This window comes from Thalassophryne amazonica, chromosome 11, assembly GCF_902500255.1.
Source record: "Thalassophryne amazonica chromosome 11, fThaAma1.1, whole genome shotgun sequence".
NCBI lineage: Eukaryota > Metazoa > Chordata > Actinopteri > Batrachoidiformes > Batrachoididae > Thalassophryne > Thalassophryne amazonica.
Genome location: NC_047113.1, coordinates 78,378,264 through 78,508,845, shown reverse-complemented (window position 1 = coordinate 78,508,845; position 130,582 = coordinate 78,378,264). Strand labels below are relative to the sequence as shown.

Genomic DNA, 130,582 nt, shown 5'->3' with positions numbered 1-130,582 from the left:
CAGTATTGGGTCCGAAACTCTTTTTACTTTATATAAATGATATTTTTAATGTGTCCAAGATATTAAAATTAGTATTATTTGCAGATGACACAAGTATTTTTTGTTCTGGGGGGGGGGAACAGATTGAGGGTGGCGCTCAAGCAATATCCAAGCATGAATCAGTTTAAGCAGCGGTATAGGTACATGGTTTTTTCTAGGTATAAGGAGGAGGAAGGGTGTTGAGGGTTAGGGTGTTTTGTTGATCATTGTTTAGTTGTGTGCACTTTGTTTTTCTATCTTGTAAATATGTAGTATAAAATCACATGCATTGCATATGTATGTGTATGTATATATGTATGTATCTACACTAGAGATGTTTATGATGACGGGACTTGAGTTTGTGTTGTGTTAAATGTGTTTGTAGTATGGCCCAAGCAGAGGGTCAACCATTAGAGTCTGGTCTGCTTGAGGTTTCTTCCTCAATACATCGGAAGGAGTTTTTCCTTACCACTGTCGCCTGTGTGCTTGCTCTGGGGGTTGGTAATGAGTATATATGTATGTTTGTATGTATATAAGGGGTGGGCGTTTATAAGCTTTGCTTCTGCTCACCCCCTTTTGGTCACACATGTCACTGTGAAATTGTCTTGTGTATTAGTTTTTTGTTACTGTTGAGTTTGTGTGCCAAATTCATTCATTCATGAAAGTCCCTGACAATCAGGATCCTGTCAGCATTTGACACGATATCCGAAAGTAAAACACTTAATTCCTCTAAAAACCTTCAATCACAATTCCACCTAGAAAAAGCAAAGACAACAATTACAGTGCACCCAGAAAGGATTCACAGCACTTCACTTTTTCCACTTTTTGTTATGTTGCAACCTCATTCACAAATGAAGTAAATTCATTCTTTTCCCCTCAAAATTCCCCACACAATACCCCATAACAACAATGTAGTTTTTTTTGTTTTGGAAATGTATTAAAAATTAAAAACTAGGAAATCACATGTACATAGTAAGTATTCACATGCTTTGCCATTCGTCCTATTGAGGTTTCAAATCTTGCAAAATCTCATAAAATTTCAGAGTTCGTCGCTCTGCGAGATGTCATTAACATTGGGAACTGCATTGAGACACTCTGATCAGGCTGCACTTAAACCGCTGCTCACGGACAACAGCATGAACATCACAACATAAAACTCTTTGTATATTGTGCCTAAAACTCTGGTGAATATAGTCTCTAGGTTTTTAGACGTTGTTATTGCATTTGTTTTATGTAAATGTGCCAGAAGACAGAGGTTATGTTGTTTGGAAGTACCCTCGTTGACTTGGGACCTCTTAAGGATTTTGTACGTCCCAAGGTCACCAGCCTTGGCGTCGCGATAGACAGCGATTTTAAATTTGATAAACAAATCAATGGTGTTTTGAAATCGTGCTTTTATCATCTTCGTCTTTTATCAAAGGTAAAACCGTTTTTATCTTTCAACCTTTTTGAACAAGTTGTGCACTCTTTTATTTCAAGTCGTCTGGACTACTGTAACGCACTTTATTTCGGCATTAGCCAACGTGCTGTTTCTCATTTGCAGTTAGTCCAGAACGCTGCAGCGTGACTTTTAACAGGAGCCTGGAAGCGTGATCACATAACCCCAATTCTTGCATCTTTGCACTGGCTTCCTATTAATTTTAGAATTGATTTTAAGATTTTATTGTTTGTTTTTAAAGCTTTGAATGGAATGGCCCCTCAATACATCACTGACCTCCTACAGATTTACTCTCCGGCGCGTGCTCTGAGGTCTGAGGGCCATTTCCAGCTCGTGGTACCCAAGACGAGACTTAAAACCAGTGGGGACAGGGCTTTCTCTGTGGCTGGCCCTAGAGTTTGCAACGCTCTGCCCCTCCATATACGAACAGCCCCTACAGTGGAGTGTTTTAAGTCTCATCTGAAGACCCACTTTTATTCTCTGGTTTTTAACACTGAGTGAGTTGTGTGGTCCTCTGTTTTATTGGTTTTGTTTTTATTTTGGTAGATTTTATTGGTTTTATCTTTTGTATGCTGTATGTATTTATTTATTTATCTTGCACATTTTAGTTAATTTTATTGTTAATTTTCTTATTTTTAATTTTTGACTACTGGGGTTTTATCTGTCGTGATTCTATTGTATGTGCAGCACTTTGGAATGTGCTATATACGAGGCCTATTAGAAAAGTATCCGACCTTATTTAAAATAAAAAAAAAAACATGGATTTGAATCACGTGTGCTTGCGTGAGCCAACCTTGAACCTTCATGCGCATGCATGATGTTTTTCACGCCTGTCGGTTGTGTCATTCGCCTGTGAGCAGGCTTTGAGTGAGCAGTGGTCCACCCCCCTCGGCGGATTTTCATTGTCAGGGAAATGGCTGAGAGACTGCTGCTTTGCTTGATCAATTTTTTTTTAGAAACTGTGAGGCACATCCATGTGGACACCATTTGAGAAATTCAGGTGGTTTTTGGTGAAAATTTTATGGGCTTCAAAGACATTAAGGGATGTTCCTGTCGCTTTAAGGACGCCCTCAGCAGCTGTGGGGCGCGCCGCGCTCCAGCTGCCATCGACAGGCTGAACGACCATTTCATTTCTAAACGGATCACTCTGTGGATCCGTGACCATCGTGTGCACTTTCTCTGGTTATCACAAGAGCTGGACATCACCCATTTTCCTGCAGATTTCACTTTTAACAAGAGATTTTGTCGTGGAAAGCCGAGCGGACGCTTCGCGCGTCATGATGGATTCGCTGCTGGACCGACACAAAACCACCTCCGTTTTGGTCTCACAGGACGGCTTTGAGATGGCGTTCAGACAGCTGTCGGTGGTTTTTCAGTTGAGTGATTATCCAAGAAATTGTGGACGAGCCTGGACATGCCAGAACATGTTCTGTGACGCTTCATCACAGCGTTGCTTTGCGCGTCGCGGCACCGCGTCCAGTTTGGAAATGAACGGCACATTCCACTGTTACGAGGAGTTTTTGTCATGGAAAGGAGCGGACGCTTCGCGCGTCACGACGACAAGAGAGACAAAGAGCACCTCCTTTTCAGAGTGCCAGAAGGACAAGCTGGGACATGCCTTTCAGTGCTTACCAGTCGAGTGAGTATCAGAGAAGACAGACATGCGGAGGAATTCCGCGCATCACGGCGGATGGTTTTGTGGTGGTTTTGTGTCGGTCCAGCAGCGAATCCATCATGACGCGCGAAGCGTCCACTCGGCTTTCCACGACAAAATCTCTTGTTAAAAGTGAAATCTGCAGGAAAATGGGTGATGTCCAGCTCTTGTGATAACCAGAGAAAGTGCACACGATGGTCACGGATCCACAGAGCGATCCGTTTAGAAATGAAATGGTCGTTCAGCCTGTCGATGGCAGCTGGAGCGCGGCGCGCCCCACAGCTGCTGTGGGCTGTCCTTAAAGCGACAGTAACATCCCTTAATGTCTTTGAAGCCCATAAAATTTTCACCAAAAACCACCTGAATTTCTCAAATGGTGTCCACATGGATGTGCCTCACAGTTTCTAAAAAAAATTTGATCAAGCAAAGCAGCAGTCTCTCAGCCATTTCCCTGACAATGAAAATCCGCCGAGGGGGTGGACCACTCCTCACTCAAAGCCTGCTCACAGGCGAATGACGCAACCGAGGTTCAAGCTTGGCTCACGCAAGCACACGTGATTCAAATCCATATGGTTTTTTTTTTAAAATAAGGTCGGATACTTTTCTAATAGACCTCGTACATAAAGTGGATTGGATTGGATTGGATTGGAAGCTCAGGTTGTTTCTCCGTTTTTTTCAATGGGAGTTGCTGTGAGCTACGATCTCTTCCTGTTGATGTCGTTCTGGGGGAAGCGAAGTTTGCTCTTTAACATCCTGCTTATTGTCCTTTACAACACTATTTGTTCCAGAGTAATATATATAAGATGTCTGAAATTTGGTCTGCGTTTATTAAATTCCACGCAGGTTAAACGTAGCAGACATGCAATATTTGGAATATTTGTATTAGCAAGTTTCCAGGGTCTCATGCAGCAGTCTCTTACAACCCCAATTCCAATGAAGTTGGGACATTATGTGAAATGTAAATAAAAACAGAATACAGTGATTTGCAAATCCTCTTCAACCTATATTCAGTTGAATACACCACAAAGACAAGATATTTCATGATAAAACTGATAGACTTTATTGTTTTTGTGCAGATATTTGCTTATTTTAAAATGCATGCCTGCAACACATTTCAAAAAGCTGGGACAGGGGCAACAAAAGACTGGGAAAATTGATGAATGCTCAAAGAACACGTGTTTGGAACATTCCACAGGTGAACAGGTTAATTGAAAATAGTGAGTGTCTTGACTGGGTACAAAAGGAGCATCTCCAAAAGACTCAGCCGTTCACAAGCAAAGATGGGGTGAGGATCACCACTTTGAACAGCAAATCCCATTTTCTTGTTCGGCTTTATATTTGGGGGACATATCAGAAGTAGTAACAGGAAATGATAGATTCTTAAAATACTGACTGTTGTTGGGAAAGTGTAGTGACACAGACCCACAACAGGGGGCGTAAATGAACGGACAATGGATAAGCCAAAATATAACAATTTAATGTTGCAAACTGTGCACAACGGAATACAGACAAATGCAGTTTGAGAATGATAGTCAATTATACGAAAAGTGACGTGTGGGCAGGCTCAAGGATAGAAGACGTCCGTCCAGAGAAGAGCCGGGTCCCACACGGCTTCCACCGCCAACAGATCTGAAGAACACCGGAGCCGACAAGTCCTGAATCTCCAGGTGGCCACCGTCTCCAGCTGTCAGACCTGGTACTGCTGGCAGGAAGCAGAGACAGTTAATGGTGGGTGTGTGGATACACACCCAGTAAATCCTCACACACAGAAACAGTTCCTCCGGGAGGGAGCACCTCCACCTCCGAAATAGGAACACGATAGCAGCTCCTGTTAACCACTTATCTGGTTGGAGTGAGAGGCGAGGACGTCGATTCTCTCACTGATCACCAACCCAGCTGAAAGTGCACCACAGGAAAACGGCTGCAAACAGATCACACGTAAGTCACAGTTCAGACACAGCAGAGAATATTACCTAGTTAGTGGATGATATCTCGGCAGCGAGGTGGAGTTGCTGCCTGGCTTTTATGGTGCTGGTGATGATGAGTGACAGCTGGTGCTGTTGATGAGTGACAGCTGTCACTCCCGGTTGCTCCGGTGCCCTCTGTGCCTGAAGCCTGCACTTCAGGCAGGGCGCCCTCTGGTGGTGGGCCAGCAGTACCCCATCTTCAGCGGCCCACACAACAACTGTAGCAATAAAAAGCAATCACTTGCAAGTGGTTACAAATCGACCCACCTACAGTAAATAATTGGCTAAAAATCGTCAAAGAGATTCATGAGTTAGAGAGACTGACTTTCCTTCTGAGACTGAGAAAAGATGTTTCACCAAATGGGTAAAATGGACTTCATTCTGGAAGTAATACGGAATGTGGCTGATGGTTTCACCTCCTCATTCTACCTTTTCTCTGGGATTGTATAAAAAAGCAACTCTATTCCAAATTCGTCAGCTAATATATTTTGTATTCTGACTTGAGATGTTAAGCGGCTTTGCTATAATCAAACTTCAGATCAGGTGCCTCCTGTTTCCACTGATCATCCTTGAGATTTTTCTACAGCTCCTTAATTTGAGTCCACCTGGGTTAAATTCAGTTGATTGGACATGACTTGGAAAGACACACACCTGTTTACATAATATGTATATGTCACAGACATGAACAAGTGAAGCTCATCAGCATCTCACCATGTCATTTAGGTTCTTCAGACTTCTTTTTTTTTTTTTTTTTTTTTTTTTTTTTTTTTTTTTTTGAGTAAATGCTTCAGGGAACATGAGCATGGCTAAAACCTTTCAGCTTCTGGGGGAGTGTTGTGGAACCTCCCCAGACTCCCCGCCTTTTTAAGCATTTTTCTTTTTTTGCCTTTCAGCTTCTGGGGGCTCCAACTACAGCCCTCCCTGCCACTTGAAGCATTTTTTTTTAATGTAGATGTAAATTAATATTCAAAGTTTTCAGCTAGTTGACAGTGGGGCTGTGCAATATGGCCAAATTATCGTGTCTCAATATTGTCATATCAATATGATATACGATATGACTATGATTTGACACAAAGTGCAGGAAGTGAAAATGAAACATTCTTAAACAAAACAGTAATAATACCACACTCATTTTGCACTCATCATAAGGTTAGGATACTGTGCCCCCCAAAAGTATTGGAACACTTGGAATTTCACACATTATATGTTTGATATTGCTGACATTAATGAGCGAAGCTCGTGATTATCTGTGTATATATATCATCAAACAATAATTTAAAATTGAATAATTGTTGCAGAACCTACAATTGGTTTGTGGCTTTTTACGACAATGTTCTCTGGTTTGGCTTTTTCCCGTATGGGCAGATTTTTTTTAATGCCATTTCTAGTTTGTGGCTTTGTCTACCGTTGAGCGAGCTTCACGCCGCTTCGCTCATATAAGGTCCCACAGTTACAGTGCATATCAGAGCACAAACCAAGCATGAAGTCAAAGGAATTGACTGTAGACCTCTGAGTCAGGATTGTATCAAGGCACAAATCTGGGGAAGGGTACAGAAACATTTCTGCTGCTGTGAAGGTCCCAGTGAGCACAGTGGCCTCCATCATCTGTAAATGGAAGAAGTTCAGATCCACCAGGACTCTTCATAGAGCTGGCCGCCCGTCTAAACTGAGCGATTGGAGGAGAAGGGCCTTAGTCAGGGAGGTGACCAAGAACCCGATGGTCACTCTGTCAGAGCTCCAGCGTTCCTCTGTGGAGAGAGGAGAACCTTCCAGAAGGACAACCATTTCTGCAGCAATCCACCAATAAGGCCTGTATGGTAGAGTGACCAGATGAAAGCCACTCCTTAGTAAAAGGCACATGGCAGAGCGCCTGGAGTTTGACAAAAGGCACCTGAAGGACTCTCTGACCAGAAGAAACAAAATTATCTGGTCTGATGAGACAAATATTGAACTCTTTGGCATCATGTTTGGAGGAAACCAGGAACCATCCCTACAGTGAAGCATGATCAAATCAAATCAAATCAATTTTATTTATATAGTACCAAATCACAACAACAGTTGCCCCAAGGCCCTTTATGTTGTAAGGCAAAAGCCATACAGTAATTACAGAAAAACCCCAACAGTCAAAATGACCCCCTGTGAGCAAGTACTTGGCGACAGTGGGAAGGAAAAACTCCCTTTTAACAGGAAGAAACCTCCAGCAGAACCAGGCTCAGGGAGGGGCAGTCTTCTGCTGGGACTGGTTGGGGCTGAGGGGAGAGAATCAGGAAAAAGACATGCTGTGGAAGACAGCAGAGATCAATCACTAATGATTAAATGCAGAGTGGTGCATATAGAGCAAAAAGAGAAAGAAACACTCAGTGCATCATGGGAACCCCCCAGCAGTCTAAGTCTATAGCAGCATAACTAAGGGATGGTTCAGGGTGACCTGATCCAGCCCTAACTATAAGCTTTAGCAAAAAGGAAAGTTTTAAGCCTAATCTTAAAAGTAGAGCGGGTGTCTGTCTCCCTGATCCGAATTGGGAGCTGGTTCCACAGGAGAGGAGCCTGAAAGCTGAAGGCTCTGCCTCCCATTCTACTCTTAAAAACCCTAGGAACTACAAGTAAGCCTGCAGTCTGAGAGCGAAGCGCTCTATTGGGGTGATATGGTACTATGAGGTCCCTAAGATAAGATGGGACCTGGTTATTCAAAACCTTATAAGTAAGAAGAAGAATTTTAAATTCTATTCTAGAATTAACAGGAAGCCAATGAAGAGAGGCCAATATGGGTGAAATATGCTCTCTCCTTCTAGTCCCCGTCAGTACTCTAGCTGCAGCATTTTGAATTAACTGAAGGCTTTTCAGGGAACTTTTAGGACAACCTGATAATAATGAATTACAATAGTCCAGCCTAGAGGAAATAAATGCATGAATTAGTTTTTCAGCATCACTCTGAGACAAGACCTTTCTAATTTTAGAGATATTGTGCAAATGTAAAAAAGCAGTCCTACATATCTGCTTAATATGCGCATTGAAGGACATATCCTGATCAAAAATGACTCCAAGATTTCTGACAGTATTACTAGAGGTCAGGGTAATTCCATCCAGAGTAAGGATCTGGTTAGACACCATGTTTCTAAGATTTGTGGGGCCAAGTACAATAACTTCAGTTTTATCTGAATTTAAAAGCAGGAAATTAGAGGTCATCCATGTCTTTATGTCTGTAAGACATTCCTGGAGTTTAACTAATTGGTGTGTGTCCTCTGGCTTCATGGATAGATAAAGCTGGGTATCATCTGCGTAACAATGAAAATTTAAGCAATGCTTTCTAATAATACTGCCTAAGGGAAGCATGTATAAAGTGAATAAAACTGGTCCTAGCACAGAACCTTGTGGAACTCCATAATTAACCTTAGTCTGTGAAGAAGACTCCCCATTTACATGAACAAATTGTAATCTATTAGATAAATATGATTCAAACCACCGCAGCGCAGTGCCTTTAATACCTATGGCGTGCTCTAATCTCTGTAATAAAATTTTATGGTCAACAGTATCAAAAGCAGCACTGAGGTCTAACAGGACAAGCACAGAGATGAGTCCACTGTCTGAGGCCATAAGAAGATCATTTGTAACCTTCACTAATGCTGTTTCTGTACTATGATGAATTCTGAAACCTGACTGAAACTCTTCAAATAGACCATTCCTCTGCAGATGATCAGTTAGCTGTTTTACAACTGATGATGGTGGCGGCATCATGCTGTGGGGATGTTTTTCAGCAACAGGAACTGGGAGACTAGCCAGGATTGAGGGAAAGATGAATGCACCAATGTACAGAGACACCCTGGATGAAAACCTGCTCCAGAGCACTCTTGACCTCAGACTGGGGCGACGGTTCATCTTTCAGCAGGACAATGACCCTAAGCACACAGCCAAGATATCAAAGGAGTGGCTTCAGGACAACTCTGTGAATGTCCTTGAGTGGCACAACCAGAGCCCAGACCTGAATCCGATTGAACATCTCTGGAGAGATCTGAAAATGGCTGTGCACCGACGCTCCCCATCCAACCTGATGGAGCTTGAGAGTTGTTACAAAGAGGAATGGACCAAACTGCCCAAAGATAGGTGCACCAAGCTTGTGGCATCATAATCAAGAAGACTTGAGGCTGGAATTGCTGCCAAAGGTGCATCAACAAAGTACTGAACAAAGGCTGTGAATACTTATGGACATGTGATTTCTTAGTTTTTCGTTTTTAATAAATTTGCAAAAAATGTAAAAAAAGAAAAACTTTTTTCATGTTGTCATTATGGGGTGTTGTGAGTAGAATTTTGAGGGGAAACAATGAATTTACTCCAATTTGGAATAAGGCTATAACATAACAAAATGTGTAAAGTGATTATTTTCTGGATGCACTGAATATGTTTGAGAGCTGGTTGGATGGAAGAAGAGGAACAAATTCTTCTTTGTTTGCCTGGAAAAACAAATGTTAAAAAGAACAAAACAAAATTAGGCAAATGAGGAAATAAGAGCGTAAACAGCAACATGTTGTTGTGTGGGCCGCTGAAGAGGAGGTACTGCTGGCCCACCACCACCAGAGGGCGCCCTGTCAGGAGCAGCCAGGGTGACAGCTGTCACCCATCACCTGAGACGAGACAGCTGATATCAATCAACAGGGAGGTATATCAGCAGGACGGCATCTCCACCTCATTGCCGAGATATCGCTCTACCAAGGAGGTAACGTATCCAGCCTAACGGATTATCTTTTGACCATTAAATACATTTTGCCTCTACACAGAAAGAGAAAAGACAGCAGGAGACTGTATTTTGGATAAGTACTCACATTCCTGCACTCACCTGTATTTTCCTGACAAGAGGTGGAGGTGGTGTTTCCACCCTGTGTGTTGCTGGGTGCAGCCGCACCCACACCTGACTGTTTCTGTTCCTTGCCAGCAGTGCCGGATCCAACGAGCGGAGGCAGTGGCCACCTGGGGTTCGGGACTTGGCGGCTCCAGTATCCCCGGGGTTCGGTGGCAGAGGAAATCGGGTGGTTCCGGTTCGACTTGGACAGACGTCTCCTATCGTCGAGCCTGCCCACACGACACCTTTGGAATTCGGTTACTGCTGTATTTGTAACCTGTTGTGTTTGTTGTGTGAATTCACAACAGTAAAACTTTGTGATTTGACTTTCTCCATTGTCCGTTCATTTGCGCCCCCTGTTGTGGGTCCGTGTTCCTACACTTTCCCAACAGGATATCTCGGCCAACGTCATGGATCCCGAGGGGCGTCAACCGGCTGTTGAACGGCCAATGGAAGAACAGGACGTGCAGGCGTCCGCAGGAGGGGTAATCGGTGAGTTGCAGCGGATCCTCACCGCTTTCACGACTCGGTTAGATTTAATGACCGAGCAGAATGTCCTCCTGAACCGCAGGGTGGAGGCTCTCGCCGCGCAGGTGGAAGCGCGCCCTCCGGGCGCCGCTGCGGCTCTCCCTCCCGTAGACCCTGTGCGTAACATTGATGTTCCACTGGTCGTTCAACGACCCCTCCCACCTTCCCCGGAAGCATACATAAGCCCCCCAGAGCCGTACGGAGGCTGTGTGGAGACGTGCGCGGATTTCCTTATGCAGTGTTCGCTCGTCTTCGCACAGCGTCCAGTTATGTACGCGACTGATGCTAGCAAGGTAGCTTATGTGATAAACCTGCTTCGCGGCGAGGCACGCGCTTGGGCTACAGCGCTCTGGGAGCAAAATTCACGGCTCCTTCAGACATATGATGGGTTTGTGAGGGAGTTCAGAACCGTGTTCGATCACCCCAATAGAGGAGAAACCGCTTCAACTGTGCTACTGTCGATGAGACAGGGGCGTCGGAGCGCAGCTGCCTATGCAGTCGACTTCCGCATCGCGGCTGCGAGGTCCGGCTGGAATACCGCTGCCCTCCGCGCCGCCTTTGTAAACGGACTGTCATTGGTTCTTAAGGAGCACCTGGTGGCTAAGGACGAACCGCGGGATTTAGATGGGCTCATCGATCTTGTCATACGGTTAGACAACCGGTTAGAAGAACGTCGGCGGGAACGAGACGAAGGGCGTGGCCGGGCACGCGCCGTCCCTCTCCCTTCCGGTTCCGACCGCGCTCCGCCTTCCCCACGCTCCACGGCCCCTGCGCTCCGTGGGGCCACAGCTCCCCCTGCTGACGAAGCTATGGACACGAGTAGGGCAACATTTAGGGCACCAGACGCACAGAGGAGACAGGCCCACGGAGCTTGTTTTGTTTGTGGTGCGATAGAGCACCATATGAGAGACTGCCCCGAGCGGTTAAACTCCAACGCCCGCCCCTAGAGACTGGGCTAGGGGTGGGCCGAGACATTCACGTGGGACACACCCACATTGCCACACAACTCCCAGTCACGATCCTTTATGAGGACTCAACCCTGAAGGCCCCAGCACTGGTGGACACGGGCTCTGAGGGGAATCTGTTGGACAGCAGATGGGCCAGGGAGATAGGGCTCCCTCTGGTGGCGCTTACCTCGCCTGTACAGGTTCGGGCACTAGATGGCTCCCTACTCCCTCCGATCACGCATAAGACACCACCTGTAACTCTGGTGGTGTCAGGAAATCACCAGGAGGTGATCGAGTTTTTTGTGACTCAGGCCACCTCCCGTGTGGTTTTAGTATTTCCCTGGATGTTGAAGCACAATCCCCGGATTGATTGGCCGTCCGGGGTAGTGGTTCAGTGGAGCGAGACCTGCCATCGGGTGTGTCTAGGTTCCTCGGTTCCTCCCGGCTCCCGAGCTAAGGAGGAGGTCAGAGTCCCGCCCAATCTGGGGACGGTGCCGGTGGAGTACCACGACCTTGTTGACGTGTTCAGCAAGGATCTGGCTCTCACTCTTCCCCCCCACCGTCCTTATGATTGTGCCATTGATTTGGTTCCGGGCAGTGAGTTCCCGTCCAGTAGGCTGTACAACCTCTCACGGCCTGAGCGCGAATCAATGGAGACCTACATCCGGGACTCGTTAGCTGCCGGGTTGATCCGGAATTCCACCTCCCCGATGGGCGCAGGTTTCTTTTTTGTGGGCAAAAAAGATGGCGGACTTCGTCCATGCATTGATTATAGGGGGTTGAACGAGATCACGGTTCGCAACCGATACCCGTTGCCCCTGTTGGATTCAGTGTTCACACCCCTGCATGGAGCCCAGATTTTCACCAAGCTCGATCTTAGAAATGCGTACCACCTGATTCGGATCCGGAAGGGAGACGAATGGAAGACGGCATTCAACACCCCTTAGGTCACTTTGAGTACCTGGTCATGCCGTTCGGTCTCACAAACGCTCCCGCAACTTTCCAAGCGTTGGTTAACGATGTCTTGCGGGATTTCCTGCACCGGTTCATCTTCGTATATCTAGACGATATACTCATCTTTTCTCCGGACCCTGAGACCCATGTCCAGCATGTACGTCAGGTCCTGCAGCGGTTGTTGGAGAACCGGCTGTTTGTGAAGGGCGAGAAGTGTGAGTTCCACCGTACGTCTTTGTCCTTCTTGGGGTTCATTATCTCCTCCAACTCCGTCGCTCCTGATCCGGCCAAGGGTGCGGCGGTGAGAGACTGGCCCCAACCCACAAGCCGTAGGAAGTTGCAACAGTTCCTAGGCTTTGCTAATTTCTACAGGAGGTTCATTAAGGGCTACAGTCAGGTAGTTAGCCCCCTGACAGCCCTGACCTCACCAAAAGTCCCCTTCACCTGGTCGGATCGTTGCGATGCCGCGTTCAAGGAGTTGAAATGGCGCTTCTCGTCTGCACCTGTTCTGGTGCAGCCCGATCCTAGTCGCCAGTTAGTGGTTGAAGTGGACGCCTCGGACTCAGGGATAGGAGCCGTGCTGTCCCAGAGCGGGAAGACCGATAAGGTCCTTCACCCGTGTGCCTATTTTTCCCGCAGGTTGACCCCAGCCGAACGGAACTATGACGTCGGCAATCGAGAGCTCCTTGCGGTGAAAGAGGCTCTTGAGGAGTGGAGACATCTGTTGGAGGGAACGTCCGTGCCATTCACGGTTTTCACTGACCACCGGAACCTGGAGTATATCAGGACCGCCAAGCGGCTGAATCCCAGGCAAGCCCGCTGGTCACTGTTCTTCGGGGCCGTTTTGACTTCCGGATCACCTACCGTCCCGGGACCAAAAATCAAAGATCGGATGCCTTGTCCCGGGTACATGAAGATGAGGTCAAAACGGAGTCGTCGGATCCCCCGGATCCCATCATCCCGGAGTCCGCTACCGTGGCCGCCCTCACCTGGGACGTGGAGAAGACCGTCCGGGAGGCCCTGACACGAGACCCGGACCCCGGAACCGGACCGAAGAACAAACTCTACGTCCCACCAGAAGCCAGGGCTGCAGTTCTGGACTTCTGTCACGGTTCTAAGCTCTCCTGTCATCCTGGGGTGCGAAGAACCGTGGCAGTTGTCCGGCAGCGCTTCTGGTGGGCGTCCCTGGAGGCCAACGTCCGGGGTTACATCCAGGCCTGTACCACCTGCGCCAGGGGCAAGGCCGACCACCGCAAGACATCGGGATTGCTACAGCCGCTGCCCGTGCCTCATCGCCCCTGGTCTCACATCGGCCTGGATTTTGTCACGGGCCTCCCGCCGTCCCAGGGAAACACCGTCATCCTCACGATAGTGGACCGATTCTCCAAGGCGGCCCACTTCGTGGCCCTCCCGAAGCTACCAACGGCCCAGGAGACAGCGGACCTCCTGGTCCACCACGTCGTCCGTCTGCATGGGATACCATCAGACATCGTCTCCGATCGCGGTCCCCAGTTCTCCTCGCACATCTGGAGGAGCTTCTGCCGGGAACTGGGGGCCACGGTCAGTCTCTCGTCCGGGTATCACCCCCAGACCAACGGGCAAGCAGAACGGGCCAACCAAGAGATGGAGCAGACCCTACGTTGTGTGACAGCCGCGCACCCGACGGCCTGGAGTACCCACCTGGCCTGGATTGAGTACGCCCACAACAGTCAAGTATCATCAGCCACCGGCCTCTCCCCTTTTGAGGTGTGTTTGGGGTATCAGCCCCAGTTGTTTCCGGTGGTCGAGGGAGAGGTCGGTGTGCCCTCAGTCCAGGCCCACCTACGGAAGTGCCGTCGGGTGTGGCGTGCCGCCCGTTCTGCTTTGTTGAAGGCCCGAACGAGGGCGAAGAACCATGCAGACCGGCGGCGGACCCCGGCTCCTACGTATCGTCCTGGGCAGGAAGTGTGGTTGTCCACCAAGGACATTCCCCTACAAGTGGACTCCCCAAAACTACAGGAACGATACATTGGTCCGTTTAAAATTCTCAACGTCATCAATCCCGCCGCAGTGAGGCTTCAGCTTCCGGCCTCACTGCGGATTCATCCAGTGTTCCATGTTTCCAGAATCAAAGCTCATCACACCTCACCCCTCTGCACTCCGGGTCCGGCACCACCTCCTGCCCGGATCATCGACGGCGAGCCGGCTTGGACTGTACGCCGGCTCCTGGACGTCCGACGGATGGGCCGGGGTTTGCAGTATCTGGTGGACTGGGAAGGGTACGGCCCCGAAGAGCGCTCCTGGGTGAAGAGGAGCTTCATCCTGGACCCGGCCCTCCTGGCCGACTTCTACCGTCGCCACCCGGACAAGCCTGGTCGTGCGCCAGGAGGCGCCCGTTGAGGGGGGGGTCCTGTTGTGTGGGCCGCTGAAGAGGAGGTACTGCTGGCCCACCACCACCAGAGGGCGCCCTGTCTGGAGTGCGGGCTCCAGGCACCAGAGGGCGCTGCCGCCTCACAGGAGCAGCCAGGGTGACAGCTGTCACCCATCACCTGAGACGAGACAGCTGATATCAATCAACAGGGAGGTATATCAGCAGGACGGCATCTCCACCTCATTGCCGAGATATCGCTCTACCAAGGAGGTAACGTATCCAGCCTAACGGATTATCTTTTGACCATTAAATACATTTTGTCTTTACACAGAAAGAGAAAAGACAGCAGGAGACTGTATTTTGGATAAGTACTCACATTCCTGCACTCACCTGTATTTTCCTGACAAGAGGTGGAGGTGGTGTTTCCACCCTGTGTGTTGCTGGGTGCAGCCGCACCCACACCTGACTGTTTCTGTTCCTTGCCAGCAGTACCGGATCCGACGAGCGGAGGCAGTGGCCACCTGGGGTTCGGGACTTGGCGGCTCCAGTATCCCCGGGGTTCGGTGGCAGAGGAAATCGGGTGGTTCCGGTTCGACTCAGACAGACGTCTCCTATCGTCGAGCCTGCCCACACGACACCTTTGGAATTCGGTTACTGCTGTATTTGTAATCTGTTGTGTTTGTTGTGTGAATTCACAACAGTAAAACTTTGTGATTTGACTTTCTCCATTGTCCGTTCATTTGCGCCCCCTGTTGTGGGTCCGTGTTCCTACACTTTCCCAACACATGTATAATATCAACTTTTTAAAAGGTTAACTAACTTTTGGGGTGAAAATGCTGTAATTTAATAAGATATTGATTGATTTTATTTCTTATGCCATTGTATAAAATAAATACAATAGCATCACAATAAAAGAATAACACAATAAAGCAACTAGCACCTATTTCCACTGGGGTCTTTGAAAATTATGATTTAATAAGATGGCTTAATAGGATGATGATTTAATAAAATGATGATTAAATAAGATAACTAATAGAATGATGATTTAATAAGATGGTTTAATTGTTGGGGAAAGTGTAATGCACGGACCCACAACAGGGGGCGTAAATGAACGGTCAATAGATAAACCAATAAATACAATTTATTGCGGTAAATGTGCACAACAGGTCGAATACTGCTTTTAGACAGTCAATCACAAAATACAACTGGTGACGTGTGGGCAGGCCCGAGGGTAGGAGACGCCTATCCAGAGAAGAGCCGGGGCCCACAAGGTTCCACCGCCAACGGAGACCTGCAGTATGCCAAAGCCGCCAAGTCCTGAGTCCCCAGGTGGCCTCTGCTTCCAGCTGTCAGATCCGGTACTGCTGGCAGGAACAAAAACAGGTTAATGGTGGGTGTGTGGACACCCAGTAAGCAGTCAGCAAAAAGTCACAATTCCTTCCTGAGGGAATAATCCACCACTCCCAGAAACAGGAACCCTGAGAACGTGCAGTACCAATAGTACACTTAAGATTCAGGAAAGTGAGGAGCAGGAAACGCCAACTCCCTCCAACCTCCACAAAACCCAGCTCCAAGCTGCGAGCATACAAAGGTTACGACTGCAAACTCAGTAGCAAATAATGTGCGAACGGCACAGAAACGGCTGAGAGGTTACCTGTGAGGTAAGCTGATATCTCGGCAGAGATGTGGTGTCTCCTCCAGGCTCTTATGGTGAGGCTGATGATAATTGCTGACAGCTGTCAGTCCTGGCTCCTGGGTGGCAACTGCGCCCTCTAGTGCTTGAAACCCGACAACAGGCAGGGCGCCCTCTGGCGTTGGCCAGCATTACCTCCTCTTCGGGTGGCCCACACAACAGGACCCCCCCTCAACGGGCGCCAGGATGCGCCTGACCAGGCTTGTTGGGGTGTCGCTGGTAGAAATCGGCCAGGAGGGCCGGATCTAGGATGAGGAGCGTTCTTCAGGTCCGTAACCCTCCCAGTCCACCAGATACTGGAGACCCCGACCCCTCCGGCGAACATCCAAAAGCCTGCGGACTGTCCACGCAGGCTCGCCGTCGATGATGCGGGCAGGAGGCGGCGCTGGTCCGGGGGTGCAAAGGTTTAAGTTTGGAGACATGAAAAACTGGATGGATCCGCAGTGAAGCTGGGAGTTTCAGCTTCACAGCGGCTGGACTGATGATTTTGACGATCTTGAAAAGTCCGACATACCTGTCCATCAGTTTTGGTGACTCCGTGTTGAGCGGGATGTTCCTGGTTGACAGCCAGACCTCCTGCCTGGGCTGGTATTCTGGGGCCGGGGCGCGTCGGCGGTCTGCATGCTTCTTTGCCCTCGTCCAGGCTTTCAGCAGGGCAGAGCAGGCTGTTTGCCACACCCAACGGCACCTCCTGAGGTGGGCCTGGACCGAGGGAATCCCGACCTCTCCCTCCACAGCTGGAAACAATGGGGGCTGGTACCCCAAACACGCTTCGAACGGGGAGAGGCCGGTTGCAGACGAGACTTCGCTGTTGTGAGCATACTCGATCCAGGCCAGATGTTGACTCCAAGCCATCGGGTGCGCGGATGTCACACATCGTAAGGCCTGTTCCAGCTCCTGGTTGGCCCGCTCTGCCTGTCCATTGGTCTGAGGGTGGTACCCGGACGAAAGGCTCACGGTGGCCCCCAGTTCCCTACAGAAACTCCTCCAGACTTGCGAGGAGAACTGGGGACCACGATCCGAGACGATGTTTGTTGGGATACCATGCAGACGTACGACGTGGTGGACCAGGAGCTCTGCAGTCTCCTGGGCTGTCGGGAGCTTCGGGAGGGCCACGAAGTGGGCCGCCTTGGAGAACCGGTCCACTATCGTCAGGATGGTTGTCATTCCCTGGGACGCAGGGAGACCCATGATGAAGTCCAGGCCGATGTGGGACCAGGGGCAACGAGGCACTGGCAGCGGCTGGAGGAGTCCCTTCTCTGGTTGGTGGACAGCCTTGCCCCTGGCACAGGTGGTACAGGCCCGGACATACTCCCGGACATCGGCCTCCATTGACGCCCACCAGAACCACTGCCGGACCACTGCCACGGTCCTTCGCACCCCTGGATGGCAGGTGAGCTTAGAACCGTGACAGAAGTCCAAAACTGCAGTCCTAGCGTCTGGTGGGACGTACATACGGTTTGATGGTCCACCGCCGGGCTCCGGGCCTCTCTGACGATGTTCTCCACGTCTCACGTCAATGTGGCGACGATAGTGGACTCCGGGATGATGTTTTCAGATGGATCCGACAGCTCCGTTTTGACTTCTTCTTCGTGCACCCGGGACAATGCATCTGACCACTGGTTCTTGGTCCCGGGGTGATAGGTGATCCTGAAGTCAAAACGTCCAAAAAATAGAGACCAATGGGCTTGCCTGGGGTTCAGACGCTTAGCGGTCCGAATATACTCCAGGTTCCGATGGTCAGTGAAAACCGTAAATGGAACCACAGCTCCCTCCAACAAGTGTCTCCACTCCTCCAGGGCCTCTTTCACTGCCAGGAGCTCCCGATTGCCGACGTCATAATTCCGCTCTGCCGGGGTCAACCTGCGGGAGAAATAGGCACAGGGGTGGAGAACCTTATCGGACTCCCCGCTCTGGGACAGCACGGCTCCTATCCCTGAGTCAGAGGCATCTACTTCCACAACAAACTGGTGACTGGGATCGGGCTGCACCAGAACTGGTGCAGTAGAGAACCGGCGTTTCAACTCCCTAAATGCGGCTTTGCACTGATCCGACCAGGTGAAGGGAACTTTTGGAGAGGTCAGGGCAGTAAGGGGACCAACAACCTGACTGTAGCCCTTGATAAACCTCCAATAGAAATTAGCGAAGCCGAGGAACTGTTGCAGCTTCCTGCGGCTTGCCGGTTGGGTCCAATCTCTCACCGCCGCTACCTTGGCCTGTTCGGGTGCAACGGAGTTGGAGGAGATGATGAACCCCAGGAAAGACAAAGAAGTACGGTGGAACTTGCACTTCTCGCCCTTCACAAACAACCAGTTCTCCAACAATCGCTGCAGGACCTGACGTACATGCTTCACATGAGTCTCAGGATCCGGGGAGAAGATGAGGATATCGTCTAGGTATACGAAGACGAACCGGTGCAGGAAGTCCCGAAAGACATCGTTTACCAATGCTTGGAACGTCGCGGGGGCATTAGTGAGGCCGAATGGTATGACCAGGTACTCAAAGTGACCTAACGGGGTGTTAAATTCCGTCTTCCATTCATCTCCCTTCCGGATCCAAACCAGGTGATACGCATTCCTAAGATCCAACTTTGTAAAGATTTTGGCTCCATGCAGGGGCGTGAACACAGAATCCAACAGAGGTAACCGGTATCTGTTGCGAACCGTAATCTCGTTCAGCCCTCTGTAATCAATGCATGTACGGAGTCCGGCGTCCTTCTTGCCCACGAAAAAGAAACCCGCACCTAACGGGGAGGAAGAATTCCGGATCAACCCGGCAGCTAAAGAGTCCCGGATGTAGGTCTCCATTGACGCCCACCAGAACCACTGCCGGACCACTGCCACGGTCCTTCGCACCCCTGGATGGCAGGTGAGCTTAGAACCGTGACAGAAGTCCAAAACTGCAGTCCTAGCGTCTGGTGGGACGTACATACGGTTTGATGGTCCACCGCCGGGCTCCGGGCCTCTCTGACGATGTTCTCCACGTCTCACGTCAATGTGGCGATGATAGTGGACTCCGGGATGATGTTTTCAGATGGATCCGACAGCTCCGTTTTGACTTCTTCTTCGTGCACCCGGGACAATGCATCTGACCACTGGTTCTTGGTCCCGGGGCGATAGGTGATCCTGAAGTCAAAACGTCCAAAAAATAGAGACAAACGGGCTTGCCTGGGGTTCAGACGCTTAGCGGTCCGAATATACTCCAGGTTCCGATGGTCAGTGAAAAACGTAAATGGAACCACAGCTCCCTCCAACAAGTGTCTCCACTCCTCCAGGGCCTCTTTCACTGCCAGGAGCTCCCGATTGCCGACGTCATAATTCCGCTCTGCCGGGGTCAACCTGCGGGAGAAATAGGCACGGGGTGGAGAACCTTATCGGACTCCCCGCTCTGGGACAGCATGGCTCCTATCCCTGAGTCAGAGGCATCTACTTCCACAACAAACTGGTGACTGGGATCGGGCTGCACCAGAACTGGCGCAGTAGAGAACCGGCGTTTCAACTCCCTAAACGCGGCTTTGCACTGATCCGACCAGGTGAAGGGAACTTTTGGAGAGGTCAGGGCAGTAAGGGGACCAACAACCTGACTGTAGCCCTTGATAAACCTCCAATAGAAATTAGCGAAGCCGAGGAACTGTTGCAGCTTCCTGCGGCTTGCCGGTTGGGTCCAATCTCTCACCCCCGCTACCTTGGCCTGTTCGGGTGCAACGGAGTTGGAGGAGATGATGAACCCCAGGAAAGACAAAGAAGTACGGTGGAACTTGCACTTCTCGCCCTTCACAAACAACCAGTTCTCCAACAACCGCTGCAGGACCTGACGTACATGCTTCACATGAGTCTCAGGATCCGGGGAGAAGATGAGGATATTGTCTAGGTATACGAAGACGAACCGGTGCAGGAAGTCCCGAAAGACATCGTTTACCAATGCTTGGAACGTCGCTGGGGCATTAGTGAGGCCGAATGGTATGACCAGGTACTCAAAGTGACCTAACGGGGTGTTAAATTCCGTCTTCCATTCATCTCCCTTCCGGATCCAAACCAGGTGATACGCATTCCTAAGATCCAACTTTGTAAAGATTTTGGCTCCATGCAGGGGCGTGAACACAGAATCCAACAGAGGTAACCGGTATCTGTTGCGAACCGTAATCTCGTTCAGCCCTCTGTAATCAATGCATGTACGGAGTCCGGCGTCCTTCTTGCCCACGAAAAAGAAACCCGCACCTAACGGGGAGGAAGAATTCCGGATCAACCCGGCAGCTAAAGAGTCCCGGATGTAGGTCTCCACTGATTCGCACTCGGGGCATGAGAGGTTGTACAGCTTGCTGGATGGATACTCAGCGATGGCACAATCATACGGTCGATGCGGAGGAAGCGTGAGCGCCAGATCTTTGCTGAAAATGTCAGCAAGATTGTGGTACTCAGCCGGCACCGCCGTGAGATTGGGTGGAACTTGAACCTCCTCTTTAGCAGTCACACCGGGTGGAACCGAGGATCTTAAACACTCCCGGTGGCAGGTTTCGCTCCATTGAGCCACAACCCCAGACGGCCAATCGATCCGGGGATTGTGCTTACTAATCCATGGATAGCCCAAAATCACTCTGGAGGTAGAAGGTGTTACAAAGAACACGATCTCCTCCTGTGGTTTCCAGACACAACCAGTGTTAAGGGCTGTGTCTGGTGTGTTATTAGTGGAAGAAGGGTGCCATCTAGTGCCCGTACCTTCACTGGAGAAGGTAGGGCCACTAGAGGGAGCCCCACTTCCTTAGTCCATCTGCTATCTAGCAGATTCCCTTCTGACCCTGTGTCGATCAGTGCTGGGGCTTGAAGGGTTAAATCCCCACAGAGGATCACAACTGGGATTCGTGTGGATTTTTGTGCATTACCCGCGTGTGTGTTATGGCCCACCCTTAGCCCAGTCTCTAAGGGCGAGTGTTGTTGTTTTGACCGTTTGGGGCATTGTTTCTGCAAATGCTCGTTAGAGCCGCAGAAAAAGCACTCTCCGCAGGCCAGCCTCCTCTGTCTGTTTTCTAATTTCATTTTGGCCCTGCTCGTGTCCATAGCTTCGTCAGCAGGGGGAGCTGTCGTCACACGGAGCACTCTGGCTCTGGAGCGTGGGGAAGGCGGGGCTGCTTCAGACCGGGAAGGGAGAGGGGCTGTGCGTGCCCGGCCACGTCCTTCGTCTCGCTCCCATCGACGTTCTTCTAACCGGTTGTCTAAACGTATAACCAAGTCAATAAGCCCGTCTAAATCCCGCGGCTCGTCCCTACCCACCAGGTGCTCCTTCAGGACCAGAGACAGTCCGTTTAAGAAGGTGGCACGGAGCGCTACCGCATTCCAGCCGGCCCTCGCGGCCGCGACGCGGAAGTCGACTGCATACTCCGCAGCACTCCGACGCCCCTGTCGAATGGACAGCAGCATAGTGGAAGCAGATTTGCCTCGATTTGGGTGATCAAACACCTGTCTGAACTCCCTTACGAACCCAGTATATGTTGTTAGGAGCCGTGAATTCTGCTCCCAAAGCACCGTAGCCCAGGCGCGTGCCTCACCTCGAAGCAAATTGACGACATAAGCCACCTTGCTGGAGTCTGATGCGTACATTACTGGGCGCTGTGCGAAGACGAGCGAGCACTGCATTAGGAAGTCCGTGCACGTCTCCGCACAGCTTCCGTACGGCTCCAGGGGACTTATGTATGCTTCAGGGGATGGGGGGGGGGTCCATTGAACGACCACTGGAGGGTCCCTGTTCAGCAACAGGTCGGCAGGAGGAGGAGCAGCAGCCGCGCCCTGTGCACGCGCTTCCACCTGTGCGATGAGAGCCTCCATCCTACGATTGAGTAGTACATTCTGCTCCGTTACCAAATCCAACCGAGCAGTGAAGGCGGCCAAGATTTGCTGCAACTCACCCATTATTCCTCCTGCAGAAGCCTGTGCACCTTGCGTCTCCATTGACTGTTCAACGGGTGGGTTGTGCCCCTCGGGATCCATGACGTTGGCCGAGATATCCTGTTGGGGAAAGTGTAATGCACGGACCCACAACAGGGGGCTTAAATGAACGGTCAATAGATAAACCAATAAATACAATTTATTGCTGCAAATGTGCACAACAGGTCGAATACTGCTTTTAGACAGTCAATCACAAAATACAACTGGTGACGTGTGGGCAGGCCCGAGGGTAGGAGACGCCTATCCAGAGAAGAGCCGGGGCCCACAAGGTTCCACCACCAACGAAGACCTGCAGTATGCCGAAGCCGCCAAGTCCTGAGTCCCCAGGTGGCCTCTGCTTCCAGCTGTCAGATCCGGTACTGCTGGCAGGAACAAAAACAGGTTAATGGTGGGTGTGTGGACACCCAGTAAGCAGTCAGCAAAAAGTCACAATTCCTTCCTGAGGGAATAATCCACCACTCCCAGAAACAGGAACGCTGAGAACGTGCAGTACCCATAGTACACTTAAGGTTCAGGAAAGTGAGGAGCAGGAAATGCCAACTCCCTCCAACCTCCACAAAACCCAGCTCCAAGCTGCGAGCATACAAAGGTTACGACTGCAAACTCAGTAGCAAATAATGTGCGAACGGCACAGAAACGGCTGAGAGGTTACCTGTGAGGTAAGCTGATATCTCGGCAGAGATGTGGTGTCTCCTCCAGGCTCTTATGGTGAGGCTGATGATAATTGCTGACAGCTGTCAGTCCTGGCTCCTGGGTGGCAACTGCGCCCTCTAGTGCCTGAAACCCGACAACAGGCAGGGTGCCCTCGCGTTGGCCAGCAGTACCTCATCTTCGGGCGGCCCACACAACATTAATAGGATGATGACTTAATAAGATGGTTTAATAAGATGATGATTCAATAAGATGATTTAATAAAATGATGATTTTAATAACATTATTTAATATGATGATTTAATAAGATGGTTTAATAAAATGATGGTTTAATAAGATGGTTTAATAAGATAATGATTTAATAGGATTATGATTTAATAAGATGATTTAATAAGATGATGTTACGTCAGGAAGGGCATCCAGTGTAAAACCTGTGACAAATCAACATGCAGATCCACCCCAGATTTGCTGTGGCGAACCGAAGTGAAAACAAGGGAGCAGTTGAAGAGACTAATTATTTAATCAGATGATTATTTAATAAGATGATGATTTAATCTGATCTGGTTGGTCTGGGTTGGTAAGGTTAGACCTTATTTGTGTGAATTGCCTTGAGACAGCTTTGTTGTGATTTGGTGCTGTATAAACTAGATGCATTTAATTTAATTTAAGATGATTTAATAACATAATGATTTAATAAGCTGCACGTGGAAGGTGACCTTATAACTGAACAGTTATGGGTAAATAAATAAAAGACAGGTGTACTGTGACGTGACACCAGCTCGACATCTGTCCTCTGTTCATGGAACCTGCAGCACTTGGACACATCCTTCAGTTAATCTGTCAACTTTTGTCTGACCTTCCGGCTGCACTCTGGGTTCCAACCAGCTCCAGTCAGTAAACAACTTGCTCTTACCACAGCTTGTGAGCAAGGCAGTGTTTGACGATCTGAAGGTGGTCCTCTGGCGCCGCCCAGTGGCTGCTCTCCACGGTTTGATTGTCTTTTATTTTTAAGAGGCCCAAATGAGTCAAACCCTTTTTTTAAACTGATTTTCAAATTGGTCATTTTCTGTTGCAGTTGTTGCTCAACATCAGAATTCTTACTTAGTTACACTAGTGACTGACGTCATTTACTTTTAACTTTAATCATGTTACTTACAAAGTTTATTTTGAAATGTAATTTTTGAGCCTATCAGTACTTTTATATTCCTTCCTTTCATTCTTGATATTCATAACATAGTTTGGCCTCTGGGTTTTTTTGACACCAGTTTTACGCTGGACGCCCTGACAGGGTACAGTAGTTAGCTGGGCAACACCACACTCTCATGAGCGCCACCTTTGCTGCTGTTATTGGACCGACATCTCTGTTATTTTGGCATTGTGGGATAGCTCGCGCCCACAGATTGAGCTCGCCGGACTACTTTCACCACCCTGCTCACCGTGCGGCTCACGAATTTGCGCAACATAGGATGGTAGGGGAAGGTTCCGCCCTTTTCGCCTCTGATTGGCAAGAAGGTGAGCAGAAGTTCCGCCCTTTTCCACTCTGTGGCTAGAAGGTAAGAAGCAGTAGAAGTCTGTTTTGAAACGTTATCTCTAGAGGTGGGCTATACCGGGAATTTTGGTATTGATCCGGTACCAAGTAAATACAGGCCCAGTATCGCTGATATTGATACCGATACTTTTTCATATTTAAGCTTCATAGATCCAAAGGATCCAAAAGACCTAGGATAGAATTTTGCCAAACATTGTACATGACAACAAAATACTTTATTATCACAATCAACATTTTTGTTAAAAAATATATCACTCAACACAACTTAAAACAAAATCTCCTGAGGTCAAGGGCTGACTCGAGGAGAGCGCTGAGTGGGCAGGCCAGGCTGGGGGGGAGGGTGGGCTGCTCCGTGTTGTGTGACACAGCACAGCGCTGCTCTTACAGACAGAGAGTAGGCTTTGATGAATCTGTGTGCGCAGCAGTCAGTGCGTGTGGGAGAGAAAAAAAGCTTGAGTATAGATCTTTTTACACGAGGATCGTTCAATATCAATACCAGCATTGGTATCGATATTAGGATCGATCCGCCCACCTCTGGTTATCTCATGTTCAAGACAGACTGACTGACTGACAGCTGAGCAGAGAACAATGTTTTAAATGTGGTAAATGTTTTAAGCTAAGTGGTAAATATATCTGCAAAATAACTAGAAGGCTGTACTTAGTTATCGCAGGTGAATAGTTTCTCAATGGCTGCCCACCATCGCATCTTCAGTGAAGTTACTATCCTAGTAGTGAGCAAACTAACATTAACTTTATCTATGCTGACATTTCTGCTCGACACCCACATGGCTGCTTGGAGCTATTTTTTTATGTATTTGTATTTGTTTTTGGCTGGGTCCTGCACCTTAATTTGAATATGTGCACGATCCCAGATTAAATAAGATATAAGTTTGTCAATATAAACAGATAAACAGTATAAACAGTCATTTCTATATTGCAGTTATTACATTTCATGTCAACACATAAATGCAAGCATCTGTTTTTCTTTGTTTCTTTTTGATATTAGAATTCTACAATCTAGTAATAAACTGTTACAAACTGGTTCCATTATACATGCTCATGCCTTATTTCCCTTATAGACTGTTGGTTTGTTCCTGAATGATGCCTTGAAAAAGTTTCTGGTGACCCAGTGTATCTTACTACCAGTCACCTCGTTATTACTTCACATCATTAACCCATTTAATCCCAAACTTTTCTATTTATCGTGACAGATGTGTAGCAGTTGGTTCAGTGGATCCGTATCTTATACCAGATAGTGAGTTTAGTGTTAATGTAACGAACTGGCCGACCGTGTCACACTGCGATATTGTGAACTAGCAAGCTGCAGACCAGGTCAGCCTCGCCGGCCTCCTGCAGAGCATCACAGTGGAGCTCTGAAAGCGGAGGTCGTCTTGAAGTCCTGAGCGATTTCTCTCACCAGGCGCTGGAAGGGCAGCTTGCGGATCAGCAGCTCGGTGCTCGAGGACCACAATGTAAATAAGCATCCGTATTGGAAGCGTTCTTGTGTTATCCTCTGCAGTATTTTTTATGTATTGTTATATAATTTTATTGCCGAATAAAATAAAATAAAATTCTGTGAGCAGTGGATTTCTGTTAGCGGCGGATCTCTCACAGCGCCACGGTGCCGTGAGGCTTCTTCACACCGACGTTGAAACTTCTGCAATTGTTCGCCAAATGCACGAAGTGTAATCACAGCGGCCACCGCGTCGTAATCCAGAATGGCCACGGGACACAAAATGACGTGACCGATACGTCACATGAAAACCCTCTATAAATATGGACCGGCCGGCCCACGCACGTCTAAACGTGCAGCGGCCCACCGGGAAAATGCCCAAAATCACAGATTATCAATCGGAGCCTGCCAGCCACCCTCCTGAAGAAGCCCATTTCGGCCGCCTGTACCCGCCATCTAGTTCTTTCGGTCATGACCCAACACCCATCTAGTTCTTTCGGTCATGACCCAACACTCATGCCTTTTGGGTCAGCTCCCTTTTCGTCACAACAGTGCGGTGGAGCGAATGCAATACTGCCCCTGCTGCGCCGACTCTCCGGCCAATCTCACACAATACTTTCCCTACTATCCTACGTTTCAGAAATTCGCGTGCCGCTCTCGGAGCAGCAACACACAGAATGTGTCTCTTTGTCCCAGATAGATCTCTTTCAGTGCAGCTTCTTGTTCTGACTTTAATATGAAGTTAACACCCAAGTCTTTCATCACCAACTGTAAATGGTAATCAAAACATTCCAATTATATCTTTCTGAACTCTTCCACATCAAACTCCATTGTGTCAATGTTTACAATGTGCTTGAGCAATAACAGGTGAAGTTGCTCATAAACTTTAAGTTTCTTAAATATTTATTACGGCCATTCTTAAAACTTCAGTTAGCTTTAGAATTTTATTACTGGTAAATTTTAGAATTAATTTAGATTAGATATACTCATTATTTTACAGGAATATATCACAATTATCTGGGAACTATTTTATGCGCAGGAATTCATCAAGCACGTCGGCCGCGGGCGCGTACTAACACAGAATACCCAGAAACTTGAGAGTTGTTCTGCCGTAACGAGAGAGTCCACTTTTAGCTTGTCATAAAATAAGCTAGTGGCGCTCGTGAGAGTGTGCACTGTGAGGAGGAGGAGGAGGAGGAGGAGGAGGAGGAGAAGAAGAAGAAGAAGAAGAAGAAGGAGAAGAAGAAGAAGAAGAAGAAGAGAGAGAGCGAGAGAGAGAGACAGAGGAAAAAAAAAAAAGTGTGTTCGCTGCAGTCATCGCGATAATACACCATTTTGATTTCCTGATCGCGTCTTACGCGCATCTGGTTTAAAATCGACAGAGGTAAGAAGTCGATGAGTTTACGATTATATGTAAAAAAATAAATAAATAAATAAATAAATAAATAAAAATCACATTAAAGCCTTAATCTAATCAAACAGCATGCAAATATATTAAACATTGTCTTCAGAATATTGAGTTTGTGAACTGCGTGAGAACGATGAGCACGAGTTGTAGGCCGTAAGCTAAGCTAAGCTAATGGAAGCTAAATGATCGTTAGATTTAATTCATTATGTGTAAAATCGACGTGGGAATTTAAGGAGTTTACATGTAAAAATCCCACATTAAATATGTAGTTTAACAGAATGCATCTATGTGAAATACTATCTTTAGAATACGGTGTTTATGAATTGCGTGAGGCCGTAAACTAAGCTAATTGAAACTAAATGGTCGTTAGATATTTTTTATTAGTTGTGTTGGCTCTATATTTATGATCACCTGACGACTTAACGGTATTTAATTCAGTAAAAATACATACTTGTACAGCGTGTAAACATGCATTTAATTATTAAACGCGGAGTTTCTAGCATTGTCGTTAGCGTCGCTGCTGGCTGAGCTTCTCTCCTGCAGACTTGAAAATGATCCAGTTTGTCTCTGAGAAACATTTAGAAGCCTGAATTTAGTTTCTTGTTTTGTTCCCCCCCCCCCATCAGTCTTGGTTTTCTTTCATTGTCGCTGGACATTTTTTGGCTCTATGTCTTCATGTTATATTTTTCAGCTCAATTTGATCCAAATCTCTGCTTAATATTTTGATGATGCTTTCAGGTACAGTCAGCTTTCTGTTATCTTGTTGGTGCTGGTCTGAGGTGAACCTCGAGTCCTTAAATCCTGTTCTTTAACTGCCTCACATGCTTACTGTATTCCCAGCTTGCCTTAATTCCAGTACTCTATTTCCAGTACATGCGCTGGTGACTCCGCCGGCTTCAGGTGTCTTTGTGGCTGTAGGTCTCAAGAGTGTCCCTACTTCCTTGTGTTTCAGCAGACGTCCCAGAGGAGAAGAGGAGTCCACCTTCATTACACTCTTTTCACATTCACCTAGCAGAAGATTCAGCTTTCCCCACATCCTTAAACACTTTTTGGCTGCCTGTTCTCTTCTTGATCTTGAGTCACGTGAACCTTTTGACAATCAAGTGCTCCGGCTTGTGAAGCAATGTCTCAGAAGAACCAGTCAGATGGTGGTGGTCAGAAAGGATTCACGGTGGGGCGTGGCCTCCTGGCTGCTGCAAAGACCTTGAACTGTAGCATGAATGAACAGCGTTCCGGCAGGCAGATTGGGGGCTTAGGTTCAGGGGTCAGGGTGGGTGGCGGTGGGATGGAAGGTCAGGAAAGCGGTGCACAGGGGTCCCGTCTCGGTGGTAGTAGCCAGCTTGGCAGCACCATGAAGCTCTTTGCTAGTTTGGGGCTGTCACCCTCTGACCTGGATGCTCTGGCTCAGATTCCTGAAGAGGACATCAGTGTGGAGACGCTGCCCGAGATCCTCATGCAGTTGAAGAGCCGCAAAGGAGAAAGTGGTGAGCGGCACATGTCGGCTGGCACCCGAGATCTGTCCTCTATGTCTTCTGATGCATCTTTTCGAGGAGGCAGGGACAGTTGGGACAACATGTCCATGGGGAGATCAAGTGGTCCCTCTGCAGGTCAAGGTTCGGCTCTAACTCAGCAGCCCATGGACTTTGGTTTCAGCTCCATGCAAGACATCTCCCCCAGCCGGGGATTCAACTCTAATTACAACAACAACAGTGGCGGTGCTGGGAACAGAGACCGACCATATTCTGAACTTTCCCGTAATTCCTATGGTGGGCTCGACATGGGACTGCCGCCATCCGACCCCATGTATATGCAGAGGAGGATGGGCTCCCCATCACAGGGGAAAATCCAAGACTTCTTGGGAGTTTTGCCCCCCATGTTCCCACATGTGTGCTCTCTTTGTGACTTTGATGTGCATTCCAACATGGTGAGTACCGTCCAGCTTCCTTTTCTTCCTCCTCCTTCTTGGTCTAACTTTGAAATGTTTCAGTTCAGTCCGAGTCAGAACCTTGAGCTCAGTTCATATCATGTGTTCTCTTCAGTTCCGACAGGTCCAAATGTAATCGCCCTCATATTGTCCAGTGAGTGGAAATCATCCTTTAAGTTCTGAAACCTCCTGATAGCTTGCACACTCTTGATTTTCTTCCACATTTTGCATAAACACGGCAATATTCCACAGGAATAGTTAACCCAGAAAATTCACTTCTTATCGATTCTCTCTGAGCTGACTGAAGATTTAATACACAACAGTTTGACTGTTTCAGCTCCTTCCTGCTCTTCATAAAGCTTTAAACAAAAACCTGCAGTCTTGCCAGGTTTTTCATCATTGTCCTCCAGATTTGTCAGCAGAATGTTGACCTGTAGCTTAGTTTATACGCATCTCCACAATCATGAAGGTTTAGACAGTTTAGCGATCTATGACATGTCAGATTTAACAATACTGAGATAAAAGCTTACGGTGCAGATTGTCATCTTTAAAATGAGGATAGCTGAATCCAAATCGGGTGATTTGTGCTGAAAGTACAGCACTTTTGTGATCCATATGTACTTTCTCCAGTGTTTATGTATCACTAATCCACCAGACCAGAATTTGGAAAACCTGGTCAGTATAGTAGTAGTAATAATATGTATTTAAAGAACACTTTCAGGTTTTAAATTTCAAAGTGCTATCCACATTCATATTCGAGAATGGTTGAATGATAATCAGATGTTTATCCTTTAATGTGAAAAATCATTGTGATAAAGGTATTGTAAGGACCATGCTAAGTGGTGCTTGGAAAATAAAATTACAGAGAGCAGATTGCAGTGCAGACACTTTCCTTTTATATGATCAGAGTGTTCTGTGTAATGTTTGAATTTGTAATGATTTTGGAGAAAAACAAATTGCACTCAGTGACAAAGGTTGAATTTCCATGAAGTGCGCTTCATCCATGACACAAACACCAGAGGCTGGTGTATGATCATGTGTGATCAACTCAGTTTTTGTGCACTGCGAGAGACATTTCCTATTCCTTGGTAATATCTCAGTAAGACAGGCTTCAAGCATTGAGTTACATTTTACAGACATGGGTGTGAACAAAAATCTCAGGAAACCAATTTTTTAGATATGTTTCATTTTTGTGGCATTATTAGCAGAAAATAGTTGGCTTTTGATCTATGACCTTTCTGTAGTCATGAAAATGTTATTAAAAAAAGCACTGATATATGGTGAAAATTGCATGAAATGTTTTGTTTTTTTTTAGTTGAAAATTTCGGACAGTGCCACCTATTTTGGCGTGTTCTACATTTTGTATTTATATCGGCACCCAAAAAGTTTGCATGGAACTCACAAACCATATTTAAAATTTCAAAACTCCAGTTTTTAGGTATTCCATTACAATTTGTCTAAGAAATTCATTGCCAAATGAGTTGAAAATCAACAAAATTTACACATTGGAGCCAAAAGCGGAACTTCTAATACTTGTCTTTTCATGGTAAAATTTTGATATTTCACACAAACATTGTGAACATATGTTAATACACAAAATAATCAATTTTTATCTATTGGTAAATACAGTGTGCTTATGTCACAAAGTAGACATCCAGCCATATCAGAAGTTGAATGCGTGAAAAAAATACCGCCCTGTGTAAAAAACAAAAAAAAAAACAATTTTCATCCTAGCTCAATGAAAATCATATCTTTCTATTGCCAAATATGTCAGTTCATGAGATTGTATTTAGATTTCTGCATCTCCTGTATTTTTTGCAATTTTTTTTTTTTTACAAAGACCTTCACCGTGATGCTGTAGAGGTATTTTTGAAAACACGGTGTATGTCATGAGAGTTTAGATCTATTTCTGAAACAGATATATCGATCACCAGGAATGATGTTCCTGCTCACTACAGAAAAAGCACACTGCTCAGGTCAACCAATGATACTGTCATTGTGCAGTGATGTGGAAATGGAACCTTCAGCAGGATTAGGTCTTCAAATGTTGATCTCCTAGCTGAGAATAGAGTTGATGCAAGCAGGGCTTCTCGCAATGAAAATACATTGCACCTCTACCATATGGCACTGTCTGAGCTGAGACAGGACTAAAATGTTAAGAATATTGTAGAATTTCAAGAAAATAAGTTCATATGTTTTGATGAATTTAGTTTAAGCAACCTATGGTGAGACCGCTGTCTCATGGGTCTGTAAAACTTAGTTACTGCCAAGGTTAGATATTGCTTCGGGTAAGTTCACATAACTTTTTTTTGGATAAAGATTTTGTATTAATCCTATTGATTATATATTGAGAAGTACAAGGTCTATTAGAAAAGTATCCGACCTTATTATTTTTTTCAAAAACCATATGGATTTGCATCACGTGTGATTGCGTCAGACAAACTTGAACCCTCGTGCGCATGCGTGAGTTTTTCCACGCCTGTCGGTTGCGTCATTCGCCTGTGAGAAGGCTTTGAGTGAGGAGTGGTCCACCCCCTCGGCAGATTTTCATTGTCAGGAAATGGCGGAATGATTTGGGCTTTTTTTTTCCATCAGAATTTTTTCAGAAACTGTTAGAGACTGGCAGCTGGAAACCATTAGAAAAATTTATCTGGCTTTCTGTGAAAATGTTACGGGCTTGGTAGAGAATAAGGAGTGTTACTGTCGCTTTAAGGATGGCCCCCAGCGGCTGTGGGGTGCGCCGCGCTCCGAAGCCGCCATCGACAGGTTGAATGACCATTTCATTTCTAAACGGATGGCTGTCTGGATCCTTGACCATCGTGTGCCATTTCTTTGATTATCACAAGAGCTGGACATCAACCATTTTCTGGCAGATTTCACTTAACAAGAGATTTTCTCATGGAAAGCCGAGCAGAGGCTTCGCGTGTCACGATGGATTCGCTACTGGAGCGAGACAAAACCACCTCCATTTTGGTCTCACAGGACGGCTTTGAGATGGCGTTCAGACAACTGTCAGTGGTTTTTCCATCGAGTGATTATCCGAGAAATTGTGGATGTGCCTGGACATGCCAGAACATGTCCTGTGAGGCTTCATCACGGCGTTGCTTTGCGCCATGCGGCACCACCGTGACATGCGGAATTCCTCCACACGTCTGTCTCAATGTGCCGAAAAAGTGCCGATGTCCACGTCTTTTCACAATTCCTGTGCTAGTCAGATGACGTCCCGGATAAAACACAGCGTCCAGTTTGGAAATGAATGGCACATTCTACTGTTACAGGAGTTTTTGTCATGGAAAGAGGAGCAGAGGCTTCGCGCGTCACGGCGGTGCTGCATGGCGCACAGCAGCGCCGTGATGAAGCCTCACGGGACATGTTCTGGCATGTCCAGGCACATCCACATTTTCTCGGATAATCACTTGATGGAAAAACCACCGACAGCTGTCTGAACGCCATCTCAAAGCCGTCCTGTGAGACCAAAACGGAGGTGGTTTTGTCTCGCTCCAGTAGCGAATCCATCGTGACGCGCGAAGCCTCCACTCGGCTTTCCATGACAAAATCTCTTGTTAAAAGTGAAATCTGCCAGAAAATGGTTGATGTCCAGCTCTTGTGATAACCAGAGAAATGGCACACGATGGTCACGGATCCAGACAGCCATCCGTTTAGAAATGAAATGGTCGTTCAGCCTGACGATGGTGGCTTCGGAGCGCGGCGCGCCCCACAGCCGCTGGGGGCCGTCCTTAAAGTGACAGTAACACTCCTTATTCTCTACCAAGCCCGTAACATTTTCACCGAAAGCCAGATAAATTTTTCTAATGGTTTCCAGCTGCCAGTCTCTAACAGTTTCTGAAAAAATTCTGATGGGAAAAAAAAGCCCAATCATTCCGCCATTTCCTGACAATGAAAATCCGCCGAGGGGGTGGACCACTCCTCACTCAAAGCCTGCTCACAGGCGAATGACGCAACCGACAGGCGTGGAAAAACTCACGCATGCGAACGAGGGTTCAGGCTTGTCTGACGCAATCACACGTGATTCAAATCCATATGGTTTTTGAAAAAAATGTCAGGTACTTTTCTAATAGACCTTGTATTTTGTTCAGCTAGAAACAGTATTTTTATTGTGTTATAAGAGTTTATTTTTTGGCTTCTGTGTCAGTAAAATGTAACTCTGTACTTGAACCATGTTGTAAACTAACCACGTTATTCCCCTTGGATCAGTCGGAGCTTTTTTTTATTTTTTTTTTTATGTCAAAATACGATGTAAGCCACCTAATGTACATGTCAAAGAGGATGCACATCATTTTGCCATAAAAAGCTTTTTGTTGAATCCAAAGTCAACATGTGTTTAGGTTTTAAATAACTGACAATCTGAAAAGAGTACCTTATTGGGCAGTGCTGTCTCGTTTGAGGGTGGGCGCGAAAGGATTAAAATATGATGCAATAATTCTACATCTGAGGACAGCCCTCATCTGTCTCCATCAGAAACACGTCACTTTCTCTGAGTTTTTGGGCAAATTCCAGGGCAAACAAAATGAAAATGCAAAGTAAAAGTGCTGATGCGGCGGAAATTGGACGTGTTGCGGGTTGTTTATGACCTGAGTTCAAACATATTGAGGCAGTTGTGTGGGCAAGAGGACGCAGCTACTCTGGTTAGCTGTGTAGGTTAACACTTACTGACGTGACCTCTCTCATTTGCCTTGTCTTCCCTTCTCCACTAGAAACCAAAAAAACCTGCACTTTTCGCGACTGCTTCGACAGTTGCAGCCGAAAGCAAAACGGTACACAATTTTCCATGTGAAGTGATGCCGTGTTTATGTTGCGCAGCGGCAGGCTGTCCCCAGAAGTGGTCAAGTCCCACGATATCACGGAGGAGTTCAAACGAGACTGCGCTGCCGTATTAATTTATAATATGGTTATGGGTAGGGGTGTCAAGGATCACAAAACTCCTGGTTCAGTTTGGATCACAGTTTTACCTCTGATCGGATAGTTTTTTCGGATTGGTAAAAAAAACAAAACAATGGGGGGGTAGGTTGGGTACATTGTCTTGTGAGAGGGTAATGACAATGTTATTTTGATAGTACTTTCTGGATTTAGAAATGTATTTTTTTCTTTGCTTATTTAAACATTTTTCCTGGGACTCAGGGAAGTCTTGGCCTTCATCTGAGGATGACTTGACACACACTCACTGATGTGAATAATCTTAGAGATTAATGCGCACATTTCATCCTCATCTTCCTGATATTTTTTCAGCGTTATCTCTGTGCTTGGTGTCTGGAGTGCCTTGAGATTGACAGGCTGACTCTTAGATTACATTAGAAAGAACTGGAAATTGAGGTTCCAGCAGCATTGGACAGTAGCACACAAAGTATCAAAAGTAGATGTAAGAAGCAATTTGCAAAAAGTAAATACAAATACCAGAACTACTAACTGGCTACAACTGCTCCTGTCCTTTGTCTTCCTGTTTCTCCTTCTCTCCCTGAGTGAGAAATTGTACAGTCTGATGGCCTGAGGGACAAAGGAGTTTTTCAGTAGAATGTGAGGCAGCAGAGGCTGTGATTTTAAACATGCTCTGTTCACATTAACCTGCTTTTTTTTTTTCTCACTTGAGCTTGCTGACATCCGCATTGAGTTTTACACAGTATTTATTTTAAAAACAGTCTGTATTTCACAATGTTAAGTAAACTTCAGTGTTTCCCTTACTATTATATTACTATTATATATATATATATATATATATATATATATATATATATATATATTTTTTTTTTTAATGAGTAAAAGGTTCCTTTTGGACCCTTAACAAAAAAGGTATGAGCTAAAAGCTGAAGCTTACTGACTGCCACAATTTTTTTTCCTTATTTCTTAGTGTTTCTTAAAACCAGAAAGTTGCCATTTGAAATGACTTTAGTTTTGTCATGTCTGTGATCTGCTTTTTTTCTACAAAATTAAATAACTGAATGAACATCCTCCGAGGCCGGTAATTCCATAATTTTTGCCGGGGGTTGTATGCTTCCTGTGGTGAGAGACAGAATCTAAAAAAAAAAAAAAAAAAAAATCCAGAAAATCACGTTGTATGATTTTTAAATAATTAACTTGCATTTTATTGCATGAAATAAGTATTTGACCCCCTAGAAAAACAGCCTAACAATTGGTACAGAAACATTTGTCTTCCATTACAGAGGTCAGACGTTTCCTGTAGTTCTTGACCAAGTTTTCACACACTGCAGCAGGGATTTTGGTCTGTGAGAACCACAATTCTTGCTGGTTGGTAGGGGGCCAAATACTTATTTCATGCAATTAAAGTGCATGTCCACTGTGAGAGACATAATAAATAAATAATCCGGAAATTGCAATGTATGATTTTTTTTTAATTTTTTTTTTTTTATTTGTATGTTACTGCTGCAAATAAGTATTTGAACACCTGTGAAAATCAATGTTAATATTTGGTACAGTGGCCTTTGTTTGCAATTACAGAGGTCAAACGTTTCCTGTAGTTTTTCACCAGGTTTGCACACACTACAGCAGGAATTTTGGTCCACTCCTCCATACAGATCTTCTCCAAATCTTTTAGGTTTGGAGTTTCAGCTCCCTCCAAAGATTTTTTTTATTGAGTTCAGGTCTGGAGACTGACCAGGCCACTCCAGGACCTTGAAATGCTTCTTACGGAGCCCCTCTTTAGTTGCTCTGGCTGTGTTTGGGGTCATTGTCATGCTGGAAGACCCAGCCATGACCCATCTTCAACCCTCTTACTGAGGGAAGGAGGTTGTTTTCCAAAGTCTCACAATACATGACCCCATCCACCCTCCCTTCAATACGGTGCAGTCGGCCTGTCCCCTTTGCAGAAGTGCACGTTGTTTCCACGCCAATGCTTCATGGTTGGGATGGTTTTCTTGGGGCTGTTCTCATCCTCTAAACATGGTAAGTGGAGTTGATTCCAGGAAGCTCTATTCTGGTCTCATCTGACCACATGACCATCTCCCATGCCTCTGGATCATCCAGATGGTCACTGGTGAACTTCAAACAGGCCTGGACATGTGCTGGCTTGAGCAGGGGGACCTTGCTGCCCTGCAGGATTTTAAACCATGACAGCATCATGTGTTACTAATGTAATCTTTGTGACTGTGGTCCCAGCTCTCTTCAGCTCATTGACCAGGTCCTCCTGTGTAGTTCTGAGCTTTCTCAGAATCATCCTTACCCCACAAAGTGAGATCTTGCATGGAATCCCAGACCGAGGGAGATTGACAGTCATCTTGTGTTTCTTCCACTTTCTAATAAGTAATCATAACAGTTGTTGTCTTCTACCAAGGTGCTTGCCTGTTGTCCTGTAGTCCATCCCAGCCTTGTGCAGGTCTACAGTTTTGTCCTTGGTGTCCTTAGACAGCTCTTTGGTCTTGGCTATGGTGGACAGGTTGGAGTGTGATTGATTGTGTGAACAGGTTTCTTTTATACAGGTAACAAGTTCAAACAGGTGCAATTAATACAAGTAAGAGTGCAGAATAAGAGGGCTTCTTAAAGAAAAATTAACAGGTCTGTGAGAGCCAGAATTCTTGCCGGTTGGTAGTTGTTCAAATACTTATTTGCAGCAGTAACATACAAATAAATTATTAAAGAAATCATACATTGTGATTTCCGGATATATATTTTTTTAAGATTGTCTCTCACAGTGGATATGCGCCTAAGATGAAAATTTCAGACCCCTCCATGATTTCTAAGTGGGAGAACTTGCACAATCGCAGGGTGTTGAAATACTTATTTTCCTCACTGTGTGTGTGTGTGTATATGTATATATATGTATGTATTTGTGTATATATATGTATTATGTAAAAGCTAGTGAGAAGTAAGCACTTCTAAAACTGAAAATGCTGTTTTTGGAACCTATTAAGACATTTTACAGAGGTTAGCATGCTGATGTCACTTCGTAGTTAAAAACTTGCTAACTACTTTGTTTCTGGTATATTATGTAAAAGCAAGTGAGAAATAAAGACACTGTTCTTGTAACCTGATAACACCTCTGGTGTCATTTACAAGACATTTTGTGGACATTAGCTTGCATGCTGACTTTTGCTAACTCAAAGCTAAATTTTCTATGGAGTTAAATTTGTCTTATTAATATGTGCAAATGCACAGAGGGTGATCTACAGATATTCCTTGATTTGCACAACTTGAACATGTAAAAATTGTACGTAAGACAGTAGGATCGTAATAATTAACTAAACAATTGCAAATTATAAATAACAAAATGCTCCTACGGCCGAGGGTATTTTAGCATTGCATTATATTTTTATTTACTGTAAAGTGCCATATCACAACAGAAGTCATTTAAGTTTAGTTTTCCTAGAAAAGCAGGGGTGCACAACCTTTTTTGAACCAAGATCTACTGTCAAAGTTGATGGTGTATCTACTATGCCACATCGAAAGCCACTGCATAGCCAAAATTTATTGTGCACTAATATAATAACACAATTTTCTGGTACAATGATAGTTTTAACAATAACAACAGCAATCTGAGATTTGTGACGTCCGCCAAGGGTTGATTAGTACTCACAATTAAAGATATGTGATTCACATTGTGATCTGGACTTTACCTGGATCCGGATTCTACAACACAATGCAATAATTGTATGGTGTTGCAGAATGGTCCGACTGATCAAGATGTTCGTTCACTCACTCACTCATCTTCAACCACTTACTGGAACTGGGTTGCGTGGGCAACAGCTCCAGCAGAGGACCCCAGACTTCTGTTCCTCGGCCACATTGACCACCTCTGACTGGCAGATACCGAGGTGTTCCCAGGCCAGTATGGAGATATAATATATAGAGGAGATATAATCTCTCCACCTAGTCCCGGGTCTTCCCCGGAGTCTCCTCCCAGGTGAATGTGCCTGGAACACCTCCCTAGGAAGGCGCCAGGGGGCATCCTTACCAGATGCCCAAACCACCTCAGCTGGCTTCTTTCAACGGAAAGGAGCAACAACTCTACTCTGAGCTCCCCATGGATGCCCGAGCTTCTCACCCTGTCTCTAAGGGAGACACCAGCCACCCTCCTAAGGAAACCTATGTCAGCCGCTTGTATCCGCGATCTAGTTCTTTCGGGCATGACCAACCCTCATGACCATAGGTGAGAGTAGAAATGAAGATTGACCAGCAGATCGAAAACTTTGCCTTTTGGCTCAGCTCCCTTTTCTTCACAACAGTACAGTAGAGCAAATGCAACACCGTCCCTGCTGCACCGATTCTCCACCAATCTCGCGCTCCATTGTTCCCTCACTCGTGAACAAGACCCCAAGGTACTTGAACGCCTTCACTTGGGGCAAGACCTCATTCCCTACCTGCAGTAGGCAATCCATCGGTTTCCTGTTGAGAACCATGGCCTCAGATTTAGAGGTGCTGATCCTCATCCCAGCCGCTTCACACTCAGCTGTGAATTGATCCAGTGAGTGTTGGGAGTCACAGGCCAATGAAACCAACAGGACCACATCATCTGCTAAAAGCAGTGATGAGACCCTGAGCTCAACAAACTGGAAACCCTCCTCCCCCCGACTAAACTTCGATATCCTGTCCATGAATCTCACAAACAGGATTAAAGACAAGGCACATCCCTGATCAAGCTGTTGCAATCTGATATTTAATTCACAAGGTGAAACAAAATAGTGTCTTCCTGATCTTGGTTTTACGTTGTGATGTCATTTTTCTGCTGCAGAACCTCAATGGAGCTGATGTATTTATTAAATCATTGTTCCAATTTCCCTCCATAACATTCAAAACCAGATTTAATCTTTAGTTTGAATGCAGTGTCTAAGGTAGAGATGTAAAGTTAAACATTGTCTTCAGTTGTAGCGATTGTTGAGCTTTAATGGGATGCAGCAGCTGTATAAAATGGACGTTTTTAGTCAGCTATTCCTTGAGTACATGTTTTAATCTGTGAGACTTTAGCTGGTTAAATAAAGGAGATGTGTGTATATATAATTCTTGAGATTGGCTGGTGGCTGGAAACGGCTTTTGCTGCTTTACTGATTCTGTCTATGTTCAGGAGTGGAACCAACACGTCAGTGGACTTCGTCATGCTGAAACCAGCAGGCAGCTCATCAACATGTAAGTAGCACACTGTACATACATGTTCTCATGTCTATTAGCCACCTTCTCTTTCTCAATAGCATTACACCAAACACCCCAAATATTCAAGAACAAATTGGGCCAACAGTTTCCCTGAAATGTAGTATACAGAATAAATATTAGGAGATACGGTTCCATCTCGGAATGTGACCAGAGGGTGGGAGTGGATTCTAAAGTGTTTTGGACATCATCTCCACACTACGCTCTGTATTGCTGAAATGTGGAGGTCGGTGTTCCAGAAGCATGCTACTCTGGGTCACAGAGTTGCATACGTCTCAAAACGTGTGCCCAGCAGGGTCACAGATTTGTGCCACATACATGACAGCAATTTTGCCACCATCCTGCATGTGTTGTGCCACAGTATTTTTGCAACTATCTAAAAAGAGTGATGCATGTGAGTACTTGAGGGATGCCTGTGACTGAAACTGTCAGCGACTCTCCCAAATCACTGACAGCCTTGTATCTGTGTGCCTGAGGCTTTGTTTAAAATGTTTGATTTCTCTCATTGTGAAGTAGAAATAAAGTACACATTTATGTTTCAGATTTTCAGTGAAACATATATTAACAAAATCTAGGTGATAAGGGAACAAAAATAAACAAGAAATACATAAATGTTAAACAGAACAGATTCTTCTCACAGTTTAAAAAAAATGCCATTTGTGCAAACTTAACAAGCTCTGTAACTGCAGCCATGGCTGAATCACAACTCATTGGAGACGGAGGATTTGCACTTGACATGAGAACTCTGCTCTTTTGTTTATATGCCTGATGCCTTTTTGGTGTTAATCTTGTTGCTGGAATTTGTTTTATGCATCATTTTTATTTGGATTCACTGTGATACAAAGATCACATCTGTGGTGCTTGTGCACATGCTGAATTATCAGTTCTAACATGCAAACCATGTGCTAATTATTGTGTTTTAGGTATCCAGACTGGGACCCTGGTATGGTCTCCAACAGAGGGTAAGACATAAATCAGTGTTTTCTGTTTTCCTTCTCGCTTTCTCTTTTCTGATCCCTGGCTGACTACATCTTTTGATTCAAAAGCATCCTGGTACTTGTCAGTTTTCCTTCATGCTCTGTGTAACCACCTGTCTGATTGATTGCTGATAAACACTTTATTCTGTTCCAGCATGGGACTCATGGGAACCCCAAACCTGTCTCTGGGGTTGTTGGGACCTGGACCCGGACCTGGACCCATGTCTTCAGGTCAGACAGGACGAGGCATGACCTGTAACTGGGGTAAGAAGCTCACTTATCTGACATCAGTTTTCCCAGATGATCTGATGAATCCAGTCTGCACCTGTTTTATAACAATCATAATATATTCTCACATATGGCAGTATAATTTACATATGAGCTGGAGTGAAGCTGAGTGGTTAAACGATGCCCAGGGCTCTGTGATCGGGATTCACTTCATGATCGGGGGTAGATTGTGGTACTTTTTGCCGTATTGCCCATGTCTAAGTGAGAGTAGATAGTTGACGTGTACTGAATAAATGAGTATTTCTGTCCTGATTTGTTTTTATGTCTGGAGGTCTTGGAAGTTCTGGGCTGTCGGGGAAGAGCCAGCTTGGACCACCTAAGGTCAGTGTTTGTGTGTGTCTGCCGTTTTATATTTAATCCCTTTTCTGCTTAGCCGGTAGTCTTAATAGTTCTGGGAGGAACCATCAGCTACAAAAGTTTATCCTTCGTCTTGGCACTTTTGAATGTTTGTATTTTCTACAGTGGTTTCATTAAGAATAGAAGTTGGAATAAAAAAAAATAATAGTTGCACACCTTTTTTGTGGTAGCAGCAGACGTGTGCCTGATGAATACTGACTGAATGAATCAAACTTATTCAGTGGTTTGCATTTGAAAACTTAAGGAATAATGGAAAATATTAATTTGACTTCCTGGTGGTCCAAGCAAACATATGAAATACAATCGAGCGGCTGAGACAGTCTGTCAGTCAGTTTATTTTCATGACATTCTTCTCTAACGCCACAGAACGGGTCAAGAAAGGGTTGTAGTCTTTCAGTCAAACACAGTTTTGTCTGCTAGTATCTGTCCGATGGCATATTCAGAGGGCTGTGAAGAAGCCAGATAAAGCGGAGGCAAAACCTGTGGATTTAAGAGCTTCAATCTGTTTTCTGTTCAAGAGGATGAATTTACTTCAGACTGTCTTCATGGAAACTCCATATGTTTGTCTTAACCGAGCATGGTAAATATGCATTTTATGGCTTGTGTAAAAAAGTCACATTGTTGAGATAAGGTGGGAGAATGACCTTTATCACAGAATAGCCTGCGAATCAAGAGTGCAAAAGGGACAAAAATGAAACCGAAGCTAACGATCTCCACACTTTAAACGAAATGCGCCTGGAGCCACTGCTGGAGCAGTGTGTGTCTGCATCTCTGCATTTCAGGACTCGGTGCTGGGACAGAGCTCATAGCGCCTGAGTCTGTGGAGAAGCTGCAAACAGAAGCGCGTGATCCGAGACACTGTGGAGATCTGTGCGCACGTCGGTGGATCCACCTGCTCTGCTTCCTTGTCCAGAACAAAGGAGGGATCATCTCCTTCATCGTCAGACTCCTCACTGTCTGGTTCAGACTCTGATGACATGCTGCACGCTCCGTCTTGCTCCATTTGGGGGGAACTGAAGTGCTTGTTCAACATCCATAAGACGCCTCATTTTTACAAAAAAAACCCCCCACCATACACCACCAAAATTATACACACTGCAAACACGCCAAATATTTCTCAAATACCAAAATTCTAATCGTTGTCTGTATACCCAAAGTGTGTGAGTGAGAGAGCGAGAGAGACTCTGTATAATAAATGTTATTGTGCTGTTTTGCACCTGTCTTAACGTAACCCTGAGAATGTATTTGTTGTTTAATTTTGTTTTAGCACTCTGGGGTCAGTCTGAACTGGGAGCGAAGAGCTGGATGTACTTGTTATTATTACACTGATAGCACGACTTTGTTTTCGTAGCCACTAACGACTGGGAGTGAAGCATGCTGGGATCATTCTGAACTGGGAGTGAAGAACTGCTTTTATTATATCTTTGAAATAACTTTCAGATGCCTGTTGATTAAAGAAATTATGTGCGCCAGGAGGTTGAGTTGGCCACTCACCCTCCCTTCGCGGACACACTAGAAAAGAGGGAGTAGAACCATGCTTCAACAGAGTCTGCTGCGGGTTAACGTACGAACGCCCAGCCGGTTGACAGGCGCACTCTGCTGAAGGTGTTGGCTCTCCACCTTAAAGGCGTCACGGTAAGAGAAAAATGCGCTGCAACCACTTGTGTTTGATGTAACTGCTTTTGTGGGGAATAAATATACGCCTTTTTATTCTAGCAAAATGCAGTCTGTGTGATCATTTCTGTGTGCCGATCTGACCGAACCTTGTGTTTCAAAACAGACTCTATGCCTTTTTTTTCAAAACCCTGGTATTTCTGAAATACACAGCCTTTAACGATGGTCAGCTCCATGGAAACAAATGGTGATCACGTCCTGTTGCGAACAAATACACAGCCATCAACGATCGTGCCGGTACTTAGCAGCTCCATGGAAACGAATGAGGCTGATGTGCCCCTGCAAAGCATCAAGGATCACTTCCTCTAAACTTTGAACTGGCTGGAGGACAGCAAGCCCTTCAGAGCTCTTGAACACTATGCGGGAGCTCCGGCCGGACTTTTGTGCACCAGCTCTCTCCTCATATGCACGCAGCGCTGGCCAACACCATGACCACGGACTACCATGCGCTGGCAGAGAGACCGACAAATTCTTCCTGGGTAGCCAGCACCACGGCATGACCGCAGCAGCACTCGCCACATCACATGCAATGGCAGAAGCCCCACACAGCACACACCAGCACCGCTGCGGATGGGCTGCAGCTCCCTCACAAAAACGCCCACTAACTGGCTTCTGTACTTTGTGAAAACATTCAGCTGGTTGAACGAAGTTGTTAGGTTCTTTTATCACGGTGAAACCTCCAAAAAGAATTGGACAGGAAAGTTCAAAGTTTAGATGTTGCCTTGTAAAGAGTTGTAACACTGATACAGAGTTATCTCAGTCGGTCGCATGCAAACGCCAGGAACAAGGAACCCCGACTTACTTTGTTCTCTAACTTTTACTACTTCAGCTTAAGCCACCCCCATATGGGCAGTCCTTAACCTGGCTTGAGTCAGTGTCTGTGTGAGCTGGCTGCAGAATAGTGAAAATGGGCGGTGTCTGTTCGCGGTGCATTTAAGGCTGTCACGATTAGGAATTTCTAGAGACGATTAATTTTCAGGCAAATAATTGCGATTGACAATTATATTGTCTATTTTTTTTTCCTTTTTTTTCCTTTCTTTATATTCTATCGTAGTATGATTGCACAACTCTGGAAGAATGTTTGGCTTCTGTGAGTGGAGAAAATGGGAATAGTGCAACATTTTTATTTTTATCTTCATTTTACATATAGTCCCAACTTTTTCTGATTTTGTGGTTTTTGTTAAATTTCTGAAATTACATAACTGCTATAAAGAAAAGTGTGAACATTTTGTTTTAAAACTTTGTGGAGCAAACGCAAACACCAAACTCTTATAAAGAAGGAAAAAAGGAAAGGAAAAAACACCTGGACATGTGCAGGAAAACTGATAACTGACACCTGTTAAAGTTCAGCTTTTTGTGATCTGTGCCTCTGAACATTTTTAACCCATGTACGTATAATTTTTGTCCAGTTCATTTTTTAAGGATATTTGACCGTCTGTTTCATCTCATGATCTCATAAATTCAGTATACGATGTGCACATGGTGTGAACAGGACGGTGCCATCAGAACCGCACTTGTAGAGAAAGTACAGAGAGTAAAGGCAGCTCCACGGTTTTGGTTTTGTTTTTTTTACATGTTCACTCGGATTAAAATCCTCTCTCTCTGCTCCGCGCTTGCTGTCTCACGTGATGGTTCACAGAACGTAACGTCTTGTGCCTCCGTTTAGGAATCTCCCTCCCTCGCAGTCTGCAGCGAGTTGATTCCACGCGTGCACACACACGCACGCACAGCTCCTTTGGTAAACTGCGCATTTTAAATGGCTTTGAACAATATGGTTAGTGTTTTATTCGGCCGTCTTACCCAAAATTTGAACATCCAAATGATGGCAGGACGGCTCGTTCCCTAAAACTATGAATTGAGAGAAAATCAAAGACTTAAATAAAATAAACGACTCGTCGACTACTAAATTAGTTAACAATTTCAATCGTCGACGTAGACATGACTAGTCAAGACAGCCCTAAAAAACCGAAATGCATCCACAGCGGTGTCGTGGTACATGGCTTTGGAACCAGAACTTCCTCATGCTCCATGTTATTATCCGAGCATCGCTAACCAGCCGACCAAGATGAGAGGGAAACAGAGTGACAGCGAGCCTGCTTGCGCTGCTGCAACACGATGACGTCAGATTCTGAGTCGTTTTATGCAACTTTATGGATAAAATAAGTAATTCACGGTAATCGCGAATATGAAAAATAATTGCGATTGGCGAATATTCTAATAATTGTGACTGCCCTAGGTGCATTTGTGGTTATGTAAAAATCTTATAGTGCGTGTTTATGTATGTAGTGTCACACAATAAAACAGTGTTCCATCATACTGATTCTTTTTCCAAATAGATATGCATACTTTGGTTTTATCAATTAAACATGGGTGAAAGCACAGTGAATTCCCCAATTGATTTTTGAAGGGTGAAAGTAAATTTAAGCCCTTTGCATTTACTTACGGAGGTATATTTTCTCATTCTAATTAATTAAATATAATGCACTAGTCATATTCTGTAATCTGAAAGTTTCAGAGGTCTACTACAATAATAAGAAAATTACAGCTCTCTGAATGTAGCATATTTGGTCCACTTTAGCATGTAACCAGTGGTCCTTTTGCTCGTATGCCAAAATTGGTTGATTGCCATGATGGTAATAATAGTCAGACAGCTGCCATATGGCAGCAGTTGTTTGCTGTGTCCACCAGTCTTCCTGAACTGACCACTGCAGACTTACCAGCATGCCCTTGGAACAGCCATTGTGGTTTGAAACGTGCTGTTTTGTAACCACTTTTTGAATTTTGCAGTAGATGCTGCTTCAAAAGCCTGATAAATATGCAAATTTGTGTTTATTATATCAATTTTCCTGCAGAAATGTTTAGTACTAGTTTTGGAATATACTACATAAAAAAACTGACAAAAATTGAATGTTTTGCAAAGCCATGCATCCAAAGGTGGATGACCCAGTGTCTGTCCATTACGTCACCATCAATTTTTCAGAGCATTTGTATTGATATTTTTAAAGAAAACCTTAGTATCAAATAAATCATCTTTTCTTTTGCCAAAGACCTAGAACAACAGCAAAAAAGTTAAAACTGTGTATTATTCCTGCTGAGTCAGGCTTGAATGTAAATGCCTGACCATTACGTCAACATGATGGTGAAACTTACCCTCTGGTCAGTTTTTGACCTTTTATATTTTCCAAATTATTTAAAGACAAATTATGGGCCAAATTTTGAAAATATTCATTGCTTTCATCAAATAAAACTGGAAAAAATGATAACAGAAAGCTTCACTTTTAGTATCAAGTTAGTAAACATGGCTCACAAGCCAATGTTATAAAAGTAATGTATATTTTGATCAAATTTTGACTTAACTGTGTACCTTTAATTTCTATTTTGAATCCCCTTCAACTGTTTTCCTTGATTAATGCAATGCATAGCTATGACAAAAGTGAGAAAAATGTCAAATATTATATAAAAATTAATTTTATATGGCCATGAAAATTGAAAAAACTTGATTTTCTGATTTTTACCTCATTTTAATAGATGTTTATTTACTTAGGTGTATTAAATATGTCCACTTTTGACATTTACAAAATAGAATAAAATAGAATGTGGAAAAGACATACCTTGTATAATGTTTGTATAAAGATAGAAATATGTCAGCTGTCAATATACCGTTTTTGTCATTGAAATGTGAAACCTGCTGTTTTCAAACTGAATTTACATAGTAAAAATTAAATCTGATTTATAAAATAAATGCATTTCTGAATTCTACAGAGTAACAGCTTTCATTTGCTGTATTACTCTTGTCTGTACCATAAGTTCGATTTTTGGTGCCAAGGGGCCATTTTAGGGGTGTTCATCATGCTTTCACTCATATATAAAAAGATCAGATGGTTTGATCAATTAGACAGCTGTAAAAGGATCTGATTAATCAAATACAAGGACATTTTGAAAGGCAGTTAGGTTAAGATCACATAGTTACAAGGACATTTTGGATGTGCATCAGCCATTTTGTTTTATGCATCATGGAACACTTACAAAAGTCAAACTAAATGCTAACGTTACAAAAATTAAGCAAATGATAAAAAAAGTAAAATTACAGCAAAACAAAATACGGACAAATGAGTGTTTTTGGGGGCATTTGTTCCAAATTTTCAACAGTTTTAAAATCCTGATGAAGTGCCAGCTGCAGCAATGAAGCTGCGCCATGGTTAAATGATGCAAAGGAAAGTCAACGAAAGTCCAGATTTCTTGTCGTTTGGACTTTGTTGCCCTTCATTAAGTGCCGTGTGATGGGGCCTTTACATTGGCATGAAATATTCGTGTGGGAGAAAAGATAAACATCATCACATTTACAGAAGTAAATTATTGATGTGAAAAAGTTTAATGCGTGATTGTAAATTTTGAGTCGCCCAGAAATGCTGACATCAACACTTTACCATTTTCATTTATAAGAATCGGATGTAAATCCAAATCAGAGTTGTTGAGAACTGAAAGTGATGTAGGTGACTATTAACGAATGGTAGGTGCAGCTTTACTTCTGTCAGATTTTATTTTATTTATCTTAATACACCATCTATCTTAGCTAATTATAGGCCAATCTCCAACCTTCCTTTTCTCTCAAAAATTCTTGAAAGGGTAGTTGTAAAACAGCTAAGTGATCATCTGCAGCGGAATGGTCTATTTGAAGAGTTTCAGTCAGGTTTTAGAATTCATCATAGTACAGAAACAGCATTAGTGAAGGTTACAAATGATCTTATGGCCTCAGACAGTGGACTCATCTCTGTGCTTGTTCTGTTAGACCTCAGTGCTGCTTTTGATACTGTTGACCATTAAAATTTTATTACAGAGATTAGAGCATGCCATAGGTATTAAAGGCACTGCGCTGCGGTGGTTTGAATCATATTTACCTAATAGATTACAATTTGTTCATGTAAATGGGGAATCTTCTTCACAGACTAAAGTTAATTATGGAGTTCCACAAGGTTCTGTGCTAGGACCAATTTTATTCACTTTATACATGCTTCCCTTAGACAGTATTATTAGACGGCATTGCTTAAATTTTCATTGTTACGCAGATGATACCCAGCTTTATCCATGAAGCCAGAGGACACACACCAATTAGCTAAACTGCAGGATTGTCTTACAGACATAAAGACATGGATGACCTCTAATTTCCTGCTTTTAAACTCAGATAAAACTGAAGTTATTGTACTTGGCCCCACAAATCTTAGAAACATGGTCTCTAAGCAGATCCTTACTCTGGATGGCATTACCCTGACCTCCAGTAATACTGTGAGAAATCTTGGAGTCATTTTTGATCAGGATATGTCATTCAAAGCGCATATTAAACAAATATGTAGGACTGCTTTTTTGCATTTACGCAATATCTCTAAAATTAGAAAGGCCTTGTCTCAGAGTGGTGCTGAAAAACTAATTCATGCATTTATTTCCTCTAGGCTGGACTATTGTAATTCATTATTATCAGGTTGTCCTAAAAGTTCCCTGAAAAGCCTTCAGTTAATTCAAAATGCTGCAGCTAGAGTACTAACGGGGACTAGAAGGAGAGAGCATATCTCACCCATATTGGCCTCTCTTCATTGGCTTCCTGTTAATTCTAGAATAGAATTTAAAATTCTTCTTCTTACTTATAAGATTTTGAATAATCAGGTCCCATCTTATCTTAGGGACCTCATAGTACCATATCACCCCAATAGAGCGCTTCGCTCTCAGACTGCAGGCTTACTTGTAGTTCCTAGGGTTTGTAAGAGTAGAATGGGAGGCAGAGCCTTCAGCTTTCAGGCTCCTCTCCTGTGGAACCAGCTCCCAATTCGGATCAGGGAGACATACACCCTCTCTACTTTTAAGATTAGGCTTAAAACTTTCCTTTTTGCTAAAGCTTATAGTTAGGGCTGGATCAGGTGACCCTGAACCATCCCTTAGTTATGCTGCTATAGACTTAGACTGCTGGGGGGTTCCCATGATGCACTGAGTGTTTCTTTCTCTTTTTGCTCTGTATGCACCACTCTGCATTTAATCATTAGTGATTGATCTCTGCTCCCATCCACAGCATGTCTTTTTCCTGGTTCTCTCCCTCAGCCACAACCAGTCCCAGCAGAAGACTGCCCCTCCCTGAGCCTGGTTCTGCTGGAGGTTTCTTCCTGTTAAAAGGGAGTTTTTCCTTCCCACTGTCGCCAAGTGCTTGCTCACAGGGGGTCGTTTTGACCGTTGGGGTTTTTCTGTAATTATTGTATGGCTTTTGCCTTACAATATAAAGCACCTTGGGGCAACTGTTTGTTGTGATTTGGCGCTATATAAATAAAATTGATTTGATCAGTTGTTAGAAAAGCACAACTTGCTGAAATCAAATGTTTAGTCAATCCAATGCAAATACAGTGAGGAAAATAAGTATTTGAACACCCTGCGATTTTGCAAGTTCTCCCGCTTAGAAATCAGGGAGGGGGGTGAAATTTTCATCTTAGGTGCACGTCCACTGTGAGAGACATAATCTAAAAGGAAAAAAAAATCCGTAAATCACAATGTATGATTTTTTTTTTTTTATTTATTTGTATGTTCCTGCTGCAAATAAGTATTTTAACACCTGTGAAAATCAATGTTAATATTTGGTACAGTAGCCTTTGTTTGCAATTACAGAGGTCAAACGTTTCCTGTAGTTTTTCGCCAGGTTTGCACACACTGCAGCAGGGATTTTGGTCCACTCCTCCATACAGATCTTCTCTAAATCTTTCAGGTTTGGAGTTTCAGCTCCCTCCAAAGACTTTCTATTGAGTTCAGGTCTGGAGACTGACCGGGCCACTCCAGGACCTTGAAATGCTTCTTACGGAGCCCCTCCTTAGTTGCCCTGGCTGTGTGTTTGGGGTAATTTTCATGTTGGAATCTTCAATGCTCTTACTGAGGAAAGGAGGTTGTTTGCCAAAATCTCGCAATGCATGACCCCATCCATCCTCCCTTCAATATGGTGCAGTTGTCCTGTCCCCTTTGCAGAAGAGCACCCGCAGAGTATGATGTTTCCACCCCCATGCTTCACGGTTGGGATGGTTTTCTTGGGGTTGTTCTCATCCTCTAAACATGGTAAGTGGAGTTGATTCCAAAAAGCTCTATTCTGGTCTCATCTGACCACATGACCTTCTCCCATGCCTCCTCTGGATCATCCAGATGGTCACTGGTGAACTTCAAATGGGCCTGGACATGTGCTGAATTGAGCAGGGGGACCTTGCTGCCCTGCAGGATTTTAAACCATGACAGCATCATGTGTTACTAATGTTATCTTTGTGACTGTGAGGTCCTCCTGTGTAGGTCTGAGCTTTCTCAGAATCATCCTTACCCCACAAAGTGAGATCTTGCATGGAATCCCAGACCGAGGGAGATTGACAGTCATCTTGTGTTTCTTCCACTTTCTAATAAATACTCATAACAGTTGTCTTCTACCAGGCTGCTTGCCTGTCCTGTCCTGTAGTCCATCCCAGCCTTGTGCAGGCCTACAGTTTTGTCCCTGGTGTCCTTAGACAGCTCTTTGGTCTTTGCTAAGGTGGACAGGTTGGAGTGTGATTGATTGTGTGAACAGGTGTCTTTTATACAGCTGAAAAGTTCAAACAGGTGCAATTAATACAGGTAAAGAGTGAAGAATAAGAGGGCTTCTTAAAGAAAAATGAACAGGTCTATGTGAGCCAGAATTCTTGCTGGTTGGTAGTTGTTCAAATACTTAATTGCAGCAGTAACATAAAAAAAATTAAAAAAATTAAACATTGTGATTTCCAGATTTTTTTTTTTTGTTTTTTTAGATTGTATCTCAAAGTGGACATGCACCTAAGATGAAAATTTCAGACCCCTCCATGATCTCTAAGTGGGAGAACTTGCAAAATCACAGGGTGTTCAAATACTTATTTTCCTCACTCTATATGGTTCAATGAAATGGTAATAATAAAGTATTATTAACCGAGCACAAGGTGTGTACGGGAAAATATCAGGGCGAGGTCTTGACAGTACAGGCTGAGCGCAGTCAGGGCCGTACATAAAAGACTGAGGTCTGATATCACCGTACAGACCGAGCAAACAAGGTTAATAATTTGTTCATTATATGGCTGTTGGGAGCTGTGTTTTCATCTTGTTTGTTCACCTTAAGCTCATTTGCTGTTAATTCCTCCAATTCACAGTTGTCAGTGTAATAACATTTACTTGGAGAATGGTCCTCTGCGTCACTCAGAATTTCTTTGTTCGCTTTTTGTAAACAGTTGCAAATCTGATACGCAATCTGGACCGATTTGTCATCGTAACGGTCTGAAGTGGGAAAATATCAGACCGAAAATCAGCCGGTCAGAGTGTGTGTACCGTTGTAGCCATATAATAATGCTGTATTCTAAACCACGTTACAGACTCTGGATTATAAGACCGTCATCTCGCCAGTATGGCAAAGTATGTTTTTTGGCCAAGTGGTTAGTGCACTTGTTTTCACTGTGGAACGTTCCTGGTTCAAACCCCACCCCTGCAACATTTCTCCATGTAATGTGGAGTTGCCTCGGGAAGGACATCCGGCATAAAACTTGTGCCAATTCAGCATTTGCTGTGGTGACCTCGAGTGCAAACAAGGGAGCAGCTAAAGGGACTTGCTATGTTTGCTTGCTAAAATGAACAAGAAAATGGGACTGAGAAATATCTTTTAGCTTACGAATTGCACCAAATTGAATCGCACCTATGGTCACGAGGGTTTGGTCATGACCAAAAGAAATAGATTGTGGGTACAAGCAGCTAAAATTAGTTTACTGAGGAGGGTGTCTGGTGTCTCCCGTAGAGATCCCAACCACTCATGAGCTTGAAGTAGAGCTCTTTAGCATGGAAAGGAGCCAGCTGAAGTAGTTCAGGCATCTGGTAAGGATGCCCCCTGGGTACCTCCCCAGGGATGTTTTCCTGTCATGTCCATCTGGGAGGAGACCCCGGGGAAGACCCAGGACTAGGTGGAGAGATTCTATCTCCACACTGGCCTGGGAACGCCTTGGGATCCCGTAGTCACAGGTGGTTAATGTGACCTCGGAAAGGGAAGTCTGCGGTCCCCTGCTGGAGCTATTGCCCCCACGACCCGATCCTAGATAAGCAGCTGAAGATGAGAGATGAGTGCTGCCATTAAAAAGTGTGCGTGAAACATTTGCACTGAGAACATAAAGAATATCAAATTTCATGACTGTAGTGTGACGTGGAATAGCGTTATCAATTTTTTTTTTTTTTTTTAAGGTCTGGTGTTGAATTGATATTGGTAATTTAAAATAAGTTGCTCCTGACTGCGTGTCCTTGAGCACGGCACAGAAACACAATTTGCCGTAGGTATATTTTTTATGTCTGATCAGGGAATTGAACTGAGGATCCTCTGCCTGAAATGATGTACAACCCCTGGCAAAAAATTATGGAATCACCAGCCTCGGAGGATGTTCATTCAGTTCTTTAATTTTGTAGAAAAAAAGCAGATCACAGACATGACACAAAACTAAAGTCATTTCAAATGGCAACTTTCTGGCTTAAGAAATACTATAAGAAATCAGGAAAAAAAATTGTGGCAGTCAGTAACGGTTACTTTTTTAGACCAAGCAGAGGGAAGAAAATATGGAATCATGAAAAACAAAAGAACGCTCCAACACATCACCAGTATTTTGTTGCACCACCTCTGGCTTTTATAACAGCTTGCAGTCTCTGAGGCATGGACTTAATGAGTGACAAACAGTACTCTTCATCAATCTGGCTCCAACTTTCTCTGATTGCTGTTGCAAGATCAGCTTTGCAGGTTGGAGCCTTGTCATGGACCATTTTCTTCAACTTCCACCAAAGATTTTCAATTGGATTAAGATCCGGACTATTTGCAGGCCTTGACATTGACCCTATGTGTCTTTTTGCAAGGAATGTTTTCACAGTTTTTGCTCTATGGCAAGATGCATTATCATCTTGAAAAATGATTTCATCATCCCCAAACATCCTTTCAATTGATGGTATAAGAAAAGTGTCCAAAATATCAACGTAAACTTGTGCATTTATTGATGATGTAATGACAGCCATCTCCCCAGTGCCTTTACCTGACATGCAGCCCCATATCATCAATGACTGTGGAAATTTACATGTTCTCTTCAGGCAGTCATCTTTATAAATCTCATTGGAACAGCACCAAACAAAAGTTCCAGCATCATCACCTTGCCCAATGCAGATTCGATATTCATCACTGAATATGACTTTCATCCAGTCATCCACAGTCCACGATTGCTTTTCCTTAGCCCATTGTAACCTTGTTTTTTTCTGTTTAGGTGTTAATGACGGCTGTCGTTTAGTTTTTCTGTATGTAAATCCCATTTCCTTTAGGTGGTTTGTTACAGTTCGGTCACAGACGTTGACTCCAGTTTCCTCCCATTCGTTCCTCATTTGTTTTGTTGTGCATTTTCAATTTTTGAGACATATTGCTTTAAGTTTTCTGTCTTGACGCTTTGATGTCTTCCTTGGTCTACCAGTATGTTTGCCTTTAACAACCTTCCCATGTTTGTATTTGGTCCAGAGTTTAGACACAGCTGACTGTGAACAACCAACATCTTTTGCAACATTGCGTGATGATTTACCCTCTTTTAACAGTTTGTTAATCCTCTCCTTTGTTTCAATTGACATCTCTCGTGTTGGAGCCATGATTCATGTCAGTCCACTTGGTGCAACAGCTCTCCAAGGTGTGATCACTCCTTTTTAGATGCAGACTAACAAGCAGATCTGATTTGATGCAGGTGTTAGTTTTGGGGATGAAAACTTACAGGGTGATTCCATAATTTATTCCTCAGAATTGAGTGAGTCCATATTTTTTTCCCTCTGCTTGGTCTAAAAAAGTAACCGTTACTGACTGCCACAATTTTTTTTTTGTTGATTTCTTATAGTGTTTCTTAAAGCCAGAAAGTTGCCATTTGAAATGACTTTAGTTTTGTGTCATGTCTGTGATCTGCTTTTTTTTTTTCTACAAAATTAAACAACTGAACATCCTCCAAGGCCGGTGATTCCATAATTTTTGCCAGGGGTTGTATCTACAAGTTAATGTCACCTTTAACTGAAACCAGATGTCGTGTGTTCCTCAGCCGAGAGGCCGCGTGGTGGTGGTGAAGTACGAACGGAAGCCGCTCAACGAGAAGGTTCTGTTTGACTTTGCTGAGCCCTTTGGACGTGTGAGGGAGCACCTGGTTCTCAAGAACAAGGTACAACAGCAAACTTGATGTCTCTGAACGGCTCCACGAGAATCCATGTTGACGATTGCCTCCATCATGTTGCTTGGCAGGATAAACTTCATTGTGATGGTTGGCGTATAGTCAGTATCAGTACAATAAGGTTTTTAGACCTCCAGTGCTAACACTCAGCACAGATGTCATGACTGAAAGTTTTATCTGCTTTTAACCAAGTTACACTGTGAACTTTGACTGTGGAGGATGTACAGCTGAACATTTTTGTTTAAAGCTTCTCATGTCATGACTTTCTCTCTTTTCTGTTTTATTACATCCACCAATCAGCAGGAAGGATGCATATGATCACAGTTTTCAAAACCCCCAAAAACGGAATGAATTTAAATTTTAATTTATAAATAATCCAAATAAACCAATTTTGTATTATGAAAATATATTGAGCTTTTTCACTGATCAATTAATGAACTGAAACAACAAATGAAAATGCTTTTATCAAGTGAAATAAAAATTAGAAATATGTGCTGGATATAATTACTAGTATCCTTTGAATTAATCCATTTGTAAATTCATCTAAGGATACAAACAGCTGTCCATCATACATTATATTTTTTTTTTCAGTATAACATTTTTTGTTCAATAACTGGAACCTGTTAATAATTTGGAAAGGGCATCAAAGTGGCTTAGTGGTTAGCACTGATGTCTCCCAGCAAGAAGGTCGTCTCACAGTTGAAGTGTACCTATGATAAAAATTACAGACCTCAACATTGTTTGTAGGTGGGAAAACCTGCAAAATCGACAGTGGATCAAATACTTATTTGCCTGACTGTACATACATCAGTTTGCGTAATGTACGTTGACACATCGCAGTATGGCTTCATCTTGTCAGAGCATGGACTCCAAAGAACAAGCATCTGAAGCGTAGAAAACAAAACTGAAAACCATAAGGTGTAGCAATCTTGGTACAATCTAACACTTTAAGAAACACCCTGTCCAAAGCATTGTGAACTGCATATTTTATTTGTTCCCCTGAAGGAGGAGTAGATGGCATTTTGTGTTTGTTGGTGATTATTTTGGTTCAGCCTCTTGAGCAGTGTTTTTGTGGTGAGACTGATGAAATGCTCCATGTTGATCATCAGTCTACCCAAAGGTCTTGGCTTGGCTTGAAGGGTAAGGGTTTGTAAGGTTAGACCTTACTTGTGTGAAGCGCCTTTAGGCAACTTTGTGACTTGGCACTATATAAATTGAAAAAAATTAAATTGAAACTTCAGTCACTAACCTCTGTCAATTCTCCAACAGGCATTCTTGGAAATGAGCACTCACGATCAGGCGATGGACATGGTCAACTATTACCAGCAGCATCCAGCTTCGATGTTTGGCAAACCAGTGTTCTTCAACCTGTCCAAGGAGCTGATGGTCATTGAGGTAACCTCCCTCTGACATGAGAAAAGCATTTTAATATGAAGGTAGAATTGAGTGTCATGAAAGGATGGTATACAGTGTCGAGGGTACAGTGAAGGCTGCAGCTCTGAGAGTCCCACCTCATGATGAACATGGTGCAAAATGAGGGCTGCTTTTGAACGTCTACTGTAAACCTCAAGGGCCATTCCATGTGAAATCATCAGGTGCCCCCCATGTCAACAACTCAGATGATCTTTTTTTTTTTTTTTTTTTTTTTTTTTTTTTTTTTTTTTTTTTTGCAAGTACCTACATATGTCTGACGAATACATGCAAAATATTAAATTCTGAAATATCAAAATTATCTCGCAATTTACTCTCGGAGTACAGCTCGTCAAAACTTTGTAACAAAATTGCGTTTGTGACTGAATTGCTAATTTTATGATGCCATGAAAGAAAAAATAAGCTCAGTAATCTTTCAAAGTTGAGCCATTATTTTGGGGTGCCAAATACTGTAAATAACAAATTTGAGTGTTATGCTTCCATTCAGAGTTGATATATTGCTTTCTGAAAATGCAAATACAGGTTCAAAATTGGTTCACGGCATGTTATGGTGCCCTACTTTGCAAATTCTTTTCACTATGAACGCATTTGAGCAAGATTAAACAATTTTGACAAAGTCTTGAGAAGATACCAAGGCACTCATCTGATTAAAAAAAAAAAAAAAAAAAAAAAGTTAAAATGCCTTTATTTTATGGGCAAATGATAATTAAAAACATGAACTTCAATGAGTTTCAGCTAGAAGCCTTCCTCAGGAAGTGAACACTATCATTCTGAGACGGGTCTGATTTAAAAACCTCAAAATGGGTGGGTTTACAGGTGTGAACATTTGGATCATCAGTTAACCAATGTGTCTCGTGTCTGCCCAGCAATACAAAAATCCATCAAATAATATGTCAGACATATAAATAACACATTGCATATCACTAGGACAATGAACTCTTTAGAGGAAATGGCAATATTCTATATCTTTATTGAGACCCGGGTATATAGTTGCTTTTAATTTAAAAATCCAAAAAGTCTTGCATTGATTCAGTTGTTTTATCCTATTGCTTCCTCTTATAGTTTGTGGTATGTGATCAATGCCAGTAGCTCTTAAAATGGAAGGACCACTATTATGTTTGTCCTTAAAATGACGAGCCATAGGATAATTGTCATTTTAGTTCTTGTGGCATACTTTTGCTCTGAGACTCTATCCTGTAAACAGCATTTAGTTCTGCCAATGTAAAACACATTGCAGACTGGACACTCTAATTTGTAAATCACAAAAGTAGTTTTACAATTAATAAAATGTTGTATTTCATAAGTATAGTCTCCATGTGTATCATAAAATGTATTACATTTGGCCACATTAGAGCTATGGTTGCACTGACCACATTTAAAGCTACCACACTGTTTAACTGAGAGCTAGGTTTTTTTGTTTTTTAAAGGTGCTGGCAAGTAGCTATGAACAAGTTTATCGCTCAAAGTAGGCGCACGTTTAAAACTGAATATAGAGGGTTCCAAAAACCAAGATGCATCACATTGTAGGAAATTCCAGTTTTTCTTGATAATATTTTTAATATGGTGTGATTCTGTATTGAATCTAGTGGAAATGGATCAGAAATGTTCATTTAAATATATCATATATCACACAAACACTGATATTTGAGAAGTGAAATGAAGTTTTTATTATTTACAGAAAGTGTGCAATAATTATTTAAATAAAATTGGGCAGATGCATAAATTTGGGTACCCTTGTTTATTGATTTAAATACATTTAGCACTAATTATTGGAACACAAAATTGGTTTGGTAAGCTCATTGACCCTTGACCTCCTTACACAGGTGAATCCAATCATGAGAAAGGATATTTAAGGTGGCCAATTGCAAATGTTTCCCCTCTTTGCATCTCTTCTAATGAGTGGCAACATGGGAGCCTCTAAACTCTCAAATGACCTGAAAACAAAGATTGTTCAACATCATGGTTTAGGGGCAGGATACAAAAACTGTCTCAGAGATTTCAGCTGTCAGTTTCCACTGTGAGGAACATAGTGAGGAAATCGAAGACCACAGGCATAGTACTAGTTAAGGGCTGAAGTGGCATGCCAAGAAAAATCTCAGATAAGCACACGTGAAGGATAGCGAGAACAGTAATAGTCAGTCCACAGACCTGCTCCAATGACCTAAAACATGATCTTGCTGCAGATAGTGTTTCTGTGCATCATTCAACTATACAGCGCACTTTGCACAATGAGATGCTGAATGAGGCTGTAATGCAGAGGAAGCCTTTTCTGTGTACACGCCACAGAGGCGCTGGAGGTATGCTAAAGCACATTTGGACAAGCCAGCTTCATTTTGGAATAAGGTGCTGTGGACTGATGAAACTAAAATAGTTATTTGGACATAACAAGGGGCGGTATGCATGGCCGTGAAAAGACCGTGGAGGTGATTCCATCATGCTGTGTGGCCAGTGCAGGTACTGGGAATCTTGTTAAAGTTGAGGGTCACATGGATTCCAGTCAGTATCAGCAGATTCTTGAGAACAGTGTTCATGAATCAGTGACAGTGTTGAAGTTGCTCTTTTGGCTGGATCTTTCAACAAGACAGCAACCCTGAACACTGCTCAAAATATACTAAGGCATTCATGCAGAGGAACAAGTACAACGTTTTTTGGAATGACCATCTCAGTCCCCAGACCTGAATATTATTGAAAATCTGTGGTGTGATTTTAAGCGGGCTGTCCGTGCTCGGAAACCAACAAACCTGAGATGTTTTGTAAAGAAGAATGGTCCAAAATACCTTCAACCAGAATCCAGACTCAGTGGAAGCTATAGGAAGCATTTAGAGGCTGTTATTTCTGCAAAAGGGGGATCTACTAAATATTGATGTATTTTTTTCTGTTGGGGTGCCCAAATTTATGCACCTGCCTAATTTTGTTTAAAGAATTATTGCACACTTTCTCTAAATCCTATAAACTTCATTTCACTTCTGAAATATCAGTGTTCATCTGCTATGGTAAACGGACTGTATTTATATAGCACTTTTCCATCTCCAGGGATGATTATTCGCCGTCTTTGGACGGTTTTTCGTCTTTTTGTAAATTCTTGCCATCTAAAAGAAATGCAGGGCTGTGAAAAGTCCATGGATCCGCGAAATTCCGTGGATTTCATCATGGGGGGGGGGGGGGGGGGGGGTGTTAGTGTTTTACTCTGTAATCATGATTGTCACTGAGTATTTAAAATGTCTATCGCAAAGTGTTCTTTTTTTAACGACATCATGCAAGTTTTATAAGACTGCGGCAGTCTACGGACACTGATAAAAATCAATGTCCTCTGAGAAAAAAATTCTGGCTGTTGCGACAGTTGTTGTAAAGCTAGACTGGTTGGTTGCTGCGGCGACGCTGTGTATCTCCGGCACGAAGCTTTAGCTAAAGGTAGCATGTGGACATCGCAGACCTTTAGAGCACTATATTTTTTTAAAAGAAGACTTGTGCATCATGTCTGTGTCACGGACTGACGTCGGACAGAGAGAAGATGGCGAGAAAGATTGTTTGCAAAAGTCTGATAAGGACAAGAATCTGTGGAATTGTCGCTGGCTTCATCAACACACCTGAAAGATAAAAGAAACGGGAAAAGTGAACTGTCCCCTCAGGAAACACGGTAAGAATTTTTCTCTCTGGAAAATAAACATTGTGCTGTTCAAACAGGATTTTAGAAAAGATTGTGACTTTTTTTTCATTAATCTAGACTTTCTTTCATTGGGAAAAAAGACTGGCTTTGAATGGATTTAGGCTGCATGAATTTGCAGAAGAACATAAATTAGTTTTTATTAATGTAGACGTTTTTCATGGGAAAAAGACACAGTAGCTTTGAGTGGATTTACAGGAATTTACACAAGAATATGTGGCTTTTTACTATAAGGTTTGTTAATCAAGGTATGTCGATCAATAAATACATTTTCTGTATAAAATAAAATAAATTCATTCAGGTTCAGATTCTTAGAGGTGTTTGGGCTCAGACTGAGATGGATAATTTAAACAAATTTAACATTTTATTGTTGTGCATTACTGAATGAATAATAATCGAGTGGCTTCAGTATTATGGTATGATATTATGATATATTTCTTTACCTAGTCTGAAAGCAGTTATGAAGTTATTTACATTTTAGTTGAGAGTTATGATTTTTAATTGCCTAGTCTTTAAGCCCAATCACAAACAACGTTTTCATGAAGATTTAGCTATATTTGTAAACTGTTATTATATTCTGTACATGCTCCTACAGGATGGCACAACATGCATTCAAAAGCCACATGTTGTGCCATACTGCATGAGATCACAAGAGAAATTTAACAGCTGTTTCAGGTCCAAATTTAGTCCAAAGAATGCACCACAGGGCACTTGTATTCTCAAAATCTTCTGGGGGGGCGGTGGGGCGGCGGTGGTGGCATCCCCCCAGACCCTTCCTTAGCTTTCCAAATGCCTATAGCATTCGGGGTAACTTTTGCTGTCTTGAATATTATAGATGAATCACATTGCTGTCTTTTTTTTTTTCTTTCTCCTAAGCATCCATACATCTCCATCAGATGCTCAAACTGCTTTACAATCATGCCTCACATTCACCCCAGTGTCAGGCTGCTGCCATGCAAGGTGCCCACTACACAGTAGTGGAAGTAGAGGATTAAGGACCTTGCCTTAGTGATTTTCTGGTCAGGCTGGGATTTGAACCATGGATCCTCTGGTCTCAAGCCCAACATCTTAACCACTAGACCATCACCTCCTCTGTATGATGTATTTAACTGAAATTGAAATTTTTTATTGACCCGTAGCTCATTAGAGGTCAGCTCCAGGATGCCTCCATATCTGAAAATAAACATTAGTTAATTTAGAATATGTGTGCCAAAATCCATGCTTTTATCACAAAATGTACAATTGTTTTGCTATGCCGCCTCGCTATGGGTGTTGGCTCGGATTGTGGAAACCAGCACCTTAGGTGCCTTTGGTGGTGATAGGTTTACTGACCTTGACCTGATGAGGAGTCAGTGTCTGGGTGTGTGAAAGTCCATGTTTTCAGATGTTATTATTTCCCTTTTGCCTGGATGCTAAAAGGTTTTTTTTTTTTTTGTTTTTTCCATGTCCAGAAAAATGATCGGTCAGGAGACAGATCCTGGGATGCCAAGGGTCTTGGCAGCAAGGTGGTTTTCTTTGCAAACCTGCCTAAAGAGACTGAAAAGAAACAAGAGCTGCTGACTATTGCTGAACGCTTTGGCACTGTGGAGAAACATCTTTTCTTGAACGATCAGGTAAAATAAGGTTCTATTTCATTCCTCCTGACCGCCAGAGGGCGGTGCTTTAGCACCTGGATAACTACATGTGCGCAGCACAGAGGTCGAGAATACAACCCCTGGCAAAAATTATGGAATCACCGGCCTCGGAGGATGTTCATTCAGTTGTTTAATTTTGTAGAAAAAAAGCAGATCACACACGACACAAAACTAAAGTCATGTCAAATGGCAACTTTCTGGCTTTAAGAAACACTATAAGAAATCAAGAAAAAAAGATTGTGGCAGTCAGTAACGGTTACTTTTTTAGACCAAGCAGAGGAAAAAAATAAGGAATCACTCAATTCTGAGGAATAAATTATGGAATCACCCTGTAAATTTTCATCCCCAAAACTAACACCTGCATCAAATCAGATCTGCTCGTTAGTCTGCATCTAAAAAGGAGTGATCACACCTTGGAGAGCTGTTGCACCAAGTGGACTGACATGAATCATGGCTCCAACACAAGAGATGTCAGTTGAAACAAAGGAGAGGATTATCAAACTCTTAAAAGAGAGTAAATCATCATGCAATGTTGCAAAAGATGTTGGTTGTTCACAGTCAGCTGTGTCTAAACTCAGGACCAAATACAAAAAACATGGGAAGGTTGTTAAAGGCAAACATACTGGTAGACCAAGGAAGACATCAAAGCGTCAAGAGAGAAAACTTAAAGCAATATGTCTCAAATATCCAAAAATGCACAACAAAACAAATGAGGAACGAATGGGAGGAAACTGGAGTCAACGCCTATGACTGAACTGTAAGAAACCGCCTAAAGGAAATGGGATTTACATACAGAAAAGCTAAACGAAAGCCATCATTAACACCTAAACAGAATAAACAAGGTTACAATGGGCTAAGGAAAAGCAATCGTGGACTGTGGATGACTGGATGAAAGTCATATTCAGTGATGAATCTCAAATCTGCATTGGGCAAGGTGATGATGCTGGAACTTTTGTTTGGTGCCGTTCCAGTGAGATTTATAAAGATGATTGCCTGAAGAGAACATCTAAATTTCCACAGTCATTGATGATATGGGGCTGCATGTCAGGTAAAGGCACTGGGGAGATGGCTGTCATTACATCATCAATAAATGCACAAGTTTACGTTGATATTTTGGACAATTGAAAGGATGTTTGGGGATGATGAAATCATTTTTCAAGATGATAATGCATCTTGCCATAGAGCAAAAACTGTGAAAACGTTGCTTGCAAAAAGACACATAGGATCAATGTCATGGCATAGGGTCAGTGTCAACGAGCAGATCTGATTTGATGCAGGTTTTAGTTTGGGGGATGGAAATTTACAGGGTGATTCCATAATTTATTCCTCAGAATTGAGTGATTCCATATTTTTTTCCACTGCTTGGTCTAAAAAAGTAACCGTTACTGACTACCACAATCTTTTTTTCTTGATTTCTTATAGTGTTTCTTAAAGCCAGAAAGTTGCCATTTGAAATGACTTTAGTTTTGTGTCATGTCTGTGATCTGCTTTTTTTCCACAAAATTAAACAACTGAATGAACATCCTCCGAGGCTGGTGATTCCATAATTTTTGCCAGGGGTTGTATATACCAACAAAGTCACGCCATTGAATGTGACCTGGGTGACGTCACTGGTTGTCTTTATATACCAGACGCACCCAGCGCTCGCTTCTTTTCTACATTCTCGCATTCTTAGACGTTGAGAACGCATTTAGCTGCGATTGCCGCTCTCGCTTATAGCCTCGCAACCCACCTTCGGTTGGAGCTACGTGCACTGCACACGTCCTCCAGAGGCTGCGAGACACGGCTTCACCGTTTTTGTATTCTTTGACGCCTGTCGTGAATACACCTTCCTAAACGCCGGGTGCGCGCCTTGCCGCTGCCCTGCTGGATATTTTCCTCTGTGCACATTAGCTGTGTTGTTTCGATGAAAGCTGGCTATTTGTTTAGTTGTGTCGCTAACCCTGTTAACTACGTGGTAGTGTGTGTATCTTAACCAGTATAGTGTACTGTACATCGTGTTATTATTGTGGCTGTGAGTGTTTCACGCTCCGGGCCTTGTATTGGCTTTTACACTGTGAGTGTTTCAAGCTCCGTGCCTCGTGCTGAGTCTGCGGCTGTGAGTGCTTCACGCTCCGTGCCTCGTGTCGAGTCTGCGGCTGTGAGTGCTTCACGCTCCGTGCCTCGTGTCGAGTCTGCGGCTGTGAGTGCTTCACGCTCCGTGCCTCGTGTCGAGTCTGCGGCTGTGAGTGCTTCACGCTCCGTGCCTCGTGTCGAGTCTGCGGCTGTGAGTGCTTCACGCTCCGTGCCTCGTGTCGAGTCTGCGGCTGTGAGTGCTTCACGCTCCGTGCCTCGTGTCGAGTCTGCGGCTGTGAGTGCTTCACGCTCCGTGCCTCGTGTTACTATTTACACTGCGTGTGATTCACGCTTTGTCTTTCCATTTGTAACCATCAGGGCTTGCGTTAGCCATCTGCACGCAGTCCACAATGTTGACAGGGCCTTTGTTGCATGGCTGTAGTACCTGTTTGGCTCCCTTGAGCCCAGATGATGGACATATGTTTTGCCCCTCCTGTCTTGGGATCGGACACCTGAGGGGAAGCCCTGACTGGCGATGCCTGCCTTAATTGTGCCAGCATGCCACTGGCAGAGAGATCTGCTAGACTTGTGGCATTGGAAAGTGGAATATCTAGTGCGACTTTGGCCTCTAGCCCCAGGAAGGACCCAAAGCGCCGTAAACGCCCACATACAGGAGCCCCTTCTGCTAAGAAGGTTACTCATGACCATGCTTTGGCTGAAAAGGTCGAAACGTTGACTTCTGAGTTTGCTTAGATTAAGTCCTTGCTTCTGAATCTACAGCCTAAGGATGCAGTGACAGTTCCTGCTGTCCCTAATGAGGCTGATCAGACCAATGTAGTTACTCAGCAGGAGGACGATGTCGTGTCTGTTGCTGCAACTGATTCCTTGTACATGACAAGTGATATAAACTGTGTGGAGGATGAGGATGAGAGGAGTCTTTCTCCAAGCCATTCATTAGTGGGCTCTCATACCTCCGAGGCAGAGTCCATGCCGCAAACCGGACCTGGACTATCCTTTGTCAAGCAAGCTGTTCAGTTGGCTTTATCCAGGCTTGGGGTCGACAATCGCCCTGCGGAAACCACCGCTTCAAGTGCCTTTTTCAAAGTCACTCAGAAGCCTGAGTTCAATGTTCCAGTTTCACAACCATATATCGAGGAGCTCCACCGATGTTGGGCGGACCCCAAATCATTGACCCATCTATCACAGGACTGCAGAGCCCTGAGCTCTGTGTGATTCAGCGCAGTATGGTCTGAACTGTATGCCCGTCGTTGACAGCATTATTGCGAACCTGGTTGTGGCTCCAGCTGATGCTGCTCGGCCGAATGCCCGCTGCCCACGTCCTCAGTGTAGGGTCACTGATGACCTCCTCACCAAAAGCTATGACATAGCTGCTTGCATCGGTCGCCTAGGCAGCTCACTGTCCCATTTAGCCCTTGCCCTCTCAAAGTCTTTGAGGGAGGCAGAGGTCGATGATGCTATGCAAAGTATTAGTGATGCCTCTCTCCAGACCTTTGCTTATATGTCCAGAGAGCTTGGCAGACTGATGTCAACCCTTACCATCACTAGACGTCAGGTGTGGCTTGCGCAGTCCCCCCTTTCCGAATCCTGCAGAGGCACACTCCGTTCGCTGCCGGTTCTTCCAGGCCAAGTATTTGGACCTGCGGCCCAACAAACTTTAGAGCGTGCTGTTGAGGCTAGTAAATCTCGGCAACAGTTTGTTGACCTACACCGGTCTTCCAGACCTCAGCCAGTCAGACGTGCTACAGCTTTTCACTCTACATCCAGGCTTCCGCCGACTCCCAGAGCTGCACGTGCTTTTGCAGTCGAGGGCCAGCTCTCCCAGCAGCCTGCCTTTCGTGAGCCTACGGGCAGACCCCCGGGAACTGAACGGTTTCACAGAGCTTCCAGTAATCGCGCCAAGAGGTCCTCAGGGATGCGAGGCAGAGGTGGTCGGGTCTGACTGCCAATGTTTGGCCCCAGCCGTTTTTCACGAAATCAACTCAGCCACTGGGAGGCTCAAGTTCAAGACCCATGGGTCATTTCAACCTTGTTCGAAGGTTACAGAATTCAGTTCGGACGTCGTCTTCCAAAGTTCAATGGGGTGAGGATGACTGTTGTTTCCAACTCGGTGCAGTCTGCTGCCCTATAACGGGAGATTTTAGAACTCCCGGAGAAGGGGGCCATAGAGCCAGTTCACAGATCAGACCAGCGCAGGGGGTTCTATTCAATTTACTTCCTTGTTCCAAAGAAGGATGGCGTCTTTCGTCCTATCCTCGATCTCCAACGTCTGAATCGTTATATCAAAGTGCTGCAGTTTCACATGCTCCGCACAGTAGACATCCTTCAAACTATCACACCAGGAGACTGGTTCACAAGTGTCGACTTAAAAGACACCTATTTCCATGTGCCAGTGGCGCCTCATCACAGACAGTTTCTCCGCTTTGCTTTCGAAGGTCAGGCTGCAGCACTAGCCCCACTGCAAGCTCTTGGATTAAGAATCCTACCGTACTTAGACGATTGGCTTGTCTGCGCTCCGAATCAGGAGCAGGCGCACAGCGACACAGCTCTTCTACTGAACCATGTCTCTCATTTAGGACTCACAGTGAACTTTGCAAAGAGTTCTCTTGTTCCCAGTCAACAAACGACCTTCATCGGCATTGCCATCAACTCCCTGACTATGACTGCATCGCCATCCCTGCAGAGAGTGGACGATGTAATTCGTCTCGTCTCACACATTCAACGGGCTGTGACGCTGCCTTTTGGTTTGCTGCTCCGGTTGATGGGCAAATTGACTGCAATGTCGCTAGTGGTACCTTTGGGACTTCTGTTCTTACGTCCCCTACAGATTTCGATCAACAACCTAGGCCTCAACTCGAAGTTGCATCAGCACAGGCTTGTACGACTCTCCAACCAGTGCCTTCTGCACTTCAAACCCTGGGGGAACGTGGACGTCATCTGCAAGGGTGTCCCTCTAGGCTCTGTTCCTTCTCGCCGAGAGGTGGTTGTTACAGATGCATCACTCAAAGGTTGGGGGGCCGTGTGGAATCACAGGATGGTGAGGGGTGTCTGGAGTCCCCAGGAGAGACTCCAACACATAAACGTGCTGTAGCTTCGCGCTGTGCGACTGGCTCTCAAGCATTTCCTCCCAGTCCTGAGAGGAAGACCGGGGCCAGACTCCTGGTTAAGTTCTTGTGACCAGGCTGTTGTTCAGACTATCCTTAATTCACGTGCTGCTTCTACCAGGGCTTTGTATGACAACAGATGGAAGCTGTTTGCTTGGTGGTGTGAGAAACGAAAGTTAGACCTGGAGCATTGCCCTGTGCCTATTCTCCTCAAATATTTACAAGAACTGCTGGAGAAAGGACTTTCTGTCGCTACCTTGAAGGTTTATGTTGCTGCAATCTCTGCCCGGCACGTCTACGTTGATGGCCGGTCAGTGGGTTCACACCTCTTAGTGTGTCGTTTTTTGAAATGTGCTCTACGTTTGCGGCCTCCAAGGCTTGCACGCGTACCTTCATGGGACCTTCCTCTAGTCCTGGAAGGTTTAAGCGTATCCCCTTTCGAACCAGTTGAAAGTGCTGATCTTAAATGGGTGTCAGTGAAGACTGCCTTTCTACTTGCACTGTCTGGGAGAGCTCCATGCCCTATCAGTCGCTGGGGACTGTTTGCCATGTAATTCTGAAGGATCTGGGGTTACGCTGTGGCCTAATCCGTCCTTTTTACCCACGAGAATTTCAACTTTTCATTTTAACCAGCCAGTTTCCTTGGCTGTGTATGTCCCGCATTCTGATCCAGGATTATCTGTTTCAGGTTCCCTGTGTCCTGTCCGAATGTTGAAGCAGTACATTAGTGCGACTGCTGGGATCCGGAAAACGGATGCCCTGTTTATGTGTTACGGTGATCACAAAAGAGGCTGTGCTGTCTCAAAGCAGCGACTCTCGCATTGGGTCGTGGATGCCATTTTACAAGTATACAGGTCCAGAGGTCTTCAGCCACCTAAGGTTACGTGCCATTCCACCAGAGGGGTGTCCACCTCCTGGGCTGCGCTGAGAGGTGTCCCTTTGAGTGATATTTGTGCTGCTGCTACGTGGGCTTCGTCCTGTACCTTCGCCCGCTATTACAGACTGAATGTGGCCGCTCTCCTGCGGTGACTTCGGCGGTGTTGTCTGCCTCCACTCCCCACTGCTGATGCGAGGTGAGTGTGACTCTTTGTGACCTTGTTGGTATTAAGTCATCCAGGTGCTAAAGCACCGCCCTCTGGCGGTCAGGAGGAATGAAATAGAACAAGAGTTACGAATGTAACTACGGTTCTATGAATTCCGGATGACCGCCAGAGTTGCTTGTCACTCAGAGTCTTGCGAGTTCATTCCGAAAAGAAGCGAGCGCTGGGTGCGTCTGGTATATAAAGACAACCAGTGACGTCGCCCAGGTCACATTCAGTGCTGTGACTTTGTTGGTATATATTCTCGACCTCTGTGCTGCGCACATGTAGTTATCCAGGTGCTAAAGCACCGCCCTCTGGCGGTCATCCGGAATTAATAGAACCGTAGTTACATTCGTAACTCTTGTTTTCTTTTGCAACATTATAATCAACTCTGTTTGTTGTATACATTTGAAAGCAAAAGCTCAAATCCCAAAGAAAGGTGGAGAATCACACAGTGAGAATGTTTACATTATGGTGTGACATGGCCACAAATACCTTCAACAGCACCTCATAAATATATATATACTCAACAAAAATATAAACGCAACACTTTTGGTTTTGCTCCCATTTTGTATGAGATGAACTCAAAGACCTAAAACTTTTTCCACATATGCAATATCACCATTTCTCTCAAATATTGTTCACAAACCACTCTAAATCTGTGATAGTGAGCAATTCTCCTTTGTTGAGATAATCCATCCCACCTCACAGGTGTGCCATATCAAGATGCTGATTAGACACCATGATTAGTGCACAGGTGTGCCTTAGACTGCCCACAATAAAAGGCCACTCTGAAAGGTGCAGTTTTATCACACAGCACAATGCCACAGATGTTGCAAGCTTTGAAGGAGCGTGCAATTGGCATGCTGACAGCAGGAATGTCAACCAGAACTGTTGCTCGTGTATTGAATGTTCATTTCTCTACCATAAGCCGTCTCCAAAGGCGTTTCAGAGAATTTGGCAGTACATCCAACCAGCCTCACAACCGCAGACCACGTGTAACCACACCAGCCCAGGACCTCCACATCCAGCATGTTCACCTCCAAGATCATGTGAGACCAGCCACTCGCACAGCTGCTGAAACAATCGGTTTGCATAACCAAAGAATTTCTGCACAAACTGTCAGAAACTGTCTCAGGGAAGCTCATCTGCATGCTCGTCGTCCTCATCGGGGTCTCGACCCGACTGCAGTTCGTCGTCGTAACCGATTTGAGTGGGCAAATGCTCACATTTGCTGCCGTTTGGCACGTTGGAGAGGTGTTCTCTTCACGGATGATGCGAAGGAGATGTGTTGCACTGCATGAGGCAAATGGTGGTCACACCAGATACTGACTGGTATCCCCCCCAATAAAACAAAACTGCACCTTTCAGAGTGGCCTTTTATTGTGGGCAGTCTAAGGCACACCTGTGCACTAATCATGGTGTCTAATCAGCATCTTGGTATGGCACACCTGTGAGGTGGGATGGATTATCTCAGCAAAGAAGTGCTCACTATCACAGATTTAGACTGGTTTGTGCACAGTATTTGAGGGAAATGGTGATATTGTGTATGTGGAAAAAGTTTTAGATCGTTGAGTTAATCTCATACAAAATGGGAGCAAAACCAAAAGTGTTGCGTTTATATTTTTGTTGAGTATATATATATATATATATATATATATATATATATATATATATATATATATATTTATATTACATGTAATATAAATGTAACCAACAAGCAGCCGATGTGCGTCACGCAGGTTCGCAGTCACCGTGTCACCAGTCTTTGCATGAAATTTTTTTTTTTTTTTTTTTTTTTTATGAACTGCAGGCATTTGTCCAGCTGGGAACCGCAGAGGATGCAGAAATGCTGGTGAAATACCACAGTGTTAACCCGCTCACCATCAGAGGCCGGCTGATCCGCCTCAACATCTGCACCAAGTACAAAACTCTCAAGTGAGCCACAAGCTGCTGCACAGATCCTTTTAGTCTCGTCAGAGTAGAAGGAATGAAAGTGCGTGCATGTTTGTGTGAATGAGACAGAGCTCTGTGGAACAGTGAGGTAAAGAGTGCAGGAGTGATTTATGACAGAGTAAAGTTTGCCAGAGAGGTGCATGTTGTATGAAGTAGAGGAGGTGGTGCTAATTAAAAGGCAGGAGGTGGAGGTGAAGATGGTGCAGGATGGATAGGATTAGGAATAAGTGCGGTGAAAAGCTGCAGTGTTATACCTCTTTATTTCAGACACTTTGCCTTCCACAGCTCAAGTGAGTGATGTGAATCAGGAATTACTGAGGTGTTACACAGGAACTGTGAGAATAGGGAGAGTAATTTCCCACACTTATGATGTCGAAAGGAGTCAAAATCTGTCCAGCAGGTGTGAGACTGTTGAAAGCTCTGACTGCAGCTACTTTGTGGGAGTTTGTAACGTGGTGCTGCTGTCAGCTGACCTCTGAAGATAAAATAATAAGCTGCGTAACATTGTGACATGTGAGAGAAATCCAGAATCAAAGCAGTGCAGCTGCAGCAGACTGATGAATGTCTGGTATTATTTAAAAGATCTTTGGGGTTCCCATTGGCCAGGCAGACTACCAGGCTGATAATACTGTTGACGGTGATGAAAGTTTTCTGGAACTTACTGGAAATCCGGGTTTTTACTCACGTGGTGAACTTGTCCGGGTTATTTTTATAACATTTGCCAGAATCCATTCATTCAGTTCCACGCCCAAACAGTTGGTGGCAGTAATGCATGGGTTAAAGTTCTCTGTCACCATGATGTATTTCCGTCATTTGGAAAATTTAACCACACCTACGCGCGTGCACGTGGTGTCGTGTGTTTTGGGGCTGAAATATGATACTCTCACTGTCAAAGCAACATCCCATTCTGCGCTAATCAAAGTAGCAGCAATGTCAGCGTGGATGGCGCCGCACCGCGGAGGAAGGGACTGTGTGAATTTTCACTCCTCTCTGCTCTGTTTACTGATTGCCATGAGCCCGCGGCCCTTCTCCTCCCTGCCTTTGTGGGAACATTGGTAGACCTTGCAAGTAGAGCAGGGTGTGGCTTTGCTTTGAACCAATGAAGCAGTGCTTCGCTCTGCTGCTTCATTGGTTCTTTGTTTTATTTCACTTTATCTTAATTTCCCCCTTCTAAAACCCTAAAGAGCATCTGTGATTAATATGATTGTTTAGCTTTTTTATGTTAAACTGACCTGTTATGGTCTTCTGAAACAGTTGATGTATTTTATAACTTAAAAACGGGACCAACGCTAACGCGTTAGCAGGTCTATGGCGTTTTCATTGTTAAAGTTAGCATTGAGCTGTTCGCATCTCAATCTCATACAAAAAGAACCTGATAAAACAAAACAGAAAAGATAAAACCAACTAACACTGAACATAAATAAATATAGAAATAAATGTTTCCTGTGAACACCTAGTAACTCTTACACCTCCACTTCATCCCTGTTTTATTTAAGTTTAATGACAATTTGTTTCGGTCAAACCACATCTAAGCTGTTTTTACACAAGAAAAAAAATATGTAAAATGCAATAAACTGCACATTTGTGTCTTTTTTTTTTTCATGAAAATATCATTAAAGATCACATATTACACTTTAGTCAGGCCTTTAAAATACTTTCGTGGACTCTTGCTGCAGTATGTTGTCAGTGGTTGAGATAGTTGCTGTAGGCATCCAAAAAATGCTCATAATCGGGTGAAACCTGATGGAAATCTCTGTTGTGTGTCGGGTATGTATGTATGTGCAAAATAAAACAAAACACTACTCCAGGTATGTTTTTGACAAGAATATAACGTCATAACTTTGTTACAAGGTTAAATGTTGATGTTGTGTGATAAAGGCCTTTTAAAAATAACTCAGAGAAATAGTGGCAAAACTCACATGTAAGTAAAAAACAAAAATAAATGATTAATCGAAAAAATAATCGACCGATTGATTACTAAAATAATCGTTAGTTGCAGCCCTAGTTTGTTTTACGAGTGAGATCATTTTCCCGATTAAATGTGAATAAGCCAGTTTTGAGTTTCTCAGTGCGCATACTTTTTCAAAACGGGTGATAGTGTTAATTTGTGCACAGCAGAACAATGTTGTCAGTTGCTTTAGGCCCTAATTTTGTGTTTTATTGACTGTACAGCCAGTGACACAGCACACTTTTGGCGCATTTACTGGAATAGAACCGATCAAAATACTACAGAAGATAAAGAATTTTTACTTGACAGTTTGAAGCGAGTTTTCTTTTTCAGAGGGCTTCATACCCATTAAAATTCACTAGAATGTAAAAAAATTTGACTTCCTCTTTTAAAATTTTCTGGGGGAGCATCCCCCAGACCCCCCATAATCAATAATGTGTTTTTATTTCACAGTTAGAAGTGAATTTTCTTTGTTTCAGAGGGCTTCAGACCTATTAAAATTCACCAGAATACACAAAATTTGACTTGCTCTTTTAAAAATATTCTGGAGGATATCCCCCAGACCCCCCAGGATCAAGACTACACCTCGCTCCCCACCACCCTTTTATGTACCTTTATGTTCAAGTTTTGCATTCTTTTTATGCTTTGTCTCCTTAGAGGCTATTTAGAATAGATTTGTATGCTGTATAATGTGTTGATTGTATTTATTGAGGAAAAAAGAGTGTGTGCCCCCACTACACCACATTTTAGGGAATTGCTGGCATTGATTTTTGCCAGGAAAAAATTTCAGTCGGATGAAAATTTGTTTTAACCCATGAGGTAATGCGGCGTGTTGGTTTGCACGCTGCCAATAATCTCCAAAGAAGAAGGTGGCTTATTTTGTTTGGGAGTTTCTTCAGTATTTCAATGATTCCAATAATCCCCCTGGCAGCCCCCCGCGCTTCCCAGAATGCACTGCGGCACCAGCAGCATTCTGGCGTCTCACAGCGCATGTAAACAATGGCTCGTGAGGATGTGGATGGCGTTGATCCAGTGAGTTCACAGGCGATTATGATGACACATTCTCCCAAGTTGAGAGGGTTATCTAGAGGAGGTGTAGCACCTGTGATGGACTTCTGCGTGCCTGATATTACCTTGATGTCTGTACTTCATGAGGTGTGTTTATGTTGTGCCCTGAACCGGAACTTGGCTGAAACTGACCTCTTGCTTGACACATGGACCGCGAGCATCACATTTGTGAAACATTGAATTAATTTGTATTTTTGGGGACTGTGCCGTGGTTCTCCTAACGGTTTACTTTGTTGTGGACATTAAACATTATGAGCTGTGTATTTCATCCAGTAATGATACATTAAGTGGAGCCAACAGGTGAAGCTCTCAGTTGCTAAAAAATGCTAACACTGTTAGCATACAGACGAGAGTTTTAAATTTAAATTTCAGTCTGCGATTAGTCGAATAATTCGATTACAAAAAATGTTTGAGGCAAATTCTGTGCCTCGAAGCTTCGTTTAACGTTGTAGTACATGTGCCAGGCCTGTGTGTGGTGCTGTAATGTCCCCAGAAAAACAAACAGAAGACGACTAGCGCAAGCGCTAATCAAATTAGCACAAAAGCTAAAGCTTTCCAGTGCGACAGACTGAAATAAAGCCTTTTAGGAAAAAGACGGTCCACGCTGATCATCTGCAATAGCTTACTTTGCATTTAAAGCAAAGCAGTGTGTTTTTTTTATTTTATTTTAATAAACACAGTTTCGTCCACTGGATGCTCTACACGCGGCAGCCAGCTGCTGCCTCTCTCTGCCCGGTGTGAGCAGCTCAGCACTGCCCTCACACAGCTCCGTCCCAGCCACAGACAGTCTCTGGAAGAAGTCCACTCTTTCTTCTGTGTTTTGCTTAGACTCGCAATGAGTTTTTTGCTTTTTAACTTTGGCTGAGCTCCTGACAACAGGAAAGATTCAAAACTTGTAAAGATGTGAAAAAATAATTACGCAGGAAAACAGGGATACACTAAATTTGACAATCTCCGTGATGACGCAGTGACATTGTGCCATTACTTAGGGAGAGCCCTGGACTGTTGTTTTAAAATGCAAAAGTACTTTTTATCCGATTACTCGATTAATCACCAGAATAATCGATAGAATACTCGATTCCTAAAATAATCGATAGCTGCAGCCCTAAATAACAATAGTAACAATAATTATTAACCACAATAATATAACAATAATAACAGTAGCATTAATAACAGCAATAATAATGCCAAACACGCACACACACATTATAGCAGCACAAACTCATCTTTCTTCATCAGACACATACCTAAAGAACATAATTTTTTTATATTTATATTTATACTGATTAATATTTGGATGTCGCTTGAATTCTTCTGTCAGGTTATTCCATATTTTAGGGCTACAAATAGAGACACAGAAACCATTCCTGGTTGTCTGAACAGCAGCAATTTTAAAATAATACAAGTCCCTTAGATTATATTTTCCCTCTCTCCATGAAAAATTCTTAAATTCTAAAGAGCAGTTGCTTGGTTTTCACTTTATACATTAATTAAACGGTCAATCATCATGGAGTTTTAATATTTTAGATTAGGGCTGCCACGACTCGTCAACTAGTCATGACTGCACCAACTATTGAAACCGTCGACAACTAATTTAGTAGTCGATGAGTCATTTGCTTCGACCCGTTGCTTTGTTGGATCTTTGTTTTGCTCCTCTTCAGAAGTGGGAACTCCACTTCTTATGCCCTCTGAGCCATTAAAATATGTCAGTCGTGAGTCACTTTTGTGCAGATTAAAGTGACTAACTTGGAGAAAGAAACGAGAATCGTCATCCGTTTCGTTGCTCCAAATGCTGCACGGAATTAATAACTTCAAAGCGACTCGCCGTTTAAATCAAAGGACACCTCTTTCCAAATATTGTAACACAAACCATAAAATGCAATTGATCAAAACGTTTTTTTTTTCCCTCCCAAAATGAGACGTCCTGGCTGACGTGCAGCAGCCCAAGACTGTATGGCTGCAGACCTGCAGACTCCAGCAGCCAGCTGAGCTCAGCTCAGGCGTATGGAGAGACAATCATGCCATTAATGTCTGAAATGAAATACTTTTGACAAAAACTACAGACTTTTTACTTTAAGACTCAATAAAATGTTGCTGACGTAGAAAACCTGTAAAGCCTACTTTTAGTACACAGAAAATTCACCGGCGGTATCGATAAGTCAACTAATCACAGAAATAATCTTTGACTAGTCGTCTATCAAAATAGTCGTTTGTAGCAACTCTATTTTAGATTTAATGAACAACAGATTGGTGTGGTCTCGATAACCTGCATTATGAATTGTTCTTAATGCTCTTTTTTGAAGAATGAATAACGGTTGCAGTGTAGTTTTATAATTGCTGCCCCAAACATCAGCACAGTAAGTCAGGTGGGGTGCAACCAATGAATAATAGAGTATGTAGTGCTTTACAATCAAGAACATGCTTTGCTTTAGTTAAAACTACAATACTTTTTAATACTTTCTTTTGAATATGTTGAATATGAGCTTTCCAGTTAATTCTTTCAATAATGACACCTAACAACTTATTCTCTTTGACACATTCTATGTTTACCCCTTGAATATTTAACTGAATTTGTATGTCTTTTTATAATATCCAGTAACCAGTTATTTTAGTTTTAGACAAATGTAATGATAATTTGTTAATATCAAACATATCTTTAACTTCATCATTTCACTTCCTAAATCCGCTAATAATTGTTGCAGATTTTCTCATGAACAAAACAGGTTTGTTTCATCTGCAAACGGCACTGCTTTAAACACATTCAAAACTTTACATAACTCATTGATTATATAAAATAATTTGGGTCCCAGCACAGAACCCTGTGGAAGCCCACAAACGCTGTCCACATATGAAGAACAGTAGTCCCTGAGTTTAACAAAATGTTTTCGGTTTTGTAACTAACTCTTAATCCAGTTCAGAGCCACCCCTTTGATCCAATACAGTTCCATATTTTGAAATTATATGTTGTGATCATTTGTGTCAAAAGTCTTTCTTAGATTCAATAAATAAACCTATTACTGTTTCCCTTTGGTCCACGTTTATGAGCATTATCACCGAATAGCCTGCAAAGCAAGAACGCAAAAAGGGACGAAAGAGGAACTAAACAAAACCGAAGTTAACTATCTCAATACTTTAAATGAAACGCGCCTGGAGCCACAGCTGGAGCAGTGTGTGTCTGCATCTGTGTTCCAGGACTCGGCGCTGAGACGGAGCTCATAGCGCCTGAGTCCCGGAGAAACTGCAAACAGAAGCTGTGGAGATCTGTGCGCACGTCGGTGGACCACCTGCTTTGGTTTCTCGTCCAGAACAAAAGAGGGATCATCTCCTTCATCATCAGAATCCACGCTGTCTAACGACAAGCTGTGCACTCCGTCTTGCTCCAAAACTCTGGTGTGTCTTGGTCACTGTTGTATCACTGTATTACGTTGCTAAGCCATATATATTGATTTATAACAGAAAACTGTCAAAAGGGGGAATAAATATAAGTGTAAAGATGATTGAATATATCAGAGCAGTAAATTGATCAGTCCATGTGAACGCACATCGACTCCTCGTGCGGTTATTTCCACCAGCTGCAGCTTGAATTCTGCCTTCGCGAACAGCTGTTATGTAATTATTTGAGTTATCTTCCTGTTGCCACATGTACAGAAGAGCTGGATTGTCATTCCTACACTTGTTATATTTAATAAGAAATAAGCGTGCAGAAGCTGCTGCTGCCGCTGCGTTCAAGTACCATTGGAAATTACAACTTTTTTGTTGTTTCAAATTCAGCAGTTGCTTGTGGCAAAATAATTAATTGTATCCACACACAAAAAAATAATTCTGGCCTAGATAAGGTGCCTGAGCCCATTGAAGCTGACCCCCTACAGAGATGAAAAAAAAAATCCAAGCAAGCAGGCTGAGTTTGCCCTGTAATTCCCGACAGTACATGAACGCAGCAGCAACGGTCAGAAATGGTTTCTGCACTGTGTGAAAACATTCAGCTGGTCGAACGTAGTCAAACTAAAAGCTAACGTTACAAAAACTAAGCCAGTGATTAAAAAAACGCCAAGAACGACAGCAAAACCAAACACGGATGAATTGAGGTTGAATTTTCGTTGCCCTACGTTCAAATTTTCAAAGTTTAAAAATCCTGACGAAGTGCCAGCTGCAGGAACAAAGCTGAGTGAAGGTTAAATGATGCCGATGAAAGTCAGTGAAAGTCCAGATTTCGTTAGGGCTTCGTGGCCCTTCATTAAGTGCTGTGTGACTGGGCCATTAATCCTGATGTAAAAACACATTTGTAAGGATTTTAAGGTGGCCAAGAATTTGAAAACGGATAGCTCCAAACCTCCTGTCAAAACTAGGAAAACTCAGAAGTGAGTGAAGGTTAAACAAGTTGATGCATTAGTGTTCCATAAATAATCATATTGCTCCATTTGAATTGACACTGAGAATTATTATTTTTGAGTTCTTTGAATAGTCATTTCCTTTACTGTGTACGTTTTCTGAACCACAGTGTATGTTTGTTGGCTTAAAGGCTGGTAGCACAACACAAGTTATGTGAAAAGACTGGGATGGAAAAACTAACCTGACAAAAAAAAAAAGATTTTTTCTTGGTGGGTAAACAGACCTGAAAATGCCTGAGAATGGATCTGAGACTTTAAATTTCTCTGGGGGAACCTTTCTCCGAGGGGCTTCGGAACCTTCGGGCCTTTGGCCTTTTCCAAAATGTTCAGGTTTTTTTCCCGTCCATAGCCCAGTTTCATCACTGGTTGAGGAAACGACATACAGACGTAAAGAAAAGGCCCCAGCTGAAGTTTGTGTGGGTTTATCAGACTTGCTCTTTGTTTCAGCTTGAACCGGCGATCAGGAGGTGGCGCAGGCGGGGACAGCCGCAGCTGGAAGAGCAGCGCTGTGACGTCTTCGTCCACCAGCTCTGCAATGAAGTCTTCCTCAACCAAGAGCTCTTCATCCAAATCCAGTACACACAGCTCAAGGACTAAGGAGGAGGACAAGAAGAAGAAGAAGGAGGAGGACAAGAAGAAAGACGAGGAGGACAAGAAGAAGAAGGACGAGGAGGAGGCAGTCAAAGATAAGGCAGAAGAGAAAGCTGCAGTGGAGGAGCCGATATCAAGTGTTCCTGTTAGAGGAGAGGGGGAGGAGCCAGCTGATAATGACACGGAGGAGGTGGAGCCAGCAAATGAATGTCTTGCTGAAGAAACTGTTCAGGAGTCCGATGTCATTAAAAAAGAGGTAAGAATGGTTATTTATTTATGAAATTATTTAGGCAATACAGGTTTCCATTTAGCACATGTTCAGTTTGACTTCAAATTGTAGAGTTTTGCATTTCTGTTCCTGAATACACAAGGAAACTAGTCCAGGCAGGCCTGAAAGTGAGAGAAGCTCGTCAGCCTCCAATCGCTCTTCAGTATTTATTTTATATAGTAATAAATACCATTATCGCAGGTTTCCTTGAAATATTGTGTTATAGTTTTGAGGATATAATGCCCACCCTAAAGTGGGAACCAGTTGCAAAGGAGTACCAAATGGAGTCCTGTGATTGGCTGTTCTGACTGCCCAGGTTATTCCTGCACATAGAATTCTGTAGACTTAATGAAAAACTTCCTTCTCACTCTGTGTGTTTTATTGAGATTAATTTCTAACATGAACATCCAAATTGTGACTAGGTTCCTGATGATGTCACTGAGGCTCAAGGAGATGTAGGAGGGGCTGAGGATGATGCTGAGCAGAGGGCGGAGCCACAGGATCAGACTGCACCAATGGAGATGGAGGCAGCAGGGCCTGAAGAGCGCGAGGACAAAGAAGACGTACACAGTGAGCCTGGAGAAAGTTCAGACAACGTGGAAGGAGATCTTCCCGCAGACGCAGTAAGACACACGACACCTCCCAGTAGCATTTTGGAGCAACGCCCCCTTTAGGTATGCATGGTAACAGCCTTTAAAAGGTGTGTGATCATGTGGTGTTGCAGGATGAGGACGTTCTGGAGAACATGGAGGACTTTGTGACGCTCGACGAAGTGGCCGAGGACGAAGATGAGTCGCACAGAGAATTTAGCGTCATTGGTACGGTTGCTGGCGGTTGGCGGAACATATTTACTGCAATAAGACTAAACTGAATATGTTCAGAAACCATCATTAGGAAAAAAAACATTTTATATCATCAGAATATTTAATGTCCAAAATTATTGAACAACAAAAATGTTTAACGACCAAATTTAAAAGTACGTAACAGTAATTTTGTGCTCTGATTTACAATAAATCATAATTTGTTTTTACACCCAGTGTTCAAAGTTGGGATGAACGCATGAATGTTTACATTAGTCATTAAATGCCAGCAGTACGTTTCTGTTCAGAGGGGGCAGAGCTCAGACACAAGGAGACTAGTGAGGGAAACCACCAAAATACCGTGATAACTCTGAAGGAGTTAAAGGCTTCTGTGGTGATTTGTAGTTGAACAGAGAAGTATTTTATTAAAAAAGGACTGTCGCCTGGAGGGGATTAGTCTTTCTCGTGATGTCATAAAGTGAATCTTATTCAAGTGATTTTATTGCTGCTTTTCTCTCCTTTGAACTGGTCTGACTGATGCTGATCTTTATTTTCTGTTTTCAGACAACACGAAGGCCGGGGTACGTACTCCCATTTTCATTTATTTTACCTGTAATCACAATGTGGCGACTGGAAACCATGGTAACACCACACAGGAAGCAAGTTTGTTTCTCAGTGTCACATAAAACAGGAAGACTGAATGAATGTCTGGAGATGGAAAAATGCCATTTTTCACCGTTTTGTTCAGAACAGTTTCTGTGGACTAAAAGAGGTCCGGTTCCTACCTGTTGGTACAGCCAGGGTGTGCTGATGGTCAACTCTGCTGCACAGCGCTTCCTTGTGGTCACTTCTCCTGCCATAATGTGTCCTGTCTTCTCTCAGGGGATGAGGGTTGTGAATGTTCTGGGCTTCAGGCGAGGTTATAACTTCCTCAAAGAGCTGCTGGGACTCGCCGAGCCGTTTGGGAAAGTGGTGAAATATCTGGTGCTGGACCTGAGACCTGAGGTACGACCCAGCACTTGATTTCAATGTTCTGCAACATTGCCGCACACTCATTAGCGGTCTGGGTCATTCCGGGTCTCTCTGATTGTATCAGTATTGATCATTGATTGGTTACCATAACTGGGGGTCTGATTCTTACGGATAAATCCTGAAATCTGGTTTTTCAAACCTAAAAATAAGGCTGTCATAAATCATACAAATCATTTTTTGGTGGGGGGGTCAGTTCACACAGTCTGAGTCATAACCACAAAATTAGGAGCAAAAAGCAGAAAATGGAGTGACTGATATCACCCTGCTGGGAGGAGTTTTTTTTTCCCTGGAACTGTTCTGTGTGCGGCTGGCTGGGCGGAGCCAGACGCCCACAGACCCGGTTAGCGAGACACTATCTGAAATTCTTCTCTTTTGGATATACTTGTACACACAACCAGTTTGCGCAACGGAGCTCCTGCAAATTTGCCCTAGGTGATTGAGTAATTGAAAATAAATCATACACTACTTTTAGGGGCTAACGTTATCTTACCCTTAGGGCCCCTTCACATATAACACGATTGAAGCCAATTAGCGCACGAAGGAGGAATTGCATGCCATTCGTGAAAAATCAGAGCCGCCTCTAACACCTCATACACGTGTCACTACAACTATTTGTGCACACAAGCGGCCGAAAGACAGAGTGCCCTGTGAGAGCCCATCAGACCCTCTCGTGGCAGGTATCAGCCAAATTCCAGGTGATGTGTCCGAACATCCAACACCGCTTGCTGGACACTTTAAAAATGTGGTGCCATTCGCACCTTCAACACAAAAATGAGTGAGCAGGCGACCACTTTCGAGCTGGCTGTGGAATTTGTCTAACTGCCCCCACGACTGTGGCATTGCAAAGCAACATACATGTGGCTCCCCCAACACATGTGGCATGCATGTGTTACGCAACTGAGCGTATTGATCCGTCTTGAGTATTAACCCTTAATAGAACGTGACAACGTTTTATTGCTTTGTGCTTTTTATGCTGTAATTAAAAACGACACTTTTTTTAAAATACATTTTGCTTTTGTAAATTGCAGGTTTGAATCCCGTGAGTGGCATGTATGTTTTTATTTAACCAGTGTTATTAACCACAGGGTTCTGTATTGGGTCCCCTTTTATTTATTATTTATATCAACCCATTGATTTTCACTAATTATACACAAATATCTAATCTATCAGTGTCCGATGATTGTAGTAATTATTTATACACCCGGCTTGACATAAGACATAATGAGAGTACACTGCTTCATTCATGTCATTTCATGACTGTACGTCTGTGACCATGGGTCATATACAGAGGCCAGTGGTGACCAAAATGTTAGCTTTGATGAGTGTTAATCTGCTAACTGAAAAGTTAACTTTTAGAAAGCTAAACCGATAAACCCCCAAAATTTTGTGGAAGGTACAGCTAAAAGCTAAACCAGTAACTTTTAGTATTGACTCCAGTACGCTGTCAGCTACTGATACTTCTGAGTAAATTCAAAGGCAGTCACAAACAACAACAAGCCAGCGCTTCTAAGATCAGCCTTGTCTCAGCAAAAGAGACCTGGTGACCATAGAGGAAAAAAAGGAGAGACAAAAAGAACATTTATTTTCACAGCTGTACAGTCTTGCAGACATGTCATAGGAGACGTGCACAAGGCAGTTTTGACTTGTGGTTAAAATTTTAAACTAATTCCTGACAAGTTATCAAAATTAATGTCACCTCTGTCGTTTTTACAAAGTGAAAATATCAGCTATATGTTTTAGTTTTAAAGTAATGCATTAATTTTGAAGGTTTGAGCATTTACAGACACACATGCCAAAAGGCATTATGGGAAAATGAGCCTTCCTGTCATCAGTGCTTGGTCGGCTTATATATATGTAAAACCAACACGCAAGTTACTAGGGCTGTACGATATGACCTAAAATTCATATTGTGATATAAATTGAATGGTAACAGTATGTATCGTGATATTCACCTTATTCAGCCCCGCCCACTTTTGCAGCAGAGGCATTTCCGTTTTGGATTAGGACTTCCGGTGAGCGGTATTTTCAATACAGAACGGAAGATATTACATGGCTAGAAACAAAAACCTTTTTTGAAAAGCTCAAAGGGATCAACTCTGGCTCACCCACGTGTCATAACAGAGTGGGAAGATGACATGAAAAAGTGGCCCTCGATTATTTTTAACTACTTTGTGTTGTCACTCAGCGTGGACAGTTTTGCTATGAGGAACTACGAGCTCCATGCCGCACAGCGCCGCTGAAGCCTGTATAAAAGCACAGTCAAGTTAAAATACTACCCGACAAGTAGTACCACAGTAATGCCAAGATTATGTAACATTAATATATGTATGGTGTTATTTCATACAGTGTTTGGTTGTATCAAACGCCAGAAAATGAGTAAATAAGATAGCAGCTAATGCTACAAACACAACTTACCCGTTTGTCTCACTAGCATCCGCCATGGCTTCTTCAACGGAGCATTGTAGTCCAATAATTTCTCTGGGTAAAGATTCAGTGGTGTGGGTTTTTTTCTCCATAAAATGAAAAGAACAGACAGGGAGGTTGGGGTAGATTTTTCAAATTCAGCGCCTTTATCCAGCACCGGAGATCCTCGTATTTCAATGGAGGAGGGAACAAGTTAAATGCTGGTCCACAGCACTCAGATCTTTGCTTTCCATGTTCAAAACATCGTTCTGAAAGTGATAGTTTCCTCTTCTTCCAGTTGTTGTGGCACCTACAAACTGAACAATTAATGCTGCTCATGTTCGGACACTTCTAGTGTACTGTGTTCCCACGGAGATAATCATTGACACAGTGGCATACCGGAAGTTGCTTGACAAAATGACTCCGCCCACCCTGACTTCCTGAATAAGGTGAATAAACTTGCATGTAAAAATTACATGTTTCTGAATGGGTTCCTGAGCAAAGGTAACATGATCAAAATAAATAAATAAAAATGACAACAAAAATAAAAATGGATATAATTTTGAAAACATTTGAGCGGATCTCAACTACTGGTACAATTTGCTGGAAGGTACATTTAAGATACAAGCCTAGATTTGATGTTTTGGTGAAAGAATATATATGAATAAATTTATGGTCAGCGGCTGAAGTTTCATCTCTTGAACACTAGATGTCATTCCCGCTCTGAATACATTAGTGTGCCTCGATCGAATGGTGACATGACAAGTTGAAAAAATTGGTCACGTGACAAGTTGGTGCCATCTTGGGTTCAAAATGGTGTTCGCTGTTAATCTGTCTGCATGTAAATCCAGCTATTTATTTATTCACTGAAAATGTCGGGTTGTTGTACATTTGGAGGCACAAATAGACACAACAAGGGCTTCAAGATGTACAGATTCCCTTCAGATCCGAACAGAAGAAACTTTTGGGAAAATAAATTCAGCTGTGTGGGATAGAAGAGACTTCATCATCAATGCTTTGAGAGGTAAATTTATTGTTCAGTCCCATTTACAGCAAAACTCACCTAAACCATCAGCGTATAAACCAGATATTCATAGTCACCGGACAAAAAAGTCCCAAAGTTTTTGTATTGTTTTCCATGTAATAAACGCCATATATAACAGATTTTGTACAATGGATTTTTCGCTCACATCGGATAAAATGTCCCGTCTGATTGCAGTGTATTTTCATTAAAACCCCAAGCAGTCTGGACATGCACAGTAACAGAGGTACAAATTAAAGTTTAGCTCTGACACTCGCTGATTTGAGGAAAGTGAGACCGGAGTCATTTCCGTGATTAAAAGGGTGACCGGTTATTTTTTTAACACTGTGCTCAAACTCGGACCGCAGCCTGATTATCACTACATCTACGCTTATTTAGTGTTTTTAGAAGGAAAGGTGATGTAACAGAGCGGTAAACATACCACTGTCCCAGCTTTTTGAGAGGTGTTGCAGGCATCCATTTCAAAATGAGCAAATATTTGCACAAAACAAAGTTTATCAATTTGAACATTAAATATCTTGTCTTTGGTGTATTCAATTGAATATAGGTTGAAGAGAATTTGCAAATCATTGTAGTCTGTTTTTATTTACATTTTACACAACGTCCGAACTTCATTGGAATTGGGGTTGTATGTTTTTCAGACTGTAAGCAGCTGAAACAATAATTTTTTTTTTTTTTGAACACTGTTTATTCAAAAGGGCAACTCCATATTCAATTACAACATAAAATTAACTCAGCAAATTCTAGGACGCTATTCCATCTCATTGAAAGTAAAAGGGGTATATCCTAAAATATATTTTACTTTATCTACAACTGGTATAAAAGGAAAACACACAATTCCGGTGAGGAATCCTGAGCAAGTATAATTATGCCCAACCAAAGTAAATAATGACAGGGGTCCACCTATCCAAAAACAAATCCATATTCAAATGAAGCTTTGCTGTAATTTTTTCCATTAGATACACGTTTTTTAATCCGTCACGCCATTGAGGGAGAGTGGGAGGTAGTGCTTTAACCAAGATCTCGTTATCATTTCTTTGCTACCAATAAACAAATGTGGAGCAATTGAGCATCCCTTTTTGTCAAACCACCCCTTGGGGTCAGCCCTATAATGTAATATTTTGGATCCAACGGCAAATTGAAATTTAGGATGGCTCGGATCTCTGCCTGGATCCCTAGCCAATATGGTTTCAAGGCGGGGCAATCCCAAAAAATATGCAAATAATCCCCAATTTGTTTGGAATCCCTCCAACACAGATTAGTTTTACTGTTATCATTATTAAAAGTATTTGATGGTGTCCTAAAAATCTTAACTTAATTTTCCAATTGAACTCCTTCCAAATCGGACTGCTAGTAATTTTATGGCCTCTTTCACACGCCTCTTCCCATTCTTCATCCTCAATAATTGTTTGCCTCTAACTCCCACTTCCCCTTCACTTCCAGTGAGTTATCAGACAGTTGAGAATGTAAATAGTTATACATGTTCGATATTATTTTAACTTTACTTTTTTCTTCAATCACCTTAATTAATATTTGTTCAGTTGGTGTAGGCAGTTGTTTCAAAGCGTCCCATTCTGCACATGACACTAAATAGTCTCGTAATTGTAAATACCGAAAAAAAAAAACCATCAGAACCTAAACCAAATTTGTCCTGCAACTGTTTAAAAGATTTTAATATCCCTCCATCAAACATCTGATGGATAGTTATCAAACCCCTTTCCGCCCACCCCTTAAATCCAGAGTCTAATTTATTAGGTAAAAAATCAGCAATCTTAGTGATTTTAAGTGCCGTGAGGTTGTTAAAGGTGCATTGATTTTCTTCCTCACCTGTGTCCATACTCGTTGTGTACACACAATCCACTCATTTTTTATTTTCAAATCTCTCCATTTCTTTGGTTCTAAAAAAGGTACGGTCTCTAATGAAACAATTTGGGAAGCATGGTTTTCTAGTTTTATCCAATTTGTTTCCTCATCCTGCAATACCCATTCTACTAACCCACGCATCTGTGCAGCCCAATAATACAATTTCAAATTAGGCAAACCAAGACCCCCATTTTTTTTTTTTTTTTGGACTACATAATAGTTTCAGCCGAACTCGAGGTTTTTTCCTTTGCCAAATAAATAAAGAAATCATTTGTCCAACCTTTTAAAGTAGAGGATGGAATCCAATAGGGAGGGCCTGGAACAAATATAACAACCGAGGAAGGAGATTCATCCTAACTGTTTCTATTCTCTCCCGATTAGAGATAAGGGTAGAATTTCCCAGCGGACCAGGTCAGATTTTATTGATAAAAACAATTTCCCATAGTTTTCTGTATATAATTGTGAGGTTTGTGGTGTAATCATTATGCCTAAATACTTAAATCCTTGGGTGGGCCAATTAAACAAAGCAACTTTATCCAAATCTAGCGGCCTATCACCCACCAACATCATTGCTTGCGACTTTGTCTCATTGACCTTATAACCTGATATTATTCCAAAGTCCCCCAGACAATCCATAAGTGCTGAGACAGACGTCTGCAGGTTGGTAATATACAGTATCACATCATCCGCATAGAGCGAAATCTTGTACTCTACTCCACCCACTGATACTCCCTGTATATTGTCATTATCCCGAATCATTTCCGCCAGTGGTTCTATGCTTATAGCAAATAATAAAGGAGAAAGTGGGCACCCCTGTCTAGTTCCTCTTTTCAGTCTGAAAGGTTCAGAACAATGTCCATTTACTTTGATGTGGGTTCTGTATACAACAATAAATAATTTTAAACGTAACAAACTGTGAAGGAGGGAAGGAAGGGTTTCCTCACTGTTCTTAGAAACACAAATGTTCTTGTATTTATTGGTGTGTTTCTGAAGACTGCCTGCGCAAATTTTTTTTTTTGTTCTTAATTTTAAAAAGTGTGTGTTTGCTAACTCAACAGGCGTACCTGCAGTTTACCACAGAAGAAGAAGCTCGAGCCATGGCCAAGTTCTACAACAGTAATGTGACGGCTTCTGTGTGCGGCCGCTCGGTGAAGGTCAATCACTCCATGACCTACCCAACCATCCAGGTAAGGGGCCAAAGCTCAAAAAGAAAGGACAAGGAAGTCTGAGATAACAACAAAAGTTTAAACTCCTGCTGCCATGGTAACGCCTCCTTTGTTCTCGCATTTTGTAAATGTGCGACAGTGACACAGAATGAAAGTTTTCCTCAAAAACAAAACATTTGTTTCCTGTTTTTTTTACTTCATTTTGGTCATGTTGTAGATTTTTTTTTTTTTCTCATGCTGATGAAATTCTACTTGAAGAAACTTGGACCATGTTTCAAAATGTGATGTCATAAAGTAAACCCACATCAAAGCTAAAGACAACACTGAGATTGTCTTCAGGGACTCACAGCTTGAAGCGGATTTTGACACCCATGTTTGTGGTTCAGTGTGGTTCCAGCAGGGTGGTGTACGTGGGTCAGCTGCCCAACGTGGGATACTCGGATGAAGAGGTCCTGAAGCTGGCTGAGACCTTTGGAACTATCAAGAGATACTTCCTGAACAGGTTAAAGCGAGAGGTACCACAGCACAAATGCACAACAAATATACAAAAACACAAACAAAGCCATTTTCATCACAAACAGCCTTCAGAATCCCAAAGGGGTGAAGCCAAAGGCAGTTCAAGTTGCAACTTAGGGTTGCACGATATTGGGGAGGGAAAAAAATTGACCTTTTTGCTTTTGTCCTTTGCAATACAGTAGTGTTCAGAATAATAGTAGTGCTATGTGACTAAAAAGATTAATCCAGGTTTTGAGTATATTTATTATTTTTACATGGGAAACAAGGTATCAGTAGATTCTCACAAATCCAACAAGACCAAGCATTCATGATATGCACACTCTTAAGGCTATGAAATTGGGCTGTTTGTAAAAAAAAAAAAAAAAAAAAAAAAGTAGAAAAGGGGGTGTTCACAGTATTAGTAGCATCTGCTGTTGACGCTACTAACTCAAAACTATTATGTTCAAACTGCTTTTTTAGCAATCCTGTGAATCACTAAACTAGTATTTAGTTGTATAACCACAGTTTTTCATGATTTCTTCACATCTGCGAGGCATTAATTTTGTTGGTTTGGAACCAAGATTTTGCTGGTTTACTAGTGTGCTTGGGGCCATTGTCTTGTTGAAACACCCATTTCAAGGGCATGTCCTCTTCAGCATAAGGCAACATGACCTCTTCAAGTATTTTGATGTATCCAAACTGATCCATGATACCTGGTATGCGATATATAGGTCCAACACCATAGTAGGAGAAACATGCCCATATCATCATGATGCTTGCACCACCATGCTTCACTGTATTCAAGGTGAACTGTGGCTTGAATTCAGAGTTTGGGGGTCGTCTCACAAATGGTCTGCGGCCCTTGGACCCAAAAAGAACACTTTTACTCTCATTAGTCCACAAAATATTCCTCCATTTCTCTTTAGGCCAGTTGATGTTTTCTTTGGCAAATTGTAACCTTCTGCACGTCTTTTATTTAACAGAGGGACTTTGCGGGGGATTCTTGCAAATAAATTAGCTTCACACAGGCGTCTTCTAACTGTCACAGCACTTACAGGTAACTCCAGACTGTCTTTGATCATCCTGGAGCTGATCAGTGGGTGAGCCTTTGCCATTCTGGTTATTCTTCTGTCCATTTTGATGGTTGTTTTCTGTTTTCTTCCACTCATCTTTTTTTTTTTTTTTCCCCCCATTTTAAAGCATTGGAGATCATTGTAGATGAACAGCCTATAATTTTTTGCACCTGCGTATAGGTTTTCCCCTCTCCAATCAACTTTTTAATCAAACTACGCTGTTCTTCTGAACAATGTCTTGTATGTCCCATTTTCCTCAGGCTTTCAAAGAGAAAAGCATGTTCAACAGGTGCTGGCTTCATCCTTAAATAGGGGACACCTGATTCACACCTGTTTGTTCCACAAAATTGACAAACTCACTGAATGAATGCCACACTATTATTGTGAACACCCTCTTTTCTACATTTTTTTTTTTTTACCAATAGCCCAATTTCATAGCCTTAATAGTGTGCATATCATGAATGCTTGGTTTTGTTGGATTTGTGAGAATCTACTGAATCTACTGGTACCTTGTTTCCCATTTAACAATAAGAAATATACTCAAAACCTGGATTAATCTTTTTAGTCACACAGCACTACTATTATTCTGAACACTAATGTATATATTATGATATATGAACATGCACATAACTGGTGTAAGGACCTAATCAGGCTAGAATGTTTCAAAGTGGCAGACTGAGCAAATAATCTTTTAATCTGGACTATTTCATCCTTTCAGCCAGATTCATCATCATAGCCCACGGAAAACTGTTATTTTAATTTATTTAGTTCATATGTACTCAAGGGGCTTCACACAAGTAAGGTCTAACCTTACCAACCCCCAGAGCAAGAACACAGGTGACAGTGGTAAGAAAGGAAGAAACCTCAAGCAGACCAGACTCAAAGGGGCGACCCCTTGCTTGGGGCATGCTACCAAAACAATTTACTAAACGAATATACAGGAAACTTTGGGAGTCCATGCCGGTGCACAGGATGGGAGGCCTGCAGAAGTAGACACCATCTGTGGATGGACCCGCACCTCAGAGAGAAAAAACAATCCGGCATCAGAAAGTCAAAGTGAACTTTGTCAATCAAGCCATGCAACAGTACATTACACAGAAGACTGAAATTGCGTTTCCCCAAACTCCAAATGTGCAGTAACAGAGGCTAAATTAGACATACAACTAAATGTAAACTGGCCATTCGCCCTGTTGACGTATCCCATAATCTCTTGCGTGCCAGAGAGTCGCTGCAGTCAAACAACATATAGAGAATCCACATGACAATTGTAAATGAATATTATACTACAAAAATGTATTTTTTTGTGCTTTTCATCACGTTAATAAGAGACTGCTGCATGATATCCTGAAAACTTGATAAAACAATTAAACCAATAATCTCTGTCTGCTACGTTTAATCTGTGTGGAATTTAATAAATGCAAACCGAATTTCAGACATATACGAGGTCTATTAGAAAAGTATCCGACCTTATTATTTTTTCAAAAACCATATGGATTTGAATCACGTGTGATTACATCAGACATGCTTGAACCCTCGTGGGCATGCGAGAGTTTTTTCACGCCTGTCAGTTACGTCATTCGCCTGTGGGCAGTCTTTGAGTGAGGAGTGGCCCACCCTCTCATCGATTTTTTTTCATTGTTTAGGAATGGCTCAGAGACTGCTGCTTTGTTTGATCAAAATTTTTTCAAAACTGTAAGGCACAACTGAGTGGACATTATTCGATAAATTCAGCTGGTTCTCGGTAAAAATTTTAACGGCTGATGAGAGGTTTTGGTCTGGTAGTGTCGCCGTAAGGACGGCCCACGGTGCCTGACGGCGATCTGCGCTTCGAGGCGGCAGCGTCTCGCCAGTTCAAGTTGAAAACTTCCACATTTCAGGCTCTGTTGACCCATGAAGTCGTCAAAGAACAGAACTTTCGGAAGAAGTCGGAATGGGGAGTTTATTCGGACAGTCCATTGTTAACGGACATTTTGTAATGAAAGAACATGCGGGCAGAGTCGCATGTCAGGCCGGACCCCACCGCGGGGGGTCGCGACAGGAAAAACACCTCCGTTGGAAACCTTAACGGGCAAGTTGGAACATGCCCAAGCTGTTAAACAATTTCTCAGTTACTCACTTGTTGAAAGCCATCAAAAGCCGCCTGAATTTTACAAATGGTTTTCAACACGGAGGTGTTTTTCCTGTCGCGGCGCACACAGATTCGCCGAGTCGTCATGGAAACGACTTGCGCGCACGTCTTTCATTACAAAATGTCCTTAAACAGTGGAATGTCCGCATAAAGTCCTCATGCCGGCTTCTTCTGAACCTTCTCTGTTCTCTCACGACGTCCTGGGTGAATTAAGCCTTAAATTAGGATGTTTTCAGGTCGAAACAGGCCGACGACGGCGCCTGGAAGCGCTGCGCGACGTCCCGCTCCGTCGGAAGTCCTTACACCGACAAACACCCCATAATCTTTCATCAGCCGTTAAACTTTTCACCGAAAACCAGCTTAATTTCTCGAATAGTGTCCACTCGGATATTCCTCACAGGTCCAGAAAAAATTTTGATAAAGCAACGCGCGCCGTCTCGAGCAGCGTGTGAAACAAAGGAATTCAGCCGAGAGGGCGGGACCACATCTCACTCAAGGCCTGCCCACAGGGAAATGACGTCACCGACGCGTGAAAAAACTCACGCATGCGCACGAGGGTTCAAGCATGATTGGTGTAATCGCACGTCATTCAAATCCATATAGTTTTTAAAAAAAATAAAAAGGTAGGATACTTTTCTGATAGACCTCATATATTAGTCTGGAACAAAGAGGACAAACAGTGTTTTAAAGAACAATAATCAAGACATTAAAGGGCAAACTTCACTTTCCCCCAGAACGACATGATCAGGAAGCGAGCGTAGCTCACAGCAGCTCCCATTGAAAATAACGGAGAGACAGCCTGTGATTCTCGCATGTTTACATAAAATAAACACAATAACAACGTCTATAAACCCAGAGAATATATTCACGAGAGTTTTAGGCACAACATAAAAATAGTTTTATGTTGCGATGTTAATGGTGTTGTCTGTGTGCAGCGGTTAAAGTGAAGCCCGATCAGAGCGTCTCAATGCAGTTCTCAATGTTACTGAGACCTCGCAGCATGGCGACCTCTTTGAAGTTTTGCGGGATTTGAAATGTCAATAGGGCGAATGAGACATCACTAGGACATAAAATACAAATAAATATCAGTAACAGAACATCAATCAACACAACATATATACAACAGTGAGCATACAGTTCCAAGACTGTGTTTCAGAAGGTAGTCAGTTGATGTATATTACTGGAGTGCAATAGTACTGAGTACAACAATATAGGTGCAATGTGGCAAACGTGCAGAGTGTTGGTCAGCAACATGGCAGCTGCCATACCAGACTGAGAGGCTGCTGGTGAGGATGCTCTCAATGGCACCCCTGTAGAAGGTGATGAGTGCTGAAGGGGGAGACTGGTTCTCCTTATCCTGTGTAGGAAGTGGAGGTGTTGTTGTGCTTTCTTGACAAGGGAGGTGGTGTTGGTTGTCCATGTCAGGTCATCAGTGATGTGCACCCCAGGGAACTTGGTGCTTTTCACTGATTCCACAGCACTGCCATTGATGGTGAGGTGTGTGAGGCTTGTGATTCTTCCTGAAGTCCACATTTATTTCCTTTGTTTTGTTGACATTGAGGTGCAGGTTGTTGATGTCACACCAGTTGATGAGATGGTGTACCTCCTCTCTGTAGGCTGAGTCGTCATCATTGCTGATGAGGCCCGCTACTGTTGTGTCATCTGCAGACTTGATGTGGTTTGTGTTATCTGGCACAACAGGCATGGGTCATCGGGGTGAACAGCAGAGGGCTCAACACACATCCTTGGGGGACCCCTGTGTTCATGATGGTAGTCTGTGAGGAGTTTTTTCCAGTTCTTAATGTCTATGGTCTGTTGGTCAGAAAGTCCAGTAGCCAGTTGCAGAGTGTGGTGCTGATGCCTATAGCACTCAGTTTGTTCACCAGGTGTTATGGGATGACTGTGTTGAATGCAGAGCTGAAGTCAATGAACAGCATCTGCATGCAGCTGTTTTTGTTCTCCAGATGAGCCAGGCTGAGGTGAAGTGCTGCTGCTATGGCATCATCAGTGGAACGCTTAGGACGGTACGAGAGTGTTCACCAAGCTGGGCATCAAAATGTAACAGCAAAAGTGGGGGAAAAAAATATTCAGAACAAGTTGTTTTTAAGTATGGACCACTAGGGTCTTGAGAATGTAGGTTTTTTTTAAGAATCTTTATTCTCTGAATAAAATCCTGGTCGCTCTTTTGCATGAAAAGGCCCAAAACCTGGAATATTTTGCCAAAATAATGATCCCTGCCCCACAAGTGTCTTTATTCACAGATGATCAAAAGACATATTTCCAAATAGGTATAGAACTATGCTAACTTCCTGCACAGTTTATGCCAGTTGTTGCACCATGCAGCAGTGTGGGAAACAATGTGTTGTTTTTTTTTTTTGTTTTTTTTGTTTTTTTAAACAGGTCCATTATTTCACTAGCTGTAAAAACAAAACCAGAAGAAAGAAGAAGAAGAAGAAAAAAACAGTTTGAAACATGCCTTCTGTAGTGCCCAAGCCTCATACAAGAGGTTTTGCTGGAAGGGGTATAGTTCTATTTCATTCCTCCTGACCGCCAGAGGGCGGTGCTTTAGCACCTGCATAACTACATGTGCGCAGCACAGAGGTCGAGAATATATACCAACAAAGTCACGCCATTGAATGTGACCTGGGTGACGTCACTGGTTGTCTTTATATACCAGACTCACCCAGCACTCGCTTCTTTTCTACATTCTCGCATTCTTAGAGGTTGAGAACCCGTTTAGCTGCGATTGCCGCTCTCGCTTGTAGCCTCGCAACCCACCTTCGGTTGGAGCTACGTGCACTGCACACGTCCTCCAGAGGCTGCGAGACACGGCTTCACCGTTTATTGTATTCTTTGATGCCTGTCGTGAGTACACCTTCCTAAACGCCGGGTGCGCGCCTTTGCCGCTGCCCTGCTGGGTATTTTCCTCTGTGCACATTAGTTGTGTTGTTTCGATGAAAGCTGGCTATTTGTTTAGTTGTCACTAACCCCGTTAACTACGTGGTAGTGTGTGTATCAGAACCAGTATAGTGTACTGTGTTGGGCTTGCCGTGAGTGTTTTCCACTCCTTGAAGTACTTCGTCTGCACTGCCGCCATTTGCTAAGTTTAACAGCTCCGCTAGCAGCTAGTGTTGTCGTGGTTGCTCTAAGTGACTTAGCACTTGGGCTGTGAGTTTTTCGGCTGTGTGTATCGTGTTATTACTGTGGATGTGAGTGTTTCACGCTCCGTGCCTCGTGTCGAGTCTGCGGCTGTGAGTGCTTCACGCTCCGTGCCTCATGCCGAGTCTGCGGCTGTGAGTGCTTCACGCTCCGTGCCTCGTGTCGAGTCTGCGGCTGTGAGTGCTTCACGCTCCGTGCCTCGTGTTACTATTTACACTGCGTGTGATTCACGTTTTGTCTTTCCATTTGTAACCATCAGGGCTTGCGTTAGCCATCTGCACGCAGTCCACAATGTTGACAGGGCCTTTGTTGCATGGCTGTAGTACCTGTTTGGCTCCCTTGAGCCCAGATGATGGACATATGTTTTGCCCCTCGTGTCTTGGGATCGGACACCTGAGGGAAGCCCTGACTGGCGATGCTTGCCTTAATTGTGCCAGCATGCCACTGGCAGAGAGATCTGCTAGACTTGTGGCATTGGAAAGTGGAATATCTAGTGCGACTTTGGCCTCTAGCCCCAGGAAGGAACCAAAGCGCCGTAAACGCCCACATGCAGGAGCCCCTTCTGCTAAGAAGGTTACTCATGACCATGCTTTGGCTGAAAAGGTCGAAACATTGACTTCTGAGTTTGCTCAGATTACGTCCTTGCTTCCCTACAGCCTAGGGATGCAGTAACAGTTCCTGTTGTCCCTAATGAGGCTGATCAGACCAATGTAGTTACTCAGCAGGAGGAAGATGTCGTGTCTATTGCTGCAACTGATTCCTTGTACATGACAAGTGATATAAACTGTGTGGAGGATGAGGGGTCTTTCTCTAAGCCATTCATTAGTGGGCTCTCATACCTCTGAGGCAGAGTCCATGCCGCAAACCGGACCTGGACTATCCTTTGTCAAGCAAGCTGTTCAGTTGGCTTTATCCAGGCTTGGGGTCGACAATCCCCCTGCGGAAACCACCGCTTCAAGTGCCTTTTTCAAAGTCACTCAGAAGCCTGAGTTCAACGTTCCAGTTTCACAACCATATATCGAGGAGCCCCACCGATGTTGGGCGGACCCCAAATCATTGACCCATCTATCACAGGACTGCAGAGCCCTTAGCTCTATGTGTGATTCGGCGCAGTATGGTCTGAACCGTATGCCCGTCATTGACAGCATTATTGCGAACCTGGTTGTGGCTCCAGCTGATGCTGCTCGGCCGGATGCCCGCTGCCCACGTCCTCAGTGTAGGGTCACTGATGACCTCCTCACCAACAGCTATGACATAGCTGCTCGCATTGGTCACCTAGGCAACTCACTGTCCCATTTAGCCCTTGCCCTCTCAAAGTCTTTGAGGGAGGCAGAGGTTGATGATGCTATGCAAAGTCTTAGTGATGCCTCACTCCAAACCTTTGCTTATATGTCCAGAGAGCTTGGCAGACTGATGTCAACCCTTACCATCACTAGACGTCAGGTGTGGCTTGCGCAGGCCCCCCTGTCCGAATCCTGCAGAGGCACACTCCGTTCGCTGCCGGTTCTTCCAGGCCAAGTATTTGGACCTGCGGCCCAACAGACTTTGGAGCGTGCTGTTGAGGCTAGTAAATCTCGGCAACAGTTTGACCTACACCGGTCTTCCAGACCTCAGCCAGTCAGACGTGCTTTTGCAGTTGAGGGCCAGCTCTCCTAGCAGCCTGCCTTTCGTGAGCCTACGGGCAGACCCCCGAGAACTGAACGGTTTCACAGAGCTTCCAGTAATCGCGCCCAGAGGTCCTCAGGGATGCGAGGCAGAGGTGGTCGGGTTTGACTGCCAATGTTTGGCCCCCAGCCATTTTTCACGAAATCAACTCAGCCACTGGGAGGCTCAAGTTCAAGACAGATGGGTCATTTCAACCTTGTTCGAAGGTTACAAAATTCAGTTCAGATGTCATCCTCCAAAGTTCAATGGGGTGAGGATGACTGTTGTTTCCGACTCGGTGCAGTCTGCTGCCCTACAACGGGAGATTTTGGAACTCCTGGAGGGGGCCATGCAGCCAGTTCACAGTTCAGACCAGCTCAGGGGGTTCTATTCAATTTACTTCCTTGTTCCAAAGAAGGATGGCGTCTTTCGTCCTATCCTCGATCTCCGACGTCTGAATCGTTATATCAAAGTGCTGCAGTTTCACATGCTCCGCACAGTAGACGTCCTTCAAACTATCACACCAGGAGACTGGTTCACAAGTGTCGACTTAAGACGCCTATTTCCATGTGCCAGTGGCGCCTCATCACAGGCAGTTTCTCCGCTTTGCTTTCGAAGGTCAGGCATACCAGTTCAGGGTGCTTCCTTTCGGCCTCTCTCTCGCCCCTCGTACATTTACCAAATGTATGGCTGCAGCACTAGCCCCACTGCAAGCTCTTGGATTAAGAATCCTACCCTACTTAGACGGTTGGCTTGTCTGTGCTCCGACTCAGGAGCAGGCGCACAACGACACATCTCTTCTACTGAACCGTGTCTCTCATTTAGGACTCTCAGTGAACTTTGCAAAGAGTTCTCTTGTTCCCAGTCAACAAACGACCTTCATCGGCATTGCCATCAACTCCCAGACTATGACTGCATCGCCATCCCCGCAGAGAGTGGATAATGTAATTCGTCTCGTCTCACACATTCAACGGGCTGCGACGCTGCCTTTTGGTTTGCTGCTCTGGTTGGTGGGCAGATTGACTGCAATGTCGCTAGTGGTACCTTTGGGACTTATGTTTTTACGTCCCCTACAGATTTGGTTCAACAACCTAGGCCTCAACTCAAAGTTGCATCAGCACAGGCTTGTACGACTCTTCAACCAGTGCCTCCTGCACCTCAAACCTTAGGGGAACGTGGACTTCATCTGCAAGGGTGTCCCTCTAGGCTCTGTTCCTTCTCGCCGAGAGGTGGTTGTTACAGATGCATCACTCAATGGTTGGGGGGCCGTGTGGAGTCACAGGATGGTGAGGGGTGTCTGGAGTCCCCAGGAGAGACTGCAACACATAAACGTGCTGGAGCTTCGCGCTGTGCGACTGGCTCTCAAGCATTTCCTCCCGGCCCTGAGAGGAAGACATGTTCTTGTCCGGTCGGACAACACGTCAACAGTCTATCACATAAACCATCAGGGGGGGCACCAGGTCCAATCACTCATTGGCAGAAACTTGGAAGCTTCTCTTATGGGCGTTGCCTCGCCTTCAGAGTGTCAGAGCAGTTCATCTGCCCGGTGTACAGAACAGCGCAGCGGATTTACTCTCCAGACAGAAACCACCACCGGGAGAGTGGAGACTGAACCCGATTGTGGTCCAAATGATCTGGCAGAAATATGGTGCAGCGGAAGTGGACCTTTTCGCTTCAAGCACCTCGACACATTGCCCACGATGATACTCCCTCTTGGAACCAGACAGCCCGCTGGGGCAGGATGCATTGGCTCACCCGTGCCCGGATTGCCTCCTTTATGCCTTCCCTCCTCTCCCGCTGCTGATGTTGACACTGCACAGGATAGATCAGAGCAGCCACAGGGTGCTGCTGGTTGCTCCATTCTGGCCTGGGAGGATTTGGTTTCCCATGATTTACAAACTCCTCGAGGGAGAACCTTGGGCTCTCCCGGAGAGGAAGAATTTGTTGTCACAGCTACAGGGGAGGATTTGGCACCCTCACCCAGAACGCCTTCAACTGTATGTGTGGCCGTTGAGGGGCCAGACTCCTTGTTAAGTTCTTGTGACCAGGCTGTTGTTCAGACTATCCTTAATTCACGTGCTGCTTCTACCAGGGCTTTGTATGACAACAGATGGAAGCTGTTTGCGCGGTGGTGTGAGAAACGAAAGTTAGACCCGGAGCATTGCCCTGTGCCTATTCTCCTCAAATATTTACAAGAACTGCTGGAGAAAGGACTTTCTGTCGCTACCTTGAAGGTTTATGTTGCTGCAATCTCTGCCCGACACGTCTACGTTGATGGCCGGTCAGTGGGTTCACACCTCTTAGTGTGTCGTTTTTTGACAGGTGCTCTACATTTGCGGCCTCCAAGGCTTGCACGCGTACCTTCATGGGACCTTCCTCTAGTCCTGGAGGGTTTAAGCTTATCCCCTTTTGAACCAGTTGAAAGTGCTGATCTTAAATGGGTGTCAGTGAAGACTGCCTTTCTACTTGCACTGTTTTCGGCTAAGCGGGTGGGAGAGCTCCATGCCCTATCAGTCGCTGGGGACTGTTTGCGATGGAATTCTGACGGATCTGGGGTTACGCTGTGGCCTAATCCGTCCTTTTTTACCTAAGAGAATTTCAACTTTTCATGTTAACCAGCCAGTTTCCTTGGCTGTGTATGTCCCGCATTCTGATCCAGGATTATCTGTTTCAGGTTCCCTGTGTCCTGTCCGAATGTTGAAGCAGTACATTAGTGCGACTGCCGGGATCCGGAAAACGGATGCCCTGTTTGTGTGTTACGGTGATCACAAAAGAGGCTGTGCTGTCTCAAAGCAGCGACTCTCGCATTGGATCGTGGATGCCATTTGACAAGTATACAGGTCTAGAGGTCTTCAGCCTCCTAAGGTTACGTGCCATTCCACCAGAGGGGTGTCCACCTCCTGGGCTGCGCTGAGAGGTGTCCCTTTGAGTGATATTTGTGCTGCTGCTACGTGGGCTTCGTCCTGTACCTTCGCCCGCTATTACAGACTGAATGTGGCTGCTCCTCCTGCGGTGACTTCGGCGGTGTTGTCTGCCTCCACTCCCCACTGCTGATGCGAGGTGAGTGTGACTCTTCGTGACCTTGTTGGTATTAAGTCATCCAGGTGCTAAAGCACCGCCCTCTGGCGGTCAGGAGGAGTGAAATAGAACGAGAGTTACGAACGTCACCCAGGTCACATTCAATGGCGTGACTTTGTTGGTATATATTCTCGACCTCTGTGCTGCACACATGTAGTTATCCAGGTGCTAAAGCACCGCCCTCTGGCGGTCATCCAGAATTCATAGAACCGTAGTTACATTCGTAACTCTCGTTTTATGTAGAGAATGTTGAAATATCTGTGATGGACGGATACTGTGGGACAATGTGCATGTGACGGACAGACACTGTGGGACATATAGACAATCAAAAATCTAACAAGGATTTCCATATAAACTTTTCTATGCATAGTGCACTGAAATGCAAACGATATTAAAGCCATTGTCCATTTGAATTAAACGTGCCACAATTAATTTTCATTTTTGTTTACTTTTTGAAGACAACGCTTGCATTTTCTAATGTGGTTTGTCAATATTGCGAATCCTGTTTAGCCAAGTTGGCGATACAACATCAAATTAAAGGGCAAGGTTTTATAGGAGTAATTTACTAAAAGTAAACAAAAGCCTGATTTTACACAAAATGGACCATGGCTTTAAGGATTTACATCAATTGAAAATGTCGTATTAAAGGGACACTCTACTCGTATTAAAATAGTTTCTAAAAGATAAAGATCATAACAACCTTGAAATACTTCAACGGAGCATTGTAGTCCAACTATTTCTCTGGGTAAAGATCCAGTGGTGTGGGATTTTTCTCCATAAAATAAAAAGAACAGGCATAGGGACGTTTGGGTGGATTTTTCAAATTCAGCGCCTTTAGCCGGCACTGGAGATCCTTGTCTTTCAATGGAGGAGGAAACAAGTTAAATGCTGGTCCACTACTTTCCATGTTGAAAACATTGTTCTGAAAGCGATAGTTTCCCCTTCTTCCAGTTGTTGTGACACCCAAGAACTGAACAATTACTGCTGCTCATGTTTGGACACTTCTAGAGTACTGTGTTCCCACATAGCTAATCATCAGACGCAGCGGCAAACAGTTGTTTGACAAAATGGAGCTGCTCACCCTGACTTACTGAATAAAGTGAATAAGGCAGAAAATAAAATCAATATGGCCGCCATGCATGTAGTAGCCATCTTGATTTATCAGAGTGGGATGTGAATTTAAAGGGAAATCATAGCAGGATGTGCATAAAAAGGAATCATCCTGAAGCCAACCTTAGCACACCCTAGAATAATAGGCACATGCATTATTTTTACTTATCAAAAGTTGAATTTGACAAACAGCTTTTGAAAGAATGTGAATTGATGGAAAATCAGGAAACTCATGGTGTCTCACCTTCAGAAAGCTTTATAGAGTAGGGCTATATCTATACAGTTCAAGATTTCCAGTACAAATGAGGATTCTGAAGTCACTGATCAAAATAAACATGTTTACAACTTGCACCCTGTGACACTGATTGCACTTAGCATGCACTCATTGAACTGTACTTGGTGCTTCTGCACTTCCATTGCTGCTTCATTCTAAAGTGATATATTGCAAGTAATTAATCTGAGGGACCCTAAATTCAATGAAGCATAAACATGCAATCAGTACTTGTCCAATTTCATCTTTAAAAGACAGGTTACTTATAATGACTTATAATATTAGACTGAGCTACTGACTGTACATGTGACAAATGGACACTGTGGGACCAAAATGATGATTTCCATCTCTGAAACCTTCAGTATCCCAAAGTTAAATATGTGTGAATAATAAATCTTCACAAATTCTGATTTTAGTAAAAAATGTCACCTTCAACTATGTAAATTTGTAATGAATGAAGAAAAATTATCTTCAGTATCATAAAAAGAACAAAATCAATGAGCCGTAAGAGATCTGTCCTCATGCAAAAGTAAATGCAATTTGTGAAAAATGCACAAATATCTGTTGTAAACACTGACTATGCAAAAATTATACATACAAATGATACCTTTTCTATACAAATAATGTACAGTACCAAAGGAGAAAAGTCCCACAACATGTTTGTCTGTCAAAAAAAGAAAGACATTCATAGTGGCTTGCAAAAGTATTCAGCCCCTTGGTATTTCACACATTTTAATTTGTTTATGGCAGTTAAAATCAGGCTTCTCAATATAAAATTTCTAAAATGATCTTCCTCAGACTCAAACTGAAAGTAAATCTCTAGAACTTGATATAATTAATTAAAAATATAAAAGCCAAGACGATGGGGTTCCACAAGTAATGGGCACCTTTGGTATGCCTGTAAATCAGTTTTATTGCAAGTTTTCTTCAGACAAGTCAGGGGATGGATACATGAACATTTCCAAGTCATTGAATATTTCTTGAACTTTATTTACATCAGTTATGAAGAAATACAAACAGTCTGGCACACTATGGTAAATCTGTGTGGAGTAGATAGTTATGAAAAACTGACTGTGCAAAGAGAAGAGTGAGGAAAACCACCAAGACACCCAGACAACCCAGAAAAAGTTACAGGCTTCTGTGGCTGTGATTGGAGAAATTCTGCACAGTGCAAGTTTTGGATTTTATATCCCCACTTATACAGCTTCATGATGAAGTGGAGCAGAGGAGAATTTTCTTAAAAAGACCTGAAAGTTCACCTACAGTTTGCCAGAATGTACATCTGAGATGGAAGCCTAGATTTGGTGTTTTAGTGAAAGAAGACCCTCCTCCCCTCCTAACCCGCAATTGACCAACCGGTCAGTCGCGGGCTGATTTCCAGTCGGTTACCTGGTTGGGGCATGCCAGCTATAAGATGAGAAAATGTGGAGAAAGTGAAGCTCTCTGAATACTTTGTGGATGCTGTGTAAATGCAGCATTTTTCAGAAGTCTCTCTGTGTTATATAGGGCTCCAGGTGCGTTTCTCAGCCTGAGCTGAAGGAATCCACGAACGAGAAGAATCTTTCTATTGATCTCACTTTCCAACTTACCCCCACTTGTGACCAAGACCCTGAGATACTTGAACTCCTCCACCTGGGACAATAAGTGTCCTCTGACCCAGAGAGCTCCATCCTCCCCTTTCCAACAGAGGACCATGGTCTTAGATTTGGAGGTGTTGATCTTCATCCCGTCACTTCACTGTCTCAAATTCTTTGTGTTTCATAAAAAAAACATCCAAATCCCACAGCGACAAACCAGGTTCATTTGCCTTGCCACGCCCCCCAGTATGGGAACCACTGCTGGTTCCGGGTGAGTCTGGTGCTGAATGTTTGACGTAGACATTTTTTTTGTGTCTTAGTGTTTCATTGAGATGGAGAATCCAGAGGACGCAGAGAAAATGTCGGAGTATTACAAATCGGATCCAGCTCAATTCTACGGCAGGCGTCTGAAAATCTACGTCAGCAGGAAGTACCGACAGCTGAAATACGGGTAAGTATGCAAAATCACACTCTGCTTCCCTTTGGTCTTTCAAAGTAAAACCCCCAATCAGCTTTTTGTTTAAAAAAAAAAAATGCTTAAAAAAAAAATGCTTTAAAAATGTGTCCAGATTCAGTGATGATTTTAGACATTTGAATTTTCTTAAAAAGAAACAAATCTGAGGAGATGCAGCTTAAAAAACCCAACAAAACTGGAGTAGTTCTGTTACCGTCTGATCTGGCTGCAGCGTAACCTGGTTCCTGGTTCCTCAGTGGTGATGAGCCCGAAGTACCATCAGAGTTATGGTTCCTGTGCAGATCCAGAGTCAGATTTTCATAAACTTCAGGAACGGTTTTACATTAAATGTCAGTTAGTTTCTCACCTTGGGCAAATAATTGGATCAGAGCTCCGCCCTCTGATCCGGATCGGCAGCGTCTCCACATTTCCTTGAAATTGTTTTGTCTTCTTAAGAAGACCCACAAATTAGTGCAGTCAGACCATAAAACCATAACTACAAGCTTTGTGGTTAATTTAAACGAAAAACATTTAACTGCATCCAGAATTTAAAGGGGGTGCTAGTGATCATGAGTACAGCTTAGACTTGTTTTGTTCGTGCTTCTCTCTCCCACCTCATAAATCTATACAAATTTATTTGTACCACATTTTATTGGCTTTAAAGATGTCAGTGTAATTACTTATTCACCCTGTGGTCAAAAATCTGCTGAAACCTGGGACCTTCAATGAGTCTAAAGTGACGGAGGGCCACACCACCAGAGCAGCTGCTAACGCTAACGTTAGTGCTTCTGCTGCTTCTGCCTGCAAGCCTAATGAGCTGCTGGACAAAACCTATATAACATGCAGAGAACTGTGCAAGGACATGGCCGAGTCTATACCACGTGGGAACAACAAACGGTTTGATGTATTTGGAACCGACTTTCAATCACGAGTAGCTTCACAGTCTGAGCTTCAGGTGCACATGGCTAATCAGGAATTAGCAAATGAGCCTCCGCTCGCACTGATTGGTTGATTCATTCATTCTGTGTAAAAACCAATACAAGTTACAAGTCCAATAGATGGCAGTATTCTATGCATTTTGACCCATGTACTGGATGGCAGTGTGAATGGTGCCCAGTTATATCACATGGTTGTCGACCTGAATCACAACTTAACAGACTTTTCGGTTTTGCAAATGGCTTTTTTATTTATTTTTTAACAAATTTTAAAAAATGACATTTTACAAAAGCACATCTATTTGTAAACACCAACACACACGTCACAGTAACTGGTGTTGGTTTTTACATAGAATTAATAAATCAACCAATCAGTGTGAGCGGAGGCTCAGGTACCCATAATCCCTTTGGGCATCTGTGTGTGTTAATGTTCAAAACGTCAGACTTTGTGCATTATTTTAAAATTAAAAGATGTTATATTTTCCACTTTGTACAAATGACAGAGTTGACATTAATGTAGTTATTCTATCCTGAATAATTTGGTTTATAAATCAAAACCATAAATCAAACCTGATTTTCTTTTGAGGACGTCTGCCCCATGGCTGGACCACTGTATGCTGTGAAGGTAAATGACTCTTCCTTACACCAGTGGGAAGGGCGCACAAAGACAGAGTTTGTGATCTGTCTTTGATTCTTATCAGAAGCGTTGGTGTTTAAACTCAAAATCGGCTTGTCAGTAGCTGAGAGTGTACCACAGACAATACTGAAAGTTAGTGGCTATCTGGAGCTTATGATAAATTTAGTGGTTTATCGATTTAGCGTTATAAAAGCTACGTTTTCAGTTAGCTGATTAGCGGTTATCGAAGCTAACATTTTCAGGTGTCGAAATACATTTTTTAACCTACTTGCACTGGTACTAGTAAAAAAAAATTACTTACACCAAAAAAGTTACTTGCACAACCAAAAGTCACTTTCACACTGGGCCCACTTCAAGTTGCAGCAGGGAGGTGAGAACACAGCCTGCAGGTTTTTTTTTTTCTTTTTTTTTAATTAAGAAGAAATTGAATTACAACATCTCGTAGAAGAGACAGATACATCAAATAAAAAAAGACAAATAAAATCAAAAGGGGCATTACCCAGTGACAGATAAGGAGCAAGGTCATTTGATAAAATAACATAGAGTTTATATCCTTGTGGATTTTTACACGCCAGCTTAGATTTCACTTTTTGGAGAGACAAGAAAAATAATTTAAAGTCATTAACAAAACCTAAAAAGGAGGGCTTATTGTTTCTCCATTTACAACAGTGAATATACACTGAACAAAAAAAAGACAGTATGATTATTGCACAGGTGTGCCTTAGGCTGGCCACAATAAAAGGCCAGTCTAAAATGTTTAGTTTTATCACACAGCTCAATGCCACAGATGTCACAAGTTTTGAGGGAGCATGCAGTGGGCATTCTGACTGCAGGAATGTCCACCAGAGCTGTTATTCATGAACTGAATGATCATTTCTCTACTATAAGCCATCTCCAAAGGCGTTTCCGAGAATTTGCCAGTACATCCAAGTGGCCTCACAACTGCAGACCACGTGTAACCACAGCAGCCCAGGACCTCCACATCCAGCATGTTCACCTCCAAAATTATCTGAGATCAGCCACTCGGACAGCTGCTGCAACAATCGGTTTGCAGAACCAAAGAATTTCTGTACAAACTGTCAGAAAGTGTCTCAGGAAAGCTCATCTGCATGCTTGTCATCCTCACAGGGGTCTCGACCTGACTGCAGTTTGTCGTCGTAACCGACTTGAGTGGGCAAAAGCTTACATTCAATGGCATGTGGCTGCTGATCAACTCTATGCGAAGGAGATATGGTGCACTGCGTGATGCAAATGGTGGTCAAACCAGATACTGACTGGTTTTCTAAGCCCCTCCCCCCTGCCCCCAAACCCCTCCAATAAAACAAAACTGCACATTTCAGAGTGGCCTTTTATTGTGGCCAGCCTATGGCACACTTGTGCAATAATCATGCTGTATAATCTGCATCTGTGAGGTGGGATGGATTATCTCGGCAAAGGATAAGTGCTCACTAAAACAGATTTAGACAGATTTGTGAACAGTATTTGAGAGAAATAGGTCTTTTGTGTATATAGAAAATGTCTGAGTTCAGCTCATGAAAAATGGGAGCAAAACCAAAAGTGTTGTTAAATTTTTTTGTTCAGTGTAATATTTACCCATGAGTATGACAATATTTACCACATCAGAAATAGAAGACTTTAGATTGTCCATATAAAAAAGAATGAGAGAGATGACAAAAGGTAACATATCAATTATTTTCACAGATATCCAGCCAAAACTTCCTAGATACAGGGCATAAATAAAACATATGTTCTAAGGTTTCCTCAGCTACATTACAGAAAGCACAAGGCTTTACTTCAAACCCAAATCTTCTTTTAAGGAAATCAGCAACTGGATAGATTTTATTTATTTTAAAGTGAGTTTCTTTTACCTTAGGTGAAACAGGCCACTTCACAAATTTTGTGTGAGCCTTTTCCATAACTGACAAGGAGTCTGCAGATTCTCTGCACAGAGAAATCAGAGTGCACAGTTTGGCTGCAGATAGACTGTGCACTCTGATTTCTCTTCTAATTTATATTTATTCTTGTGCTGAGCTGCAGGTCTGCGCGCTGAGTTCTGTTATAGTTTATCTTTCCTCCTTTGACCGCGAGATGCATGCGCGCGAACGAACCATCCGTGAGTAAATGTGGAGATGTCTGGAGTTATACTTCATGTGGACATGTCCTGTCTCTGGCAATCAGTCTGTGAGCAGGACTTATGTCCTTTTTTTTAACACATTGATAGAGTTTGAGCGGAGAGCGAGGAACTAAACAGCCTACAGCTAGACAGTTGTCACAGCAACTCGCTCCGTGTGTGAGAGTAAAAAAAAAAATGCAGGTAAGACGAAGACAACACACTGGAAGTTTTTTTTTTTTTTTCCTTATTTATTCCTTTATTGGTTCATTCTACTGGTGCTTATAGTTGATAAAACTTGGATAAAGTTACTTGCACCAGTGCAAGTGAAGTATAAAATTACGTGCACCGCTCGAATAATATGTGCACAAACTAGCACATGCACGTACTATTTTGAGCCCTGATTTTGTTTAGCTGTGCCCACCACTGGTGAAATTGAGCGAACTCAAGAATGACTTGGTCACCTTGGTTTCATAGCCGTACCTCTCTGAACCTTGTCTTTCACTTATTCATTATTGCAATTTTTATTGATGGTATGGATATTTCAGTGTGAACCCTGGTTCTGTGACTCGTCTACAATCATTTCTGTTCGTATGTGTTCATACACTCAGGCAAATAAGTATTTGTCGATTGTCCACTGTCGATTTTGCAGGTTTTCCCACCTACAAAGAATGTTGAGGTCTGTAATTTTTATCGTAGGTTCACTTCAACTGTGAGAAACAGAATCTTAAAAAAAATTCAGAAAATCACATTGTATGATTTTTAAATAATTTGCATTTTATTGCATGAAATAAGTATTTGATTCAGTAGAAAAATGGACCTTAATATTTGGTACAGAAACCTTTGTTTGCAGTTCCAGAGCTCAGATGTTTCCTATAGTTCTTGACCAAGTTTGCACACTGCAGCAGGGATTTTGGTCCACTCCTCCATACAGATCTTCACCACATCTTTCAGGTTTGGAGTTTCAGCTCCCTCCAAAGATTTTCTATTGAGTTCAGGTCTGGAGACTGGCTCGGCCACTCCAGCACTTGAAATGCTTCTTACGTAGCTCCTCATTAGTTGCCTTAGCTGTGTTTTGGGTCATTATCATGCTGAAGACCCAGCCATGACCCATCTTCAATGCTCTGACTGAGGAAGGAGGTTGTTTGCCAAAATCTCACGATACATGACCCCATCCATCCTCCTTTCAATACGGTGCAGTCATCCTGTCCCCTTTGCAGAAAAGCACCCCCCCAAAAATGATGTTTCCACCCCCATGCTAAATTCAGAGACTGAATTTATTCCTCTCTACAATAGTTAGGCTCCAGGTTTCCTGGAGAATACGTCATTCAAAGTGGTCAAAGACTGTTTTACATATCTTGGCTTACAGTAACTATTGATGCCATTTGGAACTTCAAAACCCACAGGATTTCTAAAATTCAGCTGCAGAAGCCCAAGTTGGAGGGTGGGCTTAGTTTGGGCACCACGTCTGGGCTGCCAACATCAGGGCCCTCATCTATTGGCAAGGGGGAACCCCCAAAAACCTGACTGCTGGTGCCCCCCTGTGGCTCCAAATGGAGGCAGGGTCTGTTGGCAACTCCTTCCCACCTGCATTATTGTTCTCTAAACTGGCGAAACCACAGAATTTAAAGAGGTTGAGCTTTGCTTTGAAACGCTCTGTCAAGATCCCTAACCAGGTCAGGAAGGCTCTAAGTCTGGCGGAGACCTCTCCCCGAACACCAGTTTGTTACAACCACTCATTTCTACAACCCCAATTCCAATGAAGTTGGGACGTTTTGTAAAATGTCAGTAAAAACAGAATACAATGATTTGCAAATCCTCTTCAACCAATATTCAGTTGAATACACCACAAAGACAAGATATTTAATGTTCATACTGTATTGTTGTATACTTTATTGTTTTGCTCATTTGGATGTCTGCAACACGTTTTAAAAAAGCTGGGACAGTGGTATGTTTACCACTGTGTTACATTGCCTTTCCTTCTAACAACACTCAATAAGCATTTGGGAACTGAGGACACTAATTGCTGAAGCTTTTTAGGTGGAATTATTTCCCATTCTTGCTTGATGAACGACTTCAGTTGTTCAACAGTCCAGGGTCTCTGTCGTATTTTGTGCTTCTTAATGCGCCACACATGTTCAATGGGCGACAGGTCTGGACTGCAGGCAGACCAGTCTAGTACCCTCACTCTTTTACTACGAAGCCACGCTGTTGTAACACGTGCAGAATGTGGCTTCGCATTGTCTTGCTGAAATAAGCAGGGATGTCCCTGAAAAAGGAGTTGGTTGGATGGCAGCATGTTTCTCCAAAACCTGGATGTACCTTTCAGCATTGATGGTGCCATCACAGATGTGTAAGTTGCCCATGCCATGGGTACTAACACACTCCCATACCATCACAGATGCTGGCTTTTGAACTTCGTGCTGGTAACAATCTGGATGGTCTTTTTTCTCTTTTGTCCAGAGGACACGACGTCCATAATTTCCAAAAACAATTTGAAATGTGGGCTCATCAGACCACAGCACACTTTTCCACTTTGTGTCTGTCCATTTCAAATGAGCTCGGGTACAGAGAAGGCGGCGGCGTTTCTGGATGTTGTTGATGTATGGCTTTCACTTTGCATGGTAGAGTTTTAACTTGTACTTGTAGATGTAGTGACAAACTGTGTTAACTGACAATGGTTTCTGAAGTGTTCCTGAGCCCACGCGGTAAAATCCTTTACACTATATCAGTTTTCAATGCAGTGCCGCCTGACGGATCGAAGGTAACGGGCATTCAGTGTTGGTTTTCGGCCTTGCTGCTTACGTGTAGAAAGTTTTCCAGATTCTCTGAATCTTCTGATTATATTATGGACTGTAGATGATGGAATCCCTAAATTCCTTTCAATTGAACGTTGAGAAACATTGTTCTTAAACTGTTGGACTGTTTTTCACGCAGTTGTTCACAAAGTGGTGATCCTTGCCCAATCTTTGTTTGTGAACAGCTGAGCCTTTTGGGGATGCTCCTTTTATACCCAATCATGACACTCACCTGTTTCCAATTAAGTGTTCTTTGAGCATTCATCAACTTTCCCAGTCTTTTGTTGCCCCGTCACAACTTTTCTGCAATGTGTTGCAGGCATCCATTTCAAAATGAGCATTTATTTGCAAAAAAAAAAACAAAACAGTTTATTAGTTTTAACATTAAATATCTTGTCTTTGTGGTGTATTCAGCTGAAGACGATTTGCAAATCATTGTATTCTGTTTTTATTTACATTTCACACAACGTCCCAACTTCACTGGAATTGGGGTTTTACCTCCATGGTCTTACAAGAGACCGAAAGGAAGATAGATGCAAAGTTTGCATCCTTTGAATCATTGAGCGAGAAGTTCAATCTGCCACATTTTTTTCTTGATCTACAGGTTAGGCATTACATTGTCCATATATCCAACTTTGAGACCCTTAAAAGGGAGTGCATATTTTTGATACTCTGCAGAATCCCTCAGATTCTAGGTGTCTAGTGTCCGGGTTTGTGAATGTGTTGGATGTGGGTGATCCAGCGTCCGCTATTAGTGTTGTACTCTGTAATTGTGATCGTCACTGACTTTTTAAAATGCTGATGCCAAAGCTTTCTTTTTTACAACATCATGCAAGTTTTCTAAGTCCACGGACACGATCTTTGTGTTACCGATACAAATCGGTGTCCTCGGATCCGCGGAACTTCACGGAGGAAAAATGCCACTCAAAGCGTAGCTGTTGCGACCATTGTCGTAAAGCGGGACTGGTTGGTTGCTGCAGCGACGCTGTGTGGCTCCTACAAGATGCTTAAGCTAAATGTAGCATGTGGACATCGCAAACTTTTAGAGCTCTGAAGTTTTTAAAAGAATTTTGCAGCACATCTGTGTCATGGAGCGACATCAGACAGAGTGAAGATGGCGAGAAAGATGGCTTGAAAAAGTCTGATAAGGACAAGAATCTGTGGAATTGTCACTGGCTTCGTGAACACACCTGAAAGATAAACGGGAAAAGCAAACTGTGCCATCAGGAAACACGGTAAGAAAACATGGTTTCTCTCCCTGGATAATAAACAGGATCTCCGGGATTTTAGAAAAGATTTACTTTTTTTATTAGTCTAGACTTTCTTTCATTGGAAAAAAGACATTGTGGCTTTGAATGGATTTACATGAATTTACACAAGAATGTAAGATTGTTTTTTAATGTAGACTTTTTTCATGGGAAAAGACACTGGATTTACATGACAACGTGACTTTTTTACTATAAGGTATGTTATTGATATTTTGCCATGATTTTCAAAATATTCTACAAGCTTTATTTGTGGTTTTTGAAAAGTTTTAAGTCTTTCCAGTCTTAATGAATTTCATGTAGTTCAATTGTTCTGAGTTAATGCATAATTTGGTTTACAATTAAAAGGAAAATCATTCTAGGTCCTATTTCCACATCATAGTCTGTTTTTTCAACATTATCATTGCCAGTTCAAATGAAAGGATGAATTCAGAATTATGTGCTTCTTTTGAGATTTTTTTTTTTTTTCTTCTTCTTCTAGGAGATGCTGAAAATGTCATTACATACAAAATTAGTTTGGTTTCTGGGGCCCTGAGGATCCTAAACTCCAGCTTGAGATACTGCAAATTTTCCTCGGATTTCACAGTTTTCATTTCACAGCCCTGAATTAGGATTAATGGACTAATAACAAAGGGAAAAAAAAAAGCATGTCGTTCTACAGGGCTCAAGGCTGGGCTGCACCTTCACAAGTTTATGGTAAAAAAAAAAAAATCCCTCTCCCTCTCTATTTCCCAGAGTTGCCAGGTTTGGTTAAGCAGCAACTCAGGCTAAGCCTGACAGTTCGCCTGGTCCGGACCAGGTTAGTTTACCGGCATATGTTGCCGTGGTAACTCTGTAGGAACTAACCTGAGCTTGCTTTATGGAACTGGATCCACTGGAAAATAAACTAGACTAGTGAAATAAGCCTGGTTTATTTGGTTAGTCTGATTTATGAAATGGAAATTTTGAACGAAGGGCAACGAAAACCTCAGTCTCTCGTTTTGCTGTCATTCTTGACGTTTTTTAAGCGTTTGTGTAGTTTTTGTAACGTTATTGTTTAATATGACTTCATTGGAGCAGCTGAAAGTTTTCACACAGTGCAGAAGCCGGTTTGTGAGCGCTGAGGCTGCTGCGTTCATGTATATTGGAAATTACAGGGCAAACTCAGCCTGCTTGCTTGGATTTTTTTGATCTGTGTGGGGGGTGCAGCTTCAGTGGGCTCAGGCACCTTACATAGGCCAAAATTAATCTTTTGTGTGGATATAATTAGTTATTTTGCCACAAGCAACTGTTGAATTTGAAATAACAAAGTTGTGTAATTTCCGACAGTACTTGAATGCAGCGGCAGCAGGAGCTACTGCGTGCGCTTATTGTTATTAAATATAACAATCTGAGTGTAGGAATGACAATCCAGTCCTTCTGTACATGTGGCAACGGGTAGATGAATAAAAATGATTATATAAAGAGCTGTTCTGGAAGACAGAATTCATGTTGTGGATCAGTGATCAGCTGGAGGAAATAACTGCACGTGTGTCAATGCGTGCGTTCACACGCAGATTAATTTACTGTTCTGATATATTAAAACATCTTTACACTTATTTATATTTATTCTCCCTTTTGACAGTTTTCTGTTATAAATAAATATATATGGCTTAGAACACAATACTGTGATACAGCAGTGACCACGGCGCATTTTTTTTTATTGGAGGAAGACGGAGCGCGCAGCGTGTCAACAGACAGTGTGGATTCTGATAATGATGGACATGATCCCTCTCTTGTTCTGGACGAGGAACCAGAGCAGGTGGTCCACTGACGTGCACACAGATCTCCGCAGATTCTGTTTGCAGTTTCACCAGGACTCAGGTGCTATGAGCTCCGTCCCAGCGCCAAGTCCTGGAACGCAGAGAGACAGACACACACTGCTCCAGCTGTGGCTCCAGGTGCGTTTCGCCGAGATCGTGAGCTTCAGTTTTGTTAATTTCCTCTTTCGTCCCTTTAGCGCTCTTGCTTCGCAGACTGTTCAGGGATAAAAGCTCTTTCGTCCACCTTTTCTCAACGAATTGTGATGTTTTTTACTTTTTCCCTTCGTTCAGGAATCGTCGTGTGCCGTGTGACTGGGCCATAAAGAGCTGGGTATCAACATATCTGATGAAGTTAGGGAGAACAGCACATGTACAGTAAAGTCCTGATCTATTAATACCAGACACCATTTAATTCAATTTAAAGTGGTTCACCGTCTTCGTTACTCCCTGCTGTTTCCCCGCCGCGTGACCGGTGTGGAGTCTCGCTGACTTCACTGTTTCAGGTGTTCTGGTCCAAGATATTTGATTGGTACTCAAAGGCCTGTATGTGTTCCATCTCCTCTGATGCTGACTTGGGCTGGTCTTGGCTGAGTGTCTCAGGTTTGGCGTGATAGTTGGGTGATTCTTTAACTACGGGCACTATTGGCCTTGTAAATGTAATTTCCACCACACCATTGCCTTACAATATAAAGCACCTTGGGGCAACTGTTTGTTGTGATTTGGCGCTATATACATGTGTTCTGATGTCACTGTTTATCTCCATAGAAACTACCCACACAATCTTTCATACAAACTTTTTAAAGGGACATTATTGTTGTGGTGGAAATTACGGCAATAGTGTGGGACAACTACATTTCGTTTAAAAAAAATCACAACAGTTGTATGACATTGAATACCCCAATTATGTTTTGATTATTTTACTGATATTTTATTCAGAGATATTTTAAAACATTAGAAAAAATGTTTTTTTACTATTCATTTTCATCATTGAAGTCTGGGTGTGGGACAAGCACAAAACGGCAATATTTGCATATAATGATGCTGAAAAAAGGTGAAAGTCACATCATAGACTACGACAAATTTCTTAAAACACTTTCATTGTAAAGATAACTATAAAAGTGTGAAATTTCCACTTTTTTCTTTTTTTCATAAAATATGATCAAGGGACATAAAAGTGCCTGTAGTCTAAGAATCACCCAGTTACCAAATGGCTCATCCTCCACGAGTGGAAATCTCCATCTCCTCCGTCCTTTAAAAGGTGCATTGTGGACATATCGGTCATACGGGTGGAGAATGAGACTTTCTAGAACAGACTCTTGCTGCCATCTGGGACTCCTTCCTCATTCACTGGGGTGGGTGTGGCCACGTGATGACGTCCGTGTGGGACAGTGCAGAAACCACACCTTACACTTTATCTTACAAGCAGCAAGTTTGATGATGTATCTTGTTCTTTTAACGAGGCTATTTAATACCACAAATGTGTCTTATTTTGATTTGTAGTCTGAAAAAGCTGTCTAATATTTGGCCGAGTTTGGATCGGCGGTAACAGCCGTCAGTGCTTGAATGACAAGTAACACGTTGACTGCAGCCCGTATGTGGGCAGGCGGATTGTCTGCTGATGTCATTTCTGGAGGAAACGCTGAGTCACGAGTTTTGCTTTTTCAGGCATCGACGTGTGACAGCACCAGAAGAGAAGAAGGCATCAAAGAGGGAGAGCTCCAAATCCTCCAAACACGCCGAGGAACCTCCCGCCAAGAAGGTAAAAGAGGAGCCAAAGACCGAGGAGCAACAGGAGAAAGAAGAACAGGAGAAAGAGGAGGAGCTTGAGAGCGCTGAGGTGGTTATTGAAGAGAGCGAAGAACACGTGACTGAGAACTCTGACGCCTGCAATCAGAGCCCACCAAACGTGAGTGCATCTGTTCAGAACACGTGTCTGTGGTAATTACAGTTGATATTCAGTACCATCAGGATGACCACCACATCCTTTATTCTCACATTCACACATCCTTTATGACCCCTTCACATATAGTGTGAAGTTTGGACAAAAGCAGCGAAACAGTTTGAAATTAGCGCACGAAACATCGCGCTGACGGTCAGGCGTGCACGAACCCGGTGCCAGAGTTCGTGCACGCACCGGTGTCCATCGAGCAGGAACAGTGCCAGGTGCACCACGACACCACTTATGTGGAAGAAATAAAAACTAACTGGTACCTGTGGGACCACATCGCACCGCTTAGGGGCCCTTATTCTCATGTTCTCGCGTCCTTTGGGTTGAGTTGAACCTCGGACATACGGTGATTAAAGTCTTCCGGAAATGACCAGAAATCCGGGTTTTTACTCACGTGGTGAACATCTGTGTTATTTTTGGTAGCATATGTCAGAATCCATTCATTCGGTTCCATGCCCAAACAGTTGGTGGCAGTAATGTGCTGTGTTGGTTTCCAAGCCGCTCGTAATCTCCAAAGAAAGTGTTGTGTGTGCATGCTAACGTCCATTAAAATGTCTTATAAATGACTCCAGAGGTGTTATTGGGTTACAAAAACAGCATGTTAAGTTTTAGAAGTTTTTATTTCTTGCTAGCTTTTACATCATATATGACAGAGGCTACATTTACACAAAAACAAAACAGCAGCTAGCTAGACCAGCCACTAACATCACAGTGGTGCTCAACTCTGATTGGCTCTCATGCCCGCCCCTCAAAAAAAAGAATAAAACAAATTGCATGATTCATAGCATAAGAATGTTCCCTGTGAATTTATAAACTCTGGTAATAGGACTCACACATGCAGCAATACCCGAGGGTCATCAAAATAAATTTTTTTTATAAAATTTACCAAAAGTCACACGTTCATCCTCCAGAGCTGTCTGTGTTCACCAAAAATCTCATTGATTTCTCGCCAGTTTCATCGTAAATTGTGGCTGAAATTTTACTGTTCTGCAGAAATTGTGTATATATAATAAATTTCTCTTTCATAATGCAACTGCCACAAAAATGACAGAAAAGTACATTTTGTTAAATTTTTGAAGTTTAGTGAGTCGGCAGACAAAATTTTGTATATTTGTACGAACAGCAAGGTGACCTCTGACCTTGTCCACAGAGGAACAGGTGAAGTCACGCTGCTCCAGATCAGTTTGACTGCTGGATTTTTGTTTTGTTTTGTTTTTTGGGGAGGGGGGGCAGGAGGAGGCTGAGAAACAGAATGAGGTGGAGGCAGCTGTCAGTCAGAACAGAGGGGAGGAGCAACCGCTCTCTGATGCCACACCCAGTCCCACCTCCTTGCCTCTGCCGCCGTTTGACCCCGACAGCCCCGTTGGTAAGGAGGAAAAAAAAAAAAAAAAAGGTCCTGACCCATGATGTCAGACTGTTGGCTAATGCTATGGCTCATAAATGTTTTTTTTTTTTTTTTTATGTTGCTGCAGGTGTGGAACACATTAAGTCGGGTTATTACTGCCGCGTCTGCTTCCTGTTTTACTCCAATGAAGATGTTGCAAAGCGGTTGCACTGCAGCACCCAATCGCACTATGAAAAGCTTCAGGTAAGATGGCCCTGCCCACACTGCACAAAGCTCCACCCACTTTGAGAACATTTGGAGAAAAAAAAAAAACCCTGCCCTTTTGTTTTCTAGAAATATCTGGAGAAACGACAGAGTGCAGAAGAATGCACGAAGCTGCCGGAGTGAAAGACACCCATGCGAATGTCTTCTTTTTTATTAGAACAGGGCGCTGCCGCCGTCGTCGTTGTTTATTAGTGTCGTACAGAAACGTGGAACCTGAACTTTGAATCATTTTCTTCACTTTATCAACCGAAATTAAGGTTTTGTTTTTTTTTTAAGTGACTTTTATTTGGAAGTTTGACTGGTTGTGTTCCTCAGTATAAAAAAAAAAACACTTCTGGTTCGAGACCCAACATCCTGTGTGTTTTAGCTCAAGTAACCTGCAGGAGTTCGTGTTGGTTTGAATAAAGCTTCTAAGTGTCACATTCCCGGTTTCTTTATTTCACACTGTCCTTGAGCAAGGTGTTAAACATCAACACTGACAAACACGTTTACAAAACACTCCGGCTTTTTTCAGGGGTTAAAGGTTGAGCTTCTTCTCTGAGTGTACCTGAAGAAAAAGCACAAAACAAATGAACCCACAGAAAAAAAAAATGAAGCATACAAATATTGTTAAAGTGCAGTACTGGTGCTGAGTACCTGGTACTTGTGACGGTGTGCGCGGCTGCAGCAGTGCTGCAGTTTGGCTTCGTCCTCATCGGCATAGATCACGTTACACAGCGTGCACATGTAGCCGACGACGGGCCGAACAAACTCCACCCCTAATTCAAAAATAAATACTAGTGAGCACGAGAGGACACAGTGCCCCCCCCCCCCCCCCCAAAAAAAAACACTCAGGAACAGTGTCTGGGATCAACTGCTTCTTCAGATATCGAGCCAGCAAGTGAATGACAGATGGACAGACACGATCTCTGTCCTCCCGTATTTCCTACCGGGGGATAAAAAAAAAAAAAAAAAAAGCGCAGCTTCCTGCAGTGGTGTCATTCCACTAACAGGGATTAAAGTTTTCAGTTGTTGGATTACTTTGCTTGACGGCAGGTTTAGAGGACGTAAAACACACTCCTAAAACCTTCACTCGGGGCCCAGGTTCATAAAGGGTCATCTTTAGACATTAGTCCTTGCGTAAATCTCTTAGTTGGCTAAAATTTTCAGCCTTTTACAGAGGAGGCTAAAACTTCATTGTCTTACCTCAAAAAAGGTGGCGATTGTACCACCACCTGACAGAGGAGGAAGGAAGGAGAGACTTGCAGCGGGATTTAGGAAATGCCAGAGAAAAATAGGTTTTTAGGTTGTCAACAAAACCATCGTGCACTGGAGGCGTTTCCTGGCAATGGCACTCGCGAGGCCGCTCCAACCATGAAAACAGTTGACTAACATAAGACGGCTAATCTATAAGTTTAGTCAACAATGTGAAACTGAGATTAGACGGCTAATGTTGAGTGACTAACCGTAGATGACTAAGCAAGATTAGTAGACTAAAAAATCTGACTGTTAATGAAACTGGGTCCAAGTCATGATTTCCACATAAATACACATTCTTGATTTTTGCTGCTCAGAGACTGCAGACCAGGGCCGCATACAGACAGAGAGGGTGTTGGGGGTGGGGAGGGACAACACCCCTTGATTAAAGATCTACTTTTAAAGATATCTTTTAAACTACTACTACTTAATCATTTATTAACTAAAATGATTAAATTACTATTTCTCTGGGCCTACGTTTTACTGTAGCTCTGGATTAAGTTTATCTGATGAGCCATAAAAAAATAAATTTAGTTGATTTAAATTTTTTCTCCATAGCTGAAGTGGGATGTGAACCAATATCTTTTTTTAATGTAGCATCTATGTTCGGCATTACTAGCTCAGTTTAGGGTTCGGGCTTTAAAAGCAGGTCAGTTAGGATGAAAATAATTACGGCTCTTGTGGTTCGTAATCTGATCAAACAAGCATGTAATATTGGTTAAAGGCAAAAAAATAAAAAATCTAAATACAATAAACAAACTGGGGGGCAGGGTGAGAAATAGTCATCAAAAACCCAAAACTTTCTGGAGGCCAATTAAGCTCCTTTCACACCGTGCCCACTTAAAGTTGCGTCGTGCAGCGTCATGACGTCACGTGGATGCAACCTAGTGCTGAGATGTAGCTCAACGCCAGAACACCACAATGGATGCAAAGGATGAAGTAAATCAGATGCCAAAAATTAAACATGTTTAATTTTTTTCTGCATAGGACACAGAAATTAAGCGGGTTCAGCGCAAGTCAGAGCAAGGTAACTACTCAACGTGACTGAAAGCTACACCCTCACAATACGTTACCCGACGCCAATTTACGATTCCTGCTGTGTTCCATTGTTTCCGAAGTACAACCCCTGGCAATAATTATGGAATCACCGGCCTTGGAGGATGTTCATTCAGTTTAATTTTGTAAAAAAAAAAGATCACAGACATGACACACAACTAAAGTCATTTCAAATGGCAACTTTCTGGCTTTAAGAAATACTAAGAAATCAGGAAAAATAATTGTGGCAGTCAGTAACGGTTACTTTTTTAGACCAAGCAGAGGCAAAAAAATATGGACTCACTCAATTCTGAGGAATAAATTATGGAATCACCCTGTAAATTTTCATCCCCAAAACTAACACCTGCATCAAATCAGATCTGCTCATTAGTCTGCATCTAAAAAGGAGTGATCACACCTTGGAGAGCTGTTGCACCAAGTGGACTGACATGAATCATGGCTCCAACACGAGAGATGTCAATTGAAACAAAGGAGAGGATTATCAAACTCTTAAAAGAGGGTAAATCATCACGCAATGTTGCAAAAGATGTTGGTTGTTCAGTCAGCTGTCTAAACTCTGGACCAAATACAAACATGGGAAGGTTGTTAAAGGCAAACATACTGGTAGAGCAAGGAAGACATCAAAGCATCAAGACAGAAAACTTAAAGCAATATGTCTCAAAAATCGAAAATGCACAACAAAACAAATGAGGAACGAATGGGAGGAAACTGGAGTCAACGTCTTGTGTCCAAACTGTAAGAAACCGCCTAAAGGAAATGGGATTTACATACAGAAAAGCTAGAAAAGCTAAACGAAAGCCATCATTAACACCTAAACAGAAAAAAACAAGGTTACAATGGGCTAAGGAAAAGCAATCGTGGACTGTGGATGAAAGTTATATTCAGTGATGAATCTCGAATCTGCATTGGGCAAGGTGATGACGCTGGAACTTTTGTTTGGTGCCGTTCCACTGAGATTTATAAAGATAACTGCCTGAAGAGAACATGTAAATTTCCACAGTCGATGATATGGGGCTGCATGTCAGGTAAAGGCACTGGGGAGATGGCTGTCATTACATCATCAATAAATGCACAAGTTTACGTTGATATTTTGGACACTTTTCTTATCCCATCAATTGAAAGGATGTTTGGGGATGATGAAATCATTTTTCAAGATGATAATGCATCTTGCCATAGAGCAAAAACTAAAAACATTCCTTGCAAAAAGACACACAGGGTCAATGTCATGACCTGCAAATAGTCTGGATCTTAATCCAATTGAAAATCTTTGGTGGAAGTTGAAGAAAATGGTCCATGACAAGGTTCCTACCTGCAAAGCTGATCTGGCAACAGCAATCAGAGAAAGTTGGAGCCAGATTGAATAAGAGTACTGTTTGTCACTCATTAAGTCCATGCCTCAGAGACTGCAAGCTGTTATAAAAGCCAGAGGTGGTGCAACAAAATACTAGTGATGTGTTGGAGCGTTCTTTTGTTTTTTCATGATTCCATAATTTTTTTTCCTCAGAATTGAGTGATTCCATATTCTTTTCCCTCTGCTTGGTCTAAAAAAGTAACCGTTACTGACTGCCACAATTTTTTTTTCCTGATTTCTTATAGTGTTTCTTAAAGCCAGAAAGTTGCCATTTGAAATGACTTTAGTTTTGTGTCATGTCTGTGATCTGCTTTTTTTTCTACAAAATTAAACAACTGAATGAACATCCTCCGAGGCTGGTGATTCCATAATTTTTGCCAGGGGTTGTATAAGTAACGCAGGATTGTTTTTATACCATGTACACAATGTAGTAAAACTACACGCTCAATAAGAGCACAGAAAAAACTAGAAGCATTTGGAGAGCGCAAACCTCCGCCAAGGCCATAGGATCACTGACGTCATATGGAATACCCTTTGGCAAAGAGACTTATTCCACATCGTTTCACGTATCTACCACCTTGTTTCAGATTCAGTTGTTAACCCTCTGGGGTCCGAGGGTTTTTGGACAGTTCACTTGCCTGGCATAAATGTTTTATTATTGCTGTTAACAACTCTCCCTGCATCCCACAGTCAAGTTTTGTCTCTTTTTTTCAGGACAACCTGTACTTTCAAAATATGCTATAGTTGTGTTTTATAAGTGTAATAAAGGATTACAATCAGAAATAAGAAAGGAAAAAGTAAAGCGGAAAATTTTCCACACACAGCAAACTATAATAACTGTTTTTTTACATTGATAAAGGTAATTTATAAAGACTGTACAACAAAAAGAAAACAAATTCACATTTTGAACAATCTATACAAAATGGTCTATGCATTGTTTGCCTTCATCTCAAAGCAATTTCTGTCTGCTACAGCAGATTTTGACGGATTTCCATCATTTGTTGGAAAACTAGCACCCATTTGTGTGTAAATGTGGAGATGTCTGGAGTTATACTTGATGTGGACATGTCCTGTTTCTGGCAATCAGTCTGTGAGCAGGACTTATGTCCTTTTTGTCCTTTAACACAATGATGAGAGAGTTTGAGGGGAGAGCGAGGAACTGCCTGCAGCCAGCCAGTTTTTTTTTTTTCTTTTAACTGTTCCGATGTGCGCGCGTGAACCAATCGTCCATGAGTGGGCTGGAGATGTCCGGACTTTTTACTGGATGTGGACATGTCCTGTCTCTGGCAATCAGTAGGTGAGCAGGACTTTTATGGACTTTATTTAAACACACTTGTGAGAGAGGAGTGAGGAGCTGCAGCTGCAGTCAGGTTTTTTTTCTGTGCTCTTTTTGAGTGTGTAGTTTTACTGTATTGTGTACATGGTATAAAAACAATCCTGCATGATTTATACTTCGGGAACAATGGAACACAGCAGGAATCATAAATTGGCGTTGGGTAACGTATTGAGAGGGTGTGGCTTCCAGTCACATTGTGTACTGTCAGGTTGCTCTGACTTGCACTGAAACCACTTAATTTCTGCGTCCTGTGCTTGGTGCAGAAAAAATTTAACATGTTTAATTTTTGGCGTCCGATTTGCTTTGTCCTTTGCGTCCCTCGTGCTGTTGTGGCGTTGAGCTACATCATCTCGGCACTGGGTTGCTTCCACGTGGCGTCATCACGACACAACTCGAAGTGTGCCCGGTGTGAAAGGGTCTTAAGGCTGACAAAGATCCCCACCCGGCTACACCCCTGAGGTTTTAATAGGTGTTGAATGAGGTAAAAGCTGTCCCTTTAAAATGTGTTTATCCTGAAGTATTTAAATAATGTGCAGGTTAAAGTCTTCCTGTAATATGATGCTGTGTGAGAATATAATCTGTTCAGCTGGAGAACAGTTTGCTCTTTTCTTTACCGTCTCCACCTGGTTTTAAACTCGATGGTGAACAGTTAGATTTTTTTTTTTTTTTTTTGCTTTAATGGTTGCACTGAGCTGCCAGCTGGCGGCGCCAGTCGCTGATGTTTGACTTCACTCAACAACCCTCAGTTTGACACGTACCAACAGGCGGTGCAGCTTCAGCGCCCCCTTCAGGCTGCTCCATGCTGACTTCAGTGTTTCCTGTTTCAGCTTCTGTGAGTTTCTGAAAAAAAAAAAGAAAAAAAAATCAGCAGCTTTTAAAGTTTAACCTCTCAGGAAGGTTCAGGCTTTGATCCAGTGTTACCTCTGGACCTGTGCTGTCTGGACCCGTTTTAGGTGACGCCTCCTTTTCTTGGTCCTGTGGCAGCTCGTTGTCCACCGGGTCTTTCTCTTGGCTGCTTCTGGAGACACTCGTCTTTTTTGAGGACTCTCTTCTGTCCGCAGACTTCCTGTTGGACTCGGACTTGCTGCGTCTCTGACTCTTCCTGCTGCTTTGCGTTGTCTGGCCCAAACCCTCATCGGGGGGAACCGAGTACCTGAGGGTCACATTCAGGTCAGGACCAGAACTCTCAATGCAGACAAAAAAGCCCATTTCCTGTGGATCCATCTGATCAAGAACGAAAAAGAATCCAGACGGTGAGTTTTCTGATCCAGTATCACAGACTGAAGGGTGCCCCCTAAAAATTGGTCCACCTTTTACATCTGCACGTGTCATTTCTGACCACAGCAGTACGTCTGAGATGGAGTCTCTTAACCCAAAGCAATCAAATGGATTCATGTGATTAGTAACCATCAGATGATAAAGGTAAAATCTCTTAAATCATTCTTAAGTCAGTTTTAAGCAGAAACCAGGCAAAATTCTGTGATGCTTTGAAATGTCCGACGTGCAGTGAACGCATCAGCTAGCAGCTTGTTTAGTGGCACTCTGATCACGGCTGCTGCCTTTTATGATAAACTAATACTGAATTTATATGGAAATGATTGTTGTAGAAAAGCTTCAGATATACATCTCTAAGATAGATGATGACTGGAGACAGTTTGAAGCAGAAATTAGGTAATAATCTGTGAACCGCGTCATCGGGGGACCGATTTTCAGGGGGACCGTTCGGTCGGCGACACCGGCCTGTCATCTCCAGTATGAAGCAGCTTTGGAGGTTTTTGTGAGACTTCAATGACTCAAAAAGTTTGAATTCAGCATTTCAGTGTTAAACATTTTAACACTGAAGTTCTGAGGGTTCGAGTCCCGAGAGCATCTGCTGTGACCAGCAGATGGCGCTAACGTACCCGATAGTGAGAGTCCTGTGGGTGGACATTCTGAGGATGAGCTCGTGGTCTTTGAAGGTCAGCGTTTTGTTACCGTGCTCTTTCAGGACTCGCAGCGCCTCAGACGAACTCGACATTTCCACAAAACCCTGAAACACACAAAGAGTTGGAACGAGTGAATTCAGTCTTTCAAATGTTTCAAAACTTTTCTCCTGAAATTCAAACATTGTCAGTTTATTTTTGAATCGTTTTAAAATTTCAGCTCATTTTAATGAAGAGAACATTTTATCTGGAAGAAATTCCATCAAGTATATTTTATTTTTAGCGCTGCCTGCAGGACGTGCATGTGCGCGTGCATGAGGGTTTGAAATGATTGGAAAATGACCTTTGACCTCACATGATTTGTGTGCACAGGTTGTGCACACTAACATCTGCCCATCAGGTCAGAGGTTTTATCAGGTTAAAAAAAGTGGTTTTAGATTTAAGTGTTATTTCTCACTAACACTGACATAAAATCTGAGAAATATTCCATTTTTACAGAAATTAACGGTTTCAATGTTTTGCGCCATTTTGGATCATTTTGTTTGTATACACAGCCAACTGATGTCATTGTGCAGCTCTAATATGATTGGCTGTCACCATGTGCTTCCCAGCATCCCTCCCACCAGTCAGGAGACCCCCACGTGATCTGTTATGTTCAGTTTGAACTATGCCTGTATTTGTATTGCTTTTGCTCCCCCCACTGGCATTTAAGGGTAAGACATTATTTTCTCATAGTTTTGATAGTTTTAATCACATGACGCTGCCAGGGGCCAAGTGGTTGACTGCAGCTGCAGGAAAAGGATTGTGTCTTTTCACAGCCATACGAACATGCAGACATGGCGGAGGAGTCATGCACAGCAAGGAAGTTTTGACTTATGGTTAAAATTTTAAACAAACTAATTTCGGACAGGTTGTTGAAATTAATGTCACCTCTTTCATGCTACAAAGTGAAAATATCAGCTATATGTTTAGTTTTAAAGTAATGCACTAATTTTGCAGGTTTTAGCGTTTACAGACACACATGCCAAAAGGCATTATGGGAAAATGGAGCTTCCTGTCATCAGTGGTTGTTCGGTTTATGTGTAAAAACGTGTGTTTAACATGTGTTGGTTTTTACAAATAGATCTGTACAGTTGTGTGCAAAGGTTTGGGCACCCCTGATCATTTTCATGATTTTCCTTTATAAATCATTGGTTGTCTGGATCACAAATTTCTGTTAAATATATCATATAGCAGACGAAACAGTGATATTTGAGAAGTCAAATGAAGTTTATGGGATTTACAGAAAGTGTTCAATAATTCTATAGACAAAATTAGGCAGGTGCATAAATTTGGGCACCCTTGCCATTCTATTGATTTGAATACATTTAGTACTAATTATTGGAACACAAAATTGGTTTGGTAAGGTCATTGACCCTGACCCTTGACCTCCTTACACAGGTGAATCATGAGAAAGGGTATTTAAGGTGGCCATTTGCCAATGTTTCCCTCTTTGCATCTCTTCTAATGAGTGGCAACATGGGAGCCTCTAAACAACTCTCAAATGACCTGAAAACAAAGACTGTTCGACATCATGGTTTAGGGGAAGGATACAAAAAGCTACCTCAGAGATTTCAGCTGTCAGTTTCCACTGTGAGGAACATAGTAAGGTAATGGAAGACCGCAGGCACAGCACTAGTTAAGGCCCGAAGTGGCAGGCCAAGAAAAATCTCAGATAAGCTGAAGTGAAGGATGGTGAGCACAGTCATAGTCAACCCACAGACCTGCTCCAAAGACCTACAACATGATCTTGCTGCAGATAGTGTCTCTGTGCATCGTTCAACTATACAGCGCACTTTGCACAAAGATACTGTATAATGCTGTAATGCAGAGGAAGCCTTTTCTGCGTACACGCCACAGAGTCGCTTGAGGTATGCTAAAGCACATTTGGACAAGCCAGCTTCAATTTGGAATAAGGTGCTGTGGACTAATGAAACTAAAATAGAGTTATTTGGACATAAGGGGCTGTATGCATGGCTGAAAAAGAACACAGCATTCCAAGAAAAACAGTTGCTACCTACAGTAAAATTTGGAGGTGGTTCCATCATGCTGTGGGGCTGTGTGGTCAGTGCATGTACTGGGAATCTTGTTAAAGTTGAGGGTCACATGGATTCCAGTCAATATCAGCAGATTCTTGAGAACAATGTTCATAAATCAGTGACAAAGTTGAAGTTGCTCCGAGACTGGATCTTTCAACAAGACAACGATCCTAAACACTGCTCAAAATCTACTAAGGCATTCATGCAGAGGAACAAGTACATCGTTCTGGAATGGCCATCTCAGTCCCCAGACCTGAAAATTATTGAAAATCTGTGGTGTGATTTTAAGCGGGCTGTCCATGCTCGGAAACCAACAAACCTGAGATGTTTCATATAGAAGAATGATCCAAAATACCTTCAACCAGAATCCAGACTCTCAATGGAAGCTATGGAAGTGTTTAGAGGCTGTTATTTCTGTAAAAGGAGGATCTACTAAATATTGATGTATTTTTTCTGTTGGGATGCCCAAATTTATGCACCTGCCTAATTTTGTTAAAAGAATTATTGAACACTTTCTGTAAATCCTATGAACTTCATTTCACTTCTCATATATCACTGTTTGTCTGCTATATGATATATTTAACTGAAATTACTGACCCAAACAACCAATGATTTATAAAGGAAAATCATCAGGGGTGCCCAAACTTTTACATACAACTGTATTTGTAAATATGTTTTTTTTTTTTCATTTGCAAAAAAAGAAAGACAATTTGAAAACTGAAAATTCTGTTTAAGTGATTCAGCACATACGAGGGCTGTCAAAGTATAGGTCCTTTTTATTTTTTTTCAAAAACTATATGGATTTCATTCATATGTTTTTACGTCAGACATGCTTGAACCCTCGTGCGCATGCGTGAGTTTTTCCACGCCTGTCGGTGACGTCATTCGCCTGTGAGCACTCCTTGTGGGAGGAGTTGTCCAGCCCCTCGTCGGAATTCCTTTGTCTGAGAAGTTGCTGAGAGACTGGCACTTTGTTTGATCAAAATTTTTTCTAAACCTGTGAGGCACATCGAAGTGGACACGGTTCGAAAAATTAAGCTGGTTTTCGGTGAAAATTTTAACGGCTGATGAGAGATTTTGAGGTGATACTGTCGCTTTAAGGACTTCCCACGGAGCGAGACGTCGCGCAGCACTCCCAGGCGCCGTCATCAGCCTGTTTCAAGCTGAAAACCTCCATTTCAGGCTCTATTGAGCCAGGACAGAGAACAGAGAAGTTTCAGAAGAAGTCGGTTTCAGCATTTTATCCGGATATTCCACTGTTAAAGGAGATTTTTTTAATGAAAGACGTGCGGACGGGTGCGGCGGCACAGAAAAAACACCTCCGTGTTGATAACCATTTGTAAAATCCAGGCGGCTTTTGATGGCTTTCAGTGGAGTGAGTATATGAGAAATTGTCTTATCCTTAAGGCTTCCAACAGAGGTGTTTTTCCTGTGGCGGAGCGTCGCAGCGGCTGCAAGCCGACGCTACAATATAGATCTATACTTTATTGACAGACCTCGTATAGCAAATGTGTGGCAACTGGTATTCACACTCCCATCCAGTAGATGGGAGTGTTGTTTGTGACTGCCTCTGAATTTACTCAGAAGTATCAGTAGCTAACAGTGTACTAGAGTCAATACATAAAATTACTGATTTAGCTGTAACTTCTGCTAAATTTTTAGGGGTTTATTGGTTTAGCTTTATAAAAGTTAACTTTTCTGTTAGCAGATTAACGGTTTTCAAAGCTAACTTTTTGGTTAGCTGTGCCCACCACTGACGCAGCCCATCGAACAACGTGTGACATCATCTTTAATTCCATCATCTGACTGTAATGTCAAAACAAAGCATCAAGTTCTGGGCTCAAGGTGATGGTCGGCCCATGAACCCGCTTTAGCCCAGTGGGGTCGGGTCTGCAGGCCAGAGAACCCAAGAGAAGAAACACAGTTCAAGATGTTATTCCAAAGTCACCGTGACAACAAAGGAGGAACTCATGAAGGTCACAGCACTGGTGTTCAGTGGCACTCTGTCACCCTGTAACTTGCGGCTGAGGGGTCGACGTCCTCAGATTTCATGTTTGCTGACAGCAGTGTGTTTTGTTTTTAATTAGAAAATCTATTATTATATTAGATTTCATAAAGCTGCAAAAAAGTTATTTTAGCTTCTCAGCTATGACTCAAAGTCGTTGCAGCAGATCTGAGGTGGATCTGCATAATGATCTGACATAGTTTTACAACGGATGTCCTTTCTGACTCCCCCCCCAACGCAGCTCCCCAACACTCTGAACCCTCTGACTTCCAACAAACTACAACATACAACACAAGCCGTTTACAACTTCAAACTTATACAGGAAACGTCTTGCTGCTACTTACGGACATAAACACCGTCAACTCAAACATATTCTCTTTATTTTTAGTGTAAAGAAAAGTCTTTATCTGTCGTGTTCTTGATTTATCGTTTAGCGTTACGACATGTCCGTTTTTATTTCTTGTGCACTTGATTTATCGTTTAGTGTTATGACGTGTCCGTTTTTTATCTCTTGTGCGCTTCATTTATCGTTTAGCATTACGACGTGTCCGTTTTCATGTCTTGTGCACTTCATTTATCGTTTAGCGTTACGACATGTCCGTTTTTATCTTTTGTGCGCTTGATTTGTTGTTTAAGATAAGATAAACTTTATCGTCCCTCTCGGGGAAATTTGTCTTGGGATGAATCACAGGAAGCTGCCTCATACAACAAAATCAGACCTATAAGGGCCACTAAAACAACAAGAGCAACAATATAGTGCAAATAAGTACAAATAATTAAAGTGCGATAAAATCGCAGTGCAAAACCTGTACAACACAACGCCATAAAAAAGTGCTCTTATGACGTGTGTTTTTATCTCATGCTCTTGATTTATCGTTTAGTGTATCAACTTGTCTGTTTTTCTCTCTTGTGCCCTTGATTTATCGTTTAGTGTGAACCACAAACCTGCTGCTCTGGAAAATAATCAAGACCACTTTTTGTTCCTCATCATTTTGACAGTGTTTGGGTGTAAGTCTGTCGGCGAGACGCCGCATTCACCTGATTTCAATTTGAGCCTTTAGTCAAAACATTGGAGCAAAAGAATTATGTGAAGACCTGCCCACTGCCCTGTGACCTCTATATGCCATTAGTCTCTAACCTGATTGCGTGATCGCAGGAGTAAGTATCGCTCCACTTTCCCAAGGCGTTTGACAAACGCCAGGAAGGCATCGTCTGTGTAGAACTGTGCGGGGAGGTTGGCGAGGTACAGGACCCTGTTACCCTGGAAACAAAGAAACAAACAGTCCATCAGGATCAGAAAAGGACAAAAACCTGTTCCCGGCTCTGTTGCGGGTTGGCACATTACCTTGTGTTTGTCATCACTCGCCTTTTCTAAGGAAAGAAAAAAAAAACAACAACATGAGAGCAGTTCCATTAAAGACTGAGACGGCCCGACGCCATTAGACACCCAGACTGTCTATCGCCATTAAACACCCAGACTGTCCGACGACGCTGGACACACACACACAGTCTGTCGCCGTTACACACCCAGACGGTCCAACGCCATTACACACAGAGATGGTCCGACACCGTTAAACACCTAGACGGTCTGACGCCGTTACACGCAGAGACGGTCCAACACCTTTAAACACCCTGACGGTCCAACGCCGTTACACACAGAGACGTTCCGACACCGTTAAACACCCAGATGGTCCGACGCCGTTAGACACCCAGATGGTCCGACGCCGTTAGACACCCAGATGGTCCGACGCTGTTAGACACCCAGACGGCCCAACAACGTTACACACAGAGATAATCCGACACCGTTAGACACCCAGACGGTCCAACACCGTTAAACACCCAGACAATTTGAGGCCGTCCCGCCTAGGGTTAGGTATCGAGAACCGGTTCTTTTCGAGTATCGTTAAGAAATGATTCGATCCACCGATATCAATAGGCTTTTTGCTTAACGATTCCCATATCGGCCCTTCAAAGTGGCCGCTGTTTTTGAGGGTGTTTGTCGGGAAAATGAACATTCCTCTACATTGATTACAGACCCTGCAGCGGTTCTGTAATCAACTGTTTCTGCAGCACGACACCACTTTGAAGTGTGAACCAATGAAGCAATCCTTTGATCCACTAGCTCGTTGGTTCTTTGATTCGCTGCTCTTCAAAAGCGGCAAGTCCGCTTCTTTACCCCTCTCAGTCATTAAAATATCGTGAGTCACTTTTGTGTGGATTAAAGTCACTAACTGGGACTCTTGTCTTGTTGCAGTCAAGAAACGAGAATAGTCCTCCATTCCATTGGCACAGCTCCAAACGCTGAGCGGCTCTCTGCCGAGACAGAGTCCGGTCGGAATTAATAACTTCAAAACGAATCGCCGCTTTAAATAAAATGACACCTCTTACAAATGTTGTAATACAGACAAGAAACTACAATCGTCTAAAACTTTTTTCCCTCCGAAAATGAGACATCTTGCATTCTTTATAAATTACATCCTGATGCACAGCCAGCCAGGTATGGAAAGACATTCATGCCAATAATGTCTGAAAGGAAATTATTTTGACAAAAACTACAGATTGTTTATTTCTATTTATGTCCAGACATCAAGGATCCACCATGTAGTTTATGTCCAAAGTTTAAGGATCCAGTGACCAGTTTCATATTTATTCACTTTAAGACTCAACAAAATGTTGTTCAATTTCAATTCAATCGACTTATAAAGCACCAAATCACAACAAAAGCCATCTCAAGGCACCTCACATAGAACTGTTCAACATAAAAATAAATAAAAATTAAAAAAAATTGAAATACATAATTAAAAACAGAAGTGAAAGAATAAAACAGATAGAAAACCTGTAAAGCCTACTTTTAGTACACAAAAAATTCACAAGAAGTATCGAATAAGGAATCAGATCGATAAGCAGAAGCGATAATGGTATTGATAAAATCTTATCGATACCCATCCCTAGTCCAGCTCCATGTCTGTACCTCGCTGCTCGTCTTGCTCCAGCTCCAACTCATCCAGAGTGATGCAGTTCTCCAGATCCATCGGGAAATCCAGATCCTCCTGTCCACAATCATCAAAATAAAAAAATGAAGAAAAGAGTGCAAATAAAGAAAACAACTTCAGTTGTTGTTACATGTGAAAAATCTGTTTATTATTTGATATCTGCGATGTCACAAAAACAAACAAGCCCAAAGTACCCAACTGAGGTCAAAGGTCAAGCTGACGGCAGGAAAAGGCTCTTTACCTCGTTTGGTTCTGAGGTCACGTCCTTGTCATCCCTATTCTTCTTCTTCACTAGCGTCTGCTGCTCAGTGTCATCTGACTTCCTCTTCAGTCCCTCCTCCTTCTTCTTCTGATCTTTATTCTCCACATCAGAATCTACAGAAAACAAAAAGATGTGGAATTGTGCATGTGGCAACACTCAAACAGCAGCACACACACACTTCTGATGGCCAAGTCCAAGAAGTCACCTAAAGTCTGGATCTTGGTTGTTTTGGGTGAGCAGTGATCCGTGGAGTAGTGTGCCTAGATAGAGTGCTGTCAACTCAGAACATGGCGCCATTTTGGTTCCAACTGTGCTGAACTACTGAATGAATCTTTAATGTTTTCAACATTTTTAAAAATCATTTAACTACATACGGCAACACATCCAGGTACAGGTGCTATCAAAATAAATATACAAATAGTTAAACTATCAAATTTACATAAATTTACAACATATGATGATTTATTTAATTAATTTTAAATAAATTATTAATTAATTTAAAGCCTAATTTATGCTTTTTAAAGTTCTCTGTTTCTGGATTATGCTTTATTCTGGACTAATTTGACCCTCACCAAGGTTTTCTTAATCATCACCTCCAAATCAAAGGTAAGCCGAACATTTTCCTCTTTTTCTGACTTTGTGCTGTAAATGTGCAGACTTTTCTGATCATTTGTAAACAGCGTGTGCACTGTAAAAACTGTTATAAAATGATGGCAGATGGACTGAAAGCAGCAAAGTGTCAAATCACAGGTGCACGTCAGACTGCAGGTCCAAGTCTGAACACGGTGTGAAAAAAATTAACGGCCGGGCTTTCAATCATGGAAATGACTCAGATTTCATGGTGTTTATTGTGTTACTGACTGTGAATATCTGGTTTATACGATGACGGTTTAGGTGAGTTTTACTGTACATGGGACTGAACAATAAATTTACCTCTCAAAGGTTTGACGATGAAGTTGCTTCCATCCCACACGGCTGACTTTATTTTCCCAAATGTTTCTTCTGTTGGGATCTGAAGGGAATCTGTACATCTTGAAGCCCTTGTTGTGTCTATTTGTGCCTCCAAATGCACAACAACCCAACATTTTCAGTGAATAAATAAATAAAACAGCTGGATTTACATGCAGACACATTAACAGCAAACGCTATTTTGAACCCAAGATGGCACTATGAGTCACGTGACCTGACCTTTTTTTTTTTTTTTTTTTTTGACTCGTCATGTCGCCACTCTCTCTATCAAGGCAAACTATGTAGAAGCACCCGTCCCACTGTGTTCCAACAGAGATGAGACTGAAGGATGTTTGGATCCTCCTGAACTACAGTGAAATTTGTGACCTCCGAGCTCCATATTCAATAGTCTCAGGGCGCCAATCAAACTCAGCCGTTCACAAATTCAGTTCTAATTGGTCAGTCCTGACAAATGACTTTCTGTCAGTATCGTGATGAACCCAGAGAACTGATGCTTCAAACAGCCACAACCTCAAGGTTTGTTTCCATGGTAACCTAGTACCTTGGTCATCAGACTCCTCATGTTCCAGCTCATCCAGAGTGATGCAGTTCTCCAGGTCGACTGGGAAATCTGGCTCCTCCTGGTGGACACACAGACGGAGAATCATGACATCAGCTGGAAAAATCAACCCATTAGGGGGAAAAAGAGCCTCTTCACATAGAAGAATCCAAAGTAAAACTCACTGAAACATCCTGAAGGTCCAACATTACTTGACTACAGTAAGTAAAAATGGGGCTGAGCCACAGCAAAAGTCTGTGACTGTGTTATGCTGTTTCAGTCGGACTCGTCATGACAGTCTGATGAAAATACATCCACATAACGAGTCCTGCTGGTGGACAACGTCTGAAAACAGTTCCTTGTTGTGGCTGAAGAAATGTAGCGTTTTAAAAGAAGTCCCTCTGTGTTTTCAGTCTGAACCAGAGTCAGTGTCACTGACCAAATGTCCCCCCCCCCCCCCCCCCCCAACAATCTGTCCCCCTGACTTCACTACGCATGTGCCATCACCCGCGGTTCAGCTTCAAACTGCCTCCAGTCATCACTGTCTCAGCGACAGATATCTGAAGCTTTTGTACAACAATCATTTCCACATAAATTCACCATTATTTTATCAGAAAAAACAGAGGAAGCTATCAGAGCGCCGCGGCGACGCGAGCTGCCAGCTGATGCGTTCCCTGCACACCGGTCATTTCAAAGCATCACAGATTATCACCTCATTTCTGCTTCAAACTGACTTTAGAATGATTTAAGAGGTTTTACTTTGTCATCTAATGGTTAATAATCACATTATTCCATTTCATTGTTTTGGGCGTAGAGAGTCAGACTCAGACGAGCTGCTGTGGTCCCAAATGACGGCAGGGCGGACCGATTATTAGGGGGAACCGTTCGGTCTGCTACACCAGTGTTTTGTACCACAGCAAGAAAATTTAGTTATTTTAAAAGTTGAACAGTCACAGCTGTGTCTCAGTCATTCACGTGATATCAGCGTTCCTCACATCCAACAGTGGATGAAAAAACATCCCATCATCCACCAACACAAAAACAAAATCAAATCTAAACAATATTAAGTTGCTCTGTTGGGCATCCGTGTAAGAAGTGTAACTGACTCAGAGCTCACGGCTTGCTGCTGCAATGTTCTGCCCGCAGTAAAAATGTGTTTTATAAAGGGTAAAAATGGTTCTTCATAATTTAGTGATAAATATGTCATGATTCATGTTAAAAAGGTATTTGATTAAAAACAAAATATTTACATTCAGTCAGCATTGGTTTACCTGTATTTTATTCTGAGTCATAGTCAGTAGTCGTATGCATTATGGGTA

At 43.2% G+C, this 130,582-nt stretch overlaps 1 protein-coding gene across 3 annotated transcripts; it reads left to right on the top strand.

Annotated features, from left to right (window-relative positions):
* The first annotated feature begins 27,247 nt into the window (after positions 1–27,247).
* matr3l1.2 (matrin 3-like 1.2) lies at positions 27,248–113,937 on the top strand. 3 transcript variants are annotated; one of them, XM_034182245.1, is made up of 22 exons: positions 27,248–27,359; positions 28,339–29,307; positions 39,335–39,396; positions 40,341–40,379; positions 40,549–40,658; positions 40,954–41,003; positions 53,807–53,923; positions 55,202–55,327; positions 60,479–60,640; positions 68,734–68,858; positions 76,728–77,127; positions 77,562–77,762; positions 77,864–77,957; positions 78,504–78,520; positions 78,693–78,944; positions 85,338–85,466; positions 85,832–85,960; positions 100,301–100,431; positions 111,626–111,866; positions 113,133–113,274; positions 113,381–113,496; positions 113,587–113,937. In XM_034182245.1, the coding sequence occupies exons 2-22, from the start codon at positions 28,507–28,509 to the stop codon at positions 113,638–113,640; spliced, it is 3,498 nt and encodes a 1,165-aa protein (XP_034038136.1). In that variant the 5' UTR covers positions 27,248–27,359; positions 28,339–28,506; the 3' UTR covers positions 113,641–113,937. The 3 variants fall into 3 exon arrangements, with proteins under 3 accessions (XP_034038136.1, XP_034038137.1, XP_034038138.1); XM_034182246.1 differs by having other exon boundaries at positions 27,305–27,359; positions 28,336–29,307; XM_034182247.1 differs by lacking the exon at positions 27,248–27,359 and having other exon boundaries at positions 28,507–29,307; positions 78,822–78,944.
* The last annotated feature ends 16,645 nt before the right edge of the window (positions 113,938–130,582 follow it).

Bases quoted from the DNA above. Each gene is read 5' to 3' on its own strand.
- matr3l1.2 (XM_034182245.1), top strand. From the start codon at position 28,507: ATGTCTCAGAAGAACCAGTCAGATGGTGGTGGTCAGAAAGGATTCACG. The intron at 55,328-60,478 runs GTAACCTCCCTC...TTCCATGTCCAG, and splicing joins AGGAGCTGATGGTCATTGAG to AAAAATGATCGGTCAGGAGA. The intron at 111,867-113,132 runs GTGAGTGCATCT...TTTTTTGGGGAG, and splicing joins GCAATCAGAGCCCACCAAAC to GGGGGGCAGGAGGAGGCTGA.